Source organism: Macaca mulatta, chromosome 3 (assembly GCF_049350105.2).
Source record: "Macaca mulatta isolate MMU2019108-1 chromosome 3, T2T-MMU8v2.0, whole genome shotgun sequence".
Taxonomy (NCBI): domain Eukaryota; kingdom Metazoa; phylum Chordata; class Mammalia; order Primates; family Cercopithecidae; genus Macaca; species Macaca mulatta.
In genome coordinates, this window is record NC_133408.1 from 47,903,550 (window position 1) to 48,010,449 (window position 106,900).

A 106,900-nucleotide genomic window follows, 5' to 3' on the forward strand; every position below is an offset into this window, starting at 1 on the left:
GCCTCCCGAGTAGCTAGGATTACAGGCACACACCACCAAGTTCGGCTAAATTTTTGTATTTTTAGTAGTGAAGGGGTTCGCCATGTTGGCCAGGCTGGTCTAGAACTCCTGACCTCAAGTGATCTGCCTGCCTCGCCCTCCCAAAGTGCTGGGATTACAGGCGTGAGCCACCGCGCCCGGCCTCTGTATATTTATTTTTTTGAAGCAGGGTCTCACTCTGTCACCCAGGCTGCAGTGCACTAACCCGATCTCGGCTTACCGCAACCTCCAACTGCCATGTCTCAAGCGATCCTCACATCTCAGCCCCCGGAATTGATGGGACTATAGGTGTGCATCATTGTGCCCAGATAACTTTTTTATTCTCTGTAAAGATGGGGGCAGGTGGCGTGTCTCACAACATTGCCCAGGCTGGTCTTGAACTCCTGGCCTCAAGGGATCCTCCTGCCACAGGCTCTTGAATAGCTAGGACTACATCCGTGTGCCACCACACCCAACTAATTTTTAAAGTTTCTTGTTTGTGTGTTTTCCAAGACAGAGTCTTGCTGTCACCCAGGCTGGAGTGCAGTGTCGCGATCACAGTTCACTGCATCCTCTTGCCCCCTGGGCTCAAGCAATCCTCATGCCTCAAGTGCCCTGAGTAGCCAGGACTACCAGGGCACACCACCACACCCAGCTAACTTTTTTTTTTTTTTTTTTTTTTTTTTGTAGAGACAGGTTTCCCCCATTTTGCCCAGGCTGGTCTTGAACTCCTGGACCCAAACGATCTTCCTCCCAAAGTCCTGGGATTACAGGCATGAGCCACCATGCCTGGCCTCTCAAAAGTCTCTGTTTCTCTTACAGAAAGATGTTAACACTGCTCTGCGCCCCACCCCCGACCCCCAACTCCACACTCTTCAGTGAGTGCTGTAAGAATTAAAATAAGTGAATGTGAAAGGCTTTGACAAGAGAGAAACTGCTATGCAAATGTGAGGTGACTGAAACCCCCTTTGTTTAAAAAGAGGACTTTTCAAGAACGACTGGCTGAACTTTTTCAGAGCTGCAAAGTTCCGCGTATGCTTTCACCTTTTTCATTGGAAGTTACTCCAGAATGTATACCTTACTGCTGTCGCCCAACACAATGTAATCCTCAAAACAAGGAAAAGGTAAGTTCATGACCTGGAATTTGAGTGCCTGGTGTCTTGCCATGATAGAGTGTTGACTTCAGGAACTATTATACCTGGAACAACTTTTGTTTCCCCCACCAAGTACCACTAGGCTTCTCTGCACTTGGCGTTTTCCTGTTTTCCTTTTTTAACTGTTTTATTTATTTAAGAGACAGGGTCTTGCTCTGCTCCCCAGCCTGGAGTGCAGTGGCACAGTCATGGCTCACTGGGGCATCGACCTCCTAGGCTCAAGTGATCCTCCCTCCTTAGCCTCCCAAGTAGCTGGGACTGCAGGGAGTGGCACACCACTATGCCCAGGTATTTATTTATTTATTTATTTATTTTGAGAAAGAGTCTCACTCTGTTGCCCAGGCTGGAGTGCAGTGGCGTGATCTCAGTTCACTGCAACCTCCGACCCCAGGTTCAAGCCATTCTCGTGCCTCAGCCTCCCAAGCAGCTGGGATTACAGGTGTGTGCTACCATGCCTGGGTAATTTTTGTATATTTAGTAGAGGGGGTTTCATCATGTTGGCCAGGTTGGTCTCAAACTCCTGAACTCAAGTGATCCACCTGCCTCAGCCTCCAAAAGTGCTGGGATTACATGTATGAGCACTGCGCCTGGTCTGGCTATTATTTTTCACTTTCAAATTTTTGTACAGACTGAAGTATCACGATGTTGCCCAGGCTCTTCTCGAACTCCTGGGCTCAAGGAGTCCTTCCATCTCGGCCTCCCAAAGTGTTGGGATTATAGGCGTGAGCCACTATGCCTGTCCTGCTGTCTGTTTTTATATTTTATTTAATTTTGAAATTTTTTTCAAGACAGAGTTTCGCTCTGTCGCCCAGGCTGGAGTACAGTGGCGTGATCTCAGCTCAGTGCAACGTCCATCTCCTGGGTTCAAATGATCCTCCCAACTCAGTCTCCTGAGTAGCTGAGACTACAGGTGGGCGCCACCATGCCCAGCTAATTTTTGTATTTTTAGTAGAGACAGAGTTTCACCATTTTGGCTGCCTCGGCCTCCCCAAGTGCTGGGATTACAGGTGTGAGCTGCCACACCCGGCTAATTTTTGTATTTTTAGTAGAGACAGTGTTTCACCATTTTGGCCAGGCTGGTCTTGAATTCCTGGCCTCAAGGGATCCTCCCACCTCAGCCTCCCAAAGTGTTGGGATTATAGGCATGAGCCACCGTGCCCTGCCACCTAGCTTCCTTTCTCAAAGAGGGAGTTCATAGGCTTTAATTTCTGGTGACGTCAGCATCAGTATTCACACTTTACAGTCGGTGGGGATTACTTGTCCAAAGTCACAAACTGATGTCCAGGAGATCCAGGGAGAACCCTCTAGTCTTCTACCCTGGTTGTATTACTCAGTTCTCATGCTGCTAATAAACCTTGTCCTTCCTTGAGCCCAGAAAGACAAGGTTGTGCACTCCAGCCTGGGCAACAAAGTGAGTCCTTGACTCAAAAAGGGAGAAAAGTGAAAAAATAAAGAGGCGGGCCAAGGTGGGTGGATCACGAGGTCAGAAGATTAAGACCACCCTGACCAACATGATGAAACCCCATCTCTACTAAAAATACAAAATTAGCCAGGCGTGGTGGCTCATACCTGTAATCCCAGCTACGAGGGAGGCTGAGGCAGGAGAATCGCTTGAACCTGGGAGGCTGAGGTTGTGGTGAGCACAGATTGGGCCATTGCAGTCTGGGCAACAAGAGCGAAACTCCGGCCGGGCGCGGTGGCTCAAGCCTGTAATCCCAGCACTTTGGGAGGCCGAGACGGGCGGATCACGAGGTCAGGAGATCGAGACCATCCTGGCTAACACAGTGAAACCCCGTCTCTACTAAAAATACAAAAAACTAGCCGGGCGTGGTGGCGGGTGCCTGTAGTCCCAGCTACTCGGGAGGCTGAGGCCGGAGTATGGCGTAAACCCGGGAGGCGGAGCTTGCAGTGAGCTGAGATCCGGCCACTGCACTCCAGCCTGGGCGGCAGAGCGAGACTCCGTCTCAAAAAAAAAAAAAAAAAAAAAAAAGCGAAACTCCGTCTCAAAAAAAAAAAAAAAAAAAATCACTTGGACCTAATGTGTTTTTGTTTGTTCAGGTGCTGCTCTGTAAAATGTCTTGGTCTGTGTTCTAAACTTGCAAACTTTTTAACTAAACAAAGAGATTTGATTAGAAGGTTAATGGAGATGAAAGAGTGGTCTCACGCAAAACCAAACAGCCAGCCTCTACCTTTTTTTTTTTTTTTTTTTTTTTTTGGAGACAGAGCCTTGCTCTGTTCCTCAGGCTGGAGTGCAGTGGTGCAACCTCCGCCCCTCCGGGTTCAAGCGTCTTGTATTTTTAGTAGAGATGAGTTTTGCCATGTTGGTCAGGCTGATCTCAAACTCCTGACCCTCAGGTGATCCGCCCGCCTCGGCCTTCCAAAGTGATGAGATTACAGGCATGAGCCACCATTACTGGCCCCTTTCTTTTCTTTCTTTCTTTCTTTTTTTTTTTGAGACGGGGTCTGCCTCTGATGTCCAGGCTGGAGTGCAGTGGCGCCATCTCGGCTCACTGCAAGTTCCGCCTCCCGGGTTCGGTTCACGCCATTCCCCTGCCTCAGCTTCCAGAGTAGCTGGGACTACAAGTGCCCACCACTTCGCCTGGCCAATTTTTTGTATTTTTAGTAGAGACGGGGTTTCACCGCGTTAGCCCGGATGGTCTCCATCTCCTGACATAGTGATCCGTCCGCCTTGGCCTCTTAAAGTGCTGGGATTACAGGCAAGAGACACCGCGCCCAGCCCCCCCGCCCTTTTTTTTCCGTAATGGCGGATTCCTCTTCTGTGTTTTCCATCGATGAAATGCAAGGAGAGGGCTGGATGCGGCGGCTCACGCCTGTAATCCCAACACTTTGGGAGACCGAGGCAGGTGGATCACGAGGTCAGGGGTTCCAGACCAGCCTGGCCAACATGGTGAAACCCCGTGTCTACTAAAAATACAAAAATTAGCCGGCGTGATGGCGGGCGCCTGTAATCCCAGCTACTCGGGAGGCTGAGGCAGGAGAATCACTTGAACCTTGGAGGCGGAGGTTGCAGTGAGCTGAGATCGGGCCACTGAACTCCAGCCTGAGAATCAGAGCGAGACCCCGTCTCAAAAAAAAAAAAAAAAAAAAAAATGCATGTAAGGGGATAAGGACTATCTTGTTGTCAGATCGGTTTATTGTCAAATTGGTTTATTTCGGAGCTTGTCTTCACCCACTTAAATTGCGAGCCTTGATACTCATCTGGATATCAGAGTTTGCAAAACATATTTTAAGTACCATGGAAAGACATACGACCTGAGTAATGGAGTGATAGCTCATAAACAGTGCTTTTTGTTAATTATGACATAATGGGCCTTAAAATTAATTTATTGCATTCAGAATTACTTTTGACCCTGAGCTAAGTTCTTTGTTCAACCAAACATAACTGCGTTGTAAGTCACCAATGACCTCCACATTGTGAAATCTACTGGTCCATTATCTTATATGACCTGTTACCAGCCAGTGACATAGATGGTCACTCCCTCCAGAAATGCCATCTTCACCTGGCTTTCTGGATGCTATATTCTGTTGGTTTTCCTCCCACCTCACTAGCTGCTATTTCTCAGACTTTTACTGGTTCCTCCTCTTCTCCCCATCCTCCCAGGGCTCAGTCCTTCAACACCTCCACATTGGAACAGGATATGGGTAGGGCACAGTGGCTCACATCTGTAATCCCAGCACTTTGGGAGGCTGAGGCGGGAGGATCGCTTGAGCCCAAGAGTTCAAAAGCAGCCTGCACAACATAACGAAACCCTATCTCTACAAAAAAATAAAATAATTAGCCGGGTGTGGTGGTGCGCACATGTAGTCCCAGCTACTCAGGAGGCTGAGGTGGAAGGATTGCTTCAGCCAGGGAGGCGGAGGTTGCAGTAAGTGAAGATCAAGCCACTGCACTCTAGCCTGGGTGGCAGAGCCAGACCCTGTCTCAAAAAAAAATGAATGGGATATAGGACATACTGCTAAACATTCCTGTCTCTGCCTAATCATTACTTCCTCTCGGAAAACCCTGGATCCCTCAAGATGATATTGGCTGTCTCTCCTTGGGAATCCACCCAATCCTATTCATGTCCCCTCCTGTTAGCACAGGTCACATGATCATGCTTACCTTGTCTTGCACACTAAAATATGAGCAGGTGAGCACAGTATTATGTAATATAACTGGTATGTTCGCAGCCTAACAGGTCACCTTGATCCATCCCTTATAGCTGTGTAATATTCCATGGGATGAATGTGCCATAGATTGTTTACCTTGCACTGATCAAAAGTTATCTGGAGGTCGGTGGCTCACACCTGCAATCCCAGTGCTTTGGGAGGCCGAGGCAGGAGGATTGCTTAAGTACAGGAGTTCAAGCCCAGCCTGGGCAACACAGGGAGACCCCCATCTCTACATAATAAATTAATATGAAAAAAAAGCCATCTGGGTTGCTTCTGGTTGGGCTATTACAAATAAAAATGCTATGGATGGGCTGGGCGCGGTGGCTCATGCCTGTAATCATAGCACTTTGAGGGGCTGAGGCAGGTGGATCATGAGGTCAGGAGTTCAAGACCAGCCTGGCCAAGATGGTGAAACCCCATCTCTACTAAAAATACAAAAAAATTAGCTGACATGGTGGCACGCGCCTGTAATCCCAGCTACTCGGGAAGTTGAGGCAGATAATTGCTTAAACCTGGGAGGCAGAGGTTGCAGTGAGCTGAGATTGTGCCAGTGCACTCCAGCCTGGCCTGAGTGACAGAGTGAGACTCCATCTCAGAAAAAAAAAAAAAAATGCTATGGATGTTCATGTACAGGTTTTTAAATGCTGAGAAATACTCTTGCTGGGTCATTTGGTAAGTGTACATTTAATTTTAGAAGGAACTGCCAAACTGTTTTCTAGGATGGCTGTACAATTTTATACTTCCACAAGCAGTGTATGAGAGATCCAGTTTCCCTGCATTCTTATCCACACTTGGTATTGTTAGGATTGTGTATTTCAGCCATTTCAATGCATGTTATTGGTAGCTTGTCATGGTTTTCGTGTGTATTTCCTTAATAGCTAGTGATATTGAACATCTTATGATGTTCTTATTTACCATTCTTATACTGTCTTTCACTGAAACGTCCGCTTGAGATTTGCCCATTTTCTTTTTCTTTCTCTTTTTCTTTTTTTTTTTTTTTTTGCCAGAGCCTTGCTCTGTCGCCCAGGCTGGAGTACAATAGTGTGATCCTGGCTCACTGCAACCCCTGCCTTCCAAGTTTAAGCGATTTTCATATCTCAGCTTCCCGAGTAGATGGGATTAACAGGCGCCTGCCACCAAACCCAGCTAATTTTTGTATTTTTAGTAGAGAGGGGGTTTCACCATGTTGGCCAGGCTGGTCTCGAACTCCCAACCTCAGGTGATCCACCCACCTCAGCTTCCCAAAGTGCTGGGATTACAGGCAAGCGCCACCGCTTGCTTGCTTGCTTCCTTCCTTCCTTCCCTCCTTCCTTCCTTTCTTTTTTTCTTTCTTTCCCTCCCTCCTTCCTTCCTCCCTCCCTCCCTTCCTTTTCTTTTTCTTCCTTTCCTTCCTCTCTCTCTTTCTTTCTCAGAGCCTCACTTTGTCACCCAGGCTGGAGTGCAGTGGTATAATCACAGTTCATTGCAGTGTTGTCCTCCTGGGTTCAAGCAATCCTCCTACCCCAGCCTCCGGAGTAGCTGGGACTACAGGCACACACCACCATGCCTGGCTATTTTTTTTTTTTTTTTTTGAGACGGAGTCTCGCTCTGTCGCCCAGGCTAGAGTGCAGTGGCCAGATCTCGGCTCACTGCAAGCTCCGCCTCCCGGGTTTACGCCATTCTCCTGCCTCAGCCTCCCAAGTAGCTGGGACTACAGGCACCCGCCACCTTGCCTGGCTAGTTTTTTTCTATTTTTTAGTAGAGACGGGGTTTCACCGTGTTAGCCAGGATGGTCTCGATCTCCTGACCTCATGATCCGCCCGTTTCGGCCTCCCAAAGTGCTGGGATTACAGGCTTGAGCCACCGCGCCTGGCCCATGCCTGGCTAATTTTTAAATTTTTTATAGAGACAGGATCTCACTGTGTTGCCCAGGCTGGATTTGCCCATTTTCTAATTGGGTTATTTGGTTTCTACTTCTTGAGCTTAGAGAGTGCTTTATATATGCTGGATACAAGTCCTTTGTCAGATATGTGATTTGCAAATATTTTCTCCCAGTCTGTGGCTTCTCTTTTCATCTTATTAATGTGGTCTTTCACACAGCAAATGTTTAAACATCTTGATGAAGTCCAATTTATCAATGTTTTTTATTTTGAGACAGAGTTTCACTCTTGTTGCCCAAGCTGGAGTGCAATGGTGCAATCTCAGCTCACTGCAACCTCCGCCTCCTGGGTTCAAGCAATTCTCCTGCCTCAGCCTCCTGAGTAGCTGGGATTACAGGTGCATGCTACCATGCCTGGATAATTTTTTGTATTTTTGGTAGAGGTGGGGTTTCATCATGTTGGCCAGGCTGGTCTCGAACTCCTAACCTCTGGTGATCCACCCACCTCAGCTTCCCAAAGTGCTGGGATTACAGGCATGAGCCACTGCGCCCAGCCCAATTGTTTTTCTTTTATGGATTGTGCTTCTGGAGTCACGTCTAAGAACTCTTCGTCTTTGGCCGGGCGCGGTGGCTCAAGCCTGTAATCCCAGCACTTTGGGAGGCCAAGACGGGTGGATCACGAGGTCAGGAGATCGAGACCATCCTGGCTAACACGGTGAAACCCCGTCTCTACTAAAAACTACAAAAAAACTAGCCGGGCGAGGTTGCGGGCGCCTGTAGTACCAGCTACTTGGGAGGCTGAGGCAGGAGAATGGCGTAAACCTGGGAGGCGGAGCTTGCAGTGAGCTGAGATCCGGCCACTGCAGTCCAGCCTGGGCGACAGAGCGAGACTCTGTCTCAAAAAAAAAAAAAAAAAAAGAACTCTTCATCTTTAGCTGGGCGTGGTGGTATGTGCCTGTAATCCCAGCTACTCAGGAGGCTGAGGCAGGAGAATCTCTTGAACCCGGGAGGCAGAGGTTGCAGTGAGCCGAGATCCTACCACTGCACTCCAGCCCGGGCAACAGAGTGAGACTGCGTCTCAAACAAACAAACAAACAAAAAAACAAAACTCTTCGCCTGACCCTACACCATGAAGTTTTTTCCTAGATCACTATCCATTTTGTATTAACTTTTTGCATAGGGCTGAGGCTCATTGCTTTGCCTATTTGTACCATTGTTTCAGCACCACTTGAAAAGATCGTGCTTTCCCCATTAAAACACTTCTGTACCTTTGTCAAAAACAAGTTGGTTGGCAGTGGCTCACGCCTGTAATCTCAGCACTTTGAGGGAGCTGAGGCAGGAGGATTGCTTGAGTCCAGGAGTTCGAGATCAGCCTGATCAACATAGTAAGACCGGCCGGGCGCGGTGGCTCAAGCCTGTAATCCCAGCACTTTGGGAGGCCGAGACGGGCAGTCACAAGGTCAGCAGATCGAGACCATCCTGGCTAACGGTGAAACCCCGTCTCTACTAAAAAATACAAAAAAAAAAAAAAAAAAAAAACTAGCCGGGCGAGGTGGCGGGCGCCTGTAGTCCCAGCTACTCGGGAGGCTGAGGCAGGAGAATGGCGTGAACCCGGGAGGCGGAGCTTGCAGTGAGCCGAGATCCGGCCACTGCACTCCAGCCCGGGCAACAGAGCGAGACTCCGTCTCAAAAAAAAAAAAAAAAAAAAACCAAAAAAAAAACATAGTAAGACCTCGTCTCTACAAAAAATAAAACAAAATTAGTTGGGTATGTGGTGTGTGCTGATAGTCCCAACTACTTGGGAGGCTGAGGTGGGAGGATGACTTGAGCCCAGGAGGTCGAGGCTGCAGTGAGCCAAGATTGTGCCACTGCACTCCAAGCCTGGGTGACAGAGTGAGACACTGTCTTATAAACAAACAAAATTTATTTATTTATTTTTATTTTTATTTGTTTTTGAGATGGAGTCTCGCTCTGTCGCCCAGGCTGGAGTGCAGTGGTGATCTCGGCTCACTGCAAGCTCCGCCTCCCAGGTTCACGTCATTCTCCTGCCTCAGCCTCCTGAGTAGCTGGGACTACAGGCGCCCACCACCACACCCGGCTAATTTTTTGTATTTTTAGTAGAGACGGAGTTACACCGTGTTAGCCAGGCTGGTCTCGATCTCCTGACCTCGTGATCCGCCCACCTCAGCCTCCCAAAGTGCTGGGATTACAGGTGTGAGCCACCGTGCCCGGCAAAAAAAATTTATTTTTTAAAGAGAGTTAGGGCCGGGCGCGGTGGCTCACGCCTGTAATCCCAGCACTTTGGGAGGCTGAGACGGGCGGATCACGAGGTCAGGAGATTGAGACCATCCTGGCTAACACGGTGAAACCCCGTCTCTACTAAAAAATACAAAAAACTAGCCAGGCAAGGTGGCGGGTGCCTGTAGTCCCAGCTACTCGGGAGGCTGAGGCAGGAGAATGGCGTGAACCCGGGAGGCGGAGCTTGCAGTGAGCTGAGATCCGGCCACCGCACTCCAGCCTGGGTGACAGAGCGAGACTCCGTCTCAAAAAAAAAAAAAAAAAAAAAAAGAGAGTTAGTTGACTGTACTTGTGTGAATCTATTTCTGAGGTCTCAATTCCATCTTATTGATTTATGTGTCTATCCCACTGGGGAGACCATAGTTTCTTGGTAACTATATTTATATAGTAAGTCATAAAATCAGGTAGATAGTATGATTCCAACAACTTTTTCAAAGTGGTTTTTTTTTTTTGAGACGGAGTCTCGCTCTGTCGCCCAGGCTGGAGTGCAGTGGCCGGATCTCGGCTCACTGCAAGCTCCGTCTCCTGGGTTCCCGCCATTCTCCTGTCTCAGCCTCCCGAGTAGCTGGGATTACAGGCGCCTGCCACCTCGTCCGGCTAGTTTTTTTTGTATTTTTTTAGTAGAGACGGGGTTTCACCACTTTAGCCAGGATGGTCTCGATCTCCTGACCTCGTGATCCGCCCGTCTTGGCCTCCCAAAGTGCTGGGATTACAGGCTTGAGCCACCGCGCCCGGCCTCAAAGTGGTTTTAACTATTCTACTTCTTTTGCCTTTCCATATAAAGTTTAGAATAAACATCTATATTTAATACAAAAAAACATTGCTGGGATTTTTGTAGGAATTGCATTACGCCTATAGATCAATTTGGGTTTTTGTTGTTGTTGTTTGAGACAGAGGTCACTCTGTTGCCCAGGCTAGAGTGCAGTGGCGGGATCTCAGCTTACTGCAACCTCTGCCTCCTGGGTTCCAGCTAGTCTCCTGCCTCAGCCTCCCGAGTAGCTGGGATTACTACCAGGTGCACGCCACCACGCCCAGCTAATTTTGTATTTTTAGCAGAGATGGGGTTTCACCATGTTGGCCAGGCTGGTCTTGAAATCCTGACCTCAAGTGATCTGCCCGCCTTGGCCTCCAAAGTGCTGGGATTAAAGGCGTGAGGCACCACACTCGGCCCCTATGGATTAATTTGAAGAGAATTGGTATCTTTACTATAATATGTTGGATCTTCCAATTTAATCCTAATCTTGTGGTTAATGAAAGAATCTGAAGTAAAGGAAAGAACTATGGGATTGAAATGGGGTGCTGGGAGCAAATTTCTCCGGAATCTGAACTCTCTTTGACCTTTGATCAAATGGGGTCGGACTCCATCCTAGGGAAGTGAGAAGGGTCTGGGAGACATAAATATATGCCAACTCACCTGTGTAGGTTTACAGTTTACAACATTACCTGGGGTTTCACAACTCAACTGCAAGAAAGGAATTAGCATCCCCGTTGTTTTTAAACCAGTGTTTTCATATCCTTTATTCCCAAGTCAGTGTATTTGTCAGTTTGAATGTTACATGTATGATAAAACAGATTATGAAAAGTATACTTACGATGAGAACATTATTTTATATAACTGATCATTGAATATGCAACCTCTTGTAACAATAACTTAATGGACCCAACTCTACCTTCTGAATGGACAAATTTTATGATTCTCCTAAAACGTTTTGAGTTGGGTATAGTTTCTTGTTGCTTCTTCCTGTGACCCAAGGCTTAAAAATGAGGCTGGGCACAATGGCTCACGCCTCTCAACCCAGAGCTTTAGGAGACCAAGGCGGGAGGATCACTTGAGATCAGGAGTTTGAGACCAGCCTGGCCAACATGGTGAAACCCCATCTCTACTAAAAATACAAAAATTAGCCAGGCGTGATGGTGCATGCCTGTAATCCCAGCTACTCAGGAGGCTGAGGCAGGAGAATCACTTTAACCTGAGAGACAGAGGTTGCAGTGGGCTGAGATCACACCTCTGCACTCCAGCCTGGGCAATAGAGCGAGACTGTCTCAAAAAAAAAAAAAAAAAGAGGCCGGGCGCGGTGGCTCAAGCCTGTAATCCCAATCCCAGCACTTTGGGAGGCCGAGACGGGTGGATCACGAGGTCAGGAGATCGAGACCATCCTGGCTAACACAGTGAAACCCCATCTCTACTAAAAATACAAAAACTTAGCCGGGCGAGGTGGCAGGCGCCTGTAGTCCCAGCTACTGGGGAGGCTGAGGCAGGAGAATGGCGTGAACCCGGGAGGCGGAGCTTGCAGTGAGCTGAGATCCGGCCACTGCACTCCAGCCTGGGTGACAGAGCGAGACTCCGTCTCAAAAAAAAAAAAAAAAAAAAAAAAAGAATGAATCTCTGGAAACTAGCAATTAGAGCCAGACCTCCCTAGGACCAAGGAGACAGGAGTCGGGGAAAAGGACACTACAGATGATGCCCACAGTCTCAAGCACTGTGGCATATGCTTGACTTCAGAGCATTCTGGCGCTCAAGGTCAAGTGTGGAGCCATCTATATATCTTGTCAACGCAAATGCCTGCAACCGCTACAATTAACAGGATATGGGAGAGAGGAGGCGCATCATGTGTGGAGGAATGAATCAGTCCCAACAATTATGTGAACATTTCGAAAATTTCAATACCAAGGATTAACTTCTAAAATACAACTTTACATACTGGCGCATGCCTGTAGTCCTAGCTATTCAGGTGGCTGGGGCAGGAGGATTGCTTGAGCCCAGGAGGTTGAGGCTGCAGTGAGCTATGATCACACCACTGCACTCCAGCCTGGGCAACAGACTGAGACCCTGTCTCAAAAAAAAAAAAAAAAAAAAAAAGACAAGTTTAGGCTGAGCACAGTGGCTCACACCTGTAATCCCAGCACTTTGGGAGGCCAAGGTGGGAGGATTGCTTGAGCCCAGGAGTTTGAAACCAGCCTGGGCCACAAAGTGAGACTCCATCTCTACAAAAAAATTAAAAAATTAGCTGTGCATTGTGGCACACACCTGTGGTCCCAGCTACACAGGAAGCTGACACAGGATGATGGCTTGAGCCCAGGAGTTCAGGGCTGCACTCAGCCATGTTCATGCCACTGCATTCCAGCCTGGGTGACAGAGGAGGACCCTGTCTCAAAAAAATGAAGTAAATTGGCCAGGTGCAGTGGCGTGTGCCTGTAATCCCAGCTACCCAGGAGGCTAAGGCACAAAAATCTCTTGAACCTGGTAGGCGGAAGTTGCAGTGAGCTGTGATCACACCACTGCACTTCAGCCTAGGCAACAGACTGAAACCCTGTCTTTAAAAAAAATAAAAATAAAAGACAAGTTTAGGCTGAGTTAAGCCCAGTGGCTCACACCTGTAATCCCAGCACTTTGGGAGGCCAGGGTGGGAGGATCGCTTGAACTTAGGAGTTCAAAACGAGCCGGGGCCACAAAGTGAGACTCCATCTCTACAAAAAAATTTTTAAAACTCAGCTGTGCGTTGTGGCGCACACCTGTGGTCCCAGCTACACAGGAAGCTGACACAGGATGATCGCTTGAGCCCAGGAATTCAGGGCTGCAGTGAGCCGTGTTCACGCCACTGCACTCCAGCCTGGGTGACAGAGTAAGGCCCTGTCTCAAAAAAATTTAACAAATTGGCCAGGTGCTGTGGCGTGCGCCTGTAATCCCAGCTACTCAAGAGGCTGAGGCACAAGAATCGCTTGAACCTGGTAGGCAGAGGTTGCAGTGAGCTGAGATCACACCACTGCAGTCCAGCCTGGGCCACAAAGTGAGACCCTCTCTCAAAAATAAATAAATGCAAGTTTATAGTCAGAAGCTATACAGCTAGCCATTCAACAAAATGCATGTGCAATATGGTGGGGGAGCTGTTGTGAACATCCCCATTTGAATGCTGGGCAAACAGAGTAGTTCAAGGTCCCCAAAGGATGCAGCAGGTCCTACTCATTTCAGAAGGGAACTCTGTAGAAATCATCCAGTCTGGGCAGAGCCCCCACTCCACTGGCCTGGAGAGCCACGAATACGGCGCGCGTCCTCCCCACCTTGCCCACCAGGGGGCGACAAGTCCCTGTTAAGGGGTCGCGGGCCGCAGAGCTGGTGGGAAATGGTTGAGGGGCGTGTGTGGGTTAGCGTTCCTTGGGGACCCGTGAAGCCTGGGCTTAGGGCCCACAGCGTGGGTCCCCAGCACAGACAGGAGGCGGACAGCTTCCCGTGAACTGCAGGGGAGTCCCGGGACGCTGTCCTCCGGCGAGGTGGGGACCGGCTACGTCCCTCAGTTCCCCCCTCGGTCCTCGGGCCACAGGGACATTAGACTAGGGGGTCAGTTCTTCCAGCCCTGCTCAGGCCTCTTCTGACTAGAGGAGCTGCGACGAACGCGGAGTTCAGGCCTCTTGGCGACCGCGGTCTCCTGAACTCGACCCCCTCCCTGCTCCCATGGGGAAGAACCCCGCCCCTAGAACGGCCTCCCCTCCAGGTGTCTCCCCTACACTACCCCTCCGCCAGCCCTAAGGAGGCCGACCCTGCCCCTTCTAGCACCTCCCCTGCTTGGACCTGGTCCCCGCCCTCGGCCGCCCGCCAGTCCCCGAGGCGTACACGTGGTAGATCCCGTCAGTCCCGGAAGTCTCGCGTTACTCAAATGCCTCGCGCAGTCGCACTTGCCCTCAGGGAAGGGGCGGGGTGAACGGAAGCCGGGAAGGAGATTCGTGGTTCGCGGGGTGCGGGCGCGCGTGCGCACTCCGCAGCCCGTTCAGGACAGCGGCGCTGGCAGGGTGCCCACGAGCCGGCGGGTTGGTTGCGCCCCCATCCTTCTTTCCCTGGGACCTGGGGTCGCGGTTACTTGGGCTGGCCGGCGAACCCTTCAGTGACCTGGCGAGGAGCGGGCCTCGCGCGCCTGGAAGGCTCTGTGGAGCGAAGAGAGTGAGCACGGGAGGGGCGGCGGAGAGGCGCGAGGTTGGGGGAGACGCGGGATCTGGAGGTGGGTAGGAGGGGACAAGGGGCCGGAAGGAAACAGGGATGTCGAGTGTGTCCCCTCTCGGGTGCACCTTTTGTTTTTTTTTTTTTTTTTTTTTTTTTTTTTTTTTTTTTTTTGAGACGGAGTCTCGCTCTGTCGCCCAGGCTGGAGTGCAGTGGCGCGATCTCGGCTCACTGCAAGCTCCGCCTCCCGGGTTCACGCCATTCTCCTGCCTCAGCCTCCCGAGTAGCTGGGACTACAGGCGCCCACAACTGCGCCCGGCTAATTTTTTCTATTTTTAGTAGAGACGGGGTTTCACCGTGGTCTCGATCTCCTGACCTTGTGATCCGCCCGCCTCGGCCTCCCAAAGTGCTGGGATTACAGGCGTGAGCCACCGCGCCCGGCGCACCTTTTGTTTTTGTATTTGTTTCAGACAGCGGCTTACTCTGTTTACCAGGCTAGAGTGCAGTGGCGCGATCCCGGCTCACTGTAGCCTCGAACTCCCGATCTCAAGCGATCCTCCCGCCTCGGCCCGGGTAATTGAAAAAAATTTTCTTAAGACAGGGTCTTGCTGTGTTGCCCAGGCTGGTATCAAACACGCGGGTTCCAGTGATCCTCCCGCCTCGGCCTCCCAAAGTGCTGAGGTTACAGGCGTGAGCCACTGCCGGGCCAGGTGCACCCTTTGTACAGGAAAAGGGGTAGGAAAGGCTTCGAGGTCACTGTGATCCCTCTGATCTCGTCCCTTTCCCATGCCAGGGCACACAGCATGGCAGAAAACCGTGAGCCCCGAGGTACCGTGGAGGCTGAACTGGATCCGGTGGAGTACACCCTTAGGAAAAGGCTTCCCAACCGCCTTCCCCGGAGGCCCAATGACATTTATGTCAACATGAAGACTGACTTTAAGGCCCAGCTGGCACGCTGCCAGAAGCTGCTGGACGGAGGGGCCCGGGGTCAGAACGCGTGCTCTGAGATCTACATTCACGGCTTGGGCCTGGCCATCAACCGCGCCATCAACATCGCGCTGCAGCTGCAGGCGGGCAGCTTCGGGTCCTTGCAGGTGGCTGCCAATACCTCCACCGTGGAGCTTGTTGATGAGCTGGAGCCGGAGACTGATACACGGGAGCCACTGACTCGGATCCGCAACAACTCAGCCATCCACATCCGAGTCTTCAGGGTCACACCCAAGTAGTTGAAAAGACACTCTTGGCCGGGCGCGGTGGCTCACGCCTGTAATCCCAGCACTTTGGGAGGCCGAGGCGGGCGGATCACAAGGTCAGGAGATCGAGACCACGGTGAAACCCCGTCTCTACTAAAAATACAAAAAATTAGCCGGGCGCGGTTGTGGGCGCCTGTAGTCCCAGCTACTCGGGAGGCTGAGGCAGGAGAATGGCGTGAACCCGGGAGGCGGAGCTTGCAGTGAGCTGAGATCCGGCCACTGCACTCCAGCCTGGGCAACAGAGCGTGACTCCGTCTCAAAAAAAAAAAAAAAAGACACTCTTCCACTTATCCCCTCCATGATGTGGCTGTTCGCATGCCGAGTACTGGACCTTGGACCAGAGCCATGTAAGAAAAGGCCTGTTCCCTGGAAGCCCAAAGTACTCTGCATTGAGGGGGGTGCTAATTGTTTCTTGGTGAGCCCAGTTAGTGGGTCTTCCTGAGTGTGTGTGTGTGTGTGTGTGTGTGATCTGTAACTATTGCCATATAAATAAAAAATCCTGTTGTACTAGTGTCTTGCCACCTCCACGGCCACTGACTCTTTCCTGTGTAAATTCTGTGTGTGCCTGAATAGGGATGGTAGGAAACGCTACAAGTATCTAGCTGAAAGGGGAGCCCAAGTGTTTCTTGCCTCCATAGAGAACATAGATTATGCTATGCAGTGTAACAAAACAGTACAGTGCAGAAGCCCAGTCATCCCAATGTTTGTTTTAACGATTTTCATCTTCTAGTTGGGTGCAGTGGCTCCAGCTGGTAGTCCGAGCTACTGGTGGAGGCTGAGGCGGAAAGATCACTTGAGCCTGGGAGTTTGAAGGTACAGTGAGTTATGATCGTGCCATCTGCACTCCAATCTAGATGACATACTGAGACCCTGTCTATGCAAAAAACACACTTTTTTTTTTTTTTTCTGAGATGAAATCTTGCTCTGTCACCCAGGCTGGAATACAGTAGTGCCGTCTTGGCTCACTGCAAGGTCAGCCTCCTGGGTTCAAGTGATTCTCCTGCTTCATCCTCCGCGCTAGCTGGGATTACAGGTGAGCGCCACCACGCCCCACTAATTATTTTTGTATTTTTAGTGGAAACACCACGTTGGCCAGGATGTTCTCGAACTCCTGACCTCAAGTGATCTGCCCGCCTCGGCCTCCCAGATGCAAAAAATTTTTGAAAACTAAATGGGTGTAGTGGCTTGCACCTATAATCCCAGCTACCTCATTGGCTTAGGCAAGAAGATCGCTTGAGCCCAGGAGTTCGAGGCTGCAGTGAGCTGTGATCACCACATTACACTCCAGCCTGGGTGACAGAGCAAGACCGTATCTCAAAAAAAACAAAAAACGAAGCAAACTAAGACTTCAGGACCTTCTTAGTGTCAGGCTCCGTGGTAGGGAGTGACAATTGGCTTCATTTAATTCCTGGACCTGCAGGGCCTGCCGAGGTGGCACCCGGGCTTTCAGGTCCAGAGCCCTTCAGACCCTTTTTCTTTTGTTTTTTTTTTTGAGACAGTTTCACTCTGTCATCCAGGCTGGAGTGCAGTGGTGCGATCTCAGCTCACTGCAACCTCTGCCTCCTGGGTTCAAGGGATTCTTCTGCCTCAGCCTCCTGAGTAGCTGGGACTATAGGCGTGCACCACCATGCCCTGCAATTTTTTGTATTTTTAGTAGAGAAGGGGTTTCACCATGTCAGCCAGGCTGGTCTCAAACTTCTGACCTTGAGCATTCTGCCCGCCTTGGCCACCCAAAGTGCTGGGATTACAGGCATGAGCCATTGTGCTCAGCCTTCAGACCCTTCTCACTGGGCTGCTCCAGTGGCAAAGGGACCCCCCCCCCCACGTAATTACTGGGCACACAGGTAATACTTTCTGTTTGGATATTTGTGGGATGGCCTGATTTTTCACATTTATCAAACTAGAGTCAACTAAAGCAATGTTTATCAAAGCGGGTTGTGACCCATTTGTGGGTCACAGCTTCTTAAAAAAAAAAAAAAGGCCAGGGGCAGTGGCTCACGCCTGTAATCCCAGCACTTTGGGAGACTGAGGCGGGCAGATCACAAGGTCCGGAGATCAAGACCATCCTGGCTAACACAGTGAAATCCTGTCTCTACTAAAAAATACAAAAAATTAGCCAGGCGTGGTGGCACATGCCTGCAGCCCCAGCTACTCTGGAGGCTGAGGCAGGAGAATCACTTGAACCAGGGAGGTGGAGGTTGCAGTGAGCTGAGATCGCGCCACTGCACTCCAGCCTGGGTGACAGAGCAAGACTCGTCTCAAAAAAAAAAAAAAAAAACAAAAACGAAAAAAACAAAGCCGGGTGTGGTGGCTCACGCCTATACTCCCAACACTTTGGGAGGCCGAGGCAGGACCAGCCTAGGCAACATGGTGAAATCACATCTCTACAAAAAATATAAAAAGTTATCTGGACATGGTGGCACAAACCTGTGGTCTCAACTACTTGGGAGGCTGAGGTGGGAGGATTACCTGAGCCCAGGAAGGGGAGGTTGCAGTGAGCTGAGATCATGCCAGTGCACTCCAGCCTGGGCGACTCAGCAAGACCTTGTCTAAAAAAAGGAAGGAAAAAGAAAAAACAACCCAAGTTAAAAAAAAAAAAAAAAAAGTGCAACTTAAATGGTGGTGTTTTATTGCAGATTTTTTTGTTTTTTTGAGGCGGTGTCTCTATCACCTAGGCTGGAGTTTAGTAGCACAATCTTGGCTCACTGTAACCTCTGCCTCCCAGGTTCAAGCGATTCTCCTGCCAGTAGCTGGAATTATAGGCACGCGCCACCACGCCCGGCTAATTTTTGTATTTTTAGTAGAGACGGAGTTTCATCATGTTGGCCAGGCTGGTCTCAAACTCCTGACCTCAGGTGATCCACCCGCCTCGGCCTCCCAAAATGCTGGGATTACAGGTGTGAGCCACTAGGCCTGACCAGCAGATTTTTCAGTTAGGCATGTGTATTATATATATGTGTAGTATAATAGGATGTACATTGTGTTTTTTACTGTTTGAGGTCATAAGCGTTTAAGAGCCTCTGATTTACAGGTTAGGAACAGAATTTCATTCTAATTCAACTGAAGGTAGTTTGATTTGGAGGTCTGAAGATCAGGCTTCTAATTCATCAAAATCCCTTCCTCTGGCATCCGCATATGAAATGGTCCCTACATTTAAGGAGCTCACCATCTAATTGGGAAGGTGGATACATAATTTTTTGTGAATGAGTAAGATGTGTAAGACATAAAAGTAGCAATGATAAGGAAATGTGGAGATGGAAAGGGCTAATAACTTCCTGCTGGGACCCAAAATGGTTTCACTCACTTTCAATCTGGGTGTTGAAGGATGAACAGGAGTTTGCCGGGCAGAAAAGAGGGGAGACGGCATATTTGGCAGAGAGATCATAGTGGGGTGGGGAGATGGGTGGATTTGGCTGGGAATGGTGACTCATGCCTGTAATCCCAGCACTTTGGAAGGCCAAGGAGAGAAAATCGCTAGAGCTCAGGAGTTTGAGACCAGCCTGGGCAATAGAGTAAGACTTCGTCTCTATCAAAAATTTAAAAATTAACTTGGCTTGGTGGCATGTACCTGTGGTCCAGTTACTCAGGAGGCTGAGGTAGGAAGATTGCTTGAGCCCAGGAGGTTGACGCCACAGTTAGCTGTGACTGAGGGCTTGCGAAACAGCAAGAACCTGTCTCAAAAAACAGTGGGCAGGGAGGGGATTAATGAATAGGCAGCTACGTTCTGGGACTGGAGGGACTCAAGGTGGCTAGAAAGCAGGAGGTACTGAGAGACAGGGCTGCAGACATTTCCTTTTTTTTTTTTTTTTTTTTTTTTGAGACAATCTCTGTCACCAGGCTGGAGTGCAGTGGCGTGATCTTGGCTCACTGCAACCTCCGACTCTCTGGTTCAAGCGATTCTCTTGCCTCAGCCTCCTGAGTAGCTGGGATTACAGGTGTGCACCACCACACCCAGCTAATTTTTGTGTTTTTAGTAGAGACGCGGTTTCACCATGTTGGCCAGGATGGTCTCTATCTCCTTACCTCGTGATCCACCCGCCTACGGCCTCCCAAAGTGCTGGGATTACAGGCGTGAGCCACTGCACCCGGCTGGCTGCGGACATTTCTATCGGGCCACATCCCTTCCATCAGCCTGACCGCAAGGCTTCCTTGCCTGGGAGCCCCCCGGTAGCTGAGTGGGGAGCCAGCAGGAAGCTGGATGGAGCTGTGTCTCCCTGCACGTATGTGCTCCGGGCCTAAGCCCAGCAGAGGTGGTGGCAGGCAGCCTTTCCCATCTGGTTTGTTTTGGCAGTTCCCTCCTGCAGCCTATTTGTTGTTTCTACTCCATGTTTTCTCACTGCTTGCCAGTGGGGCTTCCCTCAGTGGCAGTTCTGCAGAAACAGACCTCCACATTGCCACTGAAGGAAGAGCGGGGCCTGGGGCTCACTCTTTTGTGTGTGGGGGGCCCTGAGCCAGGTTCCTGTATCTACTGGAGTCCATGCAGGGCAGGTGGGGTAGGGAACTCTGCCTGCAGGCCCGTCTATAGGGAGGCTGGCTCCAGTCTCCGTTCTCCTCCTACTGTCTCTCCAAAGTGACTTCCATCAAAGCTCGGGAGGCCAGGAACAGTGAGTCATGTCTGTAATCCCAGCACTTTGGGAGGCCAAGGCAGGCGGATCACCTGAGGTTAGGAGTTCAAGACCAGCCTGGCCAACATGGTAAAACCCCATCTCTACTAAAAATACAAAATTAGCTGGGTGTGGTGGCAGACACCTGTAATCCGAGCTACTCAGGAGGCTGAGGCAGAAGAATTGCTTGAACCTGGGAGGCGGAGGTTGCAGTGAGCCAAGATCGTGCCATTGCACTCCAGCCTGGGCGACAGAGCAAGACTCAGTCTCAAAAAAAAAAAAAAGCTTGAAAAACAGGGGAGAGGGGTAAGGAGATGGAGGCAGAAGGTGTGTGCAAATGCAGTGCCCTGCCCTCCTTTTTACATTTTATTTTTTTAATTTATTTATGTTAGAGACAGGGTCTCACTCTGTAGTCTAGGCTGGAGTACAATGGTACGATCATAGCTCACTGCAACCTCGAACTTCTAGGCTCAAGCAATCCTCCTGCCTCAGCCTCCCAAGCAGTTAGGACTACAGGCAAAAAAAAAAAAAAAAAAAAAAAAGTAAGAGCTACTATTGTTTTCTTTGTTTGTTTATCTGTTTGTTTTGAGATGGAGTTGCGCTCTTGTTGCCCAGGCTGGAGTGCGATGGCATGATCTCAGCTCACTGCCACCTCCACCTCCTGGGTTCAAGTGATTCTCCTGCCTCAGCCTCCTGAGTGGCTGGGATTACAGGCATGTGCCACTAAGCCTGGCTACTTTTTGCATTTTTAGTAGAGACGGGGTTTCACCATGTTTGCCAGGCTGGTCTCGAACTCCTGACCTCAGGTGATCCGCCAGCCTCAGCCTCCCAAAGTTCTGAGATTACAGGCATGAGCCACCGCACCCAGCCAAGAGCTAGTATTTAGTATGAAGCCATTTTGCTAAGAAATAGTTTTATGCTTCTTAATAGGAATGGGGAGAAGTGAAGGAAGGCAATTTTGTGTGTGTTTAATTCTCAAGTCTGAGTTATTAGTCTCTGCCAGACTCAGTTGTCACTCGCGTAGCAGGGAAGGGGACAGGGCCTTGAAATATTAAGTGGTTTAGTCAGGCTGATGATCCTGCTAGAGAGGCCCAGCACTTTGTCCCAGGTGAGTTTCTGGTGCTTGGTCAGGAGTTGGGGGGAAAAATGGTGTTTCACAAACCCTCAAACCACGAGAGAGGTTGGACAAGAATGTGTCAATTGTAGTTCCTTAGGAAACAGAGGTCCAACTGCACAGAGATTTGGAATGAGGTAAAGGTCATCCTACCAGAAGGAAGCCTGTGAAAATGGCCACTTAAGTTCCCATCTTCCTAATGAGATTATGGGCGTTTTTCAGTTTATGTGTTTGAGTTTAGCGCTGTTTTCTAATTTTGGTCACGTATTGTTTTTGTAATGAGCAAAAGTTCATTACAAAAGTTGTTTTTTTTTTTTTTTTGAGATGAATTCTGGCTCTGTCGCCCACGCTGGAGTCCAGTGGCACAATCTCTGCTCACTGCAACCTCCGCCTCCTGGGTTCAAGCAATTCTTCTGCCTCAGCCTCCTGAGTAGCTGGGATTACAGGTGTATGCCACCATGCCCAGCTAATTTTTGTATTTTTAGTAGAGACGGGGTTTCACCATATTGGCCAGACTGGTCTTGAACTCCTGACCTTGTGATCCGCCTGTATCAGCCTCCCAAAGTGCTGGGATTACAAGCGTGAGCCACCATGCCCGGCCTACAAAAGTTTTATGAAGCCTATTCCTGACTGATCCTTTGTTCTCTAAGTAAGTTGATCAGGCAGTTATCAAACTGATGAGGGGCCAGGCAAGGTGGCTCATGCCTATAATCTCAGCACTTTGGAAAGCTGAGGTGGGAGGATCATTTGAGGCTAGGAGTTCGAGACCAGCCGGGGCAACACAGTGAGACCCTGGCTCTATAAAAAATAAGCAAGTTATTTTTTATAGAGTTATATTTTATAGAGTTATATTTTTTATATAAAAAATAAAGAAGTTAACCAGGCGTGCCGGTGCATGCCTGGTGTCACAGCTACTTGGGAGGCTGAGGAAGGATGATCATTTGAACCTAGGAGGTCGAGGTTGCAGTAAGCTATGATTATGCCACTGCACTCGAACCTGGGGAACTGAGGAAGATCCATCTCTAAATAAGTAAAAGTAAAGCTGATGAGATACCTCAAGAAGTTATTTTATTGCCCAATCCAGTAACTAATAAATATCTGATGAATGAATGGGTCAGTGGATACATGGATGGTGCAGAGGAGAATGGCTTGCTGTCTCCTGTATAACAAGCCTGTGCTCCCTTAAGAAAAGGCAACCATCTTGTCACTTGAAGTATGCAAACAGAGGGTGGACTTTCGCCCTCACAGGACCTGCTAGATTCCTTCCAACTCAGTCTATTAGTCTTGTTTGCTATTAGACAAATATACTTCCCTGAAAAGGGAAAAATTATTTACTGGTTGATGAACTAAGACATGAGCAGAAGAGCTTACATAGGCCAGGCACAGTGGCTCACGCCTGTAATCCCAGCACTTCGGGAGGCTGAGGTGGGTGGATCACCTGAGGTCAGGAGCTTGAGACCAGCCTGACCAATGTGGTGAAACCCCATCTCTACTAAAAAAATACAAAATTAGCCGGGTGTGGTGATGCACGCCTGTAATCCTGGCTATTTGGGAGGCTGAGGCAGGAAAGTTGCTTGAACCCAGAAGGTGGAGGTTGCAGTGAGCCAAGATCGCGCCATTGCACTCCAGCCTGGGTGACAGAGCAAAACTCTATCTCAAAAATAAATAAATAAATAAATTACCAGGCATGGTGGCTCACGTCTGTAATCCCAGCACTTTGGGAGACTGAGGCAGGTGGATCACCTGAGGTGGGGAGATCGAGACTGTCCGGGCTAACACGATGAAACCCTGTCTCTACTAAAAATACAAAAAATTAGCTGGGCATGGTGGCACATGCCTGTAATTCCAGCTACTTGGGAGGCTGGGGCAGGAGAATCACTTGAACCCAGGAGATAGAGGTTGTGGTGAGCCAAGATCACACTACTGCACTACAGCCTGGGCAATAAGAGTGAAACTCCATCTAAAAAAAAATTAATTAATTAATTAAATTAAAAATATATATAGACACCCAGAGACACCTCCCTCCACCCCACTATTCTGATGACACTTCTTCAGTAAGTTGCATGGTAGGGGCAGCTATAATATAATACCCAAGGTAAAGTGCCATGAATCTGTCCCTGGCTCCCCAGAGAAACAGGAGACGATGCTGGAGAAGGCTAAGGAATACACTGGACATTTGGTCTCCAGGTCTCCCAAGAAAGGACAATAGGAGAAATAAAGTGGGGAGTAGGGCAATAACAGCTAGTGTTTATCGATTACCATGTGCCAGGAGTTCCATAATCCCACCACAGCTGTGGGAGGCAATCACTATCATTTCTTTTTTTTTTTGAGACGGAGTCTCACTCTGTCGCCCGGGCTGGAGTGCAGTGGCCGGATCTCAGCTCACTGCAAGCTCTGCCTCCCGGGTTTACGCCATTCTCCTGCCTCAGCCTCCTGAGTAGCTGGGACTACAGGCGCCCGCCACCTCGCCCGGCTAGTTTTTTGTAATTTTTTAGTAGAGACGGGGTTTCACCAGGTTAGCCAGGATGGTGTCGATCTCCTGACCTCGACACCATCTCCTGACCCCATCTCGGCCTCCCAAAGTGCTGGGATTACAGGCTTGAGCCACCGCGCCCGGCCAATCACTGTGATTTCTACCTCCCCACTCTGCGAAGAAGGCTCAGAGATAAAGTCACCTGCCCAAGTTAGGCGCCTGGCAAGTCAGTGGCAGAATTCAGGCCACCAGGCCGGGCGCAGTGGCTCAGGCCTGTAATCCCAGCACTTTGTGAGGCCGAGGCAGGCGGATCACAAGGTCAGGAGTTCAAGACCAGCCTGACCAACATGGTGAAACCCAGTCTCTACTAAAAATACAAAAATTAGCCCGGCGTGGTGGCGTGTGCCTGTAATCCCAGCTACTCAGGAGGCTAAGGCAGGAGAATCACTTGAACCCGGGAGGCGGAGGTTGCAGTGAGCCGAGATCACTCCACTGCCTGCACTCCAGCCTAGGCAACAGAGGAAGACTCCAAAAGAAAGAGAATTCAGATCACCAATCCAAGCACTCCTGGTCACCAGACAACCAACCCCTTGAAGCCACCAGGCCACAGATCTGTTTGCTGAGAACAGAAACCTGGATGTCTGGTTCTATCAACGATTTCCTGACGAAGCAAGTAGCCCTTGCCTCATGGTCTCCAAACTGACTTGGCAAAGGATTTTCCTTTGGTTCTCCAGCAGGAATCCCTTCTTCAGCATTCTTTTTTTTTTTTTTTTTTTTTTTTTGAGACGGAGTCTGGCTCTGTCACCCAGGCTGGAGTGCAGTGGCGCGATCTCGGCTCACTGCAAGCTCCGCCTCCCGGGTTTACGCCATTCTCCTGCCTCAGCCTCCCGAGTAGCTGGGACTACAGGCGCCCGCCACCTCGCCCGGCTAGTTTTTTGTATTTTTTAGTAGAGACGGGGTTTCACCGTGTTAGCCAGGATGGTCTCGATCTCCTGACCTCGTGATCCGCCCGTCTCGGCCTCCCAAAGTGCTGGGATTACAGGCTTGAGCCACCGCGCCCGGCCCAGCATTCTTTTTTTTAATTTTTTTAAGAAAGACAGGGTGTTGTTCTTTCGCCCAGGCTGGAGTGCAGTGGTGCGATCATAGCTAACTGTAGCCTCCAACTCCTGGGCTCAAGCAATCCTCCAGCCTCAGACTCCCGAGTAGCTGGGACTATAGCCATGTGCCAGCATGCCTGATGAATTTTCTCTACAGTAGCTAGGACTACAGGCATGTGCCAGCATACCTGACGAATTTTCTGTAGAGACAGGGTCTTCCTATGTTTCCCAGGCTGGTCTGAAACTCCTGGGCTCAAGGGATCCTCCCTCCTTGGCCTCCCAAAGTGCTGGGATTCCAGGCGTGAGCTACCACGCCTGGGCCTCCAACATTCTTGCTTCCTTCATAGTTCCCCAAAGGCCACCCAACAAGGTCCCCAGCCACCTCCCCTCCTAGCACAGAAGGTCTTCTGGGCCTCTGGCTGAACTCGAGCTGAGCTGAGAAGCCACTGCTTGGAAATAAGGAGGGAAAGAGAAGCCAGGAGGCCCCCCCTCCCAAGTCTGACTCCAGGCAGCTGGGACTCCGTGCTGCCTGGGAGTCTGGGACAGCTCAGGGGGGCTGTAAATTTGCTTCTGCTCGGATTTCCGATCCAAATCCGCTGCCAGGAGGAATCCGTGGAGCACGGCCTGCTTCCACGCCCGCCATCCTCCTGTCACAACTGGCCCTTTTCAAACCCTGCCTTAGTGGCTGCCTAGTCAGGAAGTGCATGGAAGCTTCTCACGCCCCAGGATCCCAGGGAGCTGGGTTGACCGGGGGATGGCTCAGTGCCCCCTCTAGGCTGGGCCCTTCTCTGAGCATGTACTGGAGGGACCACATAATGCAATCCACACATGGGTGGTGACCACAGAAAAGGGACATGCTGGATGCTTGGTAGACACAAAATTGCATCAGAACTTCCATACGCAGCCCTTCGCTCTCTTCAATGGCCAGGGCACCTGCACTACATGACTCCAGCTGCTACCATTCCCATCAGAGTCTCTATGGACGCCCCTGGGAGTTGTGCAGTGCTCAACTTTGATGGCTGTCCATGGCAGCCCTGCCAGTGAGATGCCTAAGACATGTACATAAATGACGGCAGTGCCAGGGAAGGAGACGATTTCCTGCTGGGAGATCAGGAAAGGCTTCATGGAGGAGGCGATGCACAGATTTGGGCTTTAAAGAAAAGGGGGAGATGATGTGGGAGGGTAATCCAGGAGGAGCCAAGGGCAGGAAGGCACAAACCATCTCCTGTGGTGGAGGGAGTGGGAGTGAGCAAAGCGGGAGAACAGGCTGGAATATGAAGTGGATGGTGGACCTTGGAGGGTCTCAGTTCTGAGGCAATAGGAAGCCGTGGCAGGTTCCTGTTCAGGGAATTGGCACAAATGAGGCTGATGCTCTGCAGTGGTCCTGGGCCTGGGGGTCAGCATCATGTTAGAAGAGCAGGCAGATGGTGAGGGTGGGGAGCACTGGGCAGAGGGATGGTGGGCATTGGACGGGGAGCCCCACGGAGCTTCTTGTTTTCTTCCTGTTCCTCAAGGACAGATGAATGGACCCTGCATTGCATAGTATCCAAGAGGCTCTGGGCTCCAAACCAGCCTCTCCCCTCTTAGCAGAATTACTATGGCTTCAAGCTGGGTGCGGTGGCACACGCCTGCAATCCCGGCACTTTGGGAGGCCGAGGTGGGCAGATCACTTGAGGTTAGGAGTCCGAGACCAGCCTGGCCAACATGGCAAAACCCCATCTCTACTGAAAATACAAAAATTACCAGGCGTGGTGGCACATGCCTGTGATCTCAGCTACTCCAGAGGCTGAGGCAGGAGAATCGCTTGAACCCGGGATGTGGAGGTTGCAGTGAGCTGAGATCGTGGCACCACTGCACTCCAACCTGGGCAATAAAGTGAGACTCCATCTCAAAAAGAGAATTACTGGCCGGGCGCGGTGGCTCAAGCCTGTAATCCCAGCACTTTGGGAGGCCGAGATGGGCGGATCACTAGGTCAGGAGATCGAGACCATCCTGGCTAACAGGGTGAAACCCCGTCTCTACTAAAAAATACAAAAAGCTAGCCGGGCGACGTGGCGGGCGCCTGTAGTCCCAGCTACTCGGGAGGCTGAGGCAGGAGAATGGCGTAAACCCGGGAGGCGGAGCTTGCAGTGAGCTGAGATCCGGCCACTGCACTCCAGCCCGGGGACAGAGCGAGACTCCGTCTCAAAAAAAAAAAAAAAAAAAAAAAAGAGAATTACTATGGCTTCGGATTGGGTATGGGATGGACCAAGATCCTGTCCTCTCTCCCAAGCTGCAAATCACAGCTCTCTCTCCAAAAGCCCCAAGGGACAAGTCAGTCACCACTCCTATCCAGCAGGCTCCAGCATTTAGAGGCTGGTGCCCCTGGCCCATCTCCTGCTCCTCCTCTACTGCAGACAAGGATGTAGGGACCCCTGAGAAGCTGTGTGAGGGGACGGGCAGGTCCCACAGCCCAAAAGGCTCCTCCTTCTCTAGCTGCATCCACCCCACCCATCTGTCTCCGGCCCCCTCTCTATGGTTAGGTCAGGGCATTGACGCAGGAGTCAGGGTCCTGGGAGAGCAGAGGCTGGGGAAGGGGAGCAGCCAAGATAGAACGCACGTGCACCCATGTGTGGACGTGAGTGTGCATGTGCACGTCCCAGGACTCTGGAATGGAGCAGAACCAGTTGCCAAGTGGGGCTGGGGGAGCCTGGACAGCAGGTTTGGGAAGGTTCAAGGTGAGCAGAGGATGCAGGGGAGCAGGGTCTGAGGGAATCAGGCCAGCCAGAAGCATACCAGCCTCTGTCTCCTGACCCCCAGCCATCCATCTTGCCAAACCACTCATTTTTTTTTTAAGACAGGGTTTCTTTCTGTTGCTCAGTCTAGAGTGCAGTGGCGTGATCATAGCTTACTGCAGCCTCGACCTCCTGGGCTCAAGAGATCCTCTGACTTCAGCCTCCTGAGTAGCTGAGACTACAGATGTGCACCACTATGCCCAGCTAATTAAAAGAAAAAAAAAAATTATAGACACAGGATCTCACTACGTTGCCCAGGCTGGTCTCAAACTCCTGACCTCAGGCAATCCTCCTGCCTCAGCCTCCCAAAATGTTGGGATTACAGGTGTGAGCCACCACACTTGGCCCAAACCCCCCTCCCATCAAACTCTTCACCTCACCACACCCTCATGGTCCCTCACCCCCAACAGGTCTTTTTTCAAATCACTTTCTCAGCCTGGTGTCTCTGACTACCTTATTTTAGATACCCCTGCCCGTGCCTTTTCTCCTTAGTTCTTCCAGCTGTTTGAAATTCTCTATCTTTTCTTCCTTTCTTTTTTTTCTTTTTCTTTTGAGACAGGGTCTCACTATGTTGCCCAGGCTGGAGTGCAGTGGCAAAACCACAGCTCGCTGCAGCCTCAACTTCCTGGGCTCAAGTGATCCTCCCACCTCAGCCTCCCAAGTAGATAGGACTATAGGCACACGCCACCAAGCCCAGCTAATTTTTGTAATTTTTTTTTGCAAAGATGGGGTTTCGCCATGTTGCCCAGGCTGGTCAAGTGATCCTCCTGCCTTGGCCTCCCAAAGTGCTGGGATTACAGGTATGAGTCACTTCCCCCAGGCGAAATCTTCTATCTTGTACTCATTTTTGTATTCATCATCGGCAACCCTTCTAGAATGTCAGCTCCACCAGGGCAGGCATTCCTGGCTGTATCATTCACTGCTCTATCCCCAGGTCCTTGGCCACGGGTAGGTAGGAAATCCATAAATATCTTTTGAATGAATGAGTGAATGTTTCCCACTCTTTCCAAACAAAATCCAAATTCTTCAGAGAGGCATTCAAGGTCATAGACAGCCTGACTCCTCCCTAAGCAGCACCCTGACCTCATCTTCCACCTCTCTCTCCTCCACCCTCCCTTCTGCACACCTGACTTTCCATTCGCTTTGCTGAATCAACAATCCCCCACCCACCTCATACCTCTTCCCATAGATGCCCTAACCCCCTTCGAGGCTGAGGTCATTGTCATCTCCTCCCTCAAATCTTCCTTGATTTCTCCCAGCTAGCGGTGAGTTCTCCCTCTTCCAAACTCTTACAGCTCAGATCTGCACATTCCAGTCTTTTTTTGTTTTTGAGACAGGGTCTCACTCTGTCGCCCAGGTTGCAGGGCAGTGGTGTGATCATGGCTCATTGCAGCCTCAATCTCCTGGGCTCAGGTGATCCTCCTGCCTTAGCCTCCTGCATATTTGGGACTACAGGCGTGAGCCACCACACCTGGCTAATTTTCTTTTTTCTTTTTTTAGAGACGCGGTCTTGCTATGTTGTCCAGGCTGGTCTCGAACTCCTGGGCTCAAAGGATTTTCCTGCCTTGGTCTCCCAATGTGCTGGGATTACAGGTGTGAGCTGTGTCGCCTGGCACTTTCCTGTCTTTTTTTTTTTTTTTTTTTTTTTTTTGAGACAGAGTCTTGTTCTGTCGCCCAGGCTGGAGTGCAGTGGCACAATATCGGCTCACTGCAACCTCCGCCTCCTGGGTTCACGCCATTCTCCTGCTTCAGTCTCCAGAGTAGCTGGGACTATAGGCGCTTGCCACTACGCCCGGCTAATTTTTTGTATTCTTTAGTAGAGACGGGGTTTCACTGTGTTAACCAGGATGGCCTCGATCTGCTGACCTCGTGATCCACCCGCCTCGGCCTCCCAAAGTACTGGAATTACAGGCATGAGCCACCGCACCCGGCCACTTTCCTGTCTTTTATGAAACCTAAGTGGGGTAGGCTGGTAGTTTCACCACACCCATTTGACAGATGAGGACATTGAGGGCTCAAGGACGAGGCCACTTTCTAAGGTGTGAGAGGTCAGTTAGTCTTGGTCTCCTGCTCTGGGAATCTCACCCATCTGGCTCAGGGCTTTCAGAAGCCGTAAAACCTTAGCTGTAAATCCCAGCCCCCATCACTCTTGGTGTTAGCTGTATTTCAGCGTTCTTAAGAACTCGGCCATGCAGCCTAGCTAACCTACACCACAGGTCAAATAAACAGATGTCAAGGTGCATGTGTGGCCTGCACAATGGACTGTGTGCTCTGTGCACTAAAAGTTAAGTGTCTGGGGTGGGGGCTGGGTGCGGTGGCTCACGCCTGTAATCCCAACACTTTGAGAGGCCGAAGAGGGCGGATCACCTGAGATCAGGAGTTCAAGACCAGCATGGGCAACATGGCAAAACCCCATCTCTACTAAAAATACAAAACATAGCCGGGTGTAAAGGTGCGCCTGTAGTCCCAGCTACTCCGGAGGCTGAGGCAGGATAATTGCTTGAATCCAGGAGGCAGAGTTGTAGTGAGTGGAGATGGCACCACTGCACTGCCTGGGCAACAGAGGGAGGCTACGCCTCAAGAAAAATAAAAACAAAAAAAAAACTTAAGTGTCTGGGTTTGCAGAGTCCTAGACAGTGAGGAATGGGGTAGGGAGGAAGAACCCCAAATTTCTTGCCCTATTTGCCCCCATCAAATTCCTCAACATGGTTAACATTGTTTCTAGAACATGTCCTGGGATTGTGGGAAGGGAGACCACCCATTTGCCCGTCCCTGAAGCTTCTGGGCTTCCGGACCCAGGTACTTCGCGGGAACCCAGCAACCCAGGCATCTCTGAGTCTCCGCCCAAGACCGGGATGCCCCCCAGGGGAGGTGTCCAGGAGCCCAGCCTTTCCCAGATAGCACGCTCCGCCCGTCCCGAGGGTGCGCACCCGGCTGCACTCCCCTCCCGGGACCCAGGGCCCGGGAGCAGCCCCCATGACCAGCACGCGCCGTCTGCAGCAGCCCCGCTCACGCCCCAGCGAGCCTCAACCCAGGCGTCCTGCCCCCTGCTCTGACCCCGGGTGGCCCCTACCCTTGGCGACCCCTCACGCACACAGCCTCTCCCCCACCCCCACCCGCGCACGCACACATGCAGATAACAGCCCCGACCCCCGGCCGGAGCCGCAGAGTCCCTGGGCCACCCCGGTCGCTCGCTGCGTGCGTCCCGGAGCCGGACCCGGGCCACCGCGCCGGCTCTGCTCCGATCCCGCGCCCCCTGGACAGCCGCCCTCTCCTCCAGGCCCGTGGGGCTGGCCCTGCCCCGCTGAACTTCCCGGGATGAGGACTCCCGGTGTGGTCACCGGGCGCGCCCTAGGTCGCTGAGGGACCCCGGCCAGGCGCGGAGATGGGGGTGCACGGTGAGTACTCGCGGGCTGGGCGCTCCCGCCCACCCGGGTCCCTGTTTGAGCGGGGATTTAGCGCCCGGGCTATTGGCCGGGAGGTGGCCGGGTTCAAGGACCGGCGACTTGTCAAGGACCCCGGAAGGGGGAGGGGGTGGGGCAGCCTCCACGTGCCAGCGGGGACTTGGGGGAGTCCTTGGGGATGGCAAAAACCTGACCTGTGACGGGAACACAGTTTGGGGGTGGAGGGGAAGAAGGTTTGGGGGGTTCTGCTGTGCCAGTGGAGAGCAAGCTGATAAGCTGATAACCTGGGCGCTGGAGCCACCACGTATCTGCCGTATCTGCCCGAGGGAAAGCCTCTGTCACACCAGGATTGAAGTTTGGCCGGAGAAGTGGATGCTGGTAGCTGGGGGTAGGGTGTGCACACCGCAGCAGGATTGAATGAAGGCCAGGGAGACAGCACCTGAGTGCTTGCATGGTTGGGGACAGTAAGGACGAGCTGGGACAGAGGCGTGGGGATGAAGGAAGCTGTCCTCCCACAGCCACCCTTCTCCTTCCTCCCCGCCTGACTCTCAGCCTGACTCTGTCTTCTAGAATGTCCTGCCTGGCTGTGGCTTCTCCTGTCTCTGCTGTCGCTCCCTCTGGGCCTCCCAGTCCCGGGCGCCCCACCACGCCTCATCTGTGACAGCCGAGTCCTGGAGAGGTACCTCTTGGAGGCCAAGGAGGCCGAGAATGTCACGGTGAGACCCCTTTCCCAGCACTTTCCACAGAACTCACACTCAGGGCTTCAGGGAACTCCTCCCAGATCCAGGAACCTGGCACTTGGTTTGGGGTGGAGGTGGGAAGCTAGGTACTGCCCCCCTACATAAGAAAAAGTCTGGTGGCCCCAAACCATACCTGGAAACTAGGCAAAGAGCAAAGCCAGCGGGTCCTGTGGCCTGTGGGCCGGGGTTAGAGCCCTCAGGGACCCTTAAGTCCCCGGGCTGTGTGCATTTCAGATGGGCTGTTCCGAAAGCTGCAGCTTGAATGAGAATATCACCGTCCCAGACACCAAAGTTAACTTCTATGCCTGGAAGAGGATGGAGGTGAGTTCCTTTTTTTTTTTTTTTTCCCTTTCTTTTGGAGAATCTCATTTTGCGAGCCTGATAAGATGGAAGGGAGAATGATGGAGGGAAAGGTAAAATGGAGCAGCAGAGATGAGGCTGCATGGGCGCAGAGGCTCACATCTGTAATCCCAGGGTTTTGAGAGGCCGAGATGGGAGAATTGCTTGAGCCCTGGAGTTTCAGACCGACCTGGGCAGCATAGTGAGATCCCCCATGTCTACAAACATTTAAAAAAATTAGTCAGGAGAGGTGGTGCATGGTGGTAATCCCAGATACTCGGGAGGCTGAAGCGGGAGGATCACTTGAGCCCAGGAATTTGAGGCTGCAGGGAGCTGTGATCACACCACTTCACTACAGCCTCAGTGATGGAGTGAGGCCCTGTCTCAAAAAAGAAAAGAAAAAAGAAAAGTAATGAGGGCTGTATGGAATACGTTCATTCATTCATTCATTTATTCAAGTCTTATTGCATACTTTCTGTTTGCTCAGCTTGGTGCTTGGGGCTGCTGAGGGGCAGGAGGGAGAGGGTGGCGTGGGTCAGCTGACTCCCAGAGTCCACTCCCTGTAGGTCGGGCAGCAGGCTGTAGAAGTCTGGCAGGGCCTGGCCCTGCTCTCAGAAGCTGTCCTGCGGGGCCAGGCCGTGTTGGCCAACTCTTCCCAGCCTTTCGAGCCCCTGCAGCTGCACATGGATAAAGCCATCAGTGGCCTTCGCAGCATCACCACTCTGCTTCGGGCGCTGGGAGCCCAGGTGAGTAGGAGCGGACACTTCTGCTTGCCCTTTCTGTAAGAAGGGGAGAAGGGTCTTGCTAAGGAGTACAGGAACTGTCCGTATTCCTTCCCGTTCTGCGGTACTGCAGTGACCTGTTTTCTCCTTGGCAGCAGGAAGCCATCTCCCTCCCAGATGCGGCCTCGGCTGCTCCACTCCGAACCATCACTGCTGACACTTTCTGCAAACTCTTCCGAGTCTACTCCAATTTCCTCCGGGGAAAGCTGAAGCTGTACACGGGGGAGGCCTGCAGGAGAGGGGACAGATGACCAGGTGCGTCCAGCTGGGCACATCCACCAACTCCCTCACCAACACTGCCTGTGCCACACCCTCCCTCACCACTCCCGAACCCCATCGAGGGGCTCTCAGCTAAGCGCCAGCCTGTCCCATGGACACTCCAGTGCCAGCAATGACATCTCAGGGGCCAGAGGAACTGTCCAGAGCACAACTCTGAGATCTAAGGATGTCGCAGGGCCAACTTGAGGGCCCAGAGCAGGAAGCATTCAGAGAGCAGCTTTAAACTCAGGAGCAGAGACAATGCTGGGAAAACACCTGAGCTCACTCGGCACCCTGCAAAATTTGATGCCAGGACACGCTTTGGAGGCAATTTACCTGTTTTTGCGCCTACCATCAGGGACAGGATGACCTGGAGGACTTAGGTGGCAAGCTGTGACTTCTCCAGGCCTCACGGGCACTCCCTTGGTGGCAAGAGCCCCCTTGACACTGAGAGAATATTTTGCAATCTGCAGCAGGAAAAATTACGGACAGGTTTTGGAGGTTGGAGGGTACTTGACAGGTGTGTGGGGAAGCAGGGCGGTAGGGGTGGAGCTGGGATGCGAGTGAGAACCGTGAAGACAGGATGGGGGCTGGCCTCTGGTTCTCGTGGGGTCCAAGCTTTGTGTATTCTTCAATCTCACTGGCAAGAACTGAAACCACAGATATGACTCTTGGCTTTTCTGTTTTCCGGGAACCTCCAAATCCCCTGGCTCTGTCCCACTCCTGGCAGCAGTGCAGCAGGTCCAGGTCCGGGAAACGAGGGGTGGAGGGGGCTGGGCCCTACGTGCTGTCTCACACAGCCTGTCTGACCTCTTGACCCTACTGGGCCTGAGGCCACAAGCTCTGCCTACGCTGGTCAATAAGGTGGCTCCATTCAAGGCCTCACCGCAGTGAGGCAGCTGCCAACCCTGCCCAGGGCAAGCCTGCGGTGCACTGAGATTGTCATCAAGGAGAGGGAGCCCAGAGGACGGGTCCCTTTGGGGGTTTTGGGGGCTGATAACAGCTGCCAACCCTGGTCACTGGCCCTTGTTAATTTCTGCCTCTTCTTTGGTCTTTTCGGCTGATGCCACACTCCCAGCATCAGCCTTCCGCCTCAATGCACACCCCTGCTAAGCCCAGCTGCCTCCTTTACTCACTTGGAGACTGTCACCATGAATGCTGTCCTCTGAAATTCACAAAAGGGGCGGTACATACAGGTGCGGTTGGAGCCACCTCTATAGATAGCATCTGCTCAGGGACAAGGGTCACTCTAGGTGGTTCATTTATATATTTGTGATTTTGTTTGTTTGTTTTTAGAGACAGTGTCTTGCTCTGTTGCCCAGGCTGGAGTGCAGTGGTGCAATCATGGGTCACTGCAGCCTCAAACTCCTGGGCTCAAGCGATCCTCCGGTCCCAGACTCCTGAGTAGATGTGACTAAAGGCATGCATCGCCATGCCCTGCTAATTTCTTAGTTATTTTAATTTTTTTTAGAGATAGAGTCTTGCTATGTTGCCCAGGCTGGTCTCAAACTCTGGGCTCAAGTGATCCTCCCTCCTCAGCCTCCCAAAGTGCTGGGGTTACAGGTGTGAGCCATTGCGCCTGGTTTATTCCTTCTACCTAATCTCTACCTGCTCCCTCACTCCCCTGGGGTGGGGGACATGGAACGAATGAACTCTACTTCCACTCTTAATTTCTACTTCTCATTTTTCCCTTTACTCTGACCACAACTTCAGATTCCTTCTCAGAAATAATGCTTCAGTGGGAAAGGACCACCTGGGAGGGACCTGTGCAGATGGCAAAAACTGTCATAAAACTGTATGGGAGGCCAGGTACAGTGGCTCATGCCTGTAATCCCAGCACTTTGGGAGGCTGAGGCGGGTGGATCACCTGAGGTCAGGTGTTTGAGACCAGCCTGGCCAACGTGGTGAAATCCCATGTCTACTAAAAATACAAAAAATTAGTCGGGTGTGGTGGTGGGCTCCTGTAATCCCAGCTACTCTGGAGGCTGAGGCAAGAGAATCACTGAACCTGGGAGGCGGAGGTGGCAGTGAGCCGAGGTTGTGCCACAGAACTCCAGCCTGGGCGACAAGAGCGAAACTCCGTCTCAAAAACAAAACAAAACAAAAACAAACAAACAAACAAACAAAAACAACTGTATGGGACCCCAGTCCTGGTTGTTATCCCATATATGAGGGCCCGCCTTTCTGCTTGTAGCATCATCTGTAGAGAAGTCAGCCTGTGTTCCCCTGCATATATGCAAACGGGAGAGAATGTTTTGCAATCTGCTTCAGGAAAAATTACGGACAGGTTTTGGAGGTTGGAGGGTACTTGACAGGTGTGTGGGGAGCAGGGCGGTAGGGGTGGAGCTGGAATGTGAGGAGTCTTCGAAGGGGAGGACCCAAGATAATTTTCCCTCTGTTCTAACCTGCTTCTGGGCTACAGTGCCCTCTTCAGGTCTTACTGGGAACTGCTAGAGAATCCTTAGGCCTGTGACCTTGAACATTTCTCTCTTTTTCTTTTTCTTTCCCTCCCTCCCTCCCTCCCTTCCTTCCTTCTTTCCTTTTCTTTTCTTTCTTTCTTTTTTTTTTTTTTTTGCAATGGAGTCTCACTCTGTCACCGAGGCTGGAGTGCAGTGGCGCGATCTCGGCTCACTGCAACCTCCGCCTCCTGGGTTCAGGCGATTTTCCTGCCTCAGCCTCCCGAGCAGCTGGGACTACAGGCGCCTGCCAACACACCTGGCTAATTTTTTGTATTTTTAGCAGAGATAGAATTTCACCATGTTGACCAGGCTGGTCTCAAACTCCTGAGCTCAGAGGATCCGCCCACCTAGGCCTCCCAAAGTGCTGGGTTTACAGGCGTGAGCCACTGCGCCCGGCGGTGACCTTGTACATTTCAATACACATTTGTATTGTGGTTTCCACAGATGGCATTTGATTCTTGCACCACGAATGCTGTGAGTCAGTAAAGGAGAAATCTCCCTCTTAGGCTGCTGACATTGGAACTAAGAGGCTTGTTCTTAAGCCGAAGGAATCTGGCTAATAAGAGACCGAGCTAGAACCTGAGCACAGGATTTAGGACTCCTAACCCCAAAGGCTGTCCACCTCTTAGCCTGATTTGTAGTCGAAGGCTCAGACATCTCATCAACGAGTAACCTGCTTTTTCCTCCCTCCTCCCCCTCTGCAGGATACAGGGTCACTGATCTTATTCCACAACTCTCTTCAGACTTCTTACTGCTTTCAGTTTCTAAAATACAATAATAAAAAAAAATAGTAATTTTCAACCAGATGTTGTGGCTCATGCCTGTAATCCCAGCACTTTGGGAGACCAAGGTGGGAGGATCCCTTGAGCTCAGGAGTTTGAGACCATCCTGGGCAACATAGTGAGACCCCCATCTCTACAAAAAAAATTTAAAAATTAGCGGGATGTGATGGCATGCACCTGTAGTGCCAGCTACTTTGGAGGCTCAGGGCAAAACAGCACTTTGGGAGGCCGAGGTGGGCGGATCCGCTGAGCTCAGGAGTTTGAGACCAGCCTGGTCAACATGGTGAAACTCCATCTCTACTAAAAATACAAAACATTATCCAGGTGTGTTGGCAGGCACCTGTAGTCCCAGCTACTCGGGAGGCTGAGGCAGGAAAATTGCCTGAACCCGGGAGGCGGAAGTTGCAGTGAGCCGAGATCGCGCCACTGCACTCCAGCCTGGGAGAATCACTCAAGCCTGGGAGGTTGGGGCTGCAGTGAGCTGTGATCACACCACTGCATTCCAGCCTGGGTGACAGAGCAAGATCCCATCCCCACCCCCACAAAAATGGTAGTTATCAAACCTGAACTGTCTGAACCCTCCTGGGATGGATGTGAGAGGCGAATACGTTAGAAACATTTAAAACATTTATTCCAAGTTTATAAAATGGCTACTGTGAAGCCAGCCTTTGCACTAAGTGCTAGGATACATGAAACAACACTCATAGCCCAGTGTCCAGTGGGCAGCCTCCTGGGGGCAAAAAGACAGACACACATTAATTCATTTTATTTTATTTTATTTTATTTATTTTTTGAGACAGAGTCTTGCTGTATCACCCAGGCTGGAGGGCAGTGGTGCAATCTCGGCTCACTTCAACCTCCACCTCCTGGATTCAAGCATTTCTTGTGCCTCGGCCTCCCAAGTAGCTGGGATTACAGGCACATGCCACCATACCTGGCTAATTTGTGCGTGTGTGTGTGTGTGTGTGTGTGTGTGTGTGTTTTTGAGACGGAGTCTTGCGCTGTCGCCCAGGCTGGAGTGCAGTGGCCGGATCTCAGCTCACTGCAAGCTCCGCCTCCCGGGTTTGTGCCATTCTCCTGCCTCAGCCTCCCGAGTAGCTGGGACTACAGGCGCCCGCCACCTCGCCCGGCTAGTTTTTTGTATTTTTTAGTAGAGACGGGGTTTCACTGTGTTAGCCAGGATGGTCTCGATCTCCTGACCTCGTGATCCGCCCGTCTTGGCCTCCCAAAGTGCTGGGATTACAGGCTTGAGCCACCATGCCCGGCCTTTTTTTTTTTTTTTTTTGTGGTAGAGATGGGTTTCTCCATGCTGGCCAGGCTGGTCTCGAACTCCTGATCTCAAGTGATCCACCCACCTCAGTCTCCCAAAATGCTGGGATTACAGGCGTGAGTCACTGCACCTGGCCTTGATGCACATTAATTCAAACACAGTCATTTTGGTATGGGACTCAGTGCTAAGCTGTGCAATGCCAAGAGGCCGGGGAAGCAAAGAACCACAGGAGTTAAAAGAACTAAGTGAGGCCCAGAGTCCGTGCTGAGAGGCAGATTCCCAAGGAAAGTGTTGCCAGATTTCAGAGGTTCTTCGAGTGCAGGCCAGGAAAGGAACTTTCCTCTGAACTATGATTATGGTTATAATTAACAACACATTCAATCTGTGGCATCTGCATGCTACGATTCTCACCCCAACTCCACGAAGCAGGAGTACAATGAGGATCATCTGCATTTGTCAGATGGGGAGCTAAGTTCTGCTGGAAAGTGACAGAGCCAGCTCTTTTGACTTTCCAGTGGGGACAGGAGCCAGCAAAGCCTAGTTCTGAGTCAAGAGGTTACATAATTGTTTAAAGATGATGCCTTCTGTTTGTAGAGAGCTTGGCTATTTACATGAAAAGCATGTGATTTCCTGGCCTGCTTTTCATTTGCTCTCCTAATGCCAAGAGGAAGGCCGGGATGTTGGAGGGTCCTCATTTTGCAGAGGAGGAAACTGAGGCCCAGAGAGATTATAGGCCTTGCCCAGGTCATAAAACATGGAGATGGGGCTGGACGAAGTGGCTCATACTGGTAATCCCAGCACTTTGGGAGACTGAGGTGGGAGGATGGCTTGAGCACAAGAGTTCCAGACTGGCCCCAGAAACATAGGGAGACCCTATCTCTAAAAAAAATTTTAAAGTCATGGGGCGTGATGGTGTGCACCTGTAGGCCCAGAGGAAGCAGGAGGGATCACTTGCACCCAGGGATTTGAGACTGCATTGAACTATGACTACAGCGCTGCACTCCAGCCTGGGTGATAGAGCAAGATCCTGTCTCAAAAGAGAGAGAGAGAAAAAAAAAAAAAAAAAGTCCGGGTGTGGTGGCTCAGGTCTGTAATTCCTGCACTTTGGAAGACCAAGGTGGGTAGATCACTTGAGGTCAGGAGTTTGAGACCTGCCTGACCAACATGGTGAAACCTCATCTCTACTAAAAATATAAACATTAGCCAGGTGTGGTGGTACACGCCTGTAATCCCAGCTACTTGGGAGGCTGAGGCATGAGGATTGCTTGAACCCGGAAGCTGAGGTTGTAGTGAGCCGAGATGGAGTCGCTGCACTCCATCCTGGGCAACAAGAGTGAGACTCCATCTCAAAAAGAAAAAAAAAAGAAAGAGAGAGAAAGAGTCCCTTTTCTCTCTGACCCAGGGTCACCAGGGAGAAGAAAGAGAAGAGACGGAGTGGATGAGACAGCTGTGGTCAGCAAGGCGTGTCCATCTTCCGCGACCGACTCCTTCCCATTCAATCCCCTGCTGTGGGCTCCTGCTTCTTCCCTGTGTAGGCAGAAGGTACCTATCAACTTCCCTTCTTCCCAACTCTCCGCTCTGAGTACTGCCCTAGAAGCCAACTCAGCTGCCTCCTGCTGCCCCAGCTCTCCATCTTAACTAGAGCCTCTCACTCCTGGGTACCCATTGCCTCAAATCCTGCCTCTGGGCCCAAGCAGCAGGCTGAACAAAGACCTGTCCCCGGCTGGGTGTGGTGGCTCACGCCTGTAATCCCAGCACTTTGGGAGGCCCAGGCGAGCGGATCACGAGGTCAGGAGAGCGAGACCATCCTGGCTAAGATGGTGAAACTCCATCTTTATTAAAAATACAAAAAATTAGCTGGGGGTGGCGGCGTGTGCCTGTAGTCCCAGCTACTCCGGAGGCTGAGGCAGGAAAACGGCATGAACCCAGGAGGTGGAGGTTGCAGTGAGCCGAGACTGCGCCACTGCACTCCAGCCTGGGCGACAGAGAGAGACTGTCTCAAAAAACAGACAAACAAACGACAATAACAACGAAAAAACCTGTCCCCAGTTCACAGGTCACCTAGGAATTTTTTTTTTTTTTTTTCTGAGATGGGTTTCGCTCTTGTTGCCCAGGCTGTGGTGCAATGGAGCAATCTCAGCTCACTGCAACCTCCACTTCCCGGGTTCAAGTGATTCTCCTGCCTCTGCCTCCTGAGTAGCTGGGATTACAGGCATACGCTACCACACCCGGCTAATTTTGTATTTTTAGTAGAGACGGGGTTTCTCCATGTTGGTCAGGCTGGTGTCAAACTCCCGACCTCAGGTGATCAGCCCACCTCAGCCTCCCAAAGTGCTGAGAATACAGGCATGAGCCACCGCGCCTGGCCAGTCACTTAGGATTCTACTGGAATTACTGAACTAGGATTCTATTGGAATTACGTGATCTCACCACGGTAGGGCTCGTTGCTGGGGTTGCATTAGCTAAATAGGGCCTTTTAGACACTGGAATCTAAGCTGAATGCTAATTTTATTATTTCAAGCTGGTCAAAGTTAATTCTACTAAAATTCCATCATAAAACTGTGGCATCGTGAAAGATTGTTGGCAACAGATAAATAGATGATAGTATAGTTTCTCAACTTACGGGAGTCATGCCCAAATGTCTCTAAACTCCCTTATTTATTTAAGAAAATTGATTACTAAAAATGGCCGGTGGCTCATGCCTGTAATCCCAACACTTTGGGAGGCCAAGGTGGGCGGATCACCTGAGGTCAGGAGTTCTAGACCAGCCTGAGCAACATGGTGAAATCCTGTCTCTACTAAAAATACAAAAATTGTCTGGGCGTGGTGGTGCACGCCTATAATCCCAGCTACTTGGAAGTCTGAGGCAGGAGAATCACTTGAACCTGGGAGGCGGAGGTTGCAGTGAGTCGAGATCGTACCATTGCACTCCATGCTGGGCAACAAGGGCAAAACAAGAGAAAAAAAAAGTATGTGACCAGGCGCAGTGGTGTACACTTGTAATATCAGCACTGTGGGAGGCCAAGGTGGGCGGATCACCTGAGGTCAGGAGTTCTAGACCAGCCTGAGCAACATGGTGAAATCCTGTCTCTACTAAAAATACAAAAATTGTCTGGGCGTGGTGGTGCACGCCTGTAATCCCAGCTACTTGGAAGTCTGAGGCAGGAGAATCACTTGAACCTGGGAGGCGGAGGTTGCAGTGAGTCGAGATCATACCATTGCACTCCATGCTGGGCAACAAGGGCAAAACAAGAGAAAAAAAAAGTATGTGACCAGGCGCAGTGGTGTACACTTGTAATATCAGCACTGTGGGAGGCCAAGGTGGGAGGATCACTTGAGGCTGGTAGTTCGAGACCAGCCTGGTCAACATAGCAAGACCCCGTCTCTATAAAAAAATGTTTTTAAAAATTAGCTGGGCTACTAAAAAGTAGGCTGTAGTTCCAACTACTTGGGAGGCTGAGGTTGTAGTGAGCTATGATTGAGCCACTGCACTCCAACCTGGGTGATAGAGTGAGACACTGGATCAAAAAAAAAAGTGACTGCCACACATAGATTTCTTTCTTTTATTATTATTATTATTATTTTTTGAGACAGAGTCTCACTCTGTCACCCAGGCTGGAGTGCAATGGCGTGATCTTGGCTCACTGCAACCTCCACCTCCTGGGTTCAAGCGATTCTCCTGCCTCAGCCTCCTAAGTAGCTGGGATTACAGGTGCACATCACCATGCCCAGCTAATTTTTGTATTTTTAGTACATGCTGGGTTTCACCATGTTGGCCAGGTTGATCTCGAACTCCTGGCCTCAGGTTATCCACCCTCTTTGGCCTCCCAAAGTGTTGGGATTATAGGTGTGAGCCACTGCACCCAGCCAACATCATAGATTTCTGTCTTTAAAAAAATCTTGGCTATACTGATTGAGCCTCCTCCACAGTCTTACAGAGGAAGGAGCTAAAACACAGAGAGGGTGAGAAAAGTCCCTAAAGACACACAGCAAATTTAGGACTGGGCTCCAGTTCTCTCCAGGGGTTTTCCACAGCCCAAGATCTCTCATACCTGTTCCTGCAGCTGCCAGTCTTGTCAAGGTTGCCAGTCTCTGGGGCCTTGCTGGTTCCTGACTCCCTAAAATACAGGGCCCAAGGGTCCTCCCCAATTTTCCTGTCCTGCCTTGAGCTCCCCACCCCCACTTCCAGACGGATTGGGAGCTGTGACCCCCAGCTCTGTGGTCCCAAAGGGAGGTCAGCTAAAGCAGCCACCAGGGGACTCATTGCCCAACAGGGAGTGGCTATGATCAATGTCTTCTGCTGCTCTTCCCTGGGTTAACCATTTCCTGACCCTTGCCCCTCTGTTGATTCCTCTGCTAACCTGGTATGGAGGAAGGGTGGACAAGGGTTTGGGATGGGCACCCTTGATATCCCCAGCTCTGACACAAACAGGCAGGGGGGCTCTCAGTCCTCAGATGTAATCCCTGCCTGGGTTCTGTTGGCATTCCGTGGCGAGGCTCTTCAGCCTCATTTGGGCAGAAAGGGTCCTGGGGACTGCAAAGGGGCTTTCTTTTTCTTTTATTTATTTCTTTTTAGAAACATGGTCTCCTTGTGTTGCCCAGGCTGAAGTGCGGTGGTGCCATCATAGCTCACTGTAGCCTTGAACTCCTGGGCTCAGGCGACCCTCCTGCCTCAGCCTCCTGAGTAGCTGGAACTACAGGTGCGCACCACCACGCTTAGATAATTTTTGTATTTTTTGTGTAGAGGGTGGGTTCTCACTATGTTGCTCAAGCTGGTCTCGAATTTCTGGGCTCAAGCAATCCTCCTACCTTGGCCTCCCAGAGTTCTGGGATTACAGGCACAAGCCACTGCACCTGGCCATTTCTTTCTTTCTTTTGTTATTTTTTGAGACACATTTTTGCTCTTGTTGCCCAGGCTGGAGTGCAATGGCGCGATCTTGGCTCACTGCAACCTCCGCCTCCCAGGTTCAAGCAATTCTCCTGCCTCAGCCTCCTGAGTAACTGGGAGTACAGGCATGTGCCCCCATGCCCAGCTAATTTTTTTGTATTTAGTCGAGACTGAGTTTCACCATGTTGGTCAGGCTGGTCTCGAACTCCTGACCTCAAGTGATCCGCCCACCTCGGCTTCCCAAAGTGCTGGGATTACAGGCATGAGCCACTGTGCCCAGCCTCCGGCCATTTCTTAATATGATCCAACCACATACCTACTGATAAATATTTATCATGATAATTTTTCCTATTGTAAACAATGTTGCAATTAACATCTTTAGGTATGGGCAAATTTGTGCAAAGTGCATGTACTTCTGCAGCAAGATTCCTAGAAAGGAAATGTTAGGTCAAAGATATGCACATTTGAAAGTTCAATAGTCATTGTCAAATGCCTTCTAAGAAGTCTTCTGGCCAGGCACAATGGCTCATGCCTGTAATCCCAACACTCTGGGAGGCCAAGGTGGATGGATCACCTGACATCAGAAGTTCGAGACTAGCCTGACCAACATGATGAAATCCCATCTCTACTAAAAATACAAAATTAGCCGGGTGTGGTGGCGCATGCCTGTAATCCCCACTACTTGGGAGGCTGAGGCAAGATAATTGCTTGAACTCAGGAGGCAGAGGTTGCAGTGAGCTGAGATTGTGCCATTGCACTCTAGCCTGGGTGACAGAGAGAGACTCCTCCCCAAAAACAAACAAGCAAAGAAACAAACAAACCAAAAAACAAACGCCTTCTAAGAAGTTTTCACCGTCTGGGCACAATGGCTCATGTTTGTAATCTCAGCACTTTGGGAGACTGAGGCAGGAAGATCACTGGAGCCCAGTAATTTGAGACCAGCCTGGGCAACATAGTGAGACCCTATCTCTATAAAAAAACAAAAACAAAAACAAACCCAAAAATTAGCTAGGCATGGTGGCTCGTGCCTGTAATCCCAACTACCCTGGGAGGCTGAGGTGAGAGGATTGCTTGAGCCTGGCAGGTTGAGGCTGCAGTAAGCTGTGATGGCACCACTGCACTCCAGCCTGGGCCACAGAGTGAGACCCTGTCTCAAAAAAAAAAAAAAAAAGTTTTCACCAACATTCTTTTTTTGTTTTGTTTTGAGACAGGGTCTCACTCTGTTGCTCTGGCTGGAGTGCAGTGGCTTGATCATAGCTCACTGCAGCCTCGAACACCTAAGTCCTCCCGCCTCAACCTCGCAACCAGCTGGGACCCACCGGCACATACTGCCATGCTTGGTTTATTTTTACATTTTTTGTGGAGACAGTGTCTCACTCTTTTACCCAGGCTGGTCTCTAGCCTCAAGCAGTCCTACCATCTCTGCCTCAAAAAAGCACTTGGGATTAGCAGCATGAGCCACCGCACCTGGCCACCAACCTACAGTCTTATCATCACTGAGTTCGTATCTACCTGCATCTTGTCCAACACTTCATACTACCGATCTTTCAAATTTTTGTCGGCTGGGCACACTAGCTCACGCCTGTAATTCCAGCACTTTGGAAGGCCAAGGCAGGCAGATCACTTGAGCCCAGGAGTTTAAGACCAGCCTCGGCGACATGGCAAAACCCTGTTTCTGCAAAATATACAAAAATTAGCCGGGCTTGGTGACGTGTGCTGGTAGTCCCAGCTACTCCAGAGGCTAAGATGGGAGGATCACCTGAGCCCAGGGGGTTGAGGCTGCAGTAAGCCAAGTCATGCTGCTGCGCTCCAGCCTGGGTAACAGAACAAGGTCCTGTCTCAAAAAAAAAAAAAGGTCAATATAAGAGTCATAGTTTTAATTAGCATTTCCCTTATTACTAGTGAAACAGAACAGCTTTTCAGATGTTTGCTGGTTGTTTGTATCTTTTCCTCTGTGACTTATCTTTCTCAGTGATTTGCCAATAGGCATTTGCAGTCCTTTTTTATTTTTGACATGGAGTCTCACGATCTCGGCTCACTACAACCTCCACCTACCAAGTTCAAGCGATTCTCGTGCCTCAGCCTCCTGAGTAGCTGGGATTATGAGCATGTGCCACCACCGCTGGCTAATTTTTTGTATTTTTAGTAGAGATGGGGTTTTGCCATGTTGGCCAGGCTGGTCTTGAACTCCTGACCTCAAGTGATCCACCCACCTTGGTGTCCCAAATGCTGGGATTACAGGTGTGAGCCACCACATCTGGCCGTTTGCAGTCCTTCCTTCACCTAACTCTCCAGTTGCCACCGTTGCCAGTTATAGAATTTTAGGTTTGAAATGGTTTTCTGTTGGAATTCTGCAGACAATGTTCCGCTGCCTCTTAGACTCCATGGTTGCTATTGAAAAGCCAGATGCCATGTTGATTTCTGATCGTTGGTATATGACCTGTTATTGTCTGTCTGAAAGTGTTTCAGATCTTCTCTTCCCTGATAGTCTGAAATCCAGTGCTTCCATGGGTCTCTGTGTATTCATCACCCTGGATACCTTTTTAATCTAGAGACTTGTATATTTCAGTGCTGGATATTTTCTTGTGTGTTTTTCTTTTTAAAATAATAATTTCTTTTCCTTTGTTCTCTCTTTTTGAACTCCTTTTGTTTGAGGTTAGACTTTTGTTTGAGATTGATCCTCCAAACCTGTTTCCTTTTTGTTTCTTTCTCTTTTTTTTCCCCCTTCTCTCTAGTTTATTTCCCTCAATTTCAATCTACAATGCTTCTACTGGATGGTAAATTTCAACTCTTGTAGTTTTAATTTCCCAGAGCTTTTCTGTGTTTCTCTGTTCATTTTTCATGGCATCCTTGCAAGGATGCCAAGCTAAGGAGGCCAGGGGTGAATAAAAGGGGTCCAGGCTCCCAACTGTGCCCTTCTCCTCTCCCCTGGGAGCCACCACTGAGGTTCCTCATGGTTCCTCCAGTCTGGACTCTGCTGCTGCTGGTGGGGGCTGCCCATCTCAGGTAAGCTGGGCCCAGCGGGTAATGATAAACCAGGGTCAGTTGAGGGTGGCTGTAGGAATATGGAAGGGCAGAGCTGGAGAGGGTGAGCAGGCTAACTACAAAAGACCTGGAGAGAGGCCGGGCGCGGTGGCTCACACCTGTAATCCCAGCACTTTGGGAGGCTGAGGTGGGCGGATCACGAGGTCAGGAGATCAAGACCATGCTGGCCAACATGGTGAAATCCCGTCTCTACTAAAAATACAAAAAATTAGCCAGGTGTGGTGGTGCACACCTGTAGTCCCAGCTACTTTGGAGGCTGAGGCAGGAGAATCGCTTGAACCTGGGAGGCAGAGTTTGCAGTGAGCCGAGATCATGCCATTGCACTCCAGCCTGGGTGACAGAGTGAGACTCCATCTCAAAAAAAAAAAAAAAAAAAACCTGGAGAGGAAGGGGGAAACCCGGTGGGATGGAAATGGGTTGACCTTGACTGCTGACCAGGAAGGGGGAGAGCTGCACAGGCCCAGAGCCTGGAATTAAGGGGCAGGTTCTGGGAGCAGGACAGGGCTACAATGTGAGAAGGGACAGAGGAGGTGCAGAGCTGGAAGCCACATCTAAGGCTAGGAGAGAAGGATCGAGGGGTCAGGCCCTCAGGAAATGGACAAGACCTAGGGTGGACCCAGCTGATGAGGGAGACTTAAGTATGAGGCAGCAAAGAAATGACGGATGACAGGCCGGGCGTGGCGGCTCACCCCTGTAATCCCAGCACTTTGGGAAGCCGAGGCAGGTGGATCACCTGAGGTCAGGTGTTCGAGACCAGCCTGACCAACATGGTGAAACCCTGTCTGTACTAGCCATGTATGGTCGTGCATGCCTGTAATCCCAGCTACTGGGGAGTCTGAGGCAGGAGAGTCACTTGAACCCAGGAGGCAGAGATTGCAGTGAGCCGAAATTGCACCATTGCACTCCAGCCTGGGCAACAAGAGTGAAACTCCGTCTCAAAAAAAAAAAAAAAAAAAAAAAGAAATGATGGATGTCTTGGTGTCCTGCAGTGTGTTTGGGAGAATTTGAACAAGTAGAACTTCAACAACAAAAAACTGAGGTCTGAGCACAGTGGCTCCTACCTGTAATCCCAGCACTTTGGGAGGCCAAGGTGGGAGGATTGCATGAGATCAGGAGGTCATGGCCAGCCTGTGCAACATAGAAAGACCCCATCTCTATAAAAAATAGAAATAAATTAGCTGGGTGTGGTGGCATGCTCCTGTAGTCCCAGCTACTGGGGAGGTTGAGGTGGGAGGATTGCTGGAGCCCAGAGGTTTGAGGCTGCAGTGAGTTGTGATTGCACCACTGCACTCTAGCCTGAGTGCCGGGGAAAAGAAAAGAAAAGAAAAGAAAAAAAAAAGAAAAAAAGTCAAGTCACATACATTCACTGCATAAACACGGATCATCCTTACGTGACCACTCAGAAAGCTCATAGTTACTGAATGACTTATAATTCTTATAATTCTTTTAATTCTTGATAATGACAAGAGTTGCATTTTTGCTTTCTCCAAACCACCCCCAAGGAGAGAGAAGCCTCCGGACAAGAAGCTGGTTGTTCGCAGCTCTGGGAACAACTGTGAGTTGGAAACCAGGAGTGCTAAGATTCCTCCTCCCTCCTCTGAACCCACATTCTGCCACCAGAACGCCAGTGCCTGAGTTCCTAGCAGAAGCAGCCACCTCCAGTCCCCTCCGGGCATCAGCCAGGACTACAAAACGTGTCCCGCCAGACCAAGTCCAGCCCTCCAACCTCAGTTCATGTCCCCGACCTTGGCATTCTGTCCACTCTCCCAGACCCGAATTTCTCCTAAAAGATTCTTTCTTTCAAATCTCTGCTCTGGGCCGGGTGCTGTGGCTCACACCTGTAATTCCAACACTTAGGGAGGCCGAGGTGGGAGGATGGCTTGAGGCCAGGAGTTTGAGAGCAGCCTGGGCAACACAGTAAGACTCTATCTCTACAAAAAACAAACAATTTCTGCTCTGGACCCCAAGTCTTTGTGACAGCTTTCTTTTTATTTTCTTTTTTTGAGACGGAGTCTCCCTCTGTTGCTCAGGCGGGAGTGCAGTGGCGTGATCTTGGCCTCACTGCAAAGGTCACCTCCTGGGTTCAAGCGATTCTCTTGCCTCAGCCTCCCCAGTAGCTGGGACTACAGGTGTGCGCCACCACACCCGGCTGATTTCATGGCAGCTTTCTCTAAGCGTAGCAATCTTGCTACTTCCATCTCCCAGTGTGGTTCTGGGCCCTGCCCCTGTCCTCTCTGAAACCTCACAGTGACCCGTTCTTCCTAGACGTTCTCACCCAGTGTGATTTTGAGGATGACGCCAAACCCCTCTGTGACTGGTCCCAAGTGTCCGCAGATGATGGAGACTGGGTTCGAGCCAGCGGGCCCTCTCCCACCGGCACCACCGGGCCTCCCGGGGGGTACCCCAATGGAGGTAAGCGGCTACGGTTTCCGGGGGACCATGAGCAGGGAGGTGTCTGGGAGGCGGGGATGGCTAGATGGAGGGAGAAGGGAGGCAACCAGAACGGAGTGCCTGCGCTCTGAGAAGGGGATGGGTGGGGGCAGCCCTCGGAGGTGACTGGGCCTCAGGGTCCTGGGCTCTGCCTCCCCCAGAGGGCAGCTATCTGCATATGGAATCCAACAACTTCCACCGTGGGGGTGTGGCCCGCCTGCGCAGCCCCAACCTATGGGAGCAAGGCCCGCTCTGCGTGAACTTCGCCTACCACATGTTTGGGCTGTCTTGGGGCGCCCAGCTCAGGCTGCTGCTGCTCTCGGGTGAAGAGGGCCGCCGCCCCCACGTGCTCTGGAAACACCGGAACACCCAGAGACCCTCCTGGATGCCCACCACTGTCACTGTGCCCGCAGGGTTCACCCTGCCCACCCGAGTAAGGCCAGGGGCAAATTCTGGGACCTCGGGGGAAATCTGGGTGTCGGGGAGCCTGGGGGTGGGGATGTGGCAAAAAGGGATTGTGGGGGCCAAGCCATCTGAAATCAGGAAGGAAACTAGGAGCCAGGAGGCCTGGCTGAGGGGCTCATGGGGTTGGGTCCATTTATCCTCTTGCAGCTGATGTTTGAGGGAACACGGGGTAGCACTGCCTACCTGGACATTGCCCTGGATGCCCTCTCTATTCGCCGGGGCTCCTGCAATCGCGGTGAGTCCCTGTCCCTCCTCCTCCCACCGCCTGCCCTCGGACCCTTTTCTCTCTGCCCTTGCACAACTACCCAGGGTGGCAGGAGCAGTTCATGGACCAGGAGTCTAGCTGCTTCCCCTGCCTCTGCCCTCCACGCCAGAGGCAGAGATCACGCCACTGCACTCCAGACTGGGTGACAGAACAAGACTCTGCCTCAAAAAAAAAAAAAAAAAGATGAAAATGAAAGGTGCCAGAGAAAGGAGATGAGGAGCTGGCTGTACTGGGTCTGCCAGGTGGAGCTTGTAGGGCTTTGACTCTGGTAGCAGCCACGCTTAAAGAGAGGTCTCCTCCGCCCAGCACTGTGGCTCAGGCCTGTAATGCCAGCACCTTGGGAGGCCAAGGTGGGAGGATGGTGTGAGGCCAGGAGTTTGAGATCAGCCTGGGCAACATAGGGAGACCCCCATGTCTACAAAAGAATTTATTTATTTATCTATTTGAGACAGAATTTCACTCTTGTCACCCAGGCTGGATGCAGTGGCGTGATCTCGGCTCACTGCAACTTCCGCCTCTTGGGTTCAAATGATTCTCCTGCCTCAGTCTCCGAAGGAGCTGGGATTACAGGTGCCCACCACCATGCCTGGCTAATTTTTGTATGTTTAGTAGAGCTGGGGTTTCATTGTGTTGGCAAGGCTGTTCTAGAACTCTTGACCTCAGGTGATCTGCCCACCTCAGCCTCCCAAAATGCTGAGATTACAGGCTTAAGCCACCGCGCCTGGCCAAAAACTTTTTAAAAATTAGCCGCGTTGGCCGGGCACGGTGGCTCAAGCCTGTAATCTCAGCACTTTGGAAGGCCGAGATGGGCGGATCACGAGGTCAGGAAATTGAGACCATCCTGGCTAACATGGTGAAACCCCGTCTCTACTAAAAAATACAAAAAACTAGCCGGGTGAAGTGGCGGGTGCCTGTAGTCCCAGCTACTCGGAAGGCTGAGGCAGGAGAATGGCGTGAACCCGGGAGGCATAGCTTGCAGTGAGCTGAGATCCGGCCACTGCACTCCAGCCTGGGCGACAGAGCGAGACTCCGTCTAAAAAAAAAAAAAAAAAATTAGCTGGGCGTGGTGGTGCCACCTGTAGTCTTAGCTACTCAGGAGGCTGAGGTGGGAGGACTGCTTGAGTCCAGGAGTTCGAGGCTGCAGTGAGCTATGATTACACCACTGTACTGTTAGCCTGGGTGACAGAGACCCTGTCTCTAAAAAAGAAGAAAATATTATATCTTCCCTTCTTTCTTTCCTCTCAGTCTGTATGATGCAAACATGCAGCTTTGACATTCCAAATGACCTCTGTGACTGGACCTGGATCCCAACTGCCTCCGGGGCCAAGTGGACTCAGAAGAAAGGGTCGTCGGGAAAGCCAGGCGTGGGGCCTGATGGCGACTTCTCTAGCCCTGGTAGTGAGTAGCGGCCATGCTTCTGTCCGTTGACTTTCTGGGCACCACGCACCCTACTGTAATTGCCCTGGGACGGTCTGGCATGAACACCTACAGCTTCAAGCCTCTTATCAGCTCAAGTTTCACGCAGGAAGCTGATTTCAAGAACCCAGCCAGCCTCCCCCACCACCGCCCTACAAGCTCTACCTGGCACACCCAATACAGCCAGCTCCTCATCTCCTTTCTCTGGCACCTTTCATTTTTTTTTTTTTTTTTTTTTTTGAGACGGAGTCTCGCTCTGTCGCCCAGGCTGGAGTGCAGTGGCCAGATCTCAGCTCACTGCAAGCTCCGCCTCCCGGGTTCCCGCCATTCTCCTGACTCAGCCTCCCGAGTAGCTGGGACCACAGGCGCCGCCACCTCGCCCGGCTAATTTTTTGTGTTTTTAGTAGAGACGGGGTTTCGCCATGTTAGCCAGGATGGTCTTGATCTCCTGACCTTGTGATCCGCCCGTCTCGGCCTCCCAAAGTGCTGGGATTACAGGCTTGAGCCACCGCGCCCGGCCCCATTTTTTTTTTTTTTTTTTTGAGGCAGAGTCTCATTCTGTCACCCAGTCTGGAGTGCAGTGGCGTGATCTCTGCTCACTGCAACCTCTGCCTCCTAGGTTTAAGCAATTCTCCTGCCTCAACCTCCCAAGTAGCTGGGACTACAGGCATGCACCACCACACCCGGATAATTTTTGTAGTTTTTGTAGAGACAGGGTTTCACCATGTTGGCCAGGCTGGTCTCGAACTCCTGACCTCAAGTGATCCACCTGCCTCAGCCTCCCAAATGCTGGGATTACAGGCATGAGTCATTGCTTCTGGCCCCTTTCATTCTTCATTCATTCAAGAAATACTGAGCACCTACAATATGCCAGCTGCTGTCCTAGGCACTTGAGATACACCAGTGTACAAAACAGACAAGGAAGAGTAGGGTGGGGTAGTGGGGGACAGTTACCTAAACAAAGTAAATATAGTTATAAAGTGAGCAGTGCCACTGGGAAAATAAAAAGTTGAACAAGTTTGGAGCCAAGTGCACTGGCTCACGCCTGTAATCCCAGCACTTTGGGAGGTGGAGGCAGGCAGATCACCTGAGGTCAGGAGTTTGAGACCAGCCTGGCCAACATAGCAAAACCCTGTCTCTACTACAAATACAAAAAATTAGCTGGGCGTGGTGGTGTGCGCCTGTAATCCTGTAATCCCAGCTACTCGGGAGGCTGAAGTGGGAGAATTGCTTGAATCTGGGAGGCGGAGATAGTGCCACTGCACTCCAGCCTGGACAACAGAATGAGACTCCGTCTCAATAAAAATAAATAAGTAAATAAATAAATAAATAAGGCCTTAAGAAGCCCTGGCCCCACCTTTGCTGGAAGCCGGCCAGCCCTCTCTGCCACCCCTCAGCATTTTTAAATTATGTACTGTGGACTGTGCCCAGGAGCTTCAGTAAATGCTGGCTGGCCTTTTGGCTTTTTATTTTTCCTTTTTCTCCCTTTCCATTTCCATCTTGCTCGCTTCCTTATATTTTCTTCGCCTTTCACTTTTTTTTCCTCCCATTTCTCCTCTTCCGTTTCTCATAGGTCTCCTCGATTTTATTTTCTTTCTTTCTTTTTTTTTTTTTGGATACAGAGTCTCATTCTGTTGCCCAGTCTGTAGTGCGGTGGCGCCATCTCAGCTCACTGCAACCTCTGTCTCCGGAGTTCAAGCGATTCTCCTGACTCAGCCTCCCGAGTAGCTGGGATTACAGGTGCCCGCCACCACACTCGGCTAATTTTTGTATTTTTAGTAGAGACGGGGTTTCGCATGTTGGCCAGGCTGGTCTTGAACGCCGGACCTCAGGTGATCCACCCGCCTCGGCCTCCCAAAGTGCTGGGATTACAGGCGTGAGCCACTGCACTCAGCCGTGAGTTACCAATTATTTATTTATTTATTTCTGAGACAGAGTCTCCCTCTGTCTCCCAGGCTGGAGTACAGTGACTTGATCTCAGCTCACAGCAACCTCTACCGCCCAGGTTCAATTGATTCTCCTACTTCAGCCTCCTGAGTAACTGGGACTACAGGTGTGCGCCACTATGCCCAATTAATTTTTGTATTTTTAGTAGAGATGGGGTTTCCCTATTTGGTCAGGCTGGTCTCGAACTCCTGACCTCAGGTGATCCGCCCGCCTCAGTTTCCCAAAGTGCTGGGATTACAGGCGTGAGCCACTGCGCCAGCCCGTCTCCTTGATTTCTCTTTCACCATTTCCCCACTTCCTTTCCTTTCCCTTCCCTCTTCCTTCCCGGTTGTTTCCTTTCTCTCCTTCCTCCTGCCCATTCCCGCCATTCCAGCCTCTTCGTCGCCGCTCAGGATCACACCTTCCGCAGGAGTGAGCGCGCACCAGGCAGGACCGAGCGCGCGCCAGGCGTGACTCCCTGGGACTCGGGCGCGAGCACGCACGCGAGCGCGCTCCCCACGAGTTGGCTGCCGCTTATATTTTCCTCTTCGCTACCAGTTGCGTCACCTAGCGAGGTCCACGCTGATTGGCTGTCTGAGCTGGGGGCCGAGGTGGTGTTGGGTGAGAGGGGGTTTGCCGCTTGCTGGTCTGTGTCAGAGCCGCTGTGACTCTCACCAGTTTGTGTGAATAGGTTATGTCCAGCGGGTAAAGAAAAGGAAGAGGCAACCAGGTGTAGTGGCTCAAGCCTGTACTTGAGCACTTTGGGAGGCCAAGGCAGGAGGATTGCTTGAGGCCAGGAGACCAAGACCCGCCTGGGCAACATAGTGAGACCCCATCTCTTAAAAAAAAAATTAGCTGGGCATAGTGGTGTGCACCTGGAGTCCCAGCTACTCGGGAGGCTGTGGCAAGAGGATTGCTTGAGCCCAGGAGTTTGAGACCTATGCCACTACACTTTAGCCTGGACAACAGAGCCATACCCTGTCTCAGAAAAGAAAAAAGAAAAAAAGGAACAGGCTATGACTCTAGTGGACCTTAAGAGTTAGCACCCAGGCCAGACGTGATGGCTCATGACTGTAATCCCTTGGGAAGCCAAGGTGGGTGGATCATTTGAGCCTAGGAGTTCAAGACCAGCCTGGGCAATGTGGGGAAAGCCCATCTTAAAAAAAAAAAAATAGAAAAATTAGCAGGGCTTGGTGGCGCACACCTGTAGTCCCAGCTACTTAAGGAGGCTGAGGTGGGAGGACCACCTGAGCCCGGGGAGGTTGAGTCTGCAGTGAACCATGAGAGCCATGATTGCGCCACTGCACTCCAGCCTGGGCAACAGAGTGAGACTGTCTCAAAAACAAAAACAAAACAACAACAACAACAAAAAAGAGTTAACACCCAAAGGACAAAGTTCTAGTTGCTGCTTTGGAGAAGGTGTCTGGCATTTCCCATGGCAGCGCCGGGTCCTTACCCAGCCCAAGTATTTCTGGGAAAGTCAAAGACCTCAGTCAGTTGGCATAGGACTACATTGGCACTGCCTGATTCCAGGCTGCTGTTGGGGCTCCCCAGGGACAAGTCCCCAGCCTCCTCAGAGCCCTATCTCTGCTGCCATCTTCCCTCAATTCCATCCACCTCAATTCCCTGGCCTTTTGCTTCACAGGTGGCCACTACATGCTCCTGGACCCCAAGAATGCAAGACCCGGGCAAAAAGCCGTCCTTCTGAGTCCCGTGAGCCCGTCCTCCGGCTGTCTGAGCTTTTCCTTCCACTACGTCCTCCGGGGCCAGTCTCCTGGTGCAGCCCTCCACGTTTATGCTTCTGTCTTGGGTTAGAGTGGAGAATTCACGGGATTTACACTGACTGGGCGCATCTCCCAGGGTTGGCTTGATGGGGAAACATGGGGCATCCCTCAGGGTCTAGGGAGGTCTGGAATATGTGTGAGATTATTCCATGAAGTGGAAATCATGGCTGGGAGGGCTCTTTGGGAGGCCGAGGCAGGCAGATCACGAGATCAGGAGATCGAGACCATCCTGGCCAACATGGTGAAACCCTGTCTCTACTAAAAATACAAAAATTAGCTGCCTGTAGTCCCAGCTACACAGGAGGCTGAGGCAGGAGAATCGCTTGAACCCGGGAGGCGGAGGTTGCAGTGAGCTGAGATCGTGCCACTGTACTCCAGCCTGGCGACAGAGTGAGACTCCATCTCAAATAAAAAAGAAGGTTGTGCTGGCCTGGCACGGTGACTTACGCCTGTAATCCTGCACTTTGGGAGGCTGAGGCTGGTGGATCACTTGAGGTCAGGAGTTTGAGACCAGCCTGGCCAACATAGAGAAACCTTGTCTCTACTAAAAGTACAAAAATTAACCAGGTGTTGTGGCACACGCCTGTAATCTCAGCTACTCAAGAGGCTGAGGTAAGAGAATCGCTTGAACCTAGGAGACTGAAGTTGCAGTGAGCCAGGATAGTGCCACTGCACTCCGGCCTGGGCAACAGAGCAAGACTCCATCTCAAAAAATAATAATGATAAATAAATAAAATAAAAAAGAAGATTGTGCTTTCATTTGGCGGTAATGGTCCCCAACTATACCCTCTGCTCCTCATCCTCCTGGGTATAGTTCAAAGTCATTTCCCAGTCCCCTTAAGCTCACTTCTCCCTCCGATTCCTTTCACTACAGGGAGCATCCGGAAACACACTCTCTTCTCAGGACAACCTGGGCCCAACTGGCAGGCTGTTTCTGTCAATTACACAGCCGTGGGACGGATACAGGTACAGAGAAGCAAGGGGTCAGGTCCTTGCACATGGTAGGCACACCCAATGTTGAAATAAATTGAGGGGGCGTGGTGCTGTGGCGCATGCCTGTATTCCCAATACTTTGGGAGGCTGAGGAGGGAGGATTGCTTCAGGACAGGAGTTCAAGACCAGCCTGGGCAACATAGCAAGACCCCATCTCTACAAAAAAATACAAAAATTAGGTGGGCATACTCGGGAAGCTGAGGTGGGAGGATCATTTGAGCCCTGGAGATCAAGGTTGCAGTGAGCTATGATCGCACCACTGTGCTCCAGCCTGGAAAAGAGAGCAAGACCCTGTCTGGGGAAAAAAAAAAATGAGGCTGGGTGTGGTGGCTCAAGCCTGTAATCCCAGCACTTTGGGAGGCCGAGAATGGTGGATCACGAGGTCAGGAGATCGAGACCATCCTGGCTAACACGGTGAAACCCCGTCTCTACTAAAAAATACAAAAAACTAGCCAGGCGAGGTGGCGGGCACCTGTAGTCCCAGCTACTCGGGAGGCTGAGGCAGGAGAATGGCTTAAACCTGGAAGGCGGAGCTTGCAGTGAGCTGAGATCCGGCCACTGCACTCCAGCCTGGGCGACAGAGCGAGACTCCGTCTCAAAAAAAAAAAAAAAAAAAAAAGAAATGAATTGAGGGTCTGGGACAGGGAGTAGGGATTCTGGGTCGTGGAATGGAGCCGAGTCAAATCAGGGGCTTAGGGGTATGGGCTGTGTGCTCACTCCCAGCCCATCTCCCTTTTTCTCCAGTTCACCGTGGTGGGCGTTTTTGGAAAGACCCCAGAGCCAGCTGTGGCAGTCGATGCAACCAGCATTGCTCCTTGTGGGGGTGAGAACAGGCCCTGGGAGGCCCGGATCTCTCAGAATCCGGGGTGGGCTGGGAGAGGGCTGGAGAGCATCACTCAACTTTCTTAAATATCCTATTTTGATCCCCCAGAGGGCTTTCCTCAGTGTGACTTTGAAGACAACGCCCATCCCTTCTGTGACTGGGTCCAGACTTCCGGGGATGGTGGACACTGGGCTGTCGGACATAAAAATGGACCCGTCCACGGCATGGGTCCCGTGGGAGGTTTCCCTAATGCAGGTGAGGAGATTGAAGAGCGCTCGCGCCAAGGAATCACTCAGTCTGCTCCCAGGTAGTGGGCTGGCTGCTGTGACTGGTGGGAGAAGCTGTTTCGGGCGGGGGAAGATCAGGCCACAGGTGTTTATTCGGAAGTTGCCATGGTACCGGAACTGTGGAGATAGCAGAGTAACTTAAAGATTCTCAGGGCGGGGGGATCACTGAAATCCTAAGAAAACCCGGGCAATCTCACTTCATGGAGCCCAAGGCTTCAAAACCCACCACCTCATTTTCAGTCTAGACATTTATGAGTGGCTCATGCCTGCAATTCCAGCACTTTGGGAGGCTGAGGCGGGAGGATTGCTTGGGCCCAGGAGTTTGAGCTCAGCCTGGGCAACATAGTGAGAACCCCATCTTTAGAAAAAAAAAAAAATATATATATATATATATATATATTTTAAATTAGCCAGATGTGGTGGCGTGTGCTTGTAGTCCCACTTACTTGCAAGGGGTGGGAGGATCGCTTGAGCTCAGGAGTCGAGGCTGCAGTGAGCTGTGATTGAACCAGTGCGCTCCAGCCTGGGCAACAGAGTGAGACCTTGTCTCTAAAAAATAAAAATAAAAAAATAGGCCAGGCATGGTGGCTCACACCTTTAATTCCAGCACTTTGGGAAGCCGAGGCAGGTTGATCACTTGAGGTCAGGAGTTCGAGACCAGCCTGGGCAACATGGTGAAACCCTGACTCTACTAAAAATATATAAAAATTAGCCGGGAGTGGTGGTGTGCACCTGTAGTCCCAGCTACTCAGGAGGCTGATGCAGGAGAACTGCCTGACCCCAGGAGGTAGAGACTGCAGTGAGCTGAGATCACACCACTGCATTCCAATCAGGGCAACAGAGTGAGATTCTGTCTTACAAAAATATAAAAAGAAATAATTTTTTAAAACGACAATAATGAGGGCAGGGTGCAGTGGCTCACACATGTAATCCCAGTGCTTTGGGAGGCTGAGGCGGGTGGATCACTTGAGGCCAGGAGTTTGAGACTAGCCTGGCCAACATGGTGAAACCCCACCTCTACCAAAAACACAAAAATTAGCCAGACATGGTGGTGCACACTTGTAATCCCAGCTACTTGGGAGGCTGAGGCAGGAGGATCGCTTGAACCTGGGAGGTGGAGGTTGTAGTGAGCTGAGATCGTATCACTGCACTCCAGCCTGGGTAACAGCCTGGGTAACACACACACACACACACACACACACACACACACACACACACACACACGCGACATTAATGAATGTAATCTAGGTTGCTGGTTTGCTTCTCTGTTTTTTTTTTTTTTGAGATGGAGTCTTACTCTGTCACCAGGCTGGAGTGCAGGTGTGATCTCGGCTCATTGCAACCTCCACCTCCCGGGTTCAAGTGATTCTCCTGCCTCAGCCTCCCGAGTAGCTGGGATTACAGGCACACACCACCACACCTGGCTAATTTTTGTATTTTTAGTAGAGACGGGTTTTACCATGTTGGGCAGGATGGTCTTGATCTCTTGACCTTGTGATCGGCTGGCCTCGGCCTCCCAAAGTGCTGGGATTACAGGTGTGAGCCACTGTGCATGGCCGCTTTTCCCTTTCTTTGTGACCCCACCTTCTTTAGTTAGATGTCTAAAATGAGCAGAAAAAATAATGCTATGACCTGGGGAATTTGAGTGTTTGCTCAGATCCCTGTTCAGAAAGCAAAGCTTCGCTAAAGCAGCAGTTGGTATGTCCTGTGCAGGCTTCTTATCTTGCCTGTTCCCTTCCTTTGCCCAGGGAGTCACTATATCTACCTTGAGGCTGACAAGTTCTCCCAGGCAGGGCAGTCGGCCAGACTGGTGAGCCGGCCCTTCTGCGCCCCGGGTGACATCTGCGTGGAGTTCGCGTACCACATGTATGGCCTTGGGGAGGGTACTATGCTCGAACTCCTCCTGGGAAGTCCTGCGGGGAGCCCTCTGATTCCTCTCTGGAAACGCCTGGGGTCTCAGCGCCCTTACTGGCAGAACGCCTCCGTCACCATCCCCTCAGGACACCAACAGCCCATGCAGGTGAGAGACAGAGGCGGGGGTCCTGTCTGTGTGGGGTGAGAGGGCCAATGCCTGGGATCTGGGGGCGCCACCAGTGCTGAAGAGGTGGAGAACTGGAAAGAGAGCCAAGAAAAGGGGAACTTCATGTTACGGAAAGTGAGAAAGGGGCCGGGACAGGGCTGGACCGTTGAGGCTGGAACAAGGTGACATTTTGACAGAGGACAGACTCTATGCCCAGCGGAATCACAGAGTTGCTGGAGATTCATTTTTGTTTCTCTCTCCATCTTTCTCCCTTGTCGCCTTCAGCTGATTTTCAAGGCCATCCGGGGCAGCAACATGGCCTTTGTGGTTGCTATGGGTTTCATCTTGATCAATCCTGGGACTTGTCCAGGTAAGACTAAAGCCCAGGCTCCAGGAAGGGGGCAGTGCCCTGAGATCACCATTCCCCAGGGTTCTCTCTATGACCTGCTTAAAATGCAGGTCCTGGCCGGGTGCGGTGGCTCAAGCCTGTAATCCTAGCACTTTGGGAGGCCAAGACGGGCGGATCACGAGGTCAGGAGATCGAGACCATCCTGGCTAACACGGTGAAACCCTGCCTCTACTAAAAAATATAAAAAACTAGCCAGGCGAGGTGGCGGGCGCCTATAGTCCCAGCTACTCGGGAGGCTGAGGCAGGAGAATGGCGTGAACCCGGGAGGCGGAGCTTGCAGCGAGCTGAGATCCGGCCACTGCACTCCAGCCTGGGCGACACAGCGAGACTCCGTCTCAAAAAAAAAAAAAAAAAAAAAAAAAATGCGGGTCCTCCCTGGAGCCCGAATTCTCACCCAGCTGGCTTTATTTTCCATCTTCTACCCACCTCTCCTTCCCCTGCACTTCAAGATGTTTGCCTGGGTGAATGTGGCTTAGATACCATGGATTTTGGGGGCTGGATCCAGAACTCCTTCCTTCCCCTGCAATCTTGAAGGCCAGACCCATATCCTATTCATTTTTGCTTTTCTCGTACCTGGCACAATAGCTGACATATATTACTGTTTGTTGAGTGAATAAAGGTTGGGGGTTGGGAGTAGAAAGAAAGGTGTAAATAAGTCGCCCATTGGAGCCCACTCCAATTAGATGGTAGTGAAGAGGGTGGTGGTATGGTTTTGACTAAACTCCAGGGATTCTTTTTTTTTTTCTTTTCAGTAAAAATGCTACCAGAGCTTCCTCCCATATCTCCAGTTTCTTCCACTGGCCCTTCTGAAACCACCGGCCTCACAGAAAACCCTACAGTTTCCATAGAAAAACCCACCGTCACCACAGAAAAGCCCACAGTCCCCAAAGAAAAGCCCACCATTCCTGCAGAAAAACCCACCATCCCTACCGAAGAGCCCTCTTTCGCCACAGAAAAACCCACCATCCTCACAGAAGAGCCCACCATTCCCACAGAAAAACCCACCACTCCCTCAGAAAGACCCACCATCCCTACCGAAGAGCCCTCTTTCCCCACAGAAAAACCCACCATCCCCACAGAAGAGCCCACCATTCCCACAGAAAAGCCCACCATTTCCACAGAAGAGCCCACCATTCCCACAGAAAAGCCCACCATTTCCACAGAAAAGCCCACCGTCCCCGCAGAAGAGCCCACTACCACCACTGAGGAGACCACCATCTCCACAGAAGAGGCTGCCATCCCCACAGAAAAACCCACTGTCCCCATGGAAAAACCCACTATCCCCACTGAAGAAACCACCACCTCCATTGAAGAGACTACCATCTCCGTAGAAAAACCCACCATCCCCACAGAAAAACCCACTATCCCCACGGAAAAACCCACCATCCCCACGGAAAAACCCACCATCTCCATTGAAGAGACTACCATCTCCACAGAAAAACCCACCATCTCCACAGAAAAACCCACCATCCCCACGGAAAAATCCACCATTCCCACAGAAAAACCCACCATCCCCACGGAAAAACCCACCATCTCCACAGAAAAACCCACCATCCCCACAGAAAAACCCACCATCCCCATTGAAGAGACTATCATCTCCACAGAAAAACCCACCATCCCCACAGAAAAACCCATCCCCACAGAAAAATCCACCATCTCCACAGAAAAACCCACCATCCCCATTGAAGAGACTATCATCTCCACAGAAAAACCCACCATCCCCATTGAAGAGACTATCATCTCCACAGAAAAACCCACCATCCCCACAGAAAAACCCACCATCTCCACAGAAAAACCCACCATTCCCATTGAAGAGACTATCATCTCCACAGAAAAACCCACCATCCCCACAGAAAAACCCACCATCCCCACAGAAAAACCCACCATTCCCACGGAAAAGCCCACCATCCCCACGGAGAAACCCACCATCCCCACGGAAAAAACCACCATCTTCCCAGAAAAACCCACCATCCCCACAGAAAAACCTACCATCCCCACAGAGAAGCTCACAGCCCTGAGGCCACCCCATCCCAGTCCCACAGCCACTGGGGTGGCAGCCTTGGTGATGTCTCCACATGCTCCAAGTGCCGCTATGACCAGTGTGATCCTGAGCACTAACACAACCCCCAGACCCAATACAGGTATGAGGTGGATGGAGCATGGGCCAAGGCTGAATGTGAGAGAGAGTGACTAGGAGAGAGTCAGGGAAAGGGATGCTTCTGGTAGAAAGCTTCTAGTTGCTTCTAGATGCTTCTAGTGCTCTCAGGGCAGAGCTGAAGCAGTCCATGGTGACTTCAGAGGAAATGGGGAGGACTGCCCAGAGTGAGAGGGACGGCAGGGCTGGAGTGGGTGGGGGTGTCAGGACCCAGCCACGAGGCTTCCTTCTCCTTGTTTGTTATTGAGATATAATCCATATATCATAAAATTCACCCTTTTAAAGTGTACAATTCTAGGCGGGGCATGGTGGCTCACACCTATAATCCCAGCACTTTGGGGGGCCAAGGCAGGAGAGTTGCTTGAGCACAGGAGTTCGAGACCAGCCTAGGCAACATACATAGCAAGAGCCTGTCTCCACTTTAAAATGGAAAAAAAAATAAAAATAAAAAAATTAGCTGGGTGTGGTGGTGCACACCTGTAGTCCCAGCAACTCGGGAGGCTGAGGTGGGAGGATCGCTTGAGTCTGGGAGGTTGAGGCTGTAGCAAGCCATGACTGGGTCACTGTACTTTAGCCTGGGCAACAGAACGAGACCCCATCTTAAAAAAAAAAAAAAAAAAAAAAGCAAAAGCAATTCTATGGTTTCTAGTGTATTCCCAAGGTTGTGCAACCATTATCACTTTCTTTTTTTTTTTTTTTTTTTTTTTTTTGAGACGGAGTCTCGCTCTGTCACCCAGGCTGGAGTGCAGTGGCACTATCTCGGCTCACTGCAAACTCCGCCTCCCGGGTTTACGCCATTCTCCTGCCTCAGCCTCCCAAGTAGCTGGGACTACAGGCGCCCGCCACCTCGCCCGGCTAATTTTTTTGTATTTTTAGTAGAGACGGGGTTTCATTGTGTTAGCCAGGATGGTCTCGATCTCCTGACCTCGTGATCCGCCCGTCTCGGCCTCCCAAAGTGCTGGGATTACAGGCTTGAGCCACCGCGCCCGGCCCCCCATTATCACTTTCTAATCCAGACATTTTCATCACTCCAAAAAGGAACCCTGTACCTATTAGCAGTCCTCACTCCACCTTCCCCCAGCCCCTGGCAACCACAAATTTCTTTCCTTTATCCATGGATTTGCCAGTTCTGGACAGTTCATACAAATGGAATCATGCAGTATGTGAACCTTTATGTTTAGCTTCTTTCACTGAGTGTAATGTTTTCCGGGCCATCCATACTGTAGCATGCATCAGGACTTCATTCCTTTAAAAAAAGTATTTCTTATTGTTTATATTTTTGAGACAGGGTCTCGCTCTGTCACGCAGGCTGGAGTGCAGTGGCGTGATCTCGGCTCACTGCAACCTCTGCAACCTCCGCCTCTGGGGCTCAAGCAACTATCCTGTTTCAGTCTCCTGAGTAGCTGGGGCCACAGGCCTGCACCACCAGGACTGGCTAATTTTTGTATTTTTAGTAGAAACGGGGTTTCACCATGGTGGCCAGGCTGGTCTTGACCTCCCAAAGTCCTGGGATTACAGGGGTGTAATCTTGTAATTACACTTCAGTCTCGGCCTCCCAAAGTCTTGGGATTATAGGGGTGAGCCACTGTGTCCGGCTCTAGGGTTTCACCCTGTTGGCCAGGCTGTTCTTGAACTCCTGGCCTCAAGTGATTCACCTGCCTTGGCTTCCCAAAGTGCCGGGATTACAGGTGTGAGCCACCGCGCCCAGCCTAAAATTGTTTTATTTTTAAATTTGTTTTGTAGGGATGGGGTCTCACTATGTTGCACAGGCTGGTCTCAAACTCCTGGCCTCAAACAATCCTCCCACCTCAGCCTCCCAAAGTGCTGGGATTATAGGTGTGAGCCACCACACCCAGCCTTCAGGCCTTGTTATGGCTGAATAATACGGTCCTGTTTCCTAGAGAAGAACTTGAGTTTGGGGGTAGAGGAGAGACAGGGAGACTCCCTGAGAAAGCTGTGGAATGAAAGCATGACAGAGGCTGTTTTCTCCTTAGAGCGCTGCCCCCCAAATGCACACTACGAATCCTGTGCTTGTCCTGCTTCGTGCAAGAGTCCCAGGCCTAGCTGTGGGCCACTCTGTCGGGGGGGCTGTGTCTGCAACCTTGGCTTTTTGTTTAGTGACAACCACTGCATCCAGGCCTCTTCCTGCAATTGCTTCTACAACAACAACTACTATGAGGTAAGCCCCTCGGGATGCTCTGGTCCCATGAGGGAGATTGATGGCAGAACACCTGGGTTCCAGCTCCATCTGCTCCCCAGGTGAAGGAACGGGGATCACCGGATAGTCCCAAAGGGTCAGCTCAGAAGCAATGGTTACACGACAGCGAAGTTTTTCATTCATTTCTTTTTTTTTTGAGACAGGGTCTCGCTCTGTCGCTCAGGCTGGAGTACAGTGGCATGATAGTGGCTCACTGCACTTCCTGGGCTCCAGTGATCCTCCCACCTCAGCCTCCCAAGTAGCTGGGACTACAGGCACATGCCACCGTGCCCAGCTAATTTTTGTATTTTTGGTAGAGACAGGGTTTCACTACGTTGCCCAGGCTGGTCTTGAAATCCCGTGTTCAAGCAATCCTCCTGCCTCAGTCTCCCGAAGTGCTGGGATTGTAGGCATAAGCCACTGTGTCTGGCTTGCCACATTTAGTTTTTTCTTTTTTGAGACAAAATCTCGCTCTGTCACCCAGGCTGGAGTGCAGTGGCACGATCTCAGCTCACTACAACCTCCACCTCCTGGGTTCAAGCAATTCTCTGCCTCAGCCTCCCAAGTAGCTGGGATAACAGGCTCACGCCACCATGCCCGGCTAATTTTTGTTATTTTTAGTAGAGATGGGGTTTCACCATACATTCTTTACCTCTTTAAATCTTTTATCCGTATTTATAAAGTGTACACGATAAGATTTTCTACCTCATATAAGATTGTTGCAAAGACGAAATTAAGTCCTAACACATACAATTACTTAATAAGTGTTAATTATTATCGTTAGCAATTTATGATAAATATATGCAACCTATTAATTAAAAGTGCATTAAAGGGCCCGGCAAGGTGACTCACACCTGTAATCCCAATACTTTAGGAGGCCGAAGTGGAGGGATTGCTTGAGCCCAGCAGTTTGAGGCTGCAGTGGGCTATGATTGCACCACTGCACTCCAGCCTGAGTGACAGAGAGACTCTGTCTCTAAAAAAAAAAAAAAAAAAAATGTGCATTAAGTAATTCATTAATGTCCAGAGCCTCTTCTCAGCTCCAGGTGTTCTTCTTCCCATTGACATTACAGCTTCTGCTTGTCCCTTTTGGGACTATTATTTCCTTCCCTTACCCCCTTTAACCAGTCTCCTGGGTCTCTCTGAGTTGCTGCTGAGATTAGCTTCAGCCACAGCCTGGGCAGAAAGATCTGTTACAACCATTGGCACCAAGAGGCTCTTCCCTCTGCCCTAGGAGGCGTGTATTCGCTTCTTTTCTTTTCTTTTCTTTTCTTTTCTTTTCTTTTGGTGGGGGGGGCAAACTATTCACTCACTGTCCTCTATTGATGCAAAAACCATTCTAGCCATTTTTGTTTGTTTGATTGTGAGACAGAGTTTCGCTCTTGTTGCCCAGGCTGGAGTGCAGTGGCGCCATCTCCACTCACCACAACCTCTTCTTCCCGGGTTCAAGCAATTCTCCTGCCTCAGCCTCCCAAGTAGCTGGGATTACAGGCACGAGCCACCACGCCCGGCTAATTTTGTATTTTTGGTAGAGACGGGGTTTCTCCATGTTAGTCAGGCTGGTCTCGAACTCCCGACCTCAGGCGATCCGCCCGCCTTGGCTTCCCAAAGTGCTAGGATTACAGGCGTGAGCCTCCGCACCTGGCTGTATTCACTTCTAATAGGTTCATTTATGCATTCAAGAAATGTTTGTTTAGTACTTTCTTCAAAGATTTTTTTTTTTTTTTTTGAGATGGAGTCTTGCTCTTGTTGCCCAGGCTGGAGTGCAATGGCGCCATCTCCACTCACCACAACCTCCTCTTCCTGGGTTCAAGCAATCCTCCTGCCTCAGCCTCCCAAGTAGCTGGGATTATAGGCATGAGCCACCACGCCCAGCTAATTTTGTATTTTTAGTAGAGACGGGGTTTCTCCATGTTAGTCAGGCTGGTCTTGAACTCCCGACCTCAGGCGATCCACCCGCCTCGGCTTCCCAAAGTGCTGGTATTACAGGCGTAACCCTCTGCACCCGTCTGTATTCACTTCTAATAGGTTCATTTATGCATTCAAGAAATGTTTATTTAGTACTTTCTTCAAAGGTTTTTTTTCTTTTTTTTTTTTAGAGATGGGGTCTGGCTCTGTTGCCCAGGCTGGTCTATGAACTCCTGGGCTCAACCCATCCTCCCATCTCAGCCTCCCGAAGTGCTGGGATTACAGTGGTGAACTGCCACACCCAGCCTATGTAGTACTTTCTACTCTCCTGGCCCTGGGGTTGCTATGGATAGGTCGTGGTCCTTGCCCTCATAATGCTCTCAGATTCAGAGACACACATGGGGTTTTGGTTTACTCCATTCAGCAAGTATTTATTGAAGGAGAGCGTTCATGGGAGGACTAAGATGTTGGGTAAAGACAGACATTGGCAGGGTGCAGTGGCTCATGCCTGTAATCCCAGCACTTTGGGAGGCCAAGGTGGGCGGATCACCTGAGGTCAGGAGTTCGAGACCAGCCTGGCCAACATGGAGAAACCAAGTCTCTACTAAAAATACAAAAATTAGCCAGGCGTGGTGGTGCACACCTTTAATTCCAGCTACTTGGGAGGCTGAGGCATGAGAATCGCTTGAACCCGGGGGCGGAGCTCACAGTGAGCCAAGATCGTGCCACTTCACTCCAGCCTAGGCAACAGAGCGAGACTCCATCTCAAAAAAAAAAAAAAAAAAAAAATGACAGACATAAGGCTGGGTGCGGTGGCTCACACCTATAATCCCAGCACTTTGGGAGGCCAAGGCAGGAGGGTCACTTGAGCTCAAGAGTTCAACACCAGCCTAGGCAACATAGCAAGACTCCATCTCTCCAAAATGTTAAAAAAAAAAAAAAAAAAAGTCGGGCATGGTGGCATGTGCCTGTAGTCCCAGATACTTGGGAGGTTGAGGCAGGAGGATGGTTTGAGCCCAGGGGGTCAAGACTGCAGTGAGCCATGATTGCGCCACTGCACTCCAGTCTGGGCAACAGAGTAAGACCCTGTCTCTTAAAAAACAAAAACAAGTGGGAGGAGAGAAGCGTTCTGGGAGGAGAGAAAAGTGTGTGCAAATGTGCTGTCATGGTGAGAATATCAAGTATCAAGTAGGTGGTGGGGAGAGGAATCACATGAGGAAGGTCAGGTCTGCATGGGAGGGCAGCCTCTCTCCCGGGCACGGTGGAGGGAAAGAAAGAATAGCTGGTCACGGAGGCTCACGCCTGTAATCCCAGCACTTTGGGAGGCTGAGGCAGGTGGATCACCTGAGGTCAGGAGTTCAAGGCCAGCCTGGTCAACATGGTGAAACCCCATCTCCACTAAAAATACAAAAATTAGCTGGACACGGTGGTGGGTGCCTGTATTCCCAGTTACTCAGGAGGCTGAGCCACGAGAATCACTTGAACCTGGAAGGCAGAGATTGCAATGAGCTGAGATCAGACTCCATCCAAAAAAAAAGACAGAAAAAAGGAGGGAAGGAAGGAACGAAGACAAAGAAAGGAAAGAAAAAGGAAAAGAAAGGAAGGAAGGAAGGAAGAAACGAAAGAGGGAAGGAAGGGCCGGGCTCAGTGACTCGTGCCTGTAATCTGAGCACTTTGGGAAGCCGAGGCAGGCAGATCTCCTGAGGTCAGGAGTTCGAGACCAGCCTGGCCAACATGGAGAAATCCCATCTCTACTAAAAATACAAAAAATTTGCTGGGCATGGTAGTGGGCATCTGTAGTCCCAGCTACACAGGAGACTGAAGCAGGAGAATTGCTTGAGCCCGGGAGGTGGAGGTTGCAGTGAGCCGAGATCGCACCACTGCACTCCAGCCTGGGTGACAGAGTGAGATTCCATCTTAAATAAATAAATAAATATAAAAAAGAAAAAGAAAAGAAAAGAAAAGAGAGAAGGACTCTAGGAGCTATATGACCATGTGACCTCACTTCCCTTTCTCCCAGCCTGGGGCAGAGTGGTTCAGCCCCAACTGCACAGAACGTTGCCGCTGTTGGCCAGGGAGTCGGGTCGAGTGCCAAATCTCTCAGTGCGGGACACACACTGTATGCCAGCTTAAGAATGGCCAGTACGGATGCCACCCCTATGGTGAGAGCCCCTCCCCATGCTGTCCCTGCCTGCCAGCCTGTTGGAGTGGACTTGATGCCAGGATCCCAATCCCTCGATTGAGCAGAGGAACGGGGGCCTGCCACCAGGCATCGGGTGGGCCGGCGTGTGGGGTCCAGCCTGGAGGGACCACAGAAGCAGCTTCGCCTGTTCTTTCCCCCTCCCAGCAGGCACTACCACCTGCTTGGTCTACGGAGATCCTCACTATGTCACCTTTGATGGGAGGCACTTTGGCTTCATGGGCAAGTGCTCTTACATCTTGGCCCAACCCTGTGGCAACTCAACAGGTAGGCCCTGGAGATGCCTCCGCGGTCTGGGGGAAGGGTCTGTGGGCAGTACTGCTGGGCATGAGGCATGGTGGGTGGCAGGAAGTGGCAGGGCGCAGATGGGGGAAGAGGCAAAATAGGAGCAAGTTCTTCTGTAAGGTGAGGGTTGAAGGCCGGGCACAGTGGCTCACACTGGTAACCTCAGCACTTTGGGAGGCTGAGGCAGGAGGATCACTTGAATCTAGGAGTTTGAGACCAGCCTGGGCAGCACAGCAGGACTCTCATCTCCATGAAAAAAACAAAAAAATTAAAAATCAGGCTAGGCGCAGTGGTTACGCCTGTAATCCCAACACTTTGGGAGGCCGAGGTGGGTGGTTCACCTGAGGTCAGGAGTTTGAGACCAGCCTGGCCAACATGGTGAAACCCCGCCTCTACTAAAAATATAAAAAATTAGCTGGGCATGGTGGCAGGCACCTGTAATCCCAGCTACTCGGGAGGCTGAGGCAGGAGAATCGCTTGAACCCGGGAGGCAGAGGTTGCAGTGAGCAGAGATTGCGCCACTGCACTCCTGCACTCTAGCCTAAACAGTAAGAGTAAAACTCCATCTCAAAAAAAAAAAAAAAAAAAAAATCAGCTGGGTGTAGTGGGACACACCTATAGTCCCAGCTACTTGGGAGGCTGAGGCAGGAGGATCACTTGAGCCCAAGAGTTGGAGGCTGCAGTGAGCTGTGATCACACCACTGCACTCCAGCCTGGGTAGCACAGTGAGACCCTATCTTGAAAAATAAATAAATACATACATAAATAAAGTTAAAAAAATAAAAAAGAAGAAGAAGGTAGTGGTTGGGGAGCACAGACGCCCTGGAGGATGTTCTAGCCACTGAACGGAGACAGACACGTTGCGGCTGCAGGCTCTCCTGACAGAGGCAGTTGTGGTCTGCTGCTGTGTGGGTCCAGCCTCCCCTGCTGGACTTTGGGGTCAGTGTCTCTGTGGTGTTCATCTCTCAGGGCTTAGGGCACTGCTTATGGCGGATGTTGAGAAATGAGCCACTGGACTCTTTTCATTCTTCTCCCCACCCAGACCCATTCTTCAGGGTGACAGCCAAGAATGAGGAGCAGGGACAGGAAGGTGTGTCCTGCCTAAGCAAAGTCTACGTGACCCTTCCCGAGACCACCGTCACCCTGCTTAAGGGCAGACGTACTCTGGTGAGCCCTGTTCCGCCCCCACCATCCTTGCAGGGTCTCACTGTGTGTCCTGGCTGACTCTTCCAGGCCCTGAACCCTTCCATGGATGGGATTCCACAAGACAGTGGCCTGCAATCCCAGCTCCTTGGGAGGCTAAAGTGGGAGGATTGCTTGAGGCCAGGAGTTTGAAGCCAGCCTGGGCAAGATAGCAAGACCCTGTCTCTTTAAAAATAGAAAAAATTAGCCTGGTGTGGTGGCACTTGCCTATTGTCCCCTCTACTCCAGAGGCTGAGGTGGGAGGATTGCTGGAGCCTGGGAGGTCGAGGCTGCAGTGAGCTGTGATTGCACCATGGCACTCCAGCCTGGGCAACATAGTAAGACACTGTCTCTTAAAAACAAAAACAAAACAATGGTGAGGAAACTCCAGTCCACTCCTGGTGGATGAGATTGTTAGGCTGCTGTGGATGGTGTCCTGCCTTCCAGCCATGGAAATGGAAGTCTGCTGGGGTCGTCCTTGACCCCCAGATCTGTCTCTCTGTCTCTTGCCTCTGCCCTGCCTTTCCAGGTTGAGGGTCAGCGAGTTACTCTCCCAGCCATACCCTCTAAAGGTGTCTTCCTGGGTGCAAGCGGGCGATTTGTGGAGTTGCAGACGGAGTTCGGTTTGCGGGTGAGATGGGATGGTGACCAGCAGCTGTATGTGACTGTGTCCAGGTGAGGCGGTGTCCCGGCCAGGCAACTGCCACTTCTTCTTGCTGCCCACCCTGCCCACTCCCCTTCCATCCCTGGCAGCACTACTTGATCCTTTATGCATCTCCTGATGGGTGGGAAGCACCCGGCTTAAGTGGCAGGGCTCTCTTTGGACCAGGAGACAGGAGAAAATGGTTTCAGGGCATGTGATAGATAGCAGGATGGACGTACATGCTTTGGTAATGTGCTAGAAGAAGCACTAGTGAGTTCTGGAGGCTTTCAGAAGGGCAGACACCTGGTCCCATTCTCAAAGGAAGAGTGGCTCCCCAGATGGACAAAACAAGGGAAAGAAAGATTCTTTTTCTTTTTCTTTTTTTTTTTTTTTTTGAGACAGGATCTCTCGCTCTGTTCCCCAGGCTGGAGTGCAGTGGTGCTATCTCGGCTCCCTGCAATCTCTGCCTTCCAGGTTCAAGCGATTCTCCTGCCTCATCCTCCCAAGTAGCTGGGATTACAGGCATGCACCACCATGCCCAGCTAATTTTTGTATTTTTAGTAGAGACAGGATTTCACCATGTTGGCCATGCTTGTCTCAAACTCCTGACCTCAGGTGATCCTCCTGCCTCAGCCTCCCAAAGTCTTGGGATTACAGGGGTGAGCCACTGTGCCCAGTGAAAGAAAGACTTTAGAAAAATAATTTATAGCGGCCAGGTGCAGGGGTTCCTGCCTGTAGCTCTGCACTTTGGGAGGCTGAGGTGGGAGAATCCCTTGGGGCCAGGAGTTCCAGACCAGCCTGGGCAACATAGTGAGACCCCATCTCCACCAAAAAAATTTAAATATTAGCCAGGCATAGTGGTCTATACCTATAACCTCAGCACGCTGGGAGGCCGAAGCAAGAGGATCACTTGAGTCCAGGAGTTCCAGACCAGCCTGGACAACATAGTGAGATCCTGTCTCTTAAAAAATAAAAAACAAAATTAGCTGGTTGTGGCAGTACTTGCTTGTAGTCTCAGCTACTCAGGAGGCTGAGGTGGAAGGATCGCTTGAGCCTAGGAGTTGGAGGCTGCAATGAGACGAGATTGCACCACTGCGCTCCAGCCTGAGCCACAGAGGGTGACCCTATCTCTAAAATAAATAAATAAATAAATAATTTGGCCAGGCACGGTGGCTGACGCCTGTAATCCCAGCACTTTGGGAGGCCGAGGCAGGCAGATTATCTGAGGTCAGAAGTTCGAGACCAGCCTGGCCAACATGGTGAAACCCCGTCTCTACTAAAAATACAAAAAAATTAGCTGGGCATGGTGGTATGTGCCTATAATCCCAGTTACTTGGAAGGCTGAGGCAGGAGAATCGCTAGAACCTGGGAGGCGGAGGTTGCAGTGAGCCAAGATTGCACCACTGCACTCCAGCCTGGGTGATAGAGGGAGACTCCATCTGAAAAAAAGAAGAATAAAATAAAATAAAAATAAATAAATAAATAAGGCGGGAGTGTTTTAGGGCCAGCAAGGGGTTTGCTGTGGCTGGACAATGAACAGAGGGGAAGGAGGCTTGGGGGAGAGCCATGGGGTCCTCTTGTCCAGTCCGCACCTCTTCATCCTCCTCACGCCCTCTGCTTTGGGACCCCAGCTCCTTGCCTTCTCTGCCACTGCCCCTCAAGGACCGAGGCTCCTCTGCCACTGCCCCTCAAGGACCGAGGCTCCTCCTCTCCATTAACGCCAGCTCCTCTCCTGTTCCCCCAGCACCTACTCTGGCAAACTCTGTGGTTTGTGTGGAAACTATGAAGGCAACAGTGACAATGACCATCTGAAGTCGGACGGCAGTCCAGCAGGAGACAAGGAGGAGCTGGGGAACAGCTGGCAGACGGACCAGGACGAGGACCAGGAGTGAGCAAGGAGCCCTCCCACGGGGGCCCCGGGAGGGTCCTGTCCCCTTCCTGGCACTCTCTTTCTTTCTTTTTTTTTTTGTTTTTGAGATAGAGTCTCCCTCTTTCGCTCAGGCGAAAGTGGTGCGATCTTAGCTCACTGCAACCTCCACCTCCCAGGCTCAAGCAATTCTCCTGCCTCAGAAACCCGAGTAGCTGGGATTACAGGCGCTCACCACCACACCCGGCTAATTTTCTTATTTTTGTAGAGATGGGGTTTCACCATGTTGGCCAGACTGGTCTCAAACTCTTGGCCTCAAGTGATTCACCTGCCTTGGCCTCTCAAAGTGCTGGGATTACAGGTGTGAGCCACCACGCCACCATGCCCAGTCCTCCCCCGCCCCATTTTTTTTTTTCTTGAAATGGGATCCCCCCTCTGTCTCCCAAGCTGGAGTGCAATGGCACGATCATGGCTTACTGTAGCCTCAAACTCCTGGGCTCAAGCAATCCTCCCTTCTTTGCCTCCCAAGTAGCTTGGATTATACCATGCCCAGCTAACTTTAACAAAATGTTTTGGTAGAGATGGGGAGTCTCACTATGTTGACCAGGCTGCTGGCCCTCCCCAACTTTTCTTTTTTTTTTTTGAGATGGAATCTTGCTCTGTCACCCAGGCTGGAGTATAGTGGCACAGTCTCAGCTCACTGAAACCTCTGCCTCCTGGGCTCAAGTGATTCTCGAGCCTCAGTCTCCCTAGTAACTGGGATTATAGGCACACGCCACCACACCTGTCTGATTTTTGTATTTTTAATAGAGACGGGGTCTCATCATGTTGGCCAGGCTGGTTTCGAACTCCTGACCTCAGGTGATTCGCCTGCCCTGGCCTCCCAAAATGCTGGGATTACAGGCATGCACCACCGCATCCAGCCTCTGCCCTCCCTTTAAAAATGACTGGCATTGCCCCCTTCTCCTCTCTACCCTGGAGACTTCAAGTTGTTCTTTCAGTTGTTCAATATTCTTCTTTGTTTGTTTGTTTGTTTTTAGAGACAGGGCCTTGCTCTGTCACCCAGGCTGGACTGCAGTGGTTCAATCACACCTCACTGCAGCCTCCAAGTCCTGGGCTCAACTGATCCTCTCACCTCAGCCTCCTGAGTAGCTGGGGCTATGGATGTGCCCCACCAAACCCAGCTAATTTCATATTTATTTTTGTACAGATGGGATCTCACTGCGTTGCCCAGGCTGGCCTGGAACTCCTGGGCTCAAGCGATTCTCCCTGCCTCGGCCTCCCACAGTGCCTGGCCAGGGCTCAGTGTTCAGACGTCCTCTGGGAGGGGTTTCTCAGCTGACAGGCTGGTTTGCCAACCAGGACCTGGCCTGCCAACCTTGCTGCCTGCTGGGTTAGGGCTCAGCTGGAAGCGAGTCTTTGTCTTTAGGGCATTTGGGGTGGGTCTCTTGCAGGTGTCAGAAGCACCAGGTGGTGAATCCCCCGTCTTGTGATTCATCTCTGCAGAGCAACATGTCGGGGCCAGGATTCTGTGGACGGCTGGTCGACACCCGTGGCCCGTTTGAGTATGAAGGAGGGCAGGCAGGGTCACGCAGGGGTGGTGCTTGGCACCTGGGCTCCTCCAAGGGTCTGGCCCCATCCACCCCATTCCCCCTGACTTGGTCTCTCCCTGCAGGACATGCCTGCTGCATGTGAAGGCCACTTCCTTCTTCGACAGCTGCATGCTTGATATGTGCAGATTCCAGGGACTGCAGCACCTGCTGTGCACACACATGTCCACCATGACCACCACCTGCCAGGACGCAGGCCATGCTGTGAAGCCCTGGAGGGAACCCCAGTTCTGCCGTGAGTTGTGCCAAATGCAGGGGAGAGGCCAGGCGCAGTGGCTCACACCTGGATCCCAGCACTTTGGGAGTCCGAGGCGGTGGATCACGAGGTCAGGAGTTCGAGACCAGCCCGGCCAGCACGCTGAAACCCCGTCTTTACTGAACATACCAAAATTAGCCAGGCATGGTGGCATATACCTGTAGTCCCAGCAACTCTGGAGGCTGAGGCAGGAGAATCGCTTGAACTTGGGAGGTGGAGGTTGCAGTGACCCAAGATTGCACCACTGCACTCCAGCCTGGTGACAGAGTGAGACTCCATCTCAAAAAACAATAAAAATAGGCTGAGCACGGTGGCTCACGCCTGTAATCCCAGCACTTTGGGAGGCCGAGGCGGGTGGATCATGAGGTCAAGAGTTCAACACCAGCCTGGCCAAGATGGTGAAACCCTGTCTCTACTGAAAATACAAAAATTAGCCGGGTGTGGTGGCACATGCCTGTAATCCCTGCTCCTCAGGAGGCTGAGGCAGAGAATTGCTTGACCCCGGGAAGCAGAGGTTGCAGTGAACCGAGATCGTGCCATTGCACTCCAGCCTGGGTGACAGAGCGAGACTCCGTCTCAAAAATAAATAAATAATAAATAAATAAATAAAATAAAAATACAAAAATTAGCTGGACGTGGGAGTGGGCGCCTGTAATCCCAGCTACTTGGGAGGCTGAGGCAGGAGAATCGCTTGAACTCAGGAGGTGGAGGTTGCAGTAAGCAGATATTGCATCACTGCACTCCAGCCTGGGCAACGAGAGTGAAACTCTGTCTTTAAAAAAAAAAAAAAAGTGTTTTTGTGCAGCCAAGTCATCACATGCAGGCACACGGTACAGGCCCTAGGCAGGGGAGGCAACGAGGCTGCCTCCCAGCTCCTGGTGTGGCCCAGCTCTTTGGGGAAGCTGCTTCAGGGCAGGTCTATCCCCTGACTCAGACCTCACAGGTGGCCCCATTCCCCTGCAGGCCAACAGCTCACCTGGGGCATGTTTTTACAGCAGCGTGACCAGTGGTGGGTCGGTCAGTTCCCACCATAGGTCTATCTAAGGCTCTCAGGGCAGGCGCCTTAGTGCTGGCCCTGCAGCCCCAGGGAGCCAGCCAGGCTTCTTGGGGAAGCTTCTCACAGTCACTCTCTCTTCTCGAGAAGCCTGGAGCTGGGACCCTCCCGAACGTGTCTTTCCTGTTTCCCACCTGGCCTCGTGGCTTGTTCATCTCCTTCTCACCCAAGCTTTTCCCTCCACCAGCAATGGCTTGCCCGCCCAATAGCAAGTACTCCCTGTGTGCCAAGCCATGCCCTGACACCTGCCATTCAGGATTCACCGGCATGTTCTGCTCAGACCGGTGCGTGGAGGCCTGTGAATGCAATCCAGGCTTCGTCCTCAGTGGCCTCGAGTGCGTACCTCGCTCCCAATGTGGGTGCCTCCACCCTGCAGGCAGCTACTTCAAGGTGAGCGGCTTCGTGGACCTCTCAGCCCTGCAGCCAGAAAGGGCCTGCTCCCTGCTCTCACACCCCCTGCAAGCTCTTTCTTTTCTTTTTGTTTCTTGTTTTGTTTTGTTTTTGAGACAGAGTTTCTCTGTCCCCAGGCTGGAGTGCAGTGACGCGATCTTGGCTCGCTGCAACCTCCGCCTCCTGGGTTCAAGCAATTACCCTGCCTCAGCCTCCCGAGTAGCTGGGACTACAAGCGTGTGCCACCATGCCCAGCTAATTTTTGGATTTTTAGTAGAGACAGGGTAGGGGGCGGTTTCACCATGTTGGCCAGGATGGTCTTGACCTCTTGACCTCGTGATCTGCCCACCTGGGCCTCCCAAAGTGCTGGGATTATAGGCATGAGCCACCACACCTGGACCTTGGTTTTTTTTTGTTTTTTGTTTTCTGTTTTTGAGACAGAGTCTCACTCTGTTGCCCAGACTGGAGTTCAGTGACACGGTCTCAGCTCACTGCAACCTCTGCCTACTGGGTTCGAGTGATTCTCCTGCCTCAGCCTCCCGAGTAGCTGGGATTAAGGCACGCACTACCACGCCAGGCTGATTTTTGTGTTTTTAGTAGAGATGGGATTTCGCCATGTTGGCCAGGCTGGTCTCAGACTCCTGACCTTAAGTGATCCGCCCACCTTGGCCTCCGAAAGTGCTGGGATTACAGGCGTGAGCCGCCACACCTGGCCTCGGATAGATCAGTTTTGGTTGAAATGATGAACAGACCCAGAAATGATGAAGTGACTGAAGCAGTGAATGGATGCCGAGCTTTTGCAGCGAATCTCGGAGCTTCAGGAAGAGAGGATGTCTCCCCACGATTAAGCCAGTGATCTGGACAGCTGTGGTGGGCTCTGGTGTCAGATCTGGGAACAAACAAAACAAAACAAACCACTTTCTCTTCCTTTCCTGCTGTCTTCCCCCAGGTAGGGGAGCGGTGGTACAAGCCGGGCTGCAAAGAGCTGTGCGTCTGTGAAAGCAACAACAGAATTCGCTGCCAGCCCTGGAGGTGTAGGGCCCAGGAGTTCTGTGGCCTGCAGGATGGTATCTATGGCTGCCATGCCCAAGGTGAGCCATCAGGGTGGAAGGTGAGCCAGGGGCTGCCCAGGCAACACCAGGCAAGGTGATGGGTCCTGCCCAAAGCAGCTTCCCCAGACAGCTGAGTCTCCACCAAGGCCTAGGAGGGGCAGCATTGTCAAGGACCCAGAGGGTGAGGTTGGGGATGTCAGTGTTTCTCTTCGGCAGCTCCAAACCAAGCCAACCACACTTCCTAGGGAAACACCGCATCTGTGGGTGGGCAGTGGGGACCATGCTGGTGTGGACACGCCAGTGTGGCAGCTCTGGGTCAGAGCTTCCGGGGAGTGGAGCAGTGAGACCGTGAACTCCATCTTCTCCTCCGCAGGTGCCGCCACCTGCACGGCCTCGGGCGATCCCCACTACCTGACCTTCGATGGCGCCTTGCACCACTTCATGGGCACCTGCACCTATGTCCTGACCCGGCCTTGCTGGTCCAGGTCCCAAGACAGCTATTTTGTTGTGAGCGCCACCAATGAGAACCGCGGGGGGAGCCTGGAGGTCTCCTACATCAAAGCTGTCCACGTGACGGTCTTTGACCTCAGCATCTCACTGCTCAGAGGCTGTAAGGTCATGGTGGGTGTCTTTCTCCTGCCTCCTGAACCCTGAACACCCAGCCTGCTTGCTTCTCTCCTCTGACCCTCCTTGCCCACATGCCCACCTCTCTGGCTCCTTAGAGCACCTGGGAGGCACCTGCAGCTGACCCAGACCCTCCTCCTTGGACTCCCTCCTCCCTCTGTGAAATGCCCACCGGCACCAGCCCCTCCTGCTCCCAGTTTTTTGCTCCCCACCAACCGCTTTTTTTTTTTTTTTTTTTTCTGAGACAAGGTCTTGCTCTATCACCTAGGCTGGAGTGCAGTCGTGAAATCATAGCTCATTGTAGCCTTGACCCCCTGGGCTCAAGTGATCCTCCCGCCTCAGCCTCCCAAGTAGCTGGAACTATAGGCACGCACCACCTGCATGGCTATTTTTTTTTTTTTTTTTTTTTACTTTTTGTAGAGATGGGGTTTCTCCATGTTGCCCAGGCTGATCTTGAGATCCTGGGCTCAAGTAATCCTCCTGCCTTGGCCTCCCAAAGTGCTGGGTTTGCAGGCATGAGCCCCCGTCCTTGACTTTAACCCAAGTTCCTTCCTGACTCTCCTTTCTACGCCCTCCCTGCCTCTGAAGCTGAATGGCCATCGGGTGGCCCTACCTGTGTGGCCTGCACAAGGCCGGGTGACCATAAGGCTCAGCAGCAACTTTGTCCTCCTCTACACGAACTTTGGGCTCCAAGTTCGCTACGACGGGAGCCACTTGGTGGAAGTGACAGTCCCCTCCTCCTATGGCGGCCAGCTCTGCGGGCTGTGCGGTGAGTTTCCTGGGCACCTGCAGGGAAAGCTGGGGCAATGAGGAGGCATGTGACCTGGTCCCCCCACATCTCTGTGAGGTGTTCTAAGTACTTGTCAACTGACTAATTGGTTGAGGACATTAGGCATGAAGGTAGGAGTTAAGGGAAGACAGAGATGAAGAGACAGAAAGGGGCCACGTGCAGTGGTTCATGCCTGTAAATGCAGCACTTTGAGAGCCCGAGGAGGGCAGATCACTTGAGGTCAAGAGTTCGAGACCAGCCTGGCCAACATGGTGAAACCCTGTCTCTACTAAAAATACAAAAATTAGCTGGGCATGGTGGTGCACGCCTGTAATCCCAGCTACTCGGGAGGCTGACGCAGGAGAATCGCTTGAACCTGGGAGGCAGAGGTTCCAATGAGCCGAGATCACGCCTATACTTCAGCCTGGGCGATAGAACAAGACTGCATCTCAAAAAAGAAGAAAAAGCAAAAGAGACAGAAAGGGTTAACTTTGCTATGTAGAGTGAAGAGTGAGGGTGCCTCTTCTGGCCAGGAGGTTGGTGGCCCTGGGGCCTGGCCTGCTGGGGGGCCCTTTGTTGCCTGTTTTAACGACTCCCTCCTCCAGGGAACTACAACAACAACAGCTTGGACGACAACCAGCGCCCCGACAGAAAGCCTGCGGGCGATTCCGTGCAGCTGGGGGCAGCCTGGAAGTTACCTGAATCCTCTGAACCTGGGTGAGCTGGGGGCCGGGGGAGCCAGGCAGGAGGGGCTGGGCCAGGGAAAGGCCTCGGGGGGCAGCTTGGAAGTGTCCTCTGTGTGTCCCCACTCCCTCTGTGCTGTACTTCCCTACTGGCCAGAAACTGGCAATCTTGCCGGTTTAGACTCTCCAAGATTGGAGTTGGTAAGAAGTTATTCTGACCTCCCACGCCCCCACGCCCACGCCTACTGACTTCTATGTTTAGTGATCTCTTTGGAGGGTCCACTTGCGTTCACCCTGAGGTCTAACCTTTTTCCTTCCTGCTGCATCTCCTGGCCTTCCCACTTGAGGGCACCGTTTTGTCCTCTTCTCCTGTATCCCTCTCTCTTTCCCTGCCCACTTTTTGTTTTGTTTTGTTTTTGAGACAGAGTCATGCTCTGTCACCCAGGCTAGAGTGCAGTGGCACAATCTTGGCTCAATGCAACCTCCGCCTCCCAGGTTCAAGTGATTATCCTGCCTCAGCCTCCCAAGTAGCTGGGATTACAGGTGCTCTCCACCACGCCCAGTTAATTTTTGTATTTTTGTTTGAGACAGGGGTTCTCCATGTTGGCCAGGCTAGTCTCAAACTCCTGACCTCAGGTGATCTGCCTGCCTTGGCCTCCCAAAGTGCTGGGATTGCAGGTGTGAGGCACTACGCCCAGACCCTTGTCCACTTTTGCTTCGGTTTGGGAGATGGTTCCTCAGGCCCTCAGGTCTTCCCTTCCCTTTTTCCTTTCCTTTTTTTCTTTTCTTCTCTTGAGATAGGGTCTTGGTCTATTGCCCAGGCTGGAGTGCAGTGGTGCAATCATAGCGCACTGAGGCCTCCAACTGCTGGGCTCAAGCCATCCTCCCACCACAGCCTCCTGAGTAGCTGGGACTATAGGCACATGCCGCCACACCCGGCTAATTTTTTAAAGTTTTGTGTAGAGATGGGATCTCACTATGTTGCCCAGCCTGGTCCTGAACTTCTAGTCTCAAACAGTCCTCCTACCTTGGCCTCCCAAAGTGCTGGGATTATAGGCATGAGCCACTGTGCCCAGCCTGTAGGCCTCAGTTTCGATTCTCTCCTCATTCAGCTGTTTCCTTGTGGGTGGCAAGCCCTCCAGCTGCCAGGAGAACAGCATGGCAGACGCCTGGAACAAGAACTGTGCGATCTTAATAAACCCTCAGGGTAAGACATGTCCCTGCTGGCCCTTTTTCCTCCCTGAAGGACAGGAGGCTGGAGAGGGAGTCTAGTCAGGGAGGGAGAAACAAAACCAGAAACAGATGGAAAGGCACGAGGAAGGCAAATGGGACCACAGGACCAACCAGCGGTCACCTTCTTGGGACCTATGACTGATGGGTCTGTATTTGTGTCTCAGGCAGTAAATAAATCCGGGATTTCTTTTCTTTCTTTTCTTTTCTTTTCTTTTCTTTTCTTTCTTTTTCTATTAGAAATGTTTTAATAGGCCGGGCGCAGTGGCTCATGCCTGTATCCCAGTACTTTGGGAAGTTGAGGAGGGCAGATCATGAGGTCAGGAGTTCGAGACCAGCCTGGCTAGCACGGTGAAACTGTCTCTACTAAAAATACAAAAAATTAGCTGGGCCTGGTGGTGGGCACCTGTAGTCCCAGCTACTCGGGAGGCTGAGGCAGGAGAATCACTTTAACCTGGGAGGCAGAGGTTGCAGTGAGCTAAGATTGCGCCACTGCACTCCAGCCTGGGCCACAGAGTGAGACTCTGTCTCAAAAAAAAAAAAAAAAAGAAAGTTTTAATAGAGATGGGGGACTCTCACTGTGTAGCCCAGGCTGTTCTCGAACTATGGACCTCAAGGGATCCTCCCCTTGGCCTCCCAAGTAGTTGGGGTGACAGGCATGAGCCATGACGCCTGGCCCTTTTTTCTTTTTTCTTATTTTTTAAAGATAAGGTCTAACTCTGTTGCCCAGGCTGGAGTGCAGTAGCACGATCACAGCTCACTGCAGGCTTGAACTCCTGGGCTCAAGTAATCCTCCCGCTTCAGCCTACAGAGTAGCTGGGACCACAGGCATGCACCACCATGCCCAACTAATTTTTTTTTTTTTTTTTTTTGAGTTGGAATCTCGCTCTGTCACCCAGGCTGGAGTACAATGGTGTGATCTCGGCTCACTGCAACCTCCGCCTCCCAGGTTCAAGTTATTTTCCCACCTCAGCTTCCCAAGTAGCTGGGATTACAGGCCTGTGCCACCAAACCCAGCTCGTTTTTGTATTTTTAGTATTTCACCATGTTGGCCAGACTGGTCTTGAACTCCTGACCTCAAATGATCCGCCTACCTCAGACTCCCAAAGCGCTGGGATTACAGGCGTGAGCCACCGTGCCCGGTCTAATTTTTTAATATTTTGGAGATGAGGCCTTGCTATGCAGCTCAGGCTGGTCTTGAACTCCTGGGCTCAAGTGATTCTCCTGCTTTGCTCTCCTAAAGTGCTGAGATTACAGGCGGGAGCCACCACACAAATCTGGGTTTTGTTTGTTTGTTTGTTTTGTTTTTATTCTCTGTTGCCCAGGTTGGAGTGCAATGGCACAATCATAGCTCATCCTGCCTCAGCCTCCCGAGTAGCTGGGACTACAGGTGTGCACCACCATGCCCAGCTAATTTTTGTAGAGACACAGTTTCACCATATTGCTCAGGCTGGAAAATCCAGGGGTTTTTTTGTTTGTTTTGTTTCATTTTGTTTTGTTTTTGAGACAGAGTCTCGATTTGTTGCCCAGGCTGGAGTGCAATGGCGCTATCTCAGCTCACTGCCACATTTGCCTCCTGGGTTCAAGAGATTCTCCTGCCTCAACCTCCCGAGTTGCCTAGACTACAGGCGCTCTCTACAATGCCCTGCTAATTTTTGTATTTTTACTAGAGATTGGGTTTCACCATGTTGGTCAGGTGAGTCTCGAACTCCTGACCTCAAGTAATCTGCCCGCCTCGGCCTCCCAAAGTGCTGGAATTGCAGGTGTGAGCCACTGTGCCTGGTGGGAAAATCCAGGTTTTGATTGAAGTGGATGTCAAATCAGACCCCAGGGAAGCCACATGGCCCTGCTCCTTCCCAGCCCCTCCCCTGGCTCACCTGCCTTCTTTCTTCCTGCAGGACCCTTCTCTCAATGTCACCAGGTGGTGCCTCCCCAGTCCAGCTTTGCCAGTTGCGTGCATGGCCAGTGTGGGACCAAGGGCGACACCACGGCCCTGTGCCGCTCCCTGCAGGCTTACGCGTCCCTGTGTGCCAGAGCTGGCCAGGCTCCTGCCTGGCGGAACAGAACTTTCTGCCGTGAGTGACTGGCCACCTGTTCCCACAGCCTGTAGGAACCCTCCAGAATTCTGCCCTCCCTTTCTTCCTCTAAATTCTATATATATATATTTTTTCTTTGAGATGGTGTCTCGCTCTGTTGCCCAGGCTGGAGTGCAGTGGCGCAATCTCGGCTCACTGCAACCTCCACCTCCTGTGTTCAAGACAAAGTGGGCGGATCGCCTGAGGTCAGGAGTTGGAGACCAGCCTGGTCAACATGGCAAAACCCTGTCTCTATTAAAAATACAAAAATTGGCCAGGTGTGGTGGTGAGCACCTGTAATCCCAGCTACTTGAGAGGCTGAGGTGGGAGAATCGCTTGAACCTGGGACGCAGAGGTTGCAGTGCACCGAGATTGCACCACTGCAGTCCAGCCTGGGCGACAAGAGTGAAACAAAAAACAAGAGTGTAAAACAAAACAAAACAAAACAAAAAGTTCTGGCGATGGATGGTGGTAATGGCAGCACAACAATGTGAATGTACTTAGTGCTGTTGAAGTGTACATTTAAAAATTGTTGCCGGGCGCGGTGGCTTATGCCTGTAATCCCAGTACTTTGGGAGGTCGAGGCAGGTGGATCACGAGGTCAGGAGATTGAGACCATCCTGGCTAACACGGTGAAACCCTGTCTCTACTAAAAACACAACATATTAGCCAGGCGTGGTGGCGGGCACCTGTAGTCCCAGCTACTTGGGAGGCTGAGGCATGAGAATGGCATGAATCCGGGAGGCGGAGCTTGCAGTGAGCCAAGATCACACCACTGCTCTCCAGCCTGGGTGACAGAGTGAGACTCTGTCTCAAAGAAAAAAAAAACTGTTAAATGGTAGATTTTATGTCTGGTTTTTTTTTGTTGTTTTGCTTTTGAGAGTCTCGCTGTCGCCCAGGCTGGAGTGTGGTGGTCTGACCTTGCCTCATTGCAACCTCTGCCTCTCAGGTTCAAGAGATTCTCGTGCCTCAGCCACCTAAGTAGCTGGGACGACAGGCGTGCACCACCATGCCCAGCTGATTTTTGCATTTTTAGTAGAGATGAGTTTCACCATGTTGGCCAGCCTGATCTCGAACTCCTGACCTCAGGTGATCCACCTGCCTCAGCCTCCCAAAGTGCTGGGATTACAGGTGTGAGCCACCATGCCCAGCCACTACTAGGAGCTTTTGACGCCCCAAGGTTTGGGGGCTGGAAATGCCACCCCGCTCTTCCTAATGCTCTCATTTTCCTTAGCTATGAGGTGCCCACCTGGCAGCAGCTATAGCCCCTGTGGCAGCCCCTGCCCAGCCACCTGCAGCAGCCTAAACGACCCGAGGGACTGCCCCAAAGCACTGCCCTGTGCTGAGAGCTGCGAATGTCAGAAAGGCTACATCTTGAGTGGAACCTCCTGCGTGCCCCTTGGCCAGTGTGGCTGCACCGAGCCAGCGGGCTCCTACCATCCGGTGAGAGGCCAGCTAGCAGGGGCCCTGCCCTTTCCAGGCCCACATGTTTGGGGTCAGGGCAAGCTCAGGAGAGGCAGGAGGAAGGCTCAGAACTTGGAAGGGGCAGGGCTGGCCAAGGCTGGGGGACGAGGAGGAAGGCCAGATGCTGCAGCCAGCTTCAACCGGGACATCAGCCCATCTCCTGATTCCAACTTTCTGTTGGCTCTGCTGATCCCTGTGGCCCACAGGTCGGGGAGCGCTGGTACACAGAGGACACCTGCACCAGGCTCTGCACCTGCTCCATCCACAACAACATCACCTGCTTCCAAAGCACCTGTAAACCCAACCAGATGTGCTGGGCCCTGGATGGGCTACTCCGTTGTCGGGCCTCAGGTAGGAGGACCATGGTGATAGGGGGACTCCACAGCCCTGAGGCCAGCTCTCCCAACTCCCCAACAGACTCCCTGCTGCCTGTAGCACTGGGGTTCAGGTTTCGGCTCATAACTCTGCTGCAACAAAGAGCTTCCTGTGGGAAAGATGGCCTCCAACTGCTGAGAAGGGAGACTCACCCATCCTTCTCCTGCAGCGGCCACCAACTTAGATGGAATATTATAAATCCTTTCCTGGGGCCGGACACCGTGGCTCACACTTGTAATCTCAGCACTTTGGAAGGCCAAGGCAGGCAGATCACTTGAGACTAGGGTTCAAGACCAGCCTGACCAACATGGCTACACCCCGTCTGTACTAAAAATACAAAAATTAGCCTGTAATCCCAGCTACTCGAGAGGCTGAGGCAGGAGAATTGCTTGAACCCAGGAGGCAGAGGTCACAGTGAGCAGATATCATGTCATTGCACTCCAGCCTGGGTGACAAGAGCAAAACTCCGTCTCTAAATAAATCTTTCCCTGGAGGCCAGGCATGGTGGCTCATGCCTGTAATCCCCGTGCTTTGGGAAGCTGAAGTCAGAGGATCACTTGAGGCCAGTAGTTCAAGACCAGCCTGAGCAACATAGTGAGACGCCCATCTCTACAAAAAACAAAAACTAAAAAATTAAAAATTAAAATTAAAGACATTGCACCTGTAGCTCCTGCTACCTGGGAGGCTGAGGTAGGAGGATCTCTTGAGCCCAGGAATTAGAGTCTGCAGTGAACTATGATCTTGCCACTGCACACCAGTCTGGGTAACAGAACAAGACCCTGTCTCTAAAAGAAATTTTTTTAAATTAGTTGAATAGGGTACTTCATGCCTGTAGTCCCAGATACTCTGGAGGCTGAGGTAGGAGGACGGCTTGAGCCCAGGAGTTTGAGGCTGCAGTGAGCTATGATCATGCCACTGCATTCCAGCCTGAGTGACAGAGAGAGACCATGTCTCAAAAAAGAAAAAAAAATCCTTCCTCCAAAGAATCATGCCCCCCTCGGCCTATAAACTTCACGCCTCCTAACCCTGGCCCCAGGTGTTTTTTCTTTTTTTCTTTTCTTTTTTTTTTTGTTGAGAAGGAGTCTCACTCAGTCGCCTAGGCTGCAGTGCAGTGGCGTGATCTCGGGCTCACTACAAGCTCCGCCTCCCGGATTCACGCCATTCTCCTGCTTCATCCTCCCAAGTAGCTGGGACTACAGGCACCCGCTGCCACGCCCAGCTAATTTTTTGCATTTTTAGTAGAGACGGGGTTTCACCATGTTAGCCAGGATGGTCTCGATCTCCTGACCTCGTGATCCACTCGCCTTGGCCTCCGAAAGTGTTGGGATTACAGGCGTGAGCCATCGCGCCCGGCCTTTTTTTTCTTTTTTTGAGGTAGTGTCTTTGTCGCCCAGGCTGGAGTGCAGTGGCGCAATCTCAGCTCACTGCAACCTCCGCCTCCCTGGTTCAAGCGATTCTCCTGCCTCAGCCTTCCAAGTAGCTGAGATTACAGGCACATGTCACCACACCCTATTTTTTTTTTTTTTTTTTTGTATTTTTTTAGTAGAGACGGGGTTTTGCCATGTTGGTCAGGCTGGTCTCAAACCAGCCCGCCTCGGCCTCCCAAAGTGCTGGGATTAGAGGCATGAGCCACTGCGCACAGCTGGACCTAGAGTCTTGACTCTTTTCTGGAAGGCAGGGAGAACCCAGGACTAGTTTCCCAGGGACCCTGTACCTGCCAGAGGAACATCATAGCCCAGCTGTCTCTCTGTCCTCCCAGGTATGGGAGTGTGTCAGCTCCCAGGGGAGTCCCACTACGTGAGCTTTGATGGTAGCAACCATTCCATCCGGGACACCTGCACTCACGTCCTGGTGAAAGTATGCCACCCCGCCATGGCCTTGCCGTTCTTCAAGATCAGTGCCAAGCATGAGAAGGAGGAAGGTGGAACTAAGGCTTTCCGCCTTCACGAGGTCTACATTAACATCTACGACGCCCAGGTCACCCTGCAGAAGGGCCACCGTGTGCTGGTGAGCTGGGTGTGGTGACCGGGCCTGGGAGGGAGTATTGGGGAGGGGACTCCGGTCCCTGCTCCTACTTACCATCACTGTCCTCCTGTTTAGATCAACAGCAAAAAGGTCACCCTCCCCGCAATCTCCCAGATCCCCGGGGTCAGCGTCAAGTCCAGCAGCATCTACACCATTGTTAACATCAAGATCGGGGTGCAAGTCAAGTTTGACGGGAATCATCTCTTAGAGATTGAACTCCCCACAACCTACTATGGAAAGGTGAGGAAAACATCTGGCTCTGCTAGCTGGGGAGGCAGCCCCAGGGAGATTGGTGGCTGGCAGGGATTGGGGGCAGTGTTCACATCGTGCCTGCCCAAAGAGGCCACTCCTCAGGATGGAGCAGGGCAGTGGTGGTGCGCGCCTTTCTGTGTAGGATGGACAAGAGTGTTTCCAGGAAAAAACAGGAAAAACCGTTCTGGCTGGGCGTGGTGGTTCACGCCTGTAATCTCAGCATTTTGGGAGGCCGAGGCAGGTGGATCACCTGAGGTCAGGAGGTCGGGATCAGGCTGGCCAACATGGTGAAACCCTGTCTCTATTAAAAATAAAGATTTAAAAAATTAGCTAGGGGTGGTGGTGCGCACTTGTAATCCTAGCTACTTGGGAGGTTGAGGCAAGAGAGTCACTTGAATCCGGGAGGCGAATAGTGAAGTGAGCCGAGATCATGCCACTGCACTCCAGGCTGGGTGACAAGACCCGAAACTCAAAAAGAAGGGAGGGAGGGAAGGAAGGAAGGAAGGAAGGAGGGAGGGAGGGAAGGAAGGAAGGAAGGAAGGAAGGAAGGAAGGAAGGAAGGAAGGAAGGAAGGAAGGAAGGAAGGAAGAAAAACTGCTCTCGTGGAAGGAAGGAAGGAAGGAAGGGAGAAAAGCCACTCTTGTGGAAGGAAGGAAGGAAGGAAGGAAGGTAGGAAGGGAGGAAGGAAGGAAGGAAGGAAGGAAGGAAGGAAGGAAGGAAGGAAGGAAGGGAGAAAAGCTGCTCTCGTGGAAGGAAGGAAGGAAGGGAGGGAGGGAGGGAGGGAGGGAGGGAGGAAGGAAGGAAGGATGGGAGAAAAGCTGCTCTCGTGGAAGGAAGGAAGGAAGGGAGGGAGCAAAACCGCTCTCATGGGAGGAAGGAAGGAAGGAGGGAGGGAGGGAGGGAGGGAGAAAAGCCGCTGTCGTGCTTCCCCAGCACCGAAAAACCACTCTCCCCACCCAGGTCTGCGGCGTGTGCGGGAACTTCAATGATGAGGAAGAGGATGAACTAATGATGCCCAGCGACGAACTAGCGCATAGTGATAGTGAATTTGTGAACAGTTGGAAAGATAAGGACATTGACCCAAGGTAGTGGTCCCCTAAGACCCTCTAGCTTTTCTTTCTTTTTTTTCCGAGACGGAATCTTGCTCTGTCACCCAGGCTGGAGTGCCATGGCACGATCTCGGCTCACTGCAACCTCCACCTCCCGGGTTCAAGAGATTCTCCTGCCTCAGCCTCCCGAGTAACTGGGATTACAGCCACCCACCACCATGCCCAGCTAATTTTTGTAGTTTTTAGTAGAGATGGGGTTTCACCATGTTGGTCAGGCTGGTCTCGAGCTCCTGACCTCAGGCCATGCGCCTGCCTTGGCCTCCCAAAGTTCTAGGTAATCATGAGCCACCGCACATGGCCCCTCTAGCTTTTCTTTTTTTCTTTTTTTTTTTCTTTGAGATGGAGTTTTGCTCTGTTGCCCAGGCTGGAGTGTCAGTGGCGCAATCTTGGCTCACTGCAACCTCTGCTTCCCAGGTTCAGGCAATTCTTGTGCCTCCACCTCCCGAGTAGCTGGGATTACAGGTGCATGACACCACGCCCCACGCCTGGCTAATTTGTGCATTTTAGGTAGAGACAGAGTTTCACCATGTTGGCCAGACTGGCCTTGAACTCCTGACCTCAAGTGATCCACCTGCCTCAAAGTGCTAGGATTACAGACGTGAGCCATTGTGCCTGGCCACCCCTCCAGCTTTTCATAGTAACATGAGCTAGGGAGCCAGACTGTAGGGCACACCTGGGGCAGGAAGACCAGAATGTTCCTTTTACCGTCTTCAATTTTTAAATTTTTTGTAGAGACAGGGTCTCGCCACGATTGCCCAGGTTGGTCTCAAACTCCTGGGCTCTAATGATCCTCCCGCCTCGGCTTCCCAAAGTGCTGGGATTACAGACCAGAATGTTGCTTTGTGTGTGTGATTTGAGAGTGATGACTTCTGGGCATTCTGGGGTGATGTGTGTAATTGATCCATCTCAAGGCTGCTAGAACCCACTTGGGGAAATGTGAAAATCTTCTTTTCCTCACTTAGAAACCTTGGAGGAGGAGGCCGGGCGCGGTGGCTCAAGCCTGTAATCCCAGCACTTTGGGAGGCCGAGACGGGCGGATCACGAGGTCAGGAGATGAAGACCAGCCTGGCTAACACGGTGAAACCCCGTCTCTACCAAAAAAGACAAAAAACTAGCCGGGCGAGGTGGCGGGCGCCTGTAGTCCCAGCTACTCGGGAGGCTGAGGCAGGAGAATGGCGGGAACTGGGGAGGCGGTGAGCTGAGATCCGGCCACTGCACTCCAGCCTTGGCGACAGAGCGAGACTCCGTCTCAAAAAAAAAAAAAAAAAAAGAAACCTTGGAGGAGGAGCAGGAGCAGTGGCTCATGCCTGTAATTCCAGCACTTTGGGAGACCAAGACTGGAGGATCACTTGAGGCTAGGAGTTTGAGACCGGCCTAGGCAACATAGCAAGACCCCGTCTTTATAAAATATTAAAAACTAAAATTAGCCAGGCATGGTGGCACATGCCTGTAATCCCAGCTCCTCGGAAGGCTAAGGCAGGAGAATCGCTTTAACCTGATACGTAGAGGTTGCAGTGAGCCAAGATCACGCCACTGAACTCCAGCCTGGGCGACAAAGTGAGACCTTGTCTCCAAATAAACCAAAACCAAAAATTAGCTGGGTGTGGTGGCGCGCACCTGTAATCCCAGCTACTCAGGAGGCTGAGGCAGGAGAATTGCTTGAACTCGGGAGGCGGAGGTTTCAGTGAGCCAAGATTGCACTATTGCACTACTGCACTCAAGCCTGGGCGACAGAGTGAGACTGTCTCCAAAAAAAAAAAAAAAAAGATAAACAAAAAAAAAAACAAGCATTGGTTGGGCGTGGTGGCAAGTGCCTGTAGTCCCAGCTACTCGGGAGGCTGAGGCAGGAGAATCTCTTGAACCCAGGAGGGGAGGCAGAGGTTGCAGTGAGTCGAGACTGTTGCATTGAACTCCAGCCTGGGAGACAGAGCAAGACTCCCTCTAAAGAAAAAAAAAAAAATTGTGTCATGGTAGAGGGACAACTGTCCCTAGGCTGATTCTTTTCCCTTCCCAGTTGTCAGAGTCTCCCGGTAGATGAGCAGCAGATTCCAGCGGAACAGCAGGAGAACCCGAGTGGAAACTGCAGGGCGGCCGACCTCCGCAGGGCGCGGGAAAAGTGCGAGGCAGCGCTCCGGGCTCCCGTATGGGCCCAGTGTGCCTCCCGCATAGACCTCACGCCCTTCCTGGTAGGCTGTACGAACACCCTCTGTGAGTTTGGAGGTCTCCACCAGGCCCTCTGCCAGGCTCTGCAAGCCTTCGGGGCCACCTGCCAGAGCGAGGGCCTCAAGCCCCCACTCTGGAGAAACAGCAGCTTCTGCCGTGAGTGTGCCCTGCTGTCACCCCAAACCCCCTTTCCCTCTCTGCTTCCCTGAGAGCTCCCTCACTCTCCTTCCTGTTTGTTCCTAATTCAGCTCTCATTGTCTCTTTGACAAGGACTATTTTTAAATTATTTATATATACATATATATATATATATATATATATATTTTTTTTTTTTTTTTTTTTTGGCTGGGTATGATGGCTCATGCCTTTAGTCCCAGCACTTGGGGAGGCCAAGGTGGGTGGATCGCCTGAGGTCAGGAGTTCGAGACCAGCCTGACCAACATGGTGAAACCCCATCCCACTGAAAACACAAAATTAGCTGGGTGTGGTGGCACATGCCTGTAATCCCAGCTACTCAGGAGGCTGAAGCAGGAGAATGGCTTGAACCTGGGAGGCAGAGGTTGCAGTGAGCCGAGATGGTGACATTGCATTCCAGCCTGGGCAAAAAGGGGCAAAACTCTGTCAAAAAAAATTTTTTTTTGAGATAGGGTCTCACTCTGTCACCCAGGCTGGAGTGCACCACCACACCAGCTAATTTTTGTATTTTTAATAGAGATGGGGTTTCACCATGTTGGCCAGGATGGTCTCGATCTCTTGACCTCGCAATTCACCCACCTTGGCCTCCCAAAGTGCTGGGATTACAGGCGTCAGCCACCGCGCCTGGCCAAGAAGGTTTATTTTTCTTTTTCTTTTTTTTTTTTTTTTGAGACGGAGTCTTGCTCTGTAGCCCGGGCTGGAGTGCAGTGGCCGGATCTCAGCTCACTGCAAGCTCCGCCTCCCGGGTTTACGCCATTCTCCTGCCTCAGCCTCCGGAGTAGCTGGGACTACAGGCGCCCGCCACCTCGCCCAGCTAGTTTTTTGTATTTTTAGTAGAGACGGGGTTTCACGGTGTTAGCCAGGATGGTCTCGATCTCCTGACCTCGTGATCCGCCTGTCTCGGCCTCCCAAAGTGCTGGGATTACAGGCTTGATATTTTTCTTTAACGCACTCTCTCATTCTAGGAGCAAAGCAGAGGTGCAGAGGGCGCTGCAGAGCTTCTCAGGGCCGGTGGAGGCAACATGAGCACAGCAGCCTGAGCTGGCCGGAGGGTCAGGGTGAACGCAGCGCACAGGTCCTGTACAGAATGGGGCCTCTGCTCAGCTGCCCCACAGCTGGTGGGCATCACCGTGGGTCCAGTGTGACCAGACCCTCTGATTTTTTTTTTTTTGAATAAGCTATAAGCCTGAGTTTTTATTTGATATTGCCATACTTTTTTTTTTCTTTTCTTTTCTTTTTTTTTTTTGAGTTTCACTGTAGCTCAGGCTGGAGTGCAGTGACATGATCTCGGCTCACTGCAACCTCTGCCTCCCAGGTTCCAGTGATTCTCCTGCCTCAGCCTCCAAGTAGCTGAGATTACTCGCATGTTCCACCAGGCCCAGCTAATTTTTGTATTTTTATTAGAGACGGGGTTTCACCATATTGGCCAGGCTGGTCTTGAACTCCTCACTCAGGTGATCCACCTGGCTCAAGCCTCCCAAAGTGCTAGGATTACAGGCGTGAGCCACTGCGCCTGGACATGAAAAATAACAAGTCTTAATTTGAGTTTTTATTATGAGTGAGATTGGACATTTTTTCATATACTTAGGAACCCTTTGAATTTCCCTTTCTGTAAACTATCTGCTCATAGCCAGTCACCATTTTTCCACTAGGTCGTTGGTCTTTATTGAACTATTTCATGGAAGTCCTTTATCTATTATGGAAAGTAGACCTTTATTAGTGCTCTGAGTTACACAGTTTTCCAGTCCTTTTTGTTTTCATCTTTTGGCTTTTTTCTTTTCCATGCAGGAAAAAATTTTTTATGGGGTCAAATATATTAATCTTGTTTTATGTCTTCTGCGTCTTGAGCAATAGCTATAAATGCGAGCCGCACAGAAGCTACAAAACAGTTCGCTGATTCTTTGCTCTAGAAATTTTGTTTGTTTGAGACTGGGTGTGGTGGCTCAAGCCTGTAATCCCAGCACTTTGGGAGGCTGAGACAGGCGGATCACGAGGTCAGGAGATCGAGACCATCCTGGCTAACACGGTGAAACCCCGTCTCTACTAAAAAAATATACAAAAATCTAGCCGGTCGTGGTGGTGGGCGCCTGTAGTCCCAGCTACTCGGGAGGCTGAGGCAGGAGAATGGCGTGAACCCGGGAGGCGGAGCTTGCAGTGAGTGGAGATTGCGCCACTGTAGTGGTGCGATCCCGGATCACTGCAACCTCCGCCTCCCGGATTCACGCGTGGCGCAATCTCCACTCACTGCAAGCTCCGCCTCCGGGGTTCACGCCATTCTCCTGCCTCAGCCTCCCGAGTAGCTGGGACTACAGGCGCCTCCCACTACGCCTAGCTAATTTTTTTGTATTTTTAGTAGAGATGGGGTTTCACCATGTTGGCCAGGCTGGTCTCAAACTCCTGGCCTCAAGTGATCTGCCCGCCTCGTCCTCCCCAAGTGTTGGGGTTACAGGCGTGAGCCACTGTGTCCGACCTGCTCTAGAACTTTTATGGTTTCATTTTTTTATATTTAAGTGAGGTTGTTTTTTTTTTTTTTTGGTGTATATTAAGTTTTTGACCCATGAGGATTTATCCTGATGTGTAAAATGAGGTGTGAATCAACTTCGTTTCTGTTTTTCTCCAGAAGGCTAGCCAGCTGTTCCAACATTATTAAATGACGAGTCTGTCTTTGCCCAGGGACTGAGATTCCACACTTTATCTTCTACTAAATTCCCATATATATTTGGATCCTTATCTGAGCTTTCTCCTCTGTTCTATTGGTTCATCTGTATTTGCATGTAACAGTAACACAAAGTTGTAATCACTGAAAATTTAAAATGAGCTTTGGACTGGGCACAGTGGCTTACGCCTGTAATCCCAGCACTTTGGGAGGCCGAGGTGGGCGGATCACCTGAGGTCAGGAGTTCGAGACCAGTCTGGCCAACATGGTGAAACCCTGTCCCTACTAAAAATACAAAAATTAGCTGAGTGTGGTGGTATGTGCCTGTAATTCCAGCAACTCAGGAGGCTGAGGCAGGAGAATTGCTTGAACCCAGGAGGTGGAAGTTGCAGTGAGCCGAGATTGTGCCATTGCACTCCAGCCAGGGTGAAAAGATCAAAACTCTGTCTCAAAAAATAAATAAATAAAAATAAAATAAAATAAAATAAACGTTGACTTATGGAGGGACATTTACTACTGATGGCTCTTTTTTTTTTTTTTTTAGGGATTTCCTGGCTTTTCTGGTTTGCTTATGTCTTCAGCTCAACTTTGAAATCATCTTGTCCTATTAAAAGCACACACGTTTGGGCCGGGTGTGGTGGCTCACGCCTGTAATCCCAGCACTTTGGGAGGCCGAGATGGGCGGATCACGAGGTCAGGAGATCAAAACCATCCTGGCTAACATGGTGAAACCCTGTCTCTACTGAAAATGCAAAAAAATTAGCTGGGTGTAGTGGTAGGCGCCTGTAGTCCCAGTTACTCGGGAGGCCGAGGCAGGAGAATGGCATGAACACAGGAGGCGGAGCTTGCAGTGAGCCGAGATCATGCCACTGCACTCCAGCCTGGGCAACTCAGTGAGACTCCGTCTCAAAAAAAAAAAGCACACACACATATAAAATACTTTTGGTGGCTGGGTGTGGTGGCTCACGCCTGTAATCCTAGCACTTTGGGAGGCCAACGTGGGAGGATCACCTGAGGTCAGGAGTTTGAGACCAATCTGGCCAACATGGTGAAACCCCATCTCTACTAAAAATACAAAAATCAGCCTGGCGTGGTAGTGCATACCTGTAATCCCAGCTACCCGGGAGGCTGAAGTAGGAGAATCTCTGGAACTGGGGAGGCAGAGGCTGCAATGAGCCTAGATCACTCCTGGGTGTCAGAGAGAGACTCTGTCCCCACACCCCACCCCCCACCACAAAAATTATTTTTGGTATATTTTATTGAGATCACATTAAATGTGTACATTCACTGAGGCAGAACTAACATCACCATGTTGCTGAACCTTCCTATCCATGAACATGGTATGCATTTCCATTTGTTCACACTACTTTTGCTTAAGGGCCTTTCTTTAACTCTCCCAACAGAATTAACACCTCCCTTCTCTGTGCCTCCATCATGCCTCGTATACTCTTGCCTGTCAACACACCTACTGATCATGCACATCAAGGTCATGTTGCAGTTACTGTTTGACCACGGTCCTTCATGCTGACTTGGGAGAGTCATTCTTGTTCCTTTTTTTTTTTTTTTTTTTTTGAGACAATCTTGCTCTGTTGCCCAGGCTGGAGTGCAGTAGTGTGATCTTGGCTCACTGCAACCTCTGTCTCCTGGGTTCAAGCGATTCTCCTGCCTCAGCCTCCTGAGTAGCTGGGACTACAGGCACCTGCCACATGCCCAGTTAATTGTTGTATTTTTAGTAGAGACGGGGTTTCACCATGTTGGCAAGGGTGGTCTCGATCTCCTGACCTCATGATCCACCCACCTCGGCCTCCCAAAGTGCTGGGATTACAGGCGTGAGCCACGGTGCCCAGCTGCTTGTTCCTTTCTTTCCCCCAAAGCCTGGCACACAACCCATACTTAGTAAATGTTTTCTGAATGAATAACAAAAGAACAAAAAAAAAGCTCCCTAAGCCTTGTTGGTCATCCACCCGTAGCCTGGTTTCTACAATCCCTGCCCACCCTGGCTCCCCTGTGACCCTCTCCACTGACCCACTGTCTCCTTCACCCACAGCTCTGGAATGCCCTGCCTACAGCAGCTACACCAACTGCCTTCCCTCCTGCTCACCCTCCTGCTGGGACCTGGATGGCCGGTGTGAGGGCGCCAAAGTCCCCTCTGCCTGTGCTGAGGGCTGCATTTGTCAGCCCGGCTATGTGCTGAGTGAGGACAAGTGTGTCCCCAGAAGTCAGTGCGGCTGCAAGGATGCCCATGGTGGCTCCATCCCTGTGAGTGGGCATGGGAAATGGGACTGGAGGCAACACAGCTTGAGGGTGGTGCTTTCTCCTTTTCTCCGTCTCTCTCTGCCTGGGATACCCATGACTTTACAGCTGGCCCAGGGGTGTGAAGGCTGGTGTAAGTGGCACATTGATCTCTAGCCAGGTCTGGGCTGATGGCACATGATTTGGGTTTTGGATTTGAGGAATCCAAACAAGGAGCATGTGGCATGGTATAGTGGAAAGACCATGGGCTCATTTCAAGCTGATGTTGGATTGAATCCTGATAGTGCCATTGATGCATCAGATGACCTCTGTTATCTCCGTTTCCTCATCTGTAAAATGGGTTCAGTAATACCTCCTGCACAACATTATGTAAGACACCAAGCACAAACACAGTGCCTTTTTCTTTTCTTTTCTTTCTTTTTTTTTTTTTTTGAGGTGGAGTCTCCCTCTATTATCCAGCAGGCTGGAGTGCAGTGGCATGATCTCTGCTAGCTGCAACCTCTGCCTCCTGGGTTCAAGTGATTCTCCTGCCTCAGTCTCCTGTGTAGCTGGGATTACAGGCAAGCGCCACCATGCCCTGCTACTTTTTGTATTTTTAGTAGAGATGGTGTTTCGTCATGTTGGCCAGGCTGGTCTTGAATTCCTGACTTCAAGTGATCTGCCCGCCTTGGCCTCCCAAAGTGCTAAGATTACAGGCGTGAGCCACCACACTTGGCCCGCACAGTTGTCTTTTGGATGTTCACATGACACTGTGGCTGCCTCTCGCCAGCATTAATTAAACCATTTAGATGGTGGGCTAGGCTGCTGGGGCAAGAGGAAGGAAAACTGGCCCTTCCCTCTTCACTCTTTTTTTTTTTTTGAGACAGAGTCTCACGCTGTTGCCAGGCTGGAGTGCAGTGGCGTGATCTTGGCTCACTGTAACCTCTGCCTCCTGGGTTCAAGCAATTCTCCTGCCTCAGCCTCTCGAGTAGCTGGGATTACATGCGCGGGCCACCACGCCCGGCTAGTTTTTGTGTTTTTAGTAGAGAAGGGGTTTCACCAGGTTGGCCAGGCTCGTCACAAATTCCTGACCTCAGGTGATCCGCCGTCTCGGCCTCCCAAAGTGCTGAGATTACAGGCGTGAGCCCCTGCGCCCAGCCCCCTCCTCACTCTCTTTCTCTTCCTGTAACTTCTACAGCTGGGCAAGAGCTGGGTCTCCCGTGGTTGCACGGAGAAGTGTGTCTGCACAGGAGGAGCCATTCAGTGCGGGGACTTCCGATGCCCCTCTCGGTCCCATTGCCAGCTCAGTTCCGACAACAGCAACAGCAATTGTGTCTCGGACAGTAAGGGGAGCGACCGGGGAGGTTGGAGAGGGGAGCAGTTGGGGCCAGGGCTGAGGTAGAGGAAGAGGCAGGGTGGGAAGGGGCTTAGCCTGAACCCCAGCACAGTCAGGGGTTGGAGCAGGCGACTGGATCAGGAGGCCTGGCCTCCAGTCTGGCTCTTGCCAACTCTGTGGCCATGTGCCAGGTCCTGATCCTCTCTGGAACCCTCCACCTGTAGGGCAGAAAGAGGGGACTGGCCAAGGCGATCCTCCAAGGTTTTTGTTTGCTTGCTTGTTTGTTTTTTGAGACAGAGTCTTGCTCTGTTGCCCAGGCTGGAGTGCACTGGCACCATGATATAGCTCGCTGCAACCTCAAATGCCTGGAATCAAATGATCCTCACACCTCAGCCTCCCAAGTAGCTGGGACTACAGGCATGGACCACCACACTCAGCCAATTTTGCTATTTTTTTTTCCTAGAGATGGGGTCTTGCTATGTTGCCCAAGATGGGCTTGAACTCATGGGCTCAAGTGTTCCTCCTGCCTCAGCCTCCTAAAGTGTTGAGATTACAGGCATGAGCCACTGTGCCCGGCCCCTCTAAGGTTTTTAATCAGGCCAGGAGAGAGAGGAAGTTGAAGATCAAGGATCCAGGGAGGCTGGGCATGGTGGTTCACACCTGTAATCCCAGTACTTGGGAGGCTGAGGTGGAAGAGTCACTTCAGCCCAGGAGTTTAACACCAGCCTGGCCAACATAGGAAGACCCTGTCCTTACAAAAAAATTTAAAATTTTAAAAAATTAGGTGTAGTGGCTTGTGCCTGCAGTCCCAGCTACTCAGGAGGCCGAGGCAGAATTGCTTAAGCTTAGGAGTTTGAGGCTGCAGTGAGCTATGACTGCACCACTGCACTCCAGCCTGGGACACAGAATGAGACCTTGTCTCAAAAAAATAAAATAATAATAATAATAAAAAGGCCTTTAATTGAATGTCAGCAGGTATTGGGGAAAAAAAAAAAAGTCCAGGTATCAGGCCTGGTGGCTTATGCCTGTAATCTCAGCACTTTAGACTTTGGGAGGCTAAGGTGGGAGGATTTCTTGAGGCCAGGAGTTCGAGACCAGCCTGGGCAATGTAGTGTGGCCCCCATTTCTAAAAAAAGAAAAAAATTAGCTAAGGGTAGTGGTACGCACCTGAAGTCCCAGCTACTCTGGAGGCTAAGGCAAGAGGATCACTTGAGACCAGGAGTTGGAGGCTGCAGTGAGCTATGATTGTACCACTTGCACTCCAGTCTGGGTGACAGAATAAGATCCTGTCTCAAAAAAAAAAAGAAAAAGAAGAAAAAAAGAGAAAAGAAAAGTTCGAGGGAGCCTCAGCCTAAGAGGGTGGTCACAGGGGATGTCACCGTAGGGGAGGGACTTTGGGGACCGTTACACCTGGGCAGGGTCCCTTCTCAGTCTTTTGTTTTGTTTTTTGTTCTTTTTTTGAGATGGTGTCTCACTCTGTCACCCAGACTGGAGGGCAGTGGCGTGATCTCGGCGCTCACTGCAACCTCCGCCTCCCAGGTTCAAGCAATTCTCTTGCCCGGTAGAGAACTACCAAGTAGCTGGGATTACAGGCACGCACCCACCATACCCGGCTAATTTTCGTATTTTCAGTAGAGACAGGGTTTTGCCATGTTGGCCAGGCAGGTCTCAAACTCCTTACCTCAGGTCATGCACCCACCTTGGCCTCCCAAAGTTCTGGGATTACAGGCATGAGTCACTGCGCCCGGCCCCTTCTCACTGTTTGACTTCTTCGCAGAGTCTGAACAATGCTCAGTCTACGGGGACCCCCATTACCTCACATTTGATGGCTTCAGCTACCGCTTCCGGGGCCGCATGACCTACGTTCTGATCAAGACTGTGGATGTACTGCCTGAGGGGGTGGAGCCCCTCCTTGTGGAGGGACGCAACAAGATGGATCCGCCCAGGAGCTCCACCTTCTTGCAAGAAGTGATTACCACTGTCTATGGCTATAAAGTGCAGCTCCAAGCTGGTCTGGAGCTTGTGGTAAGAGCTGGGCCAGGGCCTGGTGGGTGTGGGGAGGCAGGTGGACCAGGTAAGCCACCTGGAGTAGAAAAGTCAGAGATCCCTGTTCCCTGGGACGTTTGTGACGGTTGGGCTGGTTGTAAAATCAGGGTCAGCAGGATGCAGTAGTTCACGCCTGTAATCTCAGCTACTCAGGAGGCTAAGACAGGAGGATCACTTGAGCCCAGGAGTTCAAGACCAGCCTGAGCAACATAGCAAGACCCCACATCTCTGCAAAAAATTTGAAATGAGCTGGGTATGGGGGCGCACACCTGTAGTTCCAGCTATTGGACAGGCTGAGGCTGGAGGATCTCTTGAGCCCAGGAGTTTGAGGCTGCAGTGAGCCAAGATCTTGCCACTGCACTTTAGCCTGGGTGACAGAGAGAAAGTGTCTCAAAACCAAAAACAAATTCAGCAACAAGCTCTTGTCGTGTGGGGAGGCAGCAGAGGCTGGCAAGACACAAGAGGAAGAGAGGAGGAGGAGGACAGAACATGAGGTGTGTGAAGGTCAATCCTGGGCTGAAGAACCAATGGCATCCACTACACCAATGTATTTTTATTTTTTGAGACAGAGTCTCGCTCTGTCGCCCAGGCTGGAGTGCAGTGGCACCATCTCAGCTCACTGCAACCTCACCTCCAAGGTTCAAGTGATTTTCCTGCCTCAACCTCCCTAGTACCTGGGACTATAGGCATGTACCACCACACCCAGCAAGATGGGTTTTTGTATTTTTAGTAGAGACACGGTTTCCCCATGTTGGCCAAGCTGGTCTGGAACTCCTGACCTCAAGTGATCCGCCTGCCTCAGCCTCTCAAAATGCTGGGATTACAGGTGTGCGTCACCATGTCCGGTTAATTTTTGTATTTTTAGTAGAGATGCAGTTTCTCCATGTTGGCCAGGCTGGCCTGGAACTCCTGACCTCAAGTGATCTGCCCACCTTGGCCTCCCGAAGTGCCGGGATTACAGGCGTGAGCCACCACACCCAGCCTCACTGCACCAATTTTTTGCAAGGAAGGACTTGGGCTGGGAAGGGGGCGGACCTCACAGAAACGTCCGCCACATGAATAGCAAAGCCCACTGGGGTATCTTATTCCACTGTCTGCACGGAGACGTATGGAGATGACCCGGAAAAGCAAAGCCCAGCCAGGAAACGGCAGCAGGTCAGGTGGATTCAGCGCTCCCTGTTGCTCCTGTCTTCCCTCTTTAGGTCAACAACCAGAAGATGGCCGTCCCCTACAGGCCGAATGAGCACCTGCGGGTCACCCTGCGGGGCCAACGGCTCTACCTGGTCACCGACTTTGAGCTGGTCATCAGTTTCGGTGGAAGGAAAAATGCAGGTACCGGAGAGAGGGGAAAGAAGAGCAGAAGGGCCGTTTCTGAGAAGTTGGAGGGAAAATCCTATCTAAGATAGGCAAATCCTGGTGAGCGGACTCAGCCCGGTAGTGGGGCACCCAGCTCCACAGGAGGACCAGGAGGAGGTGGGGTGAGAACAGGTGGAAAGCAGGGGGCAGAGTCTTGGCCAGGCGCTGTGGCACCAGCCTGTAATCCCAGAGCTCTGGGAAGCTAAGGCAGGAGGATCGCTTGAGGTCAGAAGCTCAAGACCAGCCTGGGGAACATAGCGAGACCCCCGTCTCTACAAAAAAAAAATGTTTAAAGGCCATGCGCGGTGGCTCATGCCTGTAATCCCAGCACTTTGGGAGGCTGAGGCAGGCGGATCACCTAAGGTCAGGAGTTCAAGACCAGCCTAGCCAACATGGTGAAACCCCATCTCTACTAAAAATACAAAAATTAGCTGGGTGTGGTGGTGGGGGCCTGTAATCCCAGCTACTTGGGAGGCTGAGGCAGGAGAATCACTTGAACGTGGGAGGCGAAGGTTGCAGTGAGCTGAGATGGTGCCACTGCACTCCAGCCTAGTGACAAGAGCAAAACTCTGTCTCAAAAAAAAAAAATTTAAATGAGACAGGTATGTTGGTACATGCCTGTAATCCCAGATTCTGGAACTGGAGACGCTAAGACAGGAGGATCACTTGAGGCCAGGCATTCGAGACCAGCCTGGGCAAACATAGCAAGACCCCATCTCTACAAAAAATAAAAATAAAAAATTAGCTGGATGTGGTTGTGCACACCTGTAGTCCCAGCTACTGGAAAGGCTGAGGAGAGAGGATCACTTGAGCCCAGGAGTTGGAGGCTGCAGTGAGCCATGATTGAGCCACTGTACTCCAGCCTGGGCAACAGAGCAAGACCCTGCTTTAAAAAAGTTAATTAAGGCCGGGCGTGGTGGCTTACGCCTATAATTCCAGCACTTTGAGAGGCTGAGGCAAGCGGATCATGAGGTCAGGAGATCGAGACCATCCTGGCTAACACAGTGAGACCCCGTCTCTACTAAAAATACAAAAAATTAGCCAGGCATGTTGGCGGGTGCCTATAGTCCCAGCTACTCGGGAGGCTGAGGCAGGAGAATGGAGTGAACCTGGGAAGCAGAGCTTGCAGTGAGCGGAGATCGTGCCACCACACTCCAGCCTGGGCGACAGAGCAAGACTCTGTCTCAAAAAAAAAAAAAAAGTTAATTAAATAAAAAGAGTAAGGGCTGGTTTCAGTGCTCATGCCTGTAATCCCAGTACTCTGGGAGGCCGAGGCGGGCAGATCACTTGAGGTCAGGAGTTCTAGACCAGTTTGGCCAACATGGTGAAACACCGTCTCTACTAAAAATATAAAAATTAGCCAGGCATGATGGTGTGTGCCTGTAGTCCTAGCTACTTGGGAGGCTGAGCCACGAGAATTGCTTGAAACTGGGAGGCGGAGGTTGCAGTGAGCCAAGATCACGCCACTGCACTTCCAGCCTGGGCAACAGAGCAAGACTCTATCTCAGAAAAAAAAAAAAAAAAAAGAGTGAGGAGTCTCACTTCTGGGGGCCCCCTTCCTCCCACAGTGATCTCCCTACCCAGCATGTACGAGGGGCTCGTGCGTGGCCTGTGTGGAAACTACGACAATAACCGCAAGAATGACATGATGCTGCCCAGTGGCGCCCTGACCCGGAACCTCAACACCTTTGGCGACAGCTGGGAGGTGAAGACCGAGGACGTCCTCCTCCGCTTCCCCAGGTGCGTGGCCTGGAAGGGATGAAGCTGGGGAGGTGAACAACAGTGTCTGTGCACGGTGGCCGCTAGCCCTCCTGTCCTCAGCAGAGGATGAAACTCCAAGGAGAGGGTGCAGAGAGGCCTGGATCCTCCAATTCCGTCATTCCCTCTCACCTGACTCTGGGGGTACCCGCTCAATGGAAATCCCACTCTGTGCCCCCGCTCTGCGCTCAGCCTGCCTTCCCAGTTCTTCTTCTTCCTTCTTTTTTTCCTTCTTCCTTCTTTCTCCTCCTCCTCCTCCTCCTCCTTTTCCTCCTCCTTCTTTTTCTCTTCCTCCTCCTCCTCCTTTTCCTTCTTCTTCTTCCTCTGTCACCCAGGCTGGAGTGTAGTGGCGTGATCTCAGCTCACTGCAACCTCTGCCTCCCAATTTCAAGCGATTCTCGTGCCTTAGTCTCCCGAGTAGCTGGGACTACAGGCATACACCACCACTCTTGGCTAATGTTCATATTTTTAGTAGAGATGGGGTTTCACCATGTTGACCATACTGGTCTTGAACTCCTGACCTCAAGGGATCCGCCCACTTTGGCCTCCCAAAGTGCTGGGATTACAGGTGTGAGCCACCACACCCAGCCCCATTTCTTATTTCTTTTTTTAAAATATATTTTTTAGAGATGGGGTCTTGCTCTGTTACCCAGGTTGGAGTGCAGGGGCGTGATCTTGGCTCACTGCAGCCTCCACCTCCTGGGCTCAAGTATCCTCCTGCCTCATCTCCCAAGTAGCTGGGACTCCAGGCAGGCACCACCACACCCGGCTAATCAGTTGTTCTTCTTCTTTCCCCACTTCACCTTCCTCGGGGCCTCACCTGACCCCGTGGCTGTCTCTGCCGCAGGGCTATACCAGTGGAGGAAAGACGAGGGGTGGAACTGGGCCTCCGCGTGTCCGAATGTAGCCCGGAGCAGTTGGCGAGCAACAGCACCCAGGCCTGTAGGGTGCTGGCAGACCCCCAGGGCCCATTTGCTGCCTGTCACCAGACAGTGGCCGCAGAGCCCTTCCAGGAGTGAGTCATGGGCCCAGGACTTGCGGGAATGGCCCAGGTGCCTGCTCTGGTCTTTCCCTGGGGCCTCGTGCCCACTTCCTGACCCAAGCTCTGTGTGGTTCACTCCTCCGTTCTCCCTGTGGCCTCATTTCCTTGTGACCCTCCCTGGACACCGACTGATGTCTTTCTATTTGGGGTTCCAGGCTCTCTTCTGCAGGGGTGGGTCTCCTCCCCTCCCCAAACTCTGACTGTACCCTTCCTGCCCCCTCTCCGCCCCAGGCACTGCGTGCTGGATCTGTGCTCCACTCAGGACCCAAGAGAACAAGAGGAGCTGCGCTGCCAGGTCCTCAGTGGGTACGCCATCCTCTGCCAGGAGGCGGGCGCTGTCCTGGCTGGCTGGCGGGACCGCACCCTCTGCGGTGAGGCACTGCCCCTCCCCGTGCCGACCCTGACCCCTCTGCCATCCACCTCTGCTGAACACTTTTCCCACCACTGCCTCATCTCGGACTTTCTGTCTTAGTCTCAGCATCCCTCGAATTTCTGTCTCAGTCCCAGGTCCAATTCAGCACAACCAGCAGCTTGCCTCCTTCTCTGCCCCTACCTGGGAGCCTCCCAACCCCATCCCACATCCCACTCCTTCCTGTCAAGGTCCACCTCTGCTCAACCAGTTCCTTCAAACGCTCTAATGTTGCAGACAAAAAGACCCTGGATGGGCTGGGCGTGGTGGCTCACACCTGTAATCCCAGTGTTTTGGGAGGCCGAGGCTGGAGGATGGCTTGAGCCCAGGAGTCCCAGGCTGCAGTGAACCATGACCGCACCACTGCACCCCAGCCTGGGCAACAGAGCAACATCCTATTAAAAAAAAAAAAAAGAAAAGAAAAGAAAGAAAGAAAAAGAAAAAAGAAAGAAAAAGAAAAGACTAGACAGGCTGGGCGTGGTAGCTCACACCTGTAGCTTCACCACTTTGGGAGGCTGAGGCGGGAGGATCAATTGAAGCCAAGAGTTTGAGACCAGTTTGGGCAACACAGTGAGACCCCATCTCTATAAAAATTTTAAACAAATTAGCCAGGTGTGGTGGTGCATGACTATAGCTCCAGTCACCAGGGAGACAGGTGGGAGGATCACGGGAACCCAGGAGTTGGAGGCTGCAGTGAGCTGTGATAACACCAGCCTGGGCACTCCAGCCTGGGCGACAGAGTGAGACTCCATCTCAAAAAAAAAAAAAAGAAAAAGAAAAAAAGACCCTAGATGAAGCTGCGATGCGTTCTGGCTTCCTGCCTATAAGCAACTCTGAGTGTTTTTGTTGTTGTTGTGGTTGTTTGAAACGGAATTTTGCTCTTTGTCGCCCAGGCTGGAGTGCAATGGTGCGATCTTGGCTCACTGCAACCTCCGCCTCCCGGGTTCAAGTGATTCTCCTGTCTCAGCCTCCCGAGTAGCTGGGATTTCAGGTGCCCGCCACCATGCCCGGCTCATTTTTGTATTTTTAGGAGAGAGGGGATTTCACCATGTTGGCCAGGCTGGTCTTGAACTCCTGACCTCACGTGATCCACCTGCCTCATCCTCCCAAAGTGTTGGGATTACAGGTGTGAGCCGCTGCGTCCAGCCTACTCTGAGTTTTATTGGGTGACCTTGCCCCTGTTTGGCCTGCCCAGCCCCAGCCAACTTCTGACCATGATTGTCCCCACAGCCATGGAGTGTCCAGCAGGTACTATGTATCAGAGCTGTATGACACCCTGCCCAGCGTCCTGTGCCAACCTGGCGGACCCCGGGGACTGCGAAGGCCCCTGTGTGGAAGGCTGTGCCAGCATCCCAGGCTATGCCTACAGCGGCACCCAGAGCCTCCCGCTGGCTGACTGTGGCTGCACCAGCAATGGCATCTACTACCAGGTCCGGGCTGGCAGCGGGAGGGCCCGGGGAACAGAGGTGCCAAGGAGAGCCAGACCAGGGATGGAACCGGAACGTCTCCTCCTGACCCCTCCCCTTTCTAGCTGGGCAGCAGCTTTGTGACTGAGGACTGCTCTCAGCGCTGCACCTGTGCCAGCTCACGGATCCTGCTGTGCGAGCCATTCAGCTGCAGAGAGGGGGAGGTCTGCACCCTGGGGAACCACACCCGAGGCTGCTTTCCAGGTGAACCTGCACCCCTGCCCGGTTCCAAGCTGCCCCATGCCCTGGGGCATCCATGGACCAAGGATCGTCCCCTTGTTGTCCTGGGGACTCTTCCACATTGATTTCAGGACGTCTGTCCCTGCCTTTGTAGGGAGAGACAAAGGACAAAGATCTCCCCTTCCCTAAGCATCCATGACCTGCCCAATCCTTCCCTAGCATTCCTTCCCATTATCTCCTTCAGCCCTGGTGGTTAGCACAGCACTTCTAATTTATACATAACAAACATGGAGTTCAGAGAGGTTAAGCAGTTTCCTGCCTGTAATCCCAGCATTTTCCGAGGTGAAGTGGGAGAATTGCTTTGAGCTCAGGAGTTCAAGATCAGCCTGGGCAATACAGGGAGACATCGTCTCTACTAAACATTAAAGAAAAAAAGAGCTGGGTGTGGTGGTGCACTCCTGTAGTCTCAGCTACTTGGAAAGCTGAGGTGGGAAGATACTTGAGCCTAAGAAATTGAGGCTACAGTGAGCTATAATTGTGCCACTGCACTCCAGCCTGGGTGACAGAGTGAGATCCTGTCTCAAAAAAGAAGAGAAGAGAAGGGAGGAGGGGAGGGAAGGGGAGAGGAGGGAAGGAAGGGAGGGAAAGGAGGGGAGAGGAGGGGAGAAGAGACAGAGGGAGGGAGGGAGGAAGAGAGGAAGAAAGGAAAGAAGAGATGAAAGAGTTTCGAAGGGCCGGTGCACGGTGGCTCACGCTTGTAATCCCAGCACTTTGGGAGGCCGAGGCAGGCGGATCACAAGGTCAGGAGATTGAGACCATCCTGGCTAACACGGTGAAACCCCGTCTCTACTAAAAAAATACAAAAATTAGCCAGGTGTGGTGGTGGGCGCCTGTAGTCCCAGCTACTTGGGAGGCTGAGGCAGGAGAATGGTGTGAACCTGGGAGGTGAAGCTTGCAGTGAGCCGAGATCGCGCCACTGCACTCCAGCCTGGGCGACAGTGCAAGACTCCGTCTCAAAAAAAAAAAAAAAAAAGAGTTTCGAAGGAAGGAAGTTTCCCCAAAGCCCAGGGCTAGTGAGGCAGGGTTGGGAGCCAGGCTGGCTGACCCCTGGCCAGTCTCTGGCAGCCGCTACTTTCTGCCCTGGCGTCCCAGCCTCCAGCCAGCCCTCCCCTGAGCAGGGAATGTCCTCCCAGGGGCCCCCTCCCACAACCCTGTCTGTCCTTGCAGAAAGCCCGTGTCTGCGGAACCCCTGTCAGAATGACGGGCAGTGTCAGGAGCAGGGAGCCACCTTCACCTGCGACTGTGAAGTTGGTTATGGGGGAGACCTCTGTACGGAGCCTCGAGATGTGCCACCTCCCAGAAAGCCAGGTGAGGGCATCATCCAAGGCCCTGTACCCTCACAGCCTCTTCCCGGCCGACAACCACAGAATGATTCTATATGTATTATATTCACATATAGAATGATATGCATTATAATATGTTATAGATATATATTATAAACAATATCGATTTGTATATATAATTGATATTAATATATTATGTTGTATGTTAATTATATATTTATATATTGCATATATTATAGTAGGAATTGTATTATATACAATTGTAATAATTTACAATTGTAAATAATACAATAATATTATACAATATACAATACAATATATACAATACAATAATATACAATTGTAATAATAATACAATATAATTGTATAATATAATCCCTAGAAATAAGCCATACAAGCATCCTCAAAAAACCAGTCCTGGCCGGGCGCGGTGGGTCATACCTGTAATCCCAGCACTTTGGGAGGCCGAGGTGGGCGGATCACAAGGTCAGGAGATCGAGACCATTCTGGCTAACACGGTGAAACCCTGTCTCTACTAAAAATTCAAAAAGTTAGCCAGACATGGTGGTGTGTGCCTGTAGTCCCAGCTACTCAGGAGGCTAAGGCAGGAGAATCACTTGAACCCGGGAGGTGGAGGTTGCAGTGAGCCAAGATCAAGCTACTGCACTTCAGCCTGGGTGACAGAGCAAAAATCCGTCTCAAAAAAAAAAAAAAATTAGCTGGGTATGGTGGCGCACAGTTGTAATCCCAGCTACTCGGAGGCTGAAGCACGAGACTCGCTTGAACCCGGGAGGCAGAGGTTGCCATGAGGTAAGATCGCACTACTGCGCTCCAGCCTGGGTGACAAAGCAAGACTCCATCTCAAAAAAAAACCAAAAACCAAAAACCAAAACAAAACAAAAAACCAGTTCCTGTGCCCACCTCCTACCTATATACTGTGGAATCTTCTCTCTGAAGCCCAGCTCCCCATTCCTGTGACCTGTATCTCTCACCCCTGCTGCTTCCTCCTCCTGTGTCCATCGGTGCCTCTCCAGCACCTTCCACTGTCCTTCCCTGTCCCAAACTACAATTTCCATGAGCCTCTGGGCCAGCGGTTCTCCAGCTTTATCTTGTCTAAGATTGAAGAGGGGGTAACTTGTGAACATGTGTATTCCAGAACACACCCCGAAAGATCAGATCCGGTAGGTCTGGAGTGGGCCCAGGAATCTTTTTTTTTTTTTGAGACAGAGTCTTGCTCTGTTGCCCAGGTTGGAGTGCAGTGGCATGATCTCCACTCATTGCAACCTCCGCCTCCCAGCTTCAAGTGATTCTCCTGTCTCAGCCTCCTGAGTAGCTGGGATTACAGGCGCCGGCCACCATGCCTGGCTAATTTTGTATTTTTAGTAGAGACAGGGTTTCGCCATCTTGGCCAGGCTGGTCTCGAACTCCTGACCTCAGGTGATCCTCCCACCTCAGCCTCCCAAAGTGCTGGGATTACAGGCATGAGCCACCGCACCCAGTCAGAATCTGCATTTTCAACAAGGGCCCAGGAAACTATGGAAGTGACTCCAGGGCTACTCTTTGAGAAATGCTGGCTGAGATGACACCTGGACTCTAGGGCACCTACGAGGAACAGCTACCCCCTCTAAATAGGCTTAAGGGAGGGCAGGCATGGTGGTTCATGCCTGTAATTCCAGGACTTTGGGAGGCTGAGGCAGGAGGATCGCTTGAGCCCAGGAATTCAAGACCAGCCTGGTAACATAGCAAGACCCCATCTCTACAAAACATCACGAAAATTAACTGGGTGTGGTGGCATGTGCCTGTAGTCCCAGCTACTTGGAAAGGAGGCTGAGGTGGGAGGATCGCTTGAGCCCGGGAGTTCAAGGCTGCAGAAAGCTTTGATTTGGCTACTGCACTCCAGCCTGGGCAACAGAGCCAGACCCCGTCTAAAAAGGCTTATGGGAAACAGAAAACATTGTGGGGGTAGGGGCGCTAAGACCTTGGAGTCCCTGGAGGTGAGAACCTCCTGGAGGGAGAAGCAGACACACCTAGAGATTTAGAGAGATGAGGTCCCCTGGGGTAGCACGCAGTCCCCAAAAGGGAGTGCCCATCAGTCCCCACCCTTCCCGTCTCACGTTCGACCTAATGTCTCTTCCCCGCACCTGGAAGCATCTAACCCGGTGGCCGTCCTACTGGGACTGCTGGTGCCTGTGGTGGTCGTAGTACTGGCCGTGACCAGAGAGTGCATTTATAGAATGAGGAGGAAGAGGTGAGTCCTGGAAAGAGGAAGGGCGGGTGGGGTGTGCAAATGGGGGAGTGCAAACGGGGGAGCGGCTGGGCCCATAAAGGGCCACTCGGGGACCCATGTCTATTCCCCCATGCCTTCTAGAGAGAAAATGCAGAGCCAGGAGCGAGACAGACTGGCCAGGCTGGTGGACACAGGTGAGAACCGACCCCACAGCCTGGAACCTCGGGGCCTAGAGTTGAGTCTCCTCTCATACATGGTTTTCTTGCTTTCTCCTCAGATATTGTTCTGGACTGTGCCAGTTAAGTTGCTCAGTTTTGAGTTGTCTTCAAACAAGAAGATTAAATAAATATACGTATTTATTTATTTGAGACAGGGTTTTGCTCTATCATCCAGGCTGGAGTGCAGTGGCACAATCAGAGCTCACTGCAGCCTCAACCTCCTGGGCCTCCTGCCTCAGCCTCCCGGGTAGCTGGGACTGCAGGCATGCGTCACCATGAGGGTTAAATTTTAACATCGTTGTTTTTGTAGAGATAGGGGAGAGGGTCTCACTATGTT

The 106,900-nt window shown here is 51.5% G+C and overlaps 3 protein-coding genes across 11 annotated transcripts; all 3 read left to right on the plus strand.

Annotated features, from left to right (window-relative positions):
- Positions 1 to 14,211: 14,211 nt before the first annotated feature.
- On the plus strand, positions 14,212 to 16,205 carry POP7 (POP7 homolog, ribonuclease P/MRP subunit). 8 transcript variants are annotated; one of them, XM_077995119.1, is made up of 3 exons: positions 14,251 to 14,492; positions 14,902 to 15,004; positions 15,225 to 16,205. In XM_077995119.1, exon 3 carries the CDS (start codon positions 15,235 to 15,237, stop codon positions 15,655 to 15,657), a length of 423 nt encoding a protein of 140 aa, XP_077851245.1. In that variant the 5' UTR covers positions 14,251 to 14,492; positions 14,902 to 15,004; positions 15,225 to 15,234; the 3' UTR covers positions 15,658 to 16,205. The 8 variants fall into 8 exon arrangements, with proteins under 8 accessions (NP_001248654.1, XP_077851245.1, XP_077851246.1 ...); XM_077995120.1 differs by having other exon boundaries at positions 14,926 to 15,004; XM_015134404.3 differs by having other exon boundaries at positions 14,251 to 14,434.
- Positions 16,206 to 30,985: 14,780 nt separating this feature from the next.
- On the plus strand, positions 30,986 to 33,402 carry EPO (erythropoietin). 2 transcript variants are annotated; one of them, XM_015134411.3, is made up of 5 exons: positions 30,986 to 31,144; positions 31,721 to 31,866; positions 32,125 to 32,211; positions 32,796 to 32,975; positions 33,107 to 33,402. In XM_015134411.3, exons 1-5 carry the CDS (start codon positions 31,132 to 31,134, stop codon positions 33,260 to 33,262), a joined length of 582 nt encoding a protein of 193 aa, XP_014989897.1. In that variant the 5' UTR covers positions 30,986 to 31,131; the 3' UTR covers positions 33,263 to 33,402.
- A 12,219-nt stretch (positions 33,403 to 45,621) lies between these two features.
- On the plus strand, positions 45,622 to 106,648 carry ZAN (zonadhesin). Its single transcript, XM_077996429.1, is given in 48 exon segments — positions 45,622 to 45,674; positions 47,216 to 47,268; positions 47,979 to 48,125; positions 48,305 to 48,576; positions 48,756 to 48,843; positions 50,119 to 50,271; positions 53,861 to 54,025; positions 54,874 to 54,965; positions 55,737 to 55,815; positions 55,924 to 56,070; positions 57,851 to 58,122; positions 58,408 to 58,492; positions 59,284 to 60,672; positions 62,681 to 62,865; positions 66,812 to 66,953; positions 67,139 to 67,258; positions 68,319 to 68,443; positions 68,988 to 69,133; positions 70,846 to 70,989; positions 72,423 to 72,533; positions 72,644 to 72,813; positions 74,076 to 74,278; positions 75,228 to 75,369; positions 75,704 to 75,951; positions 76,543 to 76,723; positions 77,329 to 77,440; positions 78,519 to 78,613; positions 80,535 to 80,711; positions 81,946 to 82,154; positions 82,382 to 82,526; positions 84,310 to 84,557; positions 84,651 to 84,815; positions 85,788 to 85,912; positions 87,951 to 88,255; positions 92,998 to 93,209; positions 94,381 to 94,525; positions 96,296 to 96,543; positions 97,767 to 97,896; positions 99,489 to 99,660; positions 100,526 to 100,693; positions 100,952 to 101,026; positions 102,360 to 102,513; positions 102,515 to 102,559; positions 102,661 to 102,799; positions 104,003 to 104,143; positions 106,267 to 106,366; positions 106,487 to 106,539; positions 106,623 to 106,648. Coding segments are annotated over 48 exon segments (8,301 nt in total).
- The last annotated feature ends 252 nt before the right edge of the window (positions 106,649 to 106,900 follow it).

Excerpts from the sequence above, each read along its gene's own strand:
- POP7 (NM_001261725.2), top strand. The coding sequence starts at position 15,235 with ATGGCAGAAAACCGTGAGCCCCGAGGTACCGTGGAGGCTGAACTGGAT.
- EPO (XM_015134411.3), top strand. Across the intron at positions 32,212-32,795 it reads ATGCCTGGAAGAGGATGGAG|GTCGGGCAGCAGGCTGTAGA; the intron begins GTGAGTTCCTTT and ends CACTCCCTGTAG. Across the intron at positions 32,976-33,106 it reads TTCGGGCGCTGGGAGCCCAG|CAGGAAGCCATCTCCCTCCC; the intron begins GTGAGTAGGAGC and ends TCTCCTTGGCAG.